The 144179-nt window shown below is 39.1% G+C and overlaps 7 protein-coding genes and 1 long non-coding RNA gene across 14 annotated transcripts; 4 read left to right on the top strand and 4 right to left on the bottom strand.

Annotated features, from left to right (window-relative positions):
* Positions 1 to 16187: 16187 nt before the first annotated feature.
* On the bottom strand, positions 16188 to 17896 carry LOC105045903 (uncharacterized). Its single transcript, XM_073258454.1, has 2 exons — positions 17052 to 17896; positions 16188 to 16963 (listed from the first exon to the last, which is right to left on the bottom strand). The coding sequence occupies exons 1-2, from the start codon at positions 17894 to 17896 to the stop codon at positions 16480 to 16482; spliced, it is 1329 nt and encodes a 442-aa protein (XP_073114555.1). The 3' UTR covers positions 16188 to 16479.
* A 5418-nt stretch (positions 17897 to 23314) lies between these two features.
* On the top strand, positions 23315 to 24464 carry LOC105045904 (PRA1 family protein B1). The gene has a single exon (XM_010924341.4). It carries the CDS (start codon positions 23480 to 23482, stop codon positions 24185 to 24187), a length of 708 nt encoding a protein of 235 aa, XP_010922643.3. The 5' UTR covers positions 23315 to 23479; the 3' UTR covers positions 24188 to 24464.
* A 20765-nt stretch (positions 24465 to 45229) lies between these two features.
* LOC105046188 (probable leucine-rich repeat receptor-like protein kinase IMK3) lies at positions 45230 to 48683 on the top strand. Its single transcript, XM_010924709.4, has 2 exons — positions 45230 to 47467; positions 47812 to 48683. Exons 1-2 carry the CDS (start codon positions 45523 to 45525, stop codon positions 48450 to 48452), a joined length of 2586 nt encoding a protein of 861 aa, XP_010923011.1. The 5' UTR covers positions 45230 to 45522; the 3' UTR covers positions 48453 to 48683.
* A 994-nt stretch (positions 48684 to 49677) lies between these two features.
* Positions 49678 to 63524, bottom strand: LOC105046189 (sorting nexin 2A). The gene is given in 6 exon segments (XM_073258453.1): positions 49678 to 49880; positions 56174 to 56260; positions 59674 to 59934; positions 60109 to 60318; positions 62345 to 63175; positions 63177 to 63524. Coding segments are annotated over 6 exon segments (1641 nt in total). The 5' UTR covers positions 63348 to 63524; the 3' UTR covers positions 49678 to 49799.
* A 7570-nt stretch (positions 63525 to 71094) lies between these two features.
* Positions 71095 to 79854, top strand: LOC105045905 (uncharacterized). Its single transcript, XR_832160.4, has 2 exons — positions 71095 to 71437; positions 79306 to 79854. It is a non-coding gene; the product is annotated as an uncharacterized lncRNA (long non-coding RNA).
* A 2458-nt stretch (positions 79855 to 82312) lies between these two features.
* Positions 82313 to 86523, top strand: LOC105045906 (laccase-3). Its single transcript, XM_010924343.4, has 5 exons — positions 82313 to 82486; positions 82603 to 82754; positions 82963 to 83207; positions 84453 to 84581; positions 85236 to 86523. The coding sequence occupies exons 1-5, from the start codon at positions 82373 to 82375 to the stop codon at positions 86315 to 86317; spliced, it is 1722 nt and encodes a 573-aa protein (XP_010922645.1). The 5' UTR covers positions 82313 to 82372; the 3' UTR covers positions 86318 to 86523.
* Positions 86524 to 87375: 852 nt separating this feature from the next.
* Positions 87376 to 92781, bottom strand: LOC105045907 (SWR1 complex subunit 6). Its single transcript, XM_010924344.4, has 4 exons — positions 92531 to 92781; positions 92036 to 92138; positions 87839 to 87948; positions 87376 to 87749 (listed from the first exon to the last, which is right to left on the bottom strand). Exons 1-4 carry the CDS (start codon positions 92633 to 92635, stop codon positions 87546 to 87548), a joined length of 522 nt encoding a protein of 173 aa, XP_010922646.1. The 5' UTR covers positions 92636 to 92781; the 3' UTR covers positions 87376 to 87545.
* Positions 92782 to 94269: 1488 nt separating this feature from the next.
* Positions 94270 to 122930, bottom strand: LOC105045908 (uncharacterized). Of its 7 annotated transcripts, XM_019850954.2 has the most exons (17): positions 122366 to 122930; positions 121334 to 121395; positions 121182 to 121229; positions 117645 to 117774; positions 117259 to 117488; positions 116923 to 117171; positions 116648 to 116848; positions 105201 to 105349; positions 104696 to 104877; positions 103744 to 104523; positions 103567 to 103623; positions 96720 to 97080; positions 96436 to 96635; positions 95945 to 96021; positions 95044 to 95145; positions 94755 to 94941; positions 94270 to 94647 (listed from the first exon to the last, which is right to left on the bottom strand). In XM_019850954.2, the coding sequence occupies exons 8-17, from the start codon at positions 105346 to 105348 to the stop codon at positions 94558 to 94560; spliced, it is 2184 nt and encodes a 727-aa protein (XP_019706513.1). In that variant the 5' UTR covers position 105349; positions 116648 to 116848; positions 116923 to 117171; positions 117259 to 117488; positions 117645 to 117774; positions 121182 to 121229; positions 121334 to 121395; positions 122366 to 122930; the 3' UTR covers positions 94270 to 94557. The 7 variants fall into 7 exon arrangements, with proteins under 7 accessions (XP_019706513.1, XP_019706512.1, XP_019706510.1 ...); XM_019850953.2 differs by having other exon boundaries at positions 117259 to 117774; XM_019850951.3 differs by lacking the exons at positions 116648 to 116848; positions 116923 to 117171; positions 117259 to 117488; ... (2 more) ...; positions 121334 to 121395; positions 122366 to 122930 and adding exons at positions 106558 to 106700; positions 108681 to 109027.
* Positions 122931 to 144179: the final 21249 nt, after the last annotated feature.

The following is a 144179-nucleotide window of genomic DNA, read 5'->3' as shown; positions in this document are numbered from 1 at the left end:
AGGGAATTGGAAGCAGAAGTCGAAAGTTTAAGGCGTTCCCTGATGAGGGTCGAAGCCGAAAGTTCGAGGTGGGAGGAAGCCGGGCCCTCTTAGGGCTCTTTTTGTCTTTCGTCCTTCTATATGTCTCCTTTTGCCGCTTGTTTGCTTGTTGGTGTCGTAGCTTTTCTTTTTTTTTTTTGATGCCGATGTCGTCTAGAGGTTCTTGGTCGTCGCCGCACCGGCTTGCTTGTCTTGTCATCTTTCTTCTTCAGCCTCAAGGGCTCTGTAATATATACTTAATTAATGCAAAGGGAATTTTTCGTTACCTCCTTTACACATGTGTTGAATTGTCATTTGCCGAGCTTCCTTCGGCTTTTGCATTGTCCGATATCGATGCCGCTCGGAAGTACCCGATCGCCGTCGCATTGACCCGCCCTTCGGTTTATGGTCGCTGATTTATCCGGGATCACTCAGGTCTGACGTCCCCTTTCAGAGTTCAAGCTTGGAGGTCTGGGCTTATCATCGCCCTGAGGAAGCCGCCTTATCTCTGGCTCGTGTTTAGAGCTTTCTTGAAGGTCGGAGATTTTGATAAGAACTCCAATCCTTGCTGAGATGAGGTTCCTTGCATCTTTGATGCAATTTATTTTTCATTCATCGCTGATACAGTCCGTCGCTTTCCTTTTTAACTCCCCTCCCCTTTTTCTTTTTCCTTTTTCGAGTGAGGGTTTTCCCTCTGTTCTTGGAGGGGTTGCGGGAGCGCGAGGGGGTCGCTGGGAAGATTCTCTTTTTCCTATCTGATCTTAAATGACCAGATCTTGACTGGCGTCAGGATGGGGTTCTTCTCCTATTCTTGACATAATCGATTTTAGCTCAGGTTAGGGCGAGATCCTCCTCTTATCGCTATCAGGGCTATGGGGGTGCATATGGGCACTGCGGGGCCTCTCCCCCCACCCGATTTGAGTGTAACCGGACCTTCGACTTTGCTCATGTTAGGGCGAGGTTTCCCTCCTGTCCCTAACATGGCTGTGGGGGCGCATATGGGCGCTGTTTGACCTCTCCCCCCATCCGATCTAAGGGTAACCGGGCCTTCGACTTTGCTCATGTTAGGGCGAGATTCTCCTCCTGTCCCTAACATGACTGTGGGGGTGCATGTGGACGTTGCAGGGCCTCTCCCCCATCCGATCTAAGAGAAACCGGGCCTTCGACTTTGCTCATGTTAGGGCAAGGTTCTCCTCCTATCCCTAACATGGCTGTGGGGGCACATGTGGGCATTACAGGGCCTCTCCCTCCATCCGATCTAAGGAGAATCGGGCCTTCGACTTTGCTCATGTTAGGGCGAGGTTCTCCTCCTATCCCTAACATGGCTGTGGGGGCGCATGTGGGCGTAGCAGGGCCTCTCCCCCCATTCGGTCTAAGGATAATCAGGCCTTCGACTTTGCTCATGTTAGGGCGAGGTTCTCCTCCTGTCCCTAACATGGCTGTGGAGGCGCATGTGGGCGTTGCAGGGCCTCTCCCCCCATCCGATCTAAGGAGAATCGGGCCTTCGACTTTGCCCACATTAGGATTTATTTTTGTCGTCCGAAGGGGTCGTCCCCTGTCGTTACAAGTCCATACCAAAAAGAAAAAGATGTGCAGATCTGAAAGGAATCTTGATTTAAAGTAGAGTCGTTCGTTATACATTTACAAGTTTTCAAACCCTAGTGCCGTGGAAGGTCTGCTTCCTGTCGAGGTCCTCCAGAGACGGAGTTGATGATCCCGATCGGGGGCCGATCTTCGGGTTGCTCTTCCCTCCTTGGCGGCTCAGGCTGCGGCAGGGCCCTTGGCCGATCTTCTCTACCCTCAGGCCGGCGCCGAATGAACCCATCAAGTCGATCTCGTCGGATGAGCTCCTCGATCTCATCTCGGAGCTGGATGCATTCCTCCGTGTTGTGGCCGTGGTTGCGATGGTAAAGGCAGAACTTGTTAGGATTGCGCTTTCCGAGGTGCGTGCGCATCCTCTCTGGCCTAGAGAGCTGCTCTCTGACCTCCATCAGCACCTGAGTTTTCGATGCGTTGAGGGGGGCATAGTTGTGGAATTTTTCTGGGGGAGAGCCCTGCTGAGCCCGGCGATCCGGGCTTCCCTGCCTGCGAGCTCGAGGAGGAGTCTAGACGCGCTTGTGCCCGGGAGGAGTTCGAGAATGTGGCCGAGCTTCTCTCAGCCCTTTTTCAACTGCGGGCTTACTCGAGTCTCCCGTCTGTCGCTCTCTCGCGGTCTCTTCATCCTTCATTTTGAAGGCTTCTTCCACTCGAGCGTACCCTTCAGCTCGAGCCAACAGGTCAACAAAATCCCTGGGGTACTTCTTTTCCAGGGAGAATAAAAGGTCGTTCTTCTGAAGGCTGCCTTTCAGGGCAGCCATTGCTACCGATTGGTCCAAGTTTCGGACCTCCAATGCGGCGACATTGAAACGGTTGATGTAGGCCCGAATGGACTCCCCCTCCCTCTGCTTGATGTTGATGAGGGACTTCGAACCCTTCCAGGGATGCCGGCTGCTAACAAAATGAGCCACAAACTGGTGGCTCATCTGATCAAAGGAAAAGATGGTACCCGGCTTCAGCACCGAGTACCAGTTTCTCGTCGCTCCCTTCAAGGTGGATGGAAAGGCTCGGTATAGAATGGTGTCGGGCGCACCATGAAGCAGCATCATTATCCGGAAGGCCTCCAGGTGGTCAACTGGGTCTGAAGTCCCGTCGTAGCTTTCAAATTGAGGGAGTTTGAAGTTCGGCGGGATCGGTTCCTGCATAATCATTTGAGAAAAGGGAGGGTCAGTACAAATATCCTCACCATAAGCGGAGGGAGCGTGGCGGAGCTCTTCGATCCTCTGTTCATTTCCTGGAGCCTCCTGTCCAGAAAATCCTCTCGACTACGGATCTCGAGGGTCTTCTAACAGAATGGAGGTAGAGATCTTCCAGGAGTGGAATCATGGTCTGATTGAGGGCTCTCCACCCTTGGATTCGTCTTTCTGGGAAAGACGGGGCGGCTGGCCCAAGTGGCCCGTCCCACCGTCGGATTTTGGGGTTCCGATGATACTCTTTCCAGTCGCACTGATGCCTGCGGCTGCTGCTGCTGTTGCATGGCCTGCACAGCTTCAGTGAGGCCTCTGACCTGCTGCACCAGTAGGTCGAATTGCTCCGCACCAACCGCCGTTGCCGGAGGAGGAGGAGGAGGCTGGGAAACCGGAGGTGAGGCCGGAGCCTGAGATCTGGCCGCAGAGGCCGTGGATCGCCGCGTGGATGCTTTGCGGGGAGGCATCGGGCAAAGATCTAGTGGGGCAAGGAGAAGAGGACGCCGGAAAAGATGACCGGAGGCGGTCCCGTTGAGCGCTCCTTTAAGAACAAGGGTACTGCGAAGGTTTAGGCCCCTTCCTCTAGCGCCAATCCTATTGGTGCAAAAATCCGCCTACACCGGAGAAGCTGGAGTCGAGGGAGTCACGATCGCCGTCGGGACCTGCAAAAGAAGTCTAAACCAGAGTTGGGGTTGCTCCGGCAAGACCCTCCGACGTTCAAGTCAGTTCTCTACCTCAACAAGAATGGAGTGCTCGAACGGAAATTTTAGCAAAATTTTGAGATAGAAAATAGAGCTTAGAGAATAACGTATTTGGGGTCCCCCTTTTATAGGCAGAGGGGGCAACAGACTGATAGCGATGTCTGTAACCGTCTGGCAGTGGGCTGCCCAAGGTCAGGAGGAGTTTGTTGCGAAGAGTAGTGGAGTAGGATCATGGCCATCACCGGGACATGCCACGTGGAGTCTGTTGCGGGGAGTGGAGCGACGTCCGTTGTCGCGACTTGCCAGAGGGTGGAGGAACCACGTGGTATCCGTCGCAGGAAGTGGAGTAGAATCGTGGCCATTATTATGGTTTACCACGGAGTGATGGAGCCGCGTGGAATCCGTCGCAGAAAGTGAAGCAGAGTCGTGGCCGTTATTGCGGCTGGCCAGGGAGTGATGGAGCCACGCGGGATCTGTTACAGGAAGTGGAGCAGAGTCGTGGCCGTTACTACGGCCTGCCAGGGAGTCCAGGTCTCGGTTGGAGTCCGATCCCCGTAGAAGCCTTGATGGGGATCATTCGTCGAGGAGTCTCGGCCAAGGCCGCTCGTGATAGAAATTTGAAGTAGATCATTTGCAGCGGAAACTCGGTGTGGGTCGCTTGCAGTAAGGGCTTGGAGTCTGGCTCCCGTAGGAGTCCGGACAAAGTTTTCCTGCAGTCGAAGTCGGGGACGAAGTCCGGCTTCCGTAAGAGTCCGGGTGAAGTTCTCTTGCAGTTGAAGTCGGGGACGAAGTCTTCCAGCAGTTGAAGTCGGGGACGGAGTCCGGCTCCCGTAGGAGTCTGGGCGAAGTCTACCTGCGATCAAAGTCGGGGGCGAAGTCCGGCTCTCATGGGAGTCCGGACGAAATCTTCTTGCGGTTGAAGTCGGGGATGAAGTCCGGCTCCCGTAGGAGTCCGGACGAAGTCTACCTGGACCTAAAGTCAGGGGCGAAGTCTGGCTCTCGTAGGAGTCCGGACGAAGTTTACCAGCAGTTGAAGTCGGGGATGAAGTCCGCTCCCGTAGGAGTCCGGACGGAGTCTACCAGCAGTTGAAGTCGGGGATGAAGTCCGGCTCCCATAGGAGTCCGGATGGAGTCTACCTGCGATCAAAGTCGGGGGCGAAGTCCGGCTCCCGTAGGAGTCCGGACGGAGTCTTCTTGCGGTTGAAGTCGGGGATGAAGTCCAGCTCCCGTAGGAGTCCGGACGAAGTCTTCCAGTAGTTGAAGTCGGGGACGAAGTCCGGCTCCCGCAGGAGTCCGGACAAAGTCTTCCAGCAGTTGAAGTCGGGGATGAAGTCCGGCTCCCGTAGGAATCCAGATGAAGTCTTCCAGCAGTTGAAGTCGGGGACGAAGTCCGGCTCCCGTAGGAGTCCGGACGAAATCTTCCAGCAATTGAAGTCGGGGACGAAGTCTGGCTCCCGTAGGAGTCCAGATGAAGTCTTCCAGCAGTTGAAGTCGGGGACGAAGTCCGGCTCCCATAGGAGTCCGGACGGAGTCTACCTACACTTAAAGTCAAGGGCGAAGTCCGGCTCCCGTAGGAGTCCGGACGAAGTTTACCAGCAGTTGAAGTCGGGAACGAAGTTCGGCTCCCGTAGGAGTCCGGACGAAGTCTTCCAACAGTTGAAGTCGGAGATGAAGTCCGGCTCCCGTAGGAGTCTGGACGAAGTCTTCCAGTAGTTGAAGTTGGGGACGAAGTCCGGCTCCCGTAGGAGTCCGGACGAAGTCTTCTAGCAGGTGGTCGACCACCGCCAAACTTGGATGGAATCCGCCCGTCGTGGTGAGTCCGGTCGACGTTGGTGGGGGTTCATCCATCGGCAGAACTTGGGAATGTTGCGGAGGCTCGGCCGCCAGAGAGGTTCAGCGAGGCGTCGTCGGAGGTCTGACGTCAGTAGAATCCCCAGAGGGTTGCCCCTATCACGAACTTCGGCTGAAAGGTATTTTATATTCAACAATATATAAAATAAGAAATGCACTCATAGAACCATTAACCCATTTGTATTTACAGGATTCTTCTTCGTTCTCAATGAAGTCAAGTGTTTTGATCATTTATCAAAATATACGTTCCCACTCTAAAATATTTAGTTTTGCCTCAAGAGAAAATGTCTCGTTATGGTCAATACCATAATATTGACAATATCCTTAGGCAACCAGACGAGCTTTGTAGGTCTCCACCTTCTCGTCTGCGCTCTTTGATCCTATTAGAGATCCACTTACACCCTATGAGTTTTACTCCTTTAAGTGGATCAACGAATGTCTATACATCGTTGACCATTATGGACTCCATTTCGAACTTTATGGCTTCAACCCACTAATCGGAGTCAGACTTTTGCATAGCATTCATGTAGATGATAAGATCCTCATTATTCTCATTAAGTTCAACAGGATCATGTCCCGGATCAAGAAATCGAAGTGTGTATCCGACGGATGTGGTATTCTACCAAATCTTCTTAATGGTGCCTCTACAACGGATTTTGAATTTGATCTAATCAAATTTGATTCTATGGGTTCACAAGATTGCATCGGTTCTTCTATCCGTCGAACTTCATAAGTTTCACATTAGAGGCATCAATTCCTTCACCAAGGTACTCTTTTTTTAAAAAAGAATGCCGAACAACTCTTATTCTTTTAGCATGGTAGAAGTTATATCTCTTAGATTCTTTAGGGTTAACTAACAAAATAATACACATAGGATCGAAATCCAAGCTAATCGGTCTATAACCACTTGACATAAAATAAACACTCTCAAATCCTAAAGTAAGTGAGTATCGGCTGATGCCTTGTCCATATCCATATAGCATTTTTGTGACTGATTAATTCGAAATCCAGTTCAGAACATAACAAATAGTCTCAAGAGTATAACCCTAAAAGAAGACTGATAAACTTGTAAACCTTATTATGGATCGAACTATGTCTAACAAAGTCGATTTCAATAAGAGAGAATCCTATTCTTTTCTAGATATGTCAAAAATTTATCTGAAAGGCATTTTCCTCCTTAGTCTAACCGAAGAGTTTCAATGCTCCTTTCAATTTATTTCTCTACCTTATTATAAAATTATTTGAATATTTTAAATAATCTAAATTTATGACAAACATGTTCATAGATTTAATACATCAGTATGTATCAGATTCAGAACATCATTAGCTCGTTCACCTTTTCCAGCAAAAGGTGACTTAGTCATCTTACTAAAAAGATAGGATTGATAGGTTGACAATGATTCATATTTATTGACTTCGAAAATTATCTCCTATTTATCTTATTCTTGTTAAATGACCAAGCTTAAATTACCAAAGATAGGCTTCCATCATATTATCTACTCTAAGGAGTTTGTTTGTTGTGTACAGTATACTAACAGGCTGTGTGAATATTATTTTTTAGTTATCCATATGATTTTGACATCATTCATAATGATATCATAAAATCATTAGATAATAGTGATAATCATTAAAATGATATTTTTAGAATTGAAAATAGGCTCGACAATTTTTCAAACTAAGATTGAAATATGACTTTCATCTCTAATGTTCAAAAATCTCTTGCAGTTTTCAATCTTTCTACTAACCTGAAGTCATTGCAATAATTTGCATGGACTTTCGATATCCAATATCCAGATAGTAGTGTCACAGATAGAGAAATCACAAGGTGTTATCATATAAGTACCTTGTCCAGTAATTTTTTGCTGATTTTTCTTCTTTAGCCTGTTCGGATCAAGGGACTCTACCAGACTAGATTAACCTTAGACTCTTTTGTCAGTTCGAACTCATTAGCCCAAGCACGATTCTTTTGCACCTTTTTTTTTTCTTTCTCAAAGATTATTGCCCATCGAAGATACATCTTTAGAGGTGCAAAAGAACTCCTTCAATATTTGAAGGATTTTCTCTCACTGAGCATCATCAAATTTACAACTAAATTCGTATTTTTTATTGCTCTCAAAAAATACCACACGATGATATGATCATTTGGCCACTTTTGATATGTGCCTTTGATCGCATCATGTATGTTGAATGTGGAAACATCAGGTGCTGGATCCATAATCATATTTAGGATACATTCGTACTCTAGAACTATTTGCAACTTTTCATACCATCCATCAAAGTTGGGTCCTATAAATAAGTCACTGTCAAACAGTGAATGGAGCAACGGATATCTAGCCATAACTGAAAGAAAAATATAAGACCTCAATATTTATGAATTGATTAAGCCTAAAGATTTGGACTTTAGTCTAAAGATTCTCTCACTATTTTATATGAATTGATAGTCTTTTCCTCTAATTTAAGGAATTACTTTAATCCCTTAGTGGGTACTAAAATTCACATAGACTGCATACAGATCTGAGGATGGCTCAGTAAACCCATATGCACATATAGGTAGATTCTCAACCAATTATTTCTCCTAACAATTTTTAGTAGTTAATTTAGCCCCAGATTTTATTTCAGTAGGCGATGGACCTCCACTGAAAGTTTCGATTAGGTCAAACCATTAACATGAACCTACTCAGTGATTCTAACTAATAAATGATTAGATCCGAGGATGGTTCGATCAACTCAACCATCATCAAATAGTACAATAGAGTTATCATATGATAAATGATAATTTCATCATTTAGAGAGAATACCAGATGGATGGCACTTGTAATGTCAATCAGAAATAATGGATCCATTACCATTCATCTTAATGAGAGGTTATGATCTAGTTGTCCTCATAACTAGCTGATTTTATGGATCTAATAATTTAGAAGATTTAATTAATTTAGAAAAGAGAGAAAAAGAGATCAATCAGTAGATCATAATCTTCCCACTGACATCACCAAGTCACTTAATCAAATAAGGGTCATGCTGATCGAACTGGCACCAAGATCAGTCATACTGATCAACCTTAATACTGATTAACCTTAATGGTATGGGTCAGCTCGAATCACTTAACGATCTAATCAAAAAATAATCCACCAAATTGGTCAGATAAGTGAGATCAGTGGGAGGGTCTGCTAAGCTTGCCTTGGACACTATCAAAATGACCAGGTAAGCCACTCCCAATTAAAAACTATTGGTCGAAATGCCAAACTTACCTTAGATATCAATTGGTTAACTAGTTTCGATTTGACCAGCCTAATGATTCGGATTCAACCACTGAGCCACAATCAAGGTCCATTTGGTCTAATCAAAGACATGAACTTGACCATCTACAACTATTGTATTGGCTATAGAGAAACTCTGATTTAATCTAATTCAATATTTGGTTAGATTTAATCAATTTCTCTATATAGTTTATTAACTCTTTGATTATAATCTTAGGTCTAATCCAATTAAGAGGATCTAGTTTGAGCTAACTCATACCCCCACATTTTATGCGAATGACATTAGATCTTTAATTTATAATTCTAAATCTAATTGATTCTACACTTAATTCTTAATTAAGTTTTCGCATCAATATGGGTTTAGATTTAGGTTTGAAATAATTTCAATTCTTTTATTTTATAAATAATTTACAATAAATTTTATGCAAAAATTTTCTGTTCTGAAACTAAATCGACTCATCAACATTGAGTCAGTTACACAAGGGGACTGGGTCAACTCAGTTCAAAACTGGGTCAGCTCAGTAATTGTACGAGCACGATTCAAAGAGTTTCAAATCTGAAAAATCTTGCATAATCTTAAAATAAAATTAATCATAAATATCTTTTTAAATCATATCTAAATCTATTATAATTCAAGATTTTATTTTTTCATGATTAAAATAATTTCAATCATATAGATTAGATATTTTATTTTTCATACAACTTTGTATCACACACAACAAACTTAGAATTTCAAAATCTAGAATTTTACAGGCGTTGGCCCCACCTGGGCCGCGTGCCGCCGTCGGCCGCTGGCGGTCTTCCACCGTCTCGGATCTCGTACTGACTTCAAAAGCTCGTATCTCCTCCATCCAAACTTTGTTTGGGGTGATCTTGATCTCGTTGGACTCTGTTTTTCGCCGCGAACCTCGTTGTGGACTCAATATAGGCTGAATCTCGAGGCATCAAATCTTAACATCTTTTTTGTTAGGCTTTTCAGACACAAGAATATGCTCAGCCTTTGCATGCTTTACATCAGCAAAAGACATGGATATCTACTATTTCTAAGTCATGTCATCTTCTTAGTTTTCTGATCCCTCCATGTCAATCTTTATGCATATAAAAGAATACTTACTGATAGATTTGTGCGTAATTATTATCACAATTGTCAGTTGAAGACTCTGATTTCATCTTTCATCTCTTCTTCCTACATTGCAGGCCTTGGACTTCGGACAGAAGGGATCTACCATGGAGGATTTTTGACCTGTCTGCAAATGTTAGCTTCAATGTTTTGGGTTCCCGTATGGTGTGTAAAAGCAGTATAATAAAGCTCTTCTTTCAGTGCTACTGTTGTTTGGAGGATGAGAGAAGGGTGCATTCTGCTGTTTAGCTTGTCTGTCTAATAATAAGATGGGGAGAACATTGAGGTGTTTCGTTTTATGTTCAACTTAACCCAAATGTAAGATACCAGAAACTTTGGCATTATAACAACTACTGGTTTTGTTTGGACCTTCTGATGTCATCATGTCCTTATATTTGGTTTACTTTTCATAGCTGCTCTGATAGACTATTTCTTTGAATGCTCTGTATTGGTATCTAATAACAGGGCAACTTTTGTCTGTGGTTCTTTGCCACCATTGGCCTGCCTTATTCTGGTAATGTCTTCTAAGCTATTTAGGTTGATATAAATGCTTCCACATGGTACTAGGCTATGACACAGTCACATGCTACGAGATACACACATTCTCTTCAAATTCTTATCCTATTTATTTGTAATACTCACAAGCTCTTAGTATCTGTAAAAGAAAAACCCGAGAGATGCAGGGAGGAGAAACATAAAAAAAAAAAATGGAGAAGATCTCTTCAATATATTTCACTATGATATGTACATCCATATATAGAGATGAAGAAGAGAGAAACAGGCAGAAAATTGGAAAGATCACGGTATCAATTACGTGATCCTCCCAATTCAAAAACATGCCATAGTAATTATAAAATATTCTAGACAATATTCTAGACAATGAACATTCTTAATATTCTGTAACATGCCATTGTAAAAAATATTCTAGACAATGTACATTCCTAATATTCTGTATATTCCTGATATAGGCAATGTACATTCCTAATAGTCCCCCTCAAGTTGGCGCATAGAGATTTCAAATATCCAACTTGCATAGAATCTCTTGAAAATGATCACAGCCGAGAGCTTTGGTAAAGATATCTGCAAGCTGACAATGTATAGGAACATATCGTGTAGCAATGTCTTGAGATTGTAGTCGCTCTTTGACAAAATGACAATCAATTTCTATGTGTTTGGTCCGCTCATGAAACACAGGATTTGCAGCAATGTGTAAAGCTGCTTGATTATCGCAATAAAGGAACATGGGACCATGATGTGAAACACTGAGGTCGGATAAGAGGGCTCGAAGCCATAGTAATTCACTGATAGTGTGTGCCATAGACCGGTATTCGATCTCTGCAGAGGAACGAGACACTGTTGTCTGCTTCTTAGCACGCCAAGAAATCGAAACATCTCCTAAGAAAACATAGAAACCTGTAGTAGAGCACCTTGTCATGGGATATCATGCCCAGTCTGCATCACAATAAGCATATAACTGAAAGGTATTGACACTTGGAAAAAATATGCCTGGACCTGGAGACCCTTTCAAATCTCGTAAAATGCGGAAGGCTGCGTCTAAGTGTGGTTGCCGAGGAGATTGCATAAACTGTGTCAGAACATGCACCGAGTATGCAATATCAGGCCTAGTGATGGTCAAATAAATGAGTCGTCCCAGCAATCGACGATATGGACCTTGATCATCAAGTAGTTTTCTATCATCCGCTGTGAGCTTGAGATGTTGCTGCATAGAAAATTTTATGGGCTTGGTCCCAATCATTCCGGTCTCCTGGATAATGTCAAGAGTATATTTTCGTTGTGATACAAATATGCCCGAAGGTGATCGTGCCACTTCTAATCCAAGAAAATATTTTAAGTTGCCCAGGTCTTTAATGTGAAACTTGTCTTGCAAATATTGTTTCAGTGCCTGACATTTCGAAGGGTTATTCCCTGTAATAATCATATCATCCACATAAACAAGAATGGTAATGAAAGAGTCCTCATCCTGTTTGGTGAACAGAGAGTGATCGGCTTTAGATTGAGTACAACCATATTGAAGCAAGGAGTGGGAGAACTTTTCAAACCACTATCTTGATGCTTGCTTGAGTCCATAAAGAGACTTATGCAACCGACAAATACGTGTATCACTTGGTTTTAGAAATTCTGACGGAGGTGTCATGTATACTTCTTCATGAAGATCGCCATGAAGAAAAGCATTGTTGACATCCAACTGATGTAACTGCCAATGTTTAGCGGAAGCAACAGCTAAGAGACACCGTACTGTAGTCAATTTAGCCACCAGAGCAAAAGTCTTGGTGTAGTCAAGGCCTTCTATTTGTGTATATCCCTTTGCCACTAACCGAGCCTTGTATCGCTCAATAGAACCATCAGTCTTGTATTTAATTTTGTATACCCATCTTGATCCAATGGGTTTCTTCCCGAGTGGTAGATGCTCCAAAGTCCAAGTGCCATTTTGCTGGAGAGCAGTGAGCTCAGCCCCCATTGCTTCTCGCCACTTAGGATCCTTTACGGCTTGAGAAAAGATTTTAGGTTTTTTATGAGAGGTAATAGCTGAAATAAAAGCTCGATGGGAAGCATTAAGCTTAGAATAAGTGAGGTAGCAAGAAATAGGATAAGGCTTACCTGAGGTCACTGAATTGGCGGATGTGTCCGGAGGTCTCCCCACTCCTGGGGCATCGACAATGTAGTCCTGTAATCGAACGGGTTGCTTCCTATCTCTAATGGACCGTAACTTAGGTCCAATGGTCTTAGAAGATGAAGCCTGCTCAGGAGAGATAGTGTCGATTGCATCAAGAGTCCTGTTCAAACTTGACATTTGGTTCGAATCAATGGAATTGGTTTGTGTTTGATCTGACTCATGAGAAAGAATAGAGTTTGAAATCTGTCCTTGGGTCTGACCCAAATTAGGTACATGAGATAAATTATTGGTTGCCAAAGGAAATCCCACATCATAATCAGTCTGATTTGGTTGTGAAAAAGAAGGTATAATAGAAAAAGAAGGTAATGTTTGAGAATAAGGAAACGTCTTCTCATGAAAGATAACATCACGTGAAGCAAATATTTCATGAGTTTCAAGGTTATATACACGATAACCCTTTTGACCAAGAGGATATCCAACGAACACACAAGCACGAGAATAAGGTTGAAATTTATCACTGGACATCTCATGCACATAACAAAGGCTACCAAAGACTCTCAAATGATCATAGGTGGGTGGTTTATGAAATAAGAGTTCGTAGGGACTCTTGCCATTCAATTTTGGTGTAGATGCCAAATTAATTAAATAGGTGGCAGTCAAAACACATTCTCTCCAAAATGACACAGGCAAGTTGGCTTGAAATCTTAGAGCACGGGCAACATTTAATAGATGTCGATGTTTACGCTCAACCACCCCATTTTGTTCTGGTGTCCCAACACAAGAAGTTTGTGATATAATCTCATGTTCTAGAAGATGTGATTTCAATGGTCTGGCTACAAACTCTTGAGCGTTATCACTACGTATGTGTTTAAGGTTGGCATCAAAATAATTTTTGACCATAGCATGAAAATTAACAAAGCATTGGTATGCCTCAGATTTTCTTTGTAATAGATAAACCCAAGTAGCCCTTGTGTAATCATCAACAATAGTGAGAAAGAAATTAGCTCCCGTGTGTGATGGGGTACGATATGGTCCCCATATATCAATATGAACTAAATTAAATGGTGAAGCAGATTTATTAATGCTCAAGGAAAAAGGCTTTCTTGTCTATTTTGCACGATAGCAAATGTCACAACAATTATTTATGGAATCAAAAGAAGTATTTAAAAGAAAAGAAACAAGTTTCAAACGCTTGTAAGAGCAATGTCCTAACCGAGCATGCCAGAGATTAATCGAAACATTGACTTTATTTGTCCGTGCAGGACGTATTGCCAAGCCTTTGAAGTAGTAAAGACCATCCCGGAGTTCACCCAATCCAATCAGCTTCCTCGTGGCAAGGTCCTGTAGAGAACAAAATGTGGGAAAGAAGAGAACAGCATAATTAAGTTCTCGAGCAAGTTTGCTTACTGAAACAAGATTGCAAGTAAAATTAAGAGCATATAAAGTACAGTGCAAGGTAATATCATTGGTCAAAGTAATATCACCATATGAATGTACAGGCATATTGACTCCATTAGGTAAAGTAACTGAGAGTGCATTGTCAAGAGATTCAATATTATGAAGAAAGGACTTACAAAAGGTTAAGTGTTCGGAAGCACCACTATCAAGGATCCAAGAATGATGAAAAGAATCAAGAGAGGCCTTACCAACAAAATTTACGGCACTTTGAGTCTTATCTTGTCCAAGAAGAAAAATAAGTTGCTGATATTGTGTAGGAGAAAGACCCGGTATTGGAGAGATTCTGTCTGTATTCAATGGTGTAGTAGCATTCACGGCAACCCCTCCTTGGTGCTGACTACCGATCTCGGCTCCATTGCCTCTACCCTTAACTCGATCTTTGGATTGCCATCTAGGTGGGTACCCAATTAGCTCGAAGCATCTATCACGGGTATGTCCTGTCTTCTTGCAGTGGTCGCATTGAAAATATTTTTTATTCCTTTCCTTGGAGCCGATCTCTTTATTCGCCCTTTCTGTCATGGGCTTAACAGTGAGAGCCGCGGCTTCGGGTTGAGAAGTTCGAACAGCGACGACTTCCTTCTGCTTTTCACTTCAAATCAATAAGGCATATGCCTTATTAACTGTTGGTAATGGCTCCATGGACAGCAGCTGATCTCGCAACGTGTCGTAGGAGTCCTTGAGACCAAAAAGAAATTGATGTAGTCTCTCTTCTTTTTTCTCAACTTGGATCTCTCTAGTGGCTCCACACGAAAAGTCGGCACCTTGGAATAAGCCGTAAGTTCCTCCCACAAGCCACGAAGATGGGCATAATAAGCGGCAATAGTCATATCATTGCCTTGCCTGAAACTCCAGATTTGGATCTTTAACTCATGAATGCGAGGAGCATTGCCTTGAGAGTATCTTTCCTCAAGATCGACCCAAATATCTCGAGCACTTTCAAAAAAAGAGATGCTGTTATAGATTTTTGGTACAATAGAGTTGTAGATCCATGACATCATCATTGAATTGCACGTATCCCAGAGAAAATGATCCCGCGATCCATCTATAGGTCGTGCAAGTGTCCCATCAACGAACCGAATTTTTCGTTTGGCTCGAAGAGCAGTGATAATGGCCCTTCGCTATGCAGGATAGTTCGGTCCCTTGAGTAGAGATGTCACAAGGGCATTCCCAGGATTCTCTGAAGGTGAGATGAAATAGGGAGATGCCGGATCATGTGCAGCATTTAAGGTCGATGACGAACCATCCTTCATAGATTCGATTGTGGTGCTCTGATCGATTTGATCTGACATGTTGATGAGGACAAGATGTAGCAACTATTTGCCTCCAGCTACGTGCAAGAGGATGCTTCAGCAACAACCTGCTGTAAGCACTTAATCGAGAAAAAGACTTGGATCAATGGCGACCCTGCTCTGATACCATATAAAAGAAAAATCCGAGAGATGCAGGAAAAGGAGGAGAAACATAAAAAAAAAAAGTGGAGAAGATCTCTTCAATATATTTCACTATGATATGTACATCCATATATAGAGATGAAGAAGAGAGAAACAGGCAGGAAATTAGAAAGATCACGGTATCAATCACGTGATCCTCCCAATTCAAAAATATGTCATAGTAATTATAAAATATTCTAGATAATATTCTAGACAATGGACATTCCTAATATTCTGTAACATACCATTGTAAAAAATATTCTAGACAATGTACATTCTTAATATTCTGTATATTCCTGATATAGGCAATGTATGTTCCTAATGTATCTAATGTTGCTTGATTATTACCTTCTGTTCTTGTATTCAATCAAGGCTTGGTCTTTATTCTCTAGTCATTTTGAACAGCTGTGTCATTGTTTTTGATTTGCTGGAGAGTTTAGAAGCAGAAAAATGTGGCATAAACTTAGGCTTTGTCTACTTAATTTGCTGACAGAATTTAATGGCATGCAGAGGGACATGTGGTCCCTAATGGTACTAGCATTGGTGTTTTGTGCAAAATGTTCTGAATTCCAATTTAACTCCAATTCCTGAATGCCTTTCCAATTCAGTCTTTGATAAAATATCCGACACGTCTATCATGTAGGAGAAGATGTTGTGCATGTGTGCATGTCTGCAAGCTCGCATGCATGTGGGATGTGTCGGTGTGCGTTTGGCTATGTGGGCGTTCATTGTGTACACAGAATCACAGATCGATACAGAACTCGGTAGAACTGTGATTTCAGTATGCCTTTTCTAACCAGTCCTTTTGAATGCCTGATTTTGTGGACAGTGGCCTTTTATTAGCTATAGAATGTGTTTGTCCTGTTAATTCTAAGTTCGATATAGCTTCAGCTGCATTGAATGAATGAGGTCAGGATCCAACAATTCTTTCCAATTAAACCTGCATTACATGTCTGCAAACACAATTTCTTTCATCAGCTACAGTGCAAATCATGGAAGATGACTAAATAAATGACACAGTTTTTATTTTTAGGGACCAAGATCTACTAGACAAGGATCTTGATCCTAAGCTATTTATCTAGTGAAAGATAAAGCAATTCTCTGAACTCCAGCCTCCTAGTTTCATTGTGAAAAGTTCTATGCTTGTTAGGCCAATAGGTCAGCCAAATTGTCCCTTTGAGTTCCCACTCCATGGTCTTTCCTAAGGCTTCTTCACTCACCTTCCATCACACACTCTCCCCATACTCATCTCCAGCAAAGATCACCCCTCCTTGTTTTGTGAAAGGTCTGCAAGCTTTTGAGTACCTGTTTCTGAACCATGCTTTAGGTCGACATAACATCAGCTTCGAAGGCTTAGAAGAGAAGACTTCTCTGCCATTGACACCATCATGAAGAAACCAATTCAGGATAGCGCTGTTTCCATGGACTGATTGTTCAAATTTCCAAGGCTTCATGCTCATTGTGACAGTATCTGCAGCCGTAACTGTGAGGCCCAAAGAAGTTGGAGGATCGAACGAGCCCTGGAGGCCCTTCTCTAGGCCAACTTCATGGATAGGATTGTCAGTGGATTTGCTTACTGATACTGGTAGCACATCGGACTGAAGGGTTGGAGTGAGAAGCAAAGATATTCGAGAAGGGAAATGTTTTTCCTCAGTTCCATAACCTTTTCTAGCCATCAGACGATCAGATACTAGTGGGTTCACATCACACCTATTCATGGAGAAAAAGAAAAATATATTAAGTTTGCTTCGGCTTCCATGATTCGGAGAACCTGAAATGAATCTGATATTCTGCTAACCTCATGTTATCCACGCTGACCGACACATCGATCCAGTTCTCACGAAAGATGATTCTGTATGCCAGCTGAATCACACCTTCCAACTGCTGGTACTTCAGGGAGAAAAGCAGGCGATCATCCTGAGACGAAGTACTTGGATCTTCGATGCTCATGGCTACCATTGGGCAGTACAGCTGCACTTTCCATAGCCTGCTCGCTGACAAGGTGTATGAGAACAATGGAGAGGGTGATGTGAGAGAGCTATTTGATGCTTGGAACTCTATTATCCAATTAGTGATGCCAAGGCTGATAGATCTCATCCATTGTTCTTCGAGGTTGGATCCAAGGACCCGCATTAAGATCTTTGATGCTTCTCGGGACCTCGAGCTAGCTAGTTGAAGCCTCGACGAGTCTATGAATTCTGCACGAAAGTCCTGAGGAACTTCATAGATGCAAACTAGGAAAGCAAGATTGAGGAATGCCACATTGAATATATCTGAGGAATCATCACTAATTTGTATTGCTGGTTGTCTGAAGGGACTTTTCTTATTGGAGCCATACTTAAGGACTGAATTGATGATATTGGAGAACAGATGAATTATGATGTCATCATCCAAATACTCTTGGGTCTTTGTTTTCAGGTGGAAGGACTTGGACGTCCAAAGGGAGATGGGGATTTGGAAGTTTGCAAAGATGGAGAAGGTGACTTGTGGTCTTTGGCTATGAAGGCTTTTGATGACTGACAGATTAAGGGATCGGTTTGTTGATTCTAAGGAACAGATGCAAAGAGAAATGGTATTTGTATTCCATTGATTGATGGAAGGAAGGTTTCTTATCCATCTCCAGACATCAGTAGTAGAAGCCATGATATGAATGGATTGCAGATTCATCACATTCATCATGAATTTAAAGCATCTGAAGAGGAGATCCTCAGTGGTAGGGGAAGGAAGCCGAAAGCAGACGTAACACTGATTTTCCAACAATGCATATCTAATCATGGTGGTGTATAACTTTCTAAATATAAATTTAATCAATGTTTGCAAGAGAAGTTCAGAACACACAGATGTAGTTTGAAAGACCTTCTGGTAGATTGCTTTCTTATGTTTTTTGATATTTCTAGGAAGTTGGAGCACGGAAGGAAGGATTACTTTGGATAACGATCTTTGTCAAACTTATCACCTAACACAAATCATCCCCTTACCTTTTTCATTGCTTATGCTTCTTGTATTACCAATATCTCTTCAAACTTTATGCTTCCTGAAGCAGTTCACTGAAATTAAATTCCAAACCTTCCTTTGCCATTTTCAAGGAGAACCAAAAGTACATACCCACATACATCAGGCTCTTCGAATGTGGAAGTTCGCATTTCGTGGAAGGCCGGTAATGTGCTAATTGTGACTCGATTCTCTAAATTAGGCAGAGATAGGTTCAAAGCATCATAGGTGAATGAGTAGGTGCTGTTCCTTGGGCACTCAGAAAGAGAAGCCTTCCCTAATAGCCTATCCACTAGTCCATTGTCTTCCTTGTCATGAAAACTACTGTTCTGTTAAAAGTCTACCTCTGATCTCTTCATATGAAGAGCATGTAACTTCTATCTCAAGCTTCTCCTTTCAGGTAGGCCAAACTTACACACATTTACAGAAGTTAGGATTCTCCGAGAAACATATGTTAGGATTCAATGTGTATCTTGAGTTATTTAGGAAAGAGTATGCATGGTAAATGGTGCTTTTTTTTATTTTGTTTTCTAAAAATTATTTAAGGTACTTGATGAATAAAAACAGATGTATCTTTAGGTCTCCGATTGTGAGATAGCAACCAGACAGGTATGCAGATTCATCGAAAGTAGAATCTAGCAGATCTGTGATGTATTTTGTTTGGTTTCTATCTTAATAAAGGCCTGCAGACTCTCTGATCTAGTTTCAACGGAAATGCTAAAGAATCTGGAATCAGTAAATTAAGAGTGTGCTTGGTTACACTTTTTGATTTTGATTTTTGGTTCTTAAAAAATATTTTTTATTTTTTTTTTATTTTTGCTATTGAGTAAAAGTAAAAAAGCAAAAAATATGTTTGGTAACTAGATTACTATAAAGCAAAAGGCAATGTTTAGGAACGGCAGGTGAAGAACTTGATGAGGGGGAAGGTTCGAGAAGGGAGTGAGAAGGAGGTGAAGAGATGAAGAGCTCGACGAGGGAGAAGGATTTAGGCTCTTTATTTTTTGGTTTGGCATTTTAGACGTGGAAAAGCAAAAAAAAATAGAAAAGTAAATTTTGAAAAGCAAAAAATTTTTATTTTGTATATAAAGTAATTATTTTGATTATTTTGATTTTTGCTTTTTATTTTTCATAGTGTTACCAAATATTATTTTTTGATTTTTATATTTTAAAAATCAAAAAATAAAAAATAATATTTTTTTAATGGCTAACCAAATGCACCCTAACTTGACTCATTCTGACCAACCGTTCAATCATCAAAATTTCAGCAAACATCAAAGAGCTTTATTGAGGCAAATTCATAATTTCCTTTCTAATTCTACCAGTCTAGAATGTCTTCTGATTTCTTAAAAGACAAAGCTGCATTTATCAAGTAATATAATCGATATTAGCGAGATCTCTGAAGTCCTTTTTTTTACACTTTTTTCTTTTTTTTCTGAATGATGCCCAGGATTTGAACCACTGTTAAAAGACATGGATGCATGCATTGACATCTTCATGAATATCTCATTATCTTAATGAATTAGCTTCGTCATCCCTCTCTTTTCCTTCCCAGAAAAAAAAAAAAAAGAAGAGACATCTTCATGAATAGGAAACTACTCCCTTTAATTATGTCTCTTGTTTGAATCACTAATTTTATCCAGGAAGTAATTGTTCTTGATATTAATCTGTAGAGTGTCTTTCTGAAGATTTCAAATGCATGCATGCATACATACGTACATACATCTACATACATATATGCATGTATGCATACACACACTCACACATTATGCATGCACGTAACATATTTGTAAGGAGAAAGAATAATTAGGAGAATGAAGAAAAAACAGGTAGCTAGTAAAGTTTTAGGTTAGATTGAGCACCAGTAAGTTAATGATGGTGGTGGAAAGAATATTAAACAAATCTATCTTGAGGTCTTATAAATTCAAATTGATTGGTTACACCAATTAGACTTTCAAAATACTTCGCTTTGTTTCATACTTCAACATGTATACACAAATATTTTTTTCCTGATCAAGTGATTATAAAAAAAAGAAGAAACCATAATCAAGAAGAATGCATGTGTAACTCATATGTTAAATACTTTGAATAAGGAGAGCTGATTTAGTTGACAATGAAAGAGGATTGAACGTATATGACAATGTCAGACATCCAATAACTTGTAATAGATCGCTTATGCTCAATTTGTAATAAAATCAAGTATCTAGCTTATTAATGTAGGCTTCCACTCTCTACCTTCATACAGTAATGTTAACCAGACCGGCTTTACTTGTCTAAGAGAAGGCATATTGGTTCATTTAATTTTCAAATTATAGTGCTAGTTGATAAGACAAGAGAAGAGAACAGCATCAGGCTAGAAATTTATCATGCACCAGAAGAATATTCTGAGACACATTGAGAGAACCTTGAATTGACCCTAAAATAGTGAATTTTGTTGCTTTAAAAATGTTCCTTAATTGGGGAAAAAATGTTCTTAATTAATGAGAATGTTGATATGACCAAGGATGTCTCCCTTATGATTGGATAGGGTGATGGATCTACAGTCAAAATCCTTAAAAGCTGAAGTAACAGTCATGCAAGATACTTGTGAGACTCACTTTGTTCCATTTATCAGTAGGTAGATGCGAGTTAGATATACGGAAAAAAACACACACCAAGAAGAAGGAAGCACTTAAAAGAAATGAATTTTTTTAGGTAATACATAGTCAACCAGAATGGGATACCATTGACATATGAAAAGAAAATGATAAATGCATGGTTTGCATGTGTATGATTGATTCCAAATAGGAGGGCAGCAACCTGCTAGGACTATGAGCTGTCTGGAGGTCGGCGGTCACAGGGTTAATGGGTGGTGCTACGTGTATTAATGTGTGCCGTCGATGATGTTTGACCATGCACATAGCGGATTATATGGATCTTGAATTTTACTACGGTACTATAAAAAAATATTTAAATTTTTTATTATTTATTTATTTTTAATTTTTAAATTAATTAATGATCATTCAAATTTCAACTAGATGAACATTTATGTGCATAGCTGATGTAGTAAATATTTTTAAGATTAAAATTATTTTATGTCATCATTAAATTAATTTTTTTAAAAAAATCTTCATCATAGACTCTAAGGTGGAGGAACCGTAGGTGAAGCGGTGGTAGTGCGGAGAAGCCGCAGGTGTGCACTAGACTGGGGCCGAGGGGTGGGAGAACCATGAGCATCTTAGATAGGAGGGCCTGAGGTGAGGGGTGACGGTGGGAACCACAGGCGCATACGAGGGCAGAGGGTGTGGGAGAGGAGGGGGGGCGGTTGAGATCGAAGGATCTGCGCATGGGGGGGGTTCGCAAAAGCTTCGGACATCAAAGAAGGGGGTGGAGAGGTGTAGAACCCATCGGTGCGAGGTCGGGGGGAGGTGGGAACCGTGAGAGTGTGTGGGGCAGGGGGTGGTGGGTATGCAGAAGCCACCGGTGCTTGGTTGGGGGGGGGGGAGGAGGCCGACGACGGAGGGCCATGGGCACCGAAAGGGAGGAGGGTGGTCGCAGAAGTCCTGGGTGCCGAAGAAAGGGGCCGGTCGAGGAGGGGAGGTTGGGAACCACAGGCGCGTGGGGTGGGGGTCGTGGGCGTGCAGAAGCCATCGATGCCCGGAGGAGGAAGGCCGACGACGGAGGTTGGGGGGCACGTGGAGGAGTAGCTACGCGCAGGGGGTGCGAAGGAGCTGTCGGTGGCGCCAGAGGGTCTGGTGGGCACGAAGAAATTGCGGATGGTGCCGACGGAGAGAGGTGGGGAGGTGGGCAAAGGAGGAGGAGAATGGGGGGTGGTGCAGCGGTAGGGAGGCAAGCGACAAGAAACGTGCGGTGGCAGGGAGGCGGACGTCGGTTAGGAGAAATTATGAAGGAGAAGAAGAAGAATTTAAAAAATATATTATTTTTAAAAAAATAATAAAATATAAATAATAAAATGTTTTAAATATTTTTTATAATAAAATAATACTTATGGAGTACCGTAGCAAAACCCATGAACCTTTTATGTTCATCCAGCTCCTTGGCTTAGTAAGTTTGTGCATGTCTATCTATGTGTTTATGCATGTATATATGTATGTACATGCATACGTTTGTACGTATACATGTATGTATGCATATATACATATACATATGTACATATATATCTTGAATTTAGATAATTTGAGATATATGTATGTATGCATGCACATATACATGTACATACGCGTGTGTGTGTGTGTGTGTGTGTATCTTAGATTTGGACAATTTGAAATGCATCAAACCAAATGCAAGATACATTGGGTTCAAGGTGAGAGCTGGATCCCTCTGATCTCAACTCGAATTTTTAGGACAACCATCTAAACCATCAGAGATCAAGCCTAAACCATTATGCCCTGTGTAGATCTCAACCTAATCAAATTCAAATTTAATCTAAGTTTTAGATTAAACATCCAATCTGCATAGCTTAAACCTTGTTTTTCCATGACTTGAACCAATCCAAATTGTGTCCGTGTTGAAAATTTTGCAGCTATGCTGGAGTTGGACTCAGGTGATCGGATTCAGCACTGGATTGAATTGGATTTGGGTTGTTTAAAACCCCCTTTTTTTATTTTTTTGATAGGAATCTCGGTATCTTTTGGTTGAATGAGTTTGGGCTAGCCTTCAGACCCAAACCAACTAAAACTGGGTACGAGTTTCCGAACCGGCCAATATACAATTCAACACAACCCCGCGCCTGGGTGGGTGTCCCATGTCGAGCGAGACAACATACCATATCCATTCCTCTGTTAAGCTATCACGCACGTGTACAAATACGGCTTCACCGACAGTCAATATCGAATCCTAGCCGTCCAATAGCGCTTTCTACGAACACCTATGGTCGGTAATCTCCGTACAACCGAACGCACATCAAGACGGTCATTTGATCTACCGCTGTGATGTTCGTGACGCGGATCCGAGCATCAAGAAATGCCGGACCACTTTAAGACAACGATGCTCCTCGGACCATCTCGACAACGCCCTCCCCCTTTCCACCTTCCGTCCTCGGTCCACCATCGCGTTCCCTTTATTCCGAAGCAAAGGGTTTGGAAAACCCCAACCTCCTCTATTTTTATTATAATAATTCCTCCCATCTGGTCTCTCCAGAACCGAATCCATTCCCCTTTAAATTAACAAAACCCTCGTTACCCTCCTCCTACCCGAAACTCTCTCCAGAAATCCCCCCAACAGATCTCCGGCGCGGCGATGATGGCCACCACCCCGGCCCCGACCCCGACCCCGACCCCGCTCCCCATCTCCAACCCCCAGTCCGGCGCCGCCGCCGCCACGGCCTCCTCCGGTTCCACCGGCAGCGGTGCCGCCCCGATTGCCACCCCGGCTTTCCGCCTCTTCCTCTCTCGCCTCTCCGACTCCGTCAGCCGCTCTCTCTCCAATCGCCGCCCCTGGTCGGAGCTCATCGACCGGTCCGCCTTCTCCCGCCCGGACTCTCTCTCCGACGCCTCCTTCCGCGTCCGCAAGAACTTCGCCTACTTCCGCGTCAACTACGTCGCCCTCCTCGCCGCCGTCCTCGCCCTTTCCCTCCTCTCCAATCCCTTCTCCCTCCTCGTCCTCCTCGGCCTCCTCGCCGCCTGGTGCTTCCTCTACCTGTTCCGCCCCGCAGATCCGCCGCTCGTCCTCTTCGGCCGCACTTTCTCAGACCGCGAGACCCTCGGCGCCCTCGTCTTCCTCTCCGTCTTCGTTATCTTCCTCACCTCCGTCGGATCCCTCCTCATCTCCGCTCTCATGGTCGGCGTCGCCATCGTCTGTGCCCACGGCGCCTTCCGCGTGCCTGAGGACCTCTTTCTCGACGACCAGGAGCCCGGCGGCGCCGCTGCTGGTCTCCTCTCCTTCCTCGGAGGGACTGCCTCCACCGCCACCGCCGCCGCTGTCCCCGCCGTCGCCGCTCGCGTCTGATGATGATGCGGATCTGGTGGTGAGGCCGTGAGATTTCTTTTGACTCGTTACCTTTCTTTCTCTGTAGGGGAGGGAAAAAAATATTGATCTAAGCTTTGTTCGGTTCTGGTTCTTTCGCAACTATATATGCACACAAATCGTAATATAGAATTCTGGATTCTTGTAAGTTTTAAGTTGATGAGTGCGTACAATTGGTTATCTCCTCTCCTAGATCTATTTGTCTGTTGAAAGAATAGATCTGATATGTTCTTGAATACATAATAAGTCTTTTTTCTTATTTAGAATGGTTTCCCTGCTATGATGTTTTGGTTTGATGTGGTTGTTTTTGCTCAAGGCGAGAGTGGACCTGGGTGTTATGTGGCTTCTGGTTTTCTTATCTTTTTCCATGGGGATCTGAGCTGATCTTCAGCATTGTGAGTGATGGATGATTAGATCTGCTTGTTCTTAGCACATAGGTTCTAGATCTGGAGCAGGGACTTCTACTTGTTTATGGTCTGCAACTTATTTTTTTCTTAAGATTTAAAAGAGCTGTTTTATTTTCCAGAATCTGTTTTCATAAATTTGTATTTTTAGTTTACTGCAGCTTGCAACATAAATGATATTCATCGTAGGTATGATTAATTAGAACTAGTGTACGAAAATTATAAGAAGCGGCTAAAAGGTTTCTCCCCTCCAACAAATGTGTTCCAATTTCATTTTTGGTGTATTGGGAAATTTGTGGGGACACGCTAGGCTATGGAAATTCAATGTGCTGGGCTATGGAAATTTTTGTGATGGAAAAAATTGGAGATTGATAGACTGTGATGTTGTGATGTAACAGGGAGTAATATTTTTTTCGTCATATTTTTACTCATGGATTGAGAAGGAGATGCACATCAATGCACAATGGCACTACCTTGTAGATATCTCAGGTAAATCAGTCTTGATGCATGGTTTTATTGTGTCATTAGTAAGGTTTTAGACTGAGTGGTAACTAGTTCTGGACCTTTTGGCAACCCCATACGAGATTCAGTGTTATATCTGCTGCATGAAAAAAAATATAATTGTCTTCATGATTAGCTGTATAGGGTAAACTTGAAAAATATATGGAACTGAAAGGTTGTTCATGTTGTCTAGAAATGGGATTTCTTTTTGTTTGTAGAATTTGAACCATGCTTCAATCGAATGGAATTAGAATTCAAATTTCAAGAAGATCACCTAGCTACTTGCAAGCTTTTTTCTCTTCATCTTCTCTCTCTCTCTCTCTCTCTCTCTCTGTGTGTGTTTGTGTGTGTGTGTACAGATTGAACATTGGTTTAAGATAGAGATGCCTGCGAGTATAGCTAGCATTAGCATTCCTCGTTACCTTTTGACTCTTTTACAATGCACTTCTGTTATGTTTTTGTGACATTTTTAGTTTGTTCCTATGAGTGAATTAATATTTGTTGAACAGGAGAAGTTCTTGTGGATCTAACTATGGGCATTGATTTGAATTTTAGTCATGGTGTTAATTATGGCATCACATTTGAGCAGTGGAGAATAAATGGCACTTGTATCCCATCATGTGCTGGCATGTATGATAAGGCATATGGAGAAGCTTGTTCCTTTGGCAATTGTTAATTTTGAATGCCTTCAGTACATGTTTTCTCCCTGTGGCTCATATAATTCTAGCTTAAAATTTGTGCATCATAATGTTATTCTTGCAGATTAATTTTAGTAATTTATTAAGCAGACACCGCAGCCAATCCATATTTTCTGTGGCCAGAGAGAACAAAATATGTCAGTTACTTCTGTGATTTGACTAGGTCATGCAACAGATGGAAGAAAATGATTTCTTTCTTTGGAAAAAAAAAAAAAAAAAGGTTCTATGATCATGTGAGTTTTAATTCAGTAATGAAGATGTTTAGTTTGTTAAAGATCAAGAGCAGTATTTGTATAGATTTTTACAGACAGTTGAATTTGGTACCATTATTCTGGTCTCGGTATAAATGTGCCTAGGACTGGTCTGGAAAAGTTTTTACTGTTGGTAATGGGAATGAATTTGATTGAGATTTACAATAAAATCTCAGAGGTTTCTTTTTTATTACTTTGCTCCATGGCATGATTCCATTAAATGCCTGAAGTTTAAGGCTACTTTGGTGATGGCAGCTCTGCCCTTTTCATCCATGACATGCTGTCTCAATCATTTTGTGGTATACAAAAATTTCCTATCTTCTTAACTGTTATAATAGAACATTAGTTTTCCTTGTATTGGTGGTAAACTTTAGAGTGATTAATATCTGCATGTTCAGACTTGTACAATATTCGTTTGTACTTATCATTGAACTTTGGTAGCTAAGCTACAGTATTTTTTCTTGGTATGTTCTTTACTTTAGAAACAAGCTGTGTTAAGATCTGTGATCTCATGGATGAATGTGCATAGGGCTTTGAGTTGGATGGAACAAAAGTTGCCAATCAGAGTAGAAGGTGAGAAGTTAATAATGAAGAATTATGAAGCTACCCCTTGTTAGAAAATGAGAAGAGAAAATTAGAAATAAGAACAAGTACAGATCTTAATGGAAAATTAATCCATTGTTCCTCAAACAAGTTTTGATTACGGAGAGTAACCTTCATGCTCATTATATTTAGTTGTCTATAATCTTCAGCATGTTGTACAAGTTCAACTTTGATTCTGTGACTCTGATCCATGGTCTAAATTTTTTGCCCAACAAGCTATTTGAAGTATTGCCTTACAAGGTATCAATTCCAGAGTTGAGATGTATTACAGACATGTTTTTCCTTGCAGTATAATGGCAGCTCTGTTCGCCTCTAATAAAGGCTCAGGTTTTCAATCAAATGGTAGGATGCCTATGCAAGTCTAAGCTTTTCTGGACCTAGGATTATCTGCTTGCATTTAGCATGTGTTTGCAATGCATTGACTTGAAGATCGACAATTGTGATTTCTGAGTTGTATAGATAACCATAAATTAGTTGATATTGATCAGTTTTTCACAGCTGCCCGCAACTTCAGGTTGTCCCTTCCACACAGTGGTCCCGTCCACACAATCGTTGCAATATTTCTGGCATGAGCTTGGTGGTGCCGGCGCCGGCGGCTTTTATTTTTATTTTTATTTTTATTTTTATTTTTATTTTGTTTTATTTATTTATTTATTTATTTATTTTTTTGTGGCACGTGTTTTTTTTTTTTTTTTTTTCGGGGGGCCGGGGAGGGGGGGTGCGGGGGCCGGGGTTAGTTTCAATCCTGGTTCCTTCTGCTACATTACGTCATTGCCATTATAACTTCCTCTAGGCACTTGTTATTAACTTCAGTCTTCAGGACTTCACTTTGGCAATTTTTTGTCCGAGAATGCCCTTGTAGCTCATTAGATCTTTGGAGACCTCCATCCACAAAAACCTGATCTAACCCATAATAGGTCTTTTGCCTCGCAAGTACCCACATACTAGTTCGTAATAGATGAACAAAGCACTTGCATGTTCTATTTGTGCTGGTTTTTGTCTCCACATTTTATGGTTATTATACATGTTTATCAGCCAAGTAAATCAGAAAACAGATATATGACTGCATGTCAGCAGAGTTAACCATTGTGGTGGTTTTCTTGCACAGTCGGTGAAAAAATTAAGAGCAGAGAAGGATTTAGAATCTGATTTATATAAAAGAGTGCCAAGGTTGCGTATTTGGTTGATGAAGAGTGGCAAGACGGCAGTAGTACATGAACAATGTTGAAAGACATAAGAGCAATGACACGTCTGACATCACTTATGAAGAACCGCAAGGAGCCTATACCAACTTAAGCATGTATCTTGGTGCTTGTTGTAAGGACTATAGTTATGTGCTTTATCCACGGATGACGCCAGACCGCAACGATACAAAAGACATGTCTTGCATCACTCATGAAGAACAGCAATGAGCCTAGACCACCTTAAGCATGCATCTCGGTGCTCATTCCAAGGACTTCATTATTATGTGCTGTTGCTGTGCTATATGGTGGCATCATGGTATGGTACTGTGTTGTGCCTGTCACATGGTGGGGACCTGCTTCAGAAAACATGGTTGCATGAACCAATGTAATTTGGCATGCATGATACCGTGGTTCCAGCCATTGTACTGTGTCTATATCTGATTGGTGGGATACATGATATGTTTCCTAGTTTTTCTAGTCAATCCATTCCCTGGTTGTTTTTCCCTTAATAATCCCCTCTTGTTTTCCTAAAATTCAGATGTGGTGTCTGTTGCTGCTTAAATTGATCGAAGCCGAAAAACTGATGGTTGAGATCGAAAGACGGATGTCTGATCCTCGTGCAGGGATGTCGGCGCTGGAATGACTTGCAAAATAAGTTTTGAATCAGAGGTTGTGGTTCTAGCGAGGATCTTCCGATGCTCAAGTCAGAAAAGTAAAGAACAAAAGAGCAGCAATTGGTTCTTTGAGAGAAATTTGATCTGACTCACCGGATCCTCGTAGTTCTGGTTGTTTATATAAAAAGATATCGGACAGTTGGATTGTTAGCTGTGAGATTGTACGATTTCGAGATTGTTGGGCCATTGAAATTGTCGTATTTGACGAGATAATTCAGTCCTTAATCGCTCCCATTAGATCAAAGGAGATTGTTACGCTAGATCTTATCTTTTCGGAATGGATAACTGTCGTACTAGATGAAGGGGCGGGTCGGCTGAGGCAGCTCATGCATAGGTCGGACGCCTCAGCTCAGCAAGGAGATGGACTTCTCGGCTCATACATCAGTCAGCGGTCGTGTTGATGATCCGAGAGCCTGAAATGTCTTGCGATGTTGTGTCGATCTGAGGTACTCATGGTAACCATCGTAACACTACCCCCTACTCTCGAGTATGAGAATCAGGCGAAGTGAGTACTTCAAAAGTGCCTCAGATCCGGTGCCATGTGTTCCTGCCTTCACGCTTGTCTTCTGCATTTAAGGCTTATGACGTCAGCTTGATATAATTGATGCGGACGGATGTAACTGATGGGATCATTCAGACGACAGTTCTCTCGAGATTTTAATTACTTTTGCAGCGATTTTTCATTTTTTTCCTCTTTTAAATTTACATCTTGAAGGATAGGTATCCACAAATCTCATTTTGTGCCGATTTTTCATCACGATTCCTTGGGACATGATGTATTCACAGCGCATGAAGAGATTTGAGCAGATTTTGGTCCGTAGGAGACAGGTTGTGGTTTCGATTGTCGAAACGGAACCCACGATCAGGAAAGAAGATCGTGTTGCTCCTGCCATTGAGCCCACATCTCCACCATTTGAAGCCGTGGTGCAGGATTTTTCAAAAAAAAATTCGGTTGGTGGGGCACCGTCGGAGACAGCATCGGAAACGAGCACCGAGGGACGCTCCAAAAGGGATTCGATTGAGGTATCGTGGATGGCGGAGGCGGTTGACAATCCGGAGAAGGATCTGGTGATGGCGATGGAAATTGGGAGATCTCTGGAGATAGTGACTCCTGCCTGGCGCCTTCTGGCATCCACTTCTTCTGTAGGACCTTCAGATTCGATGCCTTGTGCTCCATTCGTAGGAGAGAAACTCTAATCCACGATGGAGTACCTTGCTCTATCCGTAGGAGAGAAACTCCAATCCACGGTGGAGTACCAAAGGAACCTCCTACCACCAGTCGAGAGGTTGCTTCTCGACGAACAAAGGGGGGAGAAGTGACTTGCTGATGCTTTAAGATCTCTTGCACATGTGGGCCGATATTTGGTGAGCCTTGTCAGTTTCAATCTCGATGTTCCGATGATGAAGAAGGAAGAGATCGATTTGTTGAAGTACTGATCAGAGCAATTAGAAAGAAATATTATCGAGCTGGTCAAGGAACTTGGCTTCATTGAGGAGGCTCTTCAAGAGGCCCAGGAGTCGATCCTTCTTTGAGATGAAGAACTGGGGTGGGTCAAAAGAAAGATTGTGGCCTTCGAGCAGCTGAAATTCAGGGATGACAAGAAAATCGAAGGTCACGAGGAGTGGATTAGAATCCTCAAGAAATAAAAATTTGAGGCCAAAAGAGACAACCGTCGGGCCCATGATGACCTAGAGCATCTGAGGAGGATACCTGAGGTGAGAAGAGGTTCTCCTCATCTTGAAACTCACCCTCAAAGAAGCCCCAGTGGGGGTCCGACCAAGAGGGCCAAAACTTTCGAGGAGACTAGCCGTGGAAAGAGAGCTCCTCGAGGAGATGGGCGTTCCGCTTCTAAGGGAGTTTAGACCTCCCCAGAGCCGCTTTCGAGAATCTAGGAGGCCAGATCGGAGATGGAGCACCTGAAGAAAAAGTTGGAAGAGAGAAAGATAAATCATAAGCTTCTCTGGGATAAATTTATAAATCAGGAGATTTTACTTAAACGTGCTGAAAGCAGGAGAAAGCAAATGAAAAAAGAAGGGGCTAAGATCATAGTCCAAGCTTGCAGGGCAGCGTTCTTCGCGGGCTTTGAAAAGTGCAAGTCCATTGCCCAGGTGCATCTTCCTCCTGACCTCATTCAGCAGCTTCAAACTGATTGTTCGGACGAAGATTTGCTGGCGGTGTTGTAGGATAACTTGTCAAGATTCACGATGACGTCCCACTTTTCAAATGAGATGGAAAAGGCCAACGTAGCTGTTCAGATCAAAAGCATCGTCTGCACCAAAAAATATCATCCTACAGATGACTGCCCTGGCAATCCCCCTGAGGAATGACTTATGCTCTCTTCTTCTTTTGTTTTTATGATTCGAGACCCCTGGTCTTGTAATAAAATCTTTACAGGAACAAATGTAATCTTTTTCTTTTGATAAATATAAACCATACTTTTTAAACATGTGAAAACTCGGCCCCAGACTATAACTACAAAAACTAGAATAATAGCCCAAACGAATGCTTAGCCTGTTATGCTTCGAGCAAGGCACGAGCTGAGCTGAAAGTAAGGCGAAAATTTGAGCTGACTCTAGCTGTAGTTATTATGATCCAGGGTGAATTTTCATACCTGTCGTATAGATTTTGAAAAAGATTGAAATTTGAATTGCCTCCGTATGGGAGTAATTGACGCACGTCTGTACGCATTCCTTCAAAAGTGACGTAAAGTGTGATTCCTCTGTCACTGGCATTAACTACCATATCGACGGCAACAATCATGTCCATTTGCAGTCTCCACGCATCGCACGTACGTTAATCATCTGATAATGCACGTCCCTGCAATTAGTGTGCAGACGGGATGTGACTTTTGATAGTCCCGTTCAAGTCTGAGGTTATTTAAAATTTTCAGACAGGACGAGACACGGACCTTACAAAGTTGCGGTTAACTTTCCCTTCCATTGTGAGTTCCTCACTTCTTCATCCTTTTATGACTTTTCTGTATGAGAGAGATGGCTACCATGAAGCCTAACTTTGCGCCGTTGGACTTCAAGTCAGAAATGACAGAGCAAGACATAATCTTGCTACATGAGCAGTATCAAATACCTCTCGCATTTCAACTTCAAGTTTCGGGACTAGATGATCGAGTTTACCGTCCGCCTCTAGGACGTATGGGCTTCTATGAGGAGTGCTTTCGAGTTGGGGAGAGGCTTCTTCTCCATCTTTTTTTCGTGGCACTCCTTCAATACCATAAAATATCACCATGCACAGTGGTCCCGAATGCATGGTGGTATATATGCGGATTCACCACGGTATGCGTACTGGCTAGAATTATGCCGAACGTCACATTCTTTCACTTTCTCTTTAGCCTCAAACAGCATCCTGACTCACACGGGTGGTGGTATGCGACTCCGCGGAGGAAGAAGGATGGCTTTCGCTTGATATTTTTGGATATGCTTTCTGCTGTGCACGACTAGAAGCTAAGGTTTCTCTTCATCTCACAGACATCAGGCAAAGACTGAAACTTTACTACCTGGGATGAACCCCAAGAAGCTTCATTAAAAGAGCCTTCAATGAGCAAGACCTTGGAGTAGGAGATGGCAGCTCTGCGAGGCTTCAAGATTCCAGAGTTGAAGGAGCTACTATCGGCTCAGATGTTGTTTAATGTCGGTATTAGCCAAATCACTCCCTAGGGTATGCGAGTAATCTGTTCTGGTCTTAATTCTTCTAGCTTTGTTCATCTTATAATTCTTTTGCTATGATTGCAGAGCTGAAAGTTAGGAAGAGCTCAAGCCCACCAAAGAGAAAGAGAAAAATCCAACGGAAAAGAAGTGCCAAGCTCGTTGCTGAGCGGAACCTTCGGATTAAAGTTGAAAACCCTGCACAATCGACCCTGGAGGTCAGGGAGTCCGAACCTTCCCCTTCGGAGGATCATGAGATTGCGCGGGTGAGAGAGGACTTGCCTACCATCTTTGCCGCTATAGGTTATTGGGAGGGTCATGCAAAACAAGGCCTGGAGGAGGTGATTCTGAGCTTATCTGCTCCCCCCAGCTCACCAACCCGACCAGCTTCACTCGTAGTCTAATCTTCCTCGGATGAGGCTCCAGCTGAGGTTGCCAACACGTCTGAAACTGCTCCACCTGGGTTGAAGCTTGAGACCTCAGCGTTAATAGATCCCATGCTGGCGAGCGAGCTACTCTCCGGACTGATCCTCCCTGTCGATGCAAACGAGCTACTGGGCATTGCTCGGAGAGAGATGAGGAGAGGAGCCATGGATTGCCTCATCCGGATATGTCGGGACTTTCTCACTTAGCACCTACTGTATGCTCATTTATCACTTATGAATTTTTTTTTTTACTTACCAGCTCGTCCATTACCTGAACAGGTGCATTGAAAGTTTTTGTGAGCTGGCCAAAGAGGCGAAGAAGTCTGGGCTCGAAGTTGAGATGCTCAAAAGAGCAAGAGAGAAGGTCGGTGAAGTCTCCATGAGAGCCAATGCCACCAAGAGGAGAGCCGAAGATGCTGAGGCGGCGTTGAGAAAGACTATTGAGGAGAATTCTCGACTGATCAGAGAAATAAAAGAGCTAAAGGCCCGCCTAGGGATTGAGGAGAAGCGATCAGTCAAGGTCACTTCTAAGGTTGTAGAGGACTTTCGAGCCTCTGAAAAATGTGAGAAAGAAAAGACTAAATACTCTGCCAATGCCTATGATGCTGGAAAGCAGTCTATTCGAGTCCGAGTTGCCACCAAATATTTGGGTCTGGATTTGAATTTTTTAGACGAAATTTGGGATCTTACCATGATGGATGACTCAACGACCGGCAGCTCAGCTCCAGGCACCACCTCATAATCTTTGTATTTCTTTCTTTTCTTTTTTTTTTGAATCCTTTTGGGATCATTTGTAAGAAAACTTAAAAGAAATAAAATAAGAACCTTTTTGTCATACCTTGGCTAGTGGACTTACTTATGCCGATATGAGGCAATTCAATTTTGAACGATAATCTTATTTTGCTCCCTTAAATGCAGACAATTACAGAGAATGACGGTTGATGACTCATCCGATAAGATCACACCTGAAAAATAGCACAAGACCTGAGAAAATGCGCCACGTGGGCCTATTCCCCTTTGCAAAGCATCGCAAGGATTTAGTCCCACTTTGAAAAAAGTGCATCATTAGTTGCTTGGCTATTAACTCCTGGGAAGCACTCATTGACGATTGATGTGGTTGCTAGTGCCTATAAATAGAAAATCAAAGAGCAAAGGGATCTCCATTTCTCCTTCTATAGCAAGAAGTCTTTTTCTTCGACTGCTGCCATGTCTTTGCCTTTGAATCTGCCATCCTTGAAGCAAATCAAGCAACGAGTGAGAGAGCAAAATACCTTTGCAAGGGATGCCTGTCGAAGGTATCTAGCTCGCGAAAGGGAGAGAGCTAGGTGGGCTGGTGCATCCTCCTCCCATGGGGTTCCCCCTTCTTCTAGAGCTACCGCTCCAAGGATGATGCCGGCATTGCTGTCACCACTTTCTCTGCCCGAGCACATCCTGCCTACAGTTCAGGAGCACTATATTATGGAATTTTGAAATTCTGCGGCATTCAGGAGGGAAATGCTCGACGTCACCACCACCGCCTTCATCCAGGGCTTTGATGATTGCAAAGTCCATCTATAGAAGATAATGCCGCATCTAGAACTCCACAGCATACAAGCTAGCGGCACCGATAAAGAGATGGAGATCTCGATGGATGAAGATTGAATCAGCTCACTCGGACGGTGAGGAGGTGAGGTCCTTGATGGATGAAGATCGAACTAGCTTATCTGGCCGATCTGATATTCCATCGATTAATTGCAGCGGGATGTCCCTCCTCATCCTCTTTTTTTATTTTTCTCTCCATCTTCTGTCTTCCTTTTACCTTCCTTATTTTCTTCTCTTGTTTGCAAGACACTACCTGGAGCAACTGTCCTCTCTTTGTAAAGCATGTATCAGCTTTTCCTTAGTAAAGACTTTAATAAAAGAAATGCTTGATTTTTGCCTTCAAACTTGTATTTGTGTTTGTATCTGTGAATTTTTGTGTGTACTTTGCTCAACTCGTAGAGATCAACACAGCCAAATGCTTAGATCATCATGAGGAAACGCTCACTGCTTAGCTTAGTACGGGTGAAGTTTTAGGTAGCTCAGCTTTAGCACAACTGAGGCATCATAATAACTATCTCAACGCTACCCCCTATTCTTGAGTTTGAGGCAATGCTTCAGGCGGAAGGAATGCTGTTGAGATAATGCCTCTGGCCATATGTTGTCTGTCTTTTTGCTCCTCTTTTGAGAAGGCAGAGTGTGCCAGCGGCAATCTTATGCCTATAGCATCCAAGACTTATTTTGAGGTCTGATTAGTTATCCCTCTAAAAGTTTCCTAAGGATCTCCCTCCACTTCTCGAACGAGTCGAGCTCTGCATGGGTCTTATAAGTTAGCCCCGTTCAGAGTTGTCGAGGTATTCTTGAGGATCTGATAAGTTAGTCCTCATGAATGGCATTGTGTGCCTGCGGCAATTTAGTGCCTGCGGTATCTAATACTTCTCGTCTTCGCATGAGAGGCATTGTATGCTGGTGGCGAGCTTGTGCCTGTGACATGCACTCTTGACGGTCTTCTAAGGGTTTGATTAGTTATCTCTCACGAGTGGTGTTGTATGCCTGCGGTATCTAGCACTTCTCGTCTTCGCATAAGAGGCATTGTGTGCTGACGGTGAGCTTATGCCTGAGGCATGCACTCTCGATGGTCTTCTGTGGGTCTGATTAGTTATCCCTCACGAGTGGTGTTCTGTGCCTGCTGCGATCTTATGCCTACGACATCTAGCACTTCTCATCTTCGCACAAGAAGCATTATGTGCTGGTGGTGAGTTTGTGCCTGTGGCATGCACTCTCGATGGCCTTCTGAGGGTCCGATTAGTTATCTCTCACAAATGACGTTATGTGCTTACGACGATCTTGTGCCTACAGCATCTAGCACTTCTCGTCTTCGTGCGAGAGGCATTATGTGCCAGCGACGAGTTTGTGCCTATGACATGCACTTTCGGTGGCCTTCTGAGGGTCTAATTAGTTATCTCTCATGAGTAGTATTATGTGCCTGCAACGATCTTGTGTCTGTGGCATCTAACACTTCTCGTCTTCACACGAGAGGCATTGTGTGCTGGTGGCAAGCTTGTGCCTATGACATACACTCTCAGTGATCTTCTGAGGGTTTGATTAGTTATCTCTCACAAGTGACGTTGTGTGCCTGCGATGATCTTGTGCCTGCAGCATCTAGCACTTCTCATTTTTATACGAGAGGCATTATGTGCCAGCGATGAGCTTGTGCCTGTGGCATGCACTCTCGACGGCCTTGTGAGGGTCTGATTAGTTAAGGGTCTCTCTCCGCTTCTCGAGCGACTCGAATTCTACAGGGGTCTAGTAAGTTAGCCCCACCTCGAAGTCGTCAAGGTCTTCTCGAGGGTTTGGTAAGTTATCCCTCATGCTAGTTGACCGTCGTTATGGTTCAAGATCTCAAGTAGGAGGAGGATGCAACTCTTGAAAGATTCAGGCAGCCATCACAAACCAATGGCCTTGCAAATTTTATTTCCATAGAAAATGTTATTACATCATTGGTAATATATGTAGAGGTTTGCCGAATTTAAATTAAAGTCCCGTCGAGCTGCTTTAGCCCATGAAGACTTCTTCAGCTATAACCTCTTGACGTTCCAGGGTAAAACTTCGCCTCTTCTGCTTTTTTGGCCGACAAGTTGGGTCCGTCTTTACATGATGTGATGTCACCTCAATATTGATGCCAGGTATGTTTGTAGCAGTCCAAGCGAAAAGATCCGTATTCTCTTACAAAAGATAAATTAGTCGGCATTTGGTTACCTTATATAAATGTGAGCGGATTTTCATCATCCGACTCGGATTCTCCTCGACTGGTTGGGAGCGTCCATCAACTAGGCCTTTCTTAGAATCCGAGCCCATTGGGAGTCTCAGGCGATTCCTCAGTAATCATGTGAATTTCTTTTCAGACGGATCGCTCTTATTCTGCCGCCTGCCCTCTAACCTGCTGTCACTCCTGACGTGCTGGCGCTTGCTGCGGCTGATGCAGAGGGAGAGGTTGCTGAGGTAGAGGGGGTGGCTGCTAAGTCCTCTGAGCTCGACGTTGAGGAGCCGCTCTCTAGATAAAATGATTTAGCCACCTCTGCCTGACAAGCCTCTCGATCTCGTCATGAACCTCGTGGCAGTCTTCAATATCGTGGCCACGGTCACGATGATAAAAGCAATATTTTGTCGGGTCTCGACGATATTCCGACCTGGTTCTCATCAATTGAAGCATAGGTAACTCAGGCCCCACTTCTAAAAATACCTCGCTTCAAGGGACAGTCAAGGGCGTGTAACTATCGTATTGCCTAGGCAGTGATAGTCATCGAACCCTTCTCGAGGGACTCCAAGATCGACGACCTCGAACCTCATTATTCTACCTCTGAGGTGGGGATCGGGAGCGTAGGCGGCTTTCTCAACTCTCCTTGGATGGCACTCCTTGCTGGATACCACTGCGGCTGAATCGGCAGGAGTATCATCGATGAAGGCTTCTTTCATGCGGGCATATTTCTCTGCACGGACAAGCATATCTGGGAGATTTCAAGGATAAGCCTTTATTAATGATTTTTTCAAGTCGTTCTTTAACAGACCGCTCATCATTGTGGCTATCGTTGTTGACTGGTCCAAGTTTTGGACCTCCAGTGTAGCCATATTGAATCTATTCATGAAGGAGCGGATCAACTCACCCTCTTTTTGCTTGATGGTATGGAGGTAGTCGGACTACTTCTACTGTCACCGACTGCTGATGAGATGACTGACGAAAGACTGGCACAGATCTTCAAAAGAGCGGATAGACGCTGGCCTCAAACTCGAGTATCACTATTGAGCGGCCCCTTTAAGGATTGAAGGGAACGCTCGACAAAAGATTGCATCCGATGCTCCCTAAAGAAGTATTGCTGCCTTAAAGGTCTCCACATGATCAACGGGGTTGGTAGTCCCGTCGTAGACCTCCAGCTGAGATAGTTTGAAGTGCAGGGGGAGCAGTTCCTGCATAATCCTCGGGACAAAAGGCGGCTGGCCGTTATACCCTTCATAGGGCAGCATCGAGAAGCCATTATTGTTGAGAGCTTTTTCTATTTTCTAATCCAACTATTGGTCGAGCTCTTGGAATCATCTTTCGAAGTCAACTTTATGGATGGTACCAGCCTCAGAGGGCAGAGGAGATCGACATCTGAGAGTTGAGTCATGGCCCAATTGTAGGCTTGGAGATCGTCATTGGACTTATTGCTAGGCCCTAGGATGACTCTGATGAGTCAACCTCCTCTCCAGACTTTGAGGAGGCACTTGCGGCTCTGGTCGAGATGGTGGTTGCGGAGCTACAGTCGAAACAGGATTCTGCGGAGCCATCGCTGTGGAAGGCACAAGCGGCACCACCGAGGAAACTATGTGACGCACCGCTGTGGGGGGTGCAGAGGCAATGGCGCCGCTTGAAAGGATGCGAGAAAGGTCTGGACCGCCTGGATTGCGGTTGTCAGATGCTGAACTTGCTGGGAGAGCTAACCGAATTAATCATCCATGATTAGCACCGACAGGGCTGGTTGAGTCGATGGAGGGATTTTCGGTGCCATCGGTTGAACTTGATTGTCAGCCTGACCGGCCGCCTGTCAAGAAATAGCGACATTAGAAAGTAGGAAAGATTTCTATCTTAGAGCCATGAATGCGAATGTAGCCCCTTGCTCTATCTGTTGCTGCTTAAATCGGTCGAGGTCGGAAGACGGATGATTGAGGTCGAAAGATGGACGTCTGATCCTTATGCAGGGATGCCGATGCTGGAGTAACCTGCAAAATAAGTCTCGAATTGAAGGTTGTGGCTCCGACGAAGACCCTCCGACGCTCAAATCAGAAAAGCAGAGAACAAAGAAACAGCACTAATTCTCTGAGAGGGATTTGATCTGACTCACCCAGATCTTCGGGGCTATGGTTATTTATATAGAAGGATATCAGATAGCTGAGTTGTTAGCCGTGAGATTGCACGATTTCGAGATTGCTGGACCGTTGAAATTGTCGTATTTGATGAGATAATTCAGCTCTTAATCGCTCCCGCGAGATCAGGAGAGACTGTTACACCAGATCTTATCTTTTTAGGATGGATATTTGCCGTACTCAATGAAGGAGTAAGTCGGCTGAGGCAGCTCATGCATAGGTCGGATGCCTCAGCTCAACAGAGAGACGGACTCCTCAGCTCATACATCAGTCAGCAGTCGTGTTGATGATCTGAGAGCCTGAAATGTCTTGCGATGTTGTGCCGATCCGAGGTGCTTATGGTAACCACCGTGATAGTGTCTATTATTTGCAAATGATCTGTATTTAGTTGATGGGACTGGAGAAGGTGTGAAGGTTATTCTAATGTATTTGCAGAAGTCCTTGAGGAAGAGGTTGCGGAATAACCTCGCGTATCTTTGTGGGGCATATTGATATTAGAAACGGGGTTAACAAGACATGGGATGTATCTTTGTGAGGAATATTGATATTAAAAATGGGGTTTTGCTGCCCAAATTGGTTAAAAAAAAAAAAAAAAAAGAACTCCGGCTATTTGGTTCTTGTCAACGTCACACAGTTCCATTGATGATTAACCGTGGTCGTGTAGAAATTTAACTACTTAAGGGGCAAAAAAAGAAATTTTAGTCATGAAGATTTCATTGTTATATTTTGGTGATTGTTCCGCCGAAGGACGGGGTCATGGTGTTTTTGGTGTAGAATTCTGCATCATGTTTATGAAGCAAGGTGTTCCTGCAGTTGTTTATCATGGCGAGGAAACATGCTGTGTCAGGCTCCCTTTTGCCACCATCTTTGCCAAGCTATGTGTTTTCTCTAAGAAAATGTTGCTCACTGCTCGAGCATTTTGTGTAGTTTAGTGTTTGGAACTGCTGAGCGGAACACCTATTCAAGGGAGGATACATTCTGAAATTTGGATACATCACCTTGATATGATTTGCCTGCTTATCAATCTTTTGTAGGTTTCCTTTCTCATACAAGAGTTCATCTGATTGTTGACTGAGGTGTTTGTAGAGTAATTGTCCTCCCTATGATCCATTATGATCAATGACTTTTTGTTCTATTTTCCAATAGATCTATTTGCACTTGCTAAAGCAGGAACTTGAGACTGCAAATTTTAGACATTTCTCAGATTCTAACTTCACCAGGAACTTCAGACTGCAAATTTGAGAATTTCTCAGATTCTAACTTCACGCTTGACCTAGAGTCTTTTTTTCTAACTTCACAGTTGACCTAGTGTCTTCTTTCTTTTTCCTCCCTCCTCCTCAAATCACCTTGATGGTGATATCAGGGTCTCCTTCAGTCAGGCTTGAATTTTGCACGCTTTGGTGAGTCTTGTGTGTTTTGGAATTGGGTGTCTTTTTGTTACCTTCCTGTAGTTTATGTTAGGTTGGTACGTGCACTTGTTAAATTGTGTTAGCCTTGTGTCTTCTGCTTATATGTGCCATGCCTAAGTCGAAAAATTTTTATTTCAGCCAACATCTCTACTAACATTGCTGCCGCTACCATGGTTGTTGGTGCCTCTTCCTCGCCAGTAGACCTATTCACAAGCTGGCTGGCCTGTCCATCCCGCTCAAACCTGAAGCATTTCGGATGGTCTAAGCTTGGCTTTCAAGCTCCATGGGCCGGACCAAGCTTGAAATATGAACCTGTCTATTAAATAGGATGAACTTGGATTTTGGTTCCCCCGCCCGAGACTGGTCTTCCGTATATCCTCCTCCGTTCTCCTCTTACATCCTCCTCTTTCTCACTTTTCTTCTTTCCTTCCGTATTCCATATTTTTTAAATAAAAAAAATAAAGAAGCCTCGGATCTCGCCTGAAGCTTGAAGCTAGAGTAAGAGTTGCCAGGAAAATAAGCCTCAAGGTCAGGCTAGCCTGGAGCTAGGTCTTGGCTAATTTTAATTATACATTGGGTTGAACTCAGCCAGTATCTGGCCCCGCCCGCTTGATGTTACTAGGATCATCGTTGTGGCCATCACATCATCGTTATCATCATGGCCACCAACGTCATATGTCCGATATCTCTGGTACCACCGGTGCCTCCACCATATTGTTAATGCCTCCAACACCGTTGCCATCTTCATTGTCTCCGTTGGTAATACCATCACTTTTACTACTATCAATATATTCACGGCCGGCCCTGGGGCGGGTCAAAGCGGGCGACCGCCCCAGGCTCCTATTTATTTTTTTTGTCTGGATAAATCAAATGCCTTCTTCCTCTCCCGAGCCCCAGCACCCAATGGTTTTTTTGGATAAACCAAACGTCTTCTCCCTCTCATAATCTGTAGCTCCTCTCCCCCGCCTCCTCCGTCTCCGATCTTTTCATCCTATTCTGCTGTCCATCGGTGATTCTTCCTTATTTTGGATGTCAAAAATCAGATCAAAATCCGTCAAAAAGTCAAGTAAATCTCTTCAATCCTCCTCTTTCAATCTGCTATGAACAATTAATATTTAAAATATATTAATTTTTAATAAATTTTTTTTTATTTGGCCCCAGGCCTAAAAAATATCAGGACCGGCCCTGAATATATTTTTAGATAAAAAATAAAAAAAAATTTATATTTTACTTTATTTTACAAATATCTCTTATATTTTCAATTTCAATAATATCAACTCTATATTTGTTAAATTCTTACAATATATCTCACCGACCTCCGAAGTTGGATCCGAGCTCACCGCTGGCGCCTATGACAAGCTAAGGAGTATCTTGATCCGATGCAGCAAGTTAAAAGCTATAATGGTGCTAGCATAGGAACGTTAGGCAGGAAAATATCCCCTACTTGCACGTAAGTTGCACATCTTTTTTATTCTATTCTCTCTTTTGTTTTTCTTTCTTTTCTTCTCTTCTCCGGAAGAGCGATTGAGGAAGCTATCCTCCCTCTCTCCTAGATTATCTATTCTTTCATCCTAGATCTGTAATCTCAGCCAAATCCACGGTGGTTGGTCTCCCAAATCTCCTACAAGTCCTCTCCTCTTTCTTCCCCTTTTTTCATCTCTCTTATTGTTTTCATTGTCTTCTTTCAAAAATCCGATGTGGGGATATCTGGCGACCTTAAAGGTAGGCTAGAGTCATTTTCCTCTATTTTGGCTCTCTCATACCTCATTTTAGAGAGCCTGGGCTCCAGTCTCGATGGCTTTCAAAATCTCCTTCTTCAAATCTGATAAAAGTCTAGCTTTTTCTTCTTCCATTTTTTTGATGATCGGGAAGAGATGCCGGCCCTGGCCTATATAGATGCTGCAGTTCCCCCTCCTAGCTATGGCCTTACTTGGGATGGCTCTCTTTCTGCATCACGATCATTTCCCAGAGGCACTTCGACGGCCACGACAGCAGACCTCAAACACCTCTCCCCATGGTCCCCCAATCTTTCTGCGGCCCTCTACAAGATCGATGGCTGGGACGCCCCTTGCTTCTCTGTGAATGCTGCCAGCAACATCACCATCTGATCATACGGCCCCACCGCCCTCCCCCACCAGGAGATTGATTTGATGAAGGTCATCCAAAAGGCCTCCAATGTGAAATCTGCCAACAACCTCAGCCTCCAACTCCCCCTCATCGTCTGCCTCCCCAACGTCCTATGCCATCGCCTCAAGTCCCTGCACTCCACCTTTGCCTTCGCCATCCAGTACTCTGGCTACAGCACCCACTATTAGAGCATCTAACCAATCAAGTGCAATCAGGATCGGCTCATCGTGGAGGACATCATTGTGTTTGGCACCCCCTTACACTTCAGCCTCAAGGCCAGATCCAAGCTGAAACTCCTCACCATAAGCTGTCTCATGCAGGGTAACCCCAAGGCGTTCCTCATCTACAACAACTTCAAAGATGAGGAGTACGTCACCGTGGCCCTCCTCAGTGCCACTGTGGCTCTTTACTTACCATGCCATATCAAGACATTTCTTAACTTGCCACATAAGTGTCGGCGATGAGCTCAAACCCAACTTGAGAGGTTGATGGGGTGTATTGCAATAATTTGATAAATATAAGATTGACATTGCTGAATTTGAAGATGCAAGGGGTATTTGCAAAATAGAATAAAATGCAAGATTTTTTTTTTACTTTTTACCCTATATTTTTTTTAAAAAAAATTGATTATGACAAACATGTTTGTATTTTTTAAATTTTGTAATTTGTAAAGAATAGAAATGAAATTTATTTTTCTGTTTCTGAAAATGGGAAAAGGATATTTCTGTTCCAGAAAATAGAAAAACATGAAAGTGATAACAAAACTCCAATTGTGGGGCAAGCCTTCGTTGGCCTGGAAATTGTTTACCACGACCTAGGGGTTCTGGATGAACAGTGTAAATGACAGTGCAGAGCCTATAATGCTTTGTAGGACTATCTTTTGATGAGGTCAATAGTTTGAACACTTTTCCTTCCATGATTTCATCTCACAGACATCATATTTTTTGTAAGTTTCTCGGGAGATTAGTGATGTCTATATTGCTTTTTTTTTTTTTTCCTTTTTTTTTTAATGTGGTCTGCGATTTGCTTATGAGTCGTGAAAAGTATTTGGTTGTTGAAAACTTGTTATTTCTTTATATTTAGTATTCTACTTTCAAAGGATATGTATGCAAAAATCTCAAGATCGAACTTGTTTGCTGACTCAGACAGGAATCCAAATTCTAGTGTAGAGTGGGAAAGTTGGTGTTTCTTATGGGATGGTTGGTGTCTTTAATCATTCCTAGTTTGATGCTGCAAAAGTAAGTCCATATTTGATAGGATAGAGCGTGGTGGTCACGGAGTAAGTGGACTCTGTTGAGAGAGGACCCAAGGGTTCTCCGTTGGGAAAAAAAGCTACAGATCGTGTCACTTGAACTCTACTGTTATCATTTTGAACACTGAATGATTGATTGTTCACGGGTAGGGAATATTTTATAAAGCTTCACATTGTCTGAAATGACATCTCAGCTAATGGAACAACTGGGGAGGTTCACACTATGGACGACATTAGTTTGTGTGGTGGTTCATTTAGGTACCGAGAAGCACTAGTACCAACCTCAAAAGGGAGTCTAGAAAGAACTTGATTTGATAGAAGATGATAGCAGCCATGGCATGCTTTGCCCCCGAACAGTTCTCCATATGAATCTTTATTGGAGTGACGAAACGAAGATGTGGGAGTCCATAGATTTCCGTTGCAGGACTCGTCGTTCGCTCCACCGGATTCACTTCACCTGCGGACGCAAGTGGTAAATGGTAATGCTTGTGCTGCCATGTTTGTATAGCTCATTTACCCAATATTCAACATGGTTCGGTAGCTCCTAAGTAACAACATGTTAGACGAGCTCCAAAAGCGGACTCGCAAATTGGTCCTTGAAAAGAAAGATGAGCGATCATAAACTCCAGTTCGGGAATTAAAAAAAATTAGTATGTGCAAAGAAAGTTGGTGCATTTAGGTAGGTCTAGTGAAGTGTTGAATTGCATTGTGTGTGGACCCAACTTCAATTTAACATGAGCTGATCTCTCGTCAAGAATCTGCTGCTCTCAAAACAAGTGGAAGATCGAAGTGCAATCTTCATAATATGAAATGCTTTTCTGACAAAATAGATAAATAAAATATATTTTTTATTGATAATTATATTTAAAAAATAGTAATTTATAAATATAGATATTTGATGCTGGTCCCTGGGTATTGTTCATTTTGCGTCAAACTTTGTACCGCATCAAATTGAGATGAAAGTCTCTCAGTTTGAACCAAACAACACAAAGCCCCACTTTGCTCTTTTAATCTTTTTTTTTTTTTTTTATTTAAAGAGGGGTTTATGTAGAGCTACACCTCCTTCTACTGTGACGCAGGCCCGTAGGAACAACAATGGGGCATCTTTAAGCTGCCTTTGCTTAAACTATCTTCTATCTCTTTGATCGGTTTGCTTAAAACTATCTTTATTGAAATGCAATACCTTTTCTAGCAAAGAGTTCGTGCCACCATCAGCCTTCCGCCAATCAACAACTTACACAGGGTTCCTTCTAAAATGCGATACTAGACCAACGTTAGGTTGCTAGAACATTTGCACGGAACCATTTATAGATTGAGAGGAGGAAATGAAGTAGACGACAAAGGTAACGGTTGCCTCTCAAACACATCACCATCTGCTGGTCCATGCACCATTTGGAATCGTCCCACTGAAGCCAACACAAACTGCTGCGCCACAGAGCCAATGCTCCGAAGAAATTTCGTGGGATCCATCCCAGGCTCCTCCATGGAAGCATGGATCCATCGGAGCTCAACTGTGGTTATCCACTCGGGAAGCGGTTAAAAAAAAAAAAAAAACAACAACAACGGCAATGGAATCTTGGTAATATACAAGAATCTACAGCGACCGCATGCATCATCGACCAAAACCAGCTCCAACTTCGATAGATCTCCTACAAGTTGGCCCACGCGCACATCCCCAAAACGATCGCATGGTTAGATGACAATGGAAGACCCTCATCAGGCCCATGGATCAACAAAAGCTCGACGAATCCTACCATTGGAACAAGAAAAACATCACCAAGAGAAAAAACAGAAAGTAAAAAATGACAGTGATTTTTCCTCGTACGACCCGGACCAAAGAGAGAGCGGTAAATGGAATCTAAATTCTTACGGCCTTTCGTCACGCTAGCGTAATTAAAGAACTAAGTAAGAGCCGTATTAATGTCGGGTCCCATCGACGATGGGGACCGCGAGCTGGGACCCGTTGGAAAACTAGCCGTTAGCTCGGCTCTTAGAAGACTCGCAATGTTTTCCAGCACTCCCCCAGTCCCCCGTTTATAAACGAGGAAAAACTAGCCGTTAGGTCTCTAAAGTCCTCGTGATCCAGTTCTTATCCCCACCAAAATAAGACCCGTCTCCTTTCCAAAGATCGCAATCTATCTTCACCCTTACAAATTCCTCTCCCAACTCTATCTTCTCCCTCTCGGCACTGCCCGACCTTTTCCACTGCCATGGAGGAATCCCATCAGTTCTCTGATGGAGTCGGCCTGTATCCTTCCAATCTCTCGCAGCTTCTACCTAAAAAATTGAAGAAAAAGAGCTCGATTAGATGCACCTTTTGGCATTTTGGAGTAGGAGACCGGCTCTCGGCATCCCTTTGCTCTCTGTTCTTGATGCTGCTCCTTAGCTTGCCGTCGAGTAAGGCTTGGGACGGGGTGATCATAGCCCAGTCGGATTACCAAGGCCTGCAAGCTTTCAAGCATGCATTGGATGATCCCAGGGGATTCCTCAGGAGCTGGAACGACACCGGCCTCGGGGCATGCTCTGGCTCGTGGGCGGGGATCAAGTGCGCCAAGGGGAAGGTCATTGCGATTCAGCTCCCATGGCGGGGGCTTGGCGGGCACATCACTGAGAAGCTCGGCCAACTCACCGCCTTGAGGAAGCTCAGCCTCCATGACAATTCCATTGGAGGTCAGATTCCTTCAAGTGTCCAGTTCCTTCCTGATCTCAGAGGGCTCCATCTCTTCAACAATCGGTTCTCGGGTGCCATCCCACCATCTATCGGTAACTGCATCATGCTTCAGACCTTTGACCTTAGTAACAATTCTCTCATAGGAAGCATTCCCTCCTCCATTGCCAACTCTACTAAGCTCTATAGGCTCAACCTTAGCTATAACAGCCTCTCCGGCAATATCCCGGTCGGTATCACTCGCTCCCCTTCTCTCACTTTTCTCTCACTTCAGCACAATAACCTGTCTGGTTCCATTCCTGATACCTGGGGAGTAACAAGAAATAGAAGTGAAGTCTATCAGCTTCAGACTCTGAATCTTGATCACAACTCCATTACCGGAAACATTCCATCCTCCCTCGGTAGGCTACGAATGCTGAAAGAGATTTCAATTAATAACAATCAACTCAGTGGTAGCATACCTGAAGGGATCGGGAGGCTTCCCATGCTCCAAACCTTCGATATCTCCGGTAATTCCATCGGTGGTAGCTTTCCTGCTTCTTTGTCTGACTCCTTGTCATTAGTCCGTTTAGACCTTGAGGGAAACCACATTCAGAGCCGGATCCCAGAAACCATCGATGGGCTTAAGAGTCTCTCTATTCTATCACTAAAGAGGAATCAATTCCATGGGGAGATCCCGGCAACACTAGGAAACATTTCCAGCCTATCACAGTTGGACTTGTCTGATAACAATCTCACCGGAGAAATCCCAGGCTCTTTGGACCATCTTACCAAGCTCACTTCCTTCAATGTTTCTAATAATAATCTATCAGGTTCAGTACCTCTTCTTCTCTCGGAGAAGTTCAATTCCAGCTCTTTCAGAGGAAACATTCAGCTTTGTGGTTATAGTGTATCAGTCCCCTGTCCTTCGTCCCCTTCTCCAAGCCTTGCACCTACTATTAGTCCCACAACAACCGGCCGACGAAAACTGAGCACTAAGGACATTATTCTCATAGCTGCTGGAGGAGTGCTTGCACTCCTACTTTTACTCTGCTGTGTTCTGCTCTGCTGTTTGCTTAGGAAAAGGACTACTTTGAGTCAAAAGAGCAAAGCTGCTGGTGCTGCTGCGAGAGGCGAGAAGCCGGCGCCTGCTGCAGGAACTGAAGTGGAGTCAGGTGGGGACACTGGAGGGAAGCTGGTCCACTTCGACGGGCCGTTGGCGTTCACAGCCGATGATCTCTTGTGTGCGACGGCGGAGATCATGGGGAAGAGCACGTATGGGACTGTGTACAAGGCCACACTGGAGGATGGGAACCAAGTTGCAGTGAAGAGACTCAGAGAGAAGATCACAAAGAGCCAGAGGGAGTTTGAGACGGAAGTTTCTGTGCTGGGGAAGATCCGACATCCAAATCTATTGGCACTTCAAGCGTTTTACTTGGGACCCAAAGGGGAGAAGCTGCTCGTCTTTGAATTCATGCCCAAGGGGAGCCTTGCAGCATTTTTACACGGTATGATCTTAACTGAGAATTTTGCCTGTAGTTTTTTCTCTGTCATTGACTGAAATTAATGTTTCTATTTTCAGTTAGCTTTTTTAACTTAATGCCCATGAGAAACCTTTCCTTTTGATGGCAAGATGACCAAACCAACTCATGTTTTATGTTCACATATCCTGTTTAGCCAGTCTAGTGATCTTCAGCAATGGCACTTCTTAATTAACTGCAGTGCATTCCATGGAGAACCCTTCTAAGCTCTTTGATTTTGGATTTTTGACTTCTTTAAGATACTCTACAACTGAAAATTTGTTCTTAATGACAATAACTGATCAGTCTTCATCTTGTGTTTCTGGACACAGCTCGCGGACCGGACACCCCTATAGACTGGCCTACAAGGATGAACATAGCGAAGGGAGTGACTCGAGGCCTAAGCTACCTTCACAATGACATGAATATGATCCATGGAAACCTGACCAGCAGCAATATTCTACTAGATGAGAATAACAATGCTAAAATTGCTGACTATGGCCTCTCCCGCCTCATGACCACGGCTGCCAACTCCAATGTGATTGCCACCGCCGGCGCGCTTGGGTACCGTGCACCGGAGCTCTCAAAGCTCAAGAAGGCCAATACAAGGACTGATGTTTATAGCCTTGGTGTGATCATACTCGAGCTCCTAACAGGGAAATCACCAGGGGAATCGATGAATGGCATGGAGTTGCCTCAATGGGTAGCTTCTATAGTGAAGGAGGAATGGACTAACGAGGTGTTCGACCTGGAGCTGATTAGAGATGCAACGGGGGTGATGGGGGATGAATTGCTGAACACCTTAAAGTTAGCCCTGCATTGTGTGGATCCCTCGCCAGTGGCCCGGCCTGAGGCTCAGCAAGTCCTGCAGCAACTGGAGGAGATCAAGCCTGATATGGCTGCTGGTTTGGCAGGCTCCACCGATGACGGTGGTTCTATTGCTTCTGCTGCCGCACCAACAAGCAATGATTGATCGATAATGAGAGAATCCAGTAGAGACTGGAGAATTCTTTTATTCATTTGAGTTTTGATGATTAAGCAATATTTAGGTTCATCTTTGTGGTCTGTAAATAGAATTATTTGTCACGTTATGATTTTTTTTTTTTTCTAATTCTATTTTGGTATCTATCTAGCTTTCTTTATGCACGAGAATGTACTTTCCGATAGGAGATGATTAAATTAAAGGAAAAGTGTGTTTAAGTTATATTTGATGCTATGTTGATGATAATTTGGTGATTATATTCTACTGCCATGACAGGAGTTCGGTGCTTATGATGCCCATGCTCAAGTGGTGTCTGCACCCACACACTAATTAATCATTTAATCCAATGTAACTTAAATTTATCCAATGTGAGTTCAGTCTTTGGAGCTTACCTCAGCTAATCCAGGCAGTTGGTGCCTTCAGTAACTGAAGGCTTCCGGTTTAACAAAGAAACTTGTTCGCTTAAGCCATTCCTCATTGGCCCCGACGATCAATCATAATCAGAAGGCCACGACTTCTTCCCCACCATATAATGATGTCTGAAAATAAGGCATATTATAAACTTTACGACGGTCTTCAGGAAGATAATATCGAGCGGCTTGCTCACTCCAGCATTTGTCTGTGTACTTTGGATCTCTTTTAATTTTTTTTTTTTTTTTAATTTTTTGTTCATCAATCTTGACAAATAGGCTTTGCGTGGTCTGAGGCAATTAAGCTGTGTGTTTCTTCCGCTGCCTTGTCTGCTGACCTGGTGAGTTTCCAGTTTGGCAAATGCAACAAGCTAAAGACCTGGGTTTGGCATTTAGACCTGGAAGGATCTTTACACATGCTGAATGAGATCATGAGCGAGACCTCCATGTTCTTTAGATACAGTGCAGAATAGGGAGTAAATGGGGTCTTGTCACCATCATTCACGCCGACTCTATCACATACTTGTTCCCTTGGACAAAGAGTAAGAACAAAGAGAATCCGCTCACTGGCAGTGCATGGTCAACCACTACAAGATCTGAGACGATAAAGCATCCACACACGGTAGATATCCACCACCATGAGATGATATCAAAAAGACGACAAATGCTGCCCTGCGTTGCCAATATTGCAAACTAGAGCAATAAAATCACTTCCAATCTTCGGAACTATAGAGCAATCCAAGACAACAGGCCATAAGCAGACTCAAAATTGTGCTAACTGAAGTGCAAAAAAAGACATCCTAAAATTCCATCAATAAACTCCACTGAATTATGCTTATTATTGGGTCATTGGTTTCTAAAAATTAATGCACAAGCATGTATAAGGGGGTAAAAGGCTAAAAAGCTGAAATTTTTACACATTCTGAATTTAATTGCTCTCCTTTGCATATCTGCTAGTTTCTTCTGCTTCCTTAGCCCACACATTGGCGATCTTCTCTGCATACCCAACCTGCACAAAAAACAAAATGAATTTTACTCATCAGCTGCCATTGAGCAGGGTAGAAAATAACTGCCAAATGATGGTAGTTTAACTTGTGAGCAAAACCAATTCAGTAAGTTTGTCTATGAGCTAAAGAGAGACCAAAACTACAGGCAAATGTGTGGTTCCCATGGGATAGCAAATTGACAACTGACAATTTATGCAGAAGCATTTCTGATGCTCCATTGCTTTGGCTGGTGTTATTATATGATGCTCTTAGATCCCTTATTGCCACAAGGACAGATTACCTTGTCCTTGAAAGGTATCATGTGGAGATAACTCCCAAGGTTATCATAATGAAAGGACATGATTACTTTTTTTCCTTAAATTAGAACATGCAAGTTGTTTTATTTCAAATTCTACGAACATAATAAGCTAAAAATTGGTGCAAAATGACAGGATGTGAAATATAACATTCTTACAATCATGCAGGTTCCAGTGGCAGATTACAAGACATTTTGCTAACCCCAAAAAATATTAAAAAAAAATTAGTAGAACAGCTTGTGAGTGGGGCAGCAATCATCACATTCCAGGCAAGAAGACTTATGACCTGCAATTAGCTTCTAAAATATTAAGCATCTAATCCTTTTTTACTTCAATGGAAATTACATGCCATAAACATCATTTTCTATCTTCTAATGATGCGATTGTTTCACTTACACCAAAGCCCCAGAAAGAACACATCTAATACTATGGTAAGGATGTGGCATCTTCTTTTCCTACCTTCTGGTTCCATTGTTTTCCCAAGGAAGACTGGAATCTTAGAAGGGCACATCAACAAGCATCATACTATACCCTACTGAAGGTGACTAAGGTATTCCATGCATGAGATCATTACAGGTAACCACTAGAGGTGGAAAAGAGCTGAGCACAAGCAAGCTGGGCTCTGTTTGAGCTCAGCTCGAAGCTATAAACAGTGAGCATCGACACTCACCGTTCAAATAACTTGGAGCCAAACTCGAGCTTCCCTCAAGCTCGAGTCGAGATAAGAGAGCCCAGCTCTAGCTTGGTCTAAATGTTGAGCCAGCTCAAGCTCAGTTAGCTTCAACTCAAAAACAAAAATCAATCTGAACTCAAGTTCTTCCAGTTTGTCTATGCTCGTGATCAGATGGTGGGAGCATAGGGACCAGTGAAGAGAAAAGATGGAAACAGCAAGAATGGAAAGGTGGGGCAATGAATCACAGCAGCGCCACTTGAGAGTGAAGAGGGTCCGCCTCCTATAACACACCCTCCTCATGAGCCACCACCACCACCACCTCCTTCAAATCAAACCCTCAACCTAACTCAAAATCCCATTGGCAATGGTGAGTACTGCAGGGTGGAGGCAACGGTAGAGGCATGGCAAGCACGGCAGCATTGGATAAAGGTGGGTGTGCAGGAAGCCATGATTGCTGAAGAAGCCACTGGTGCTCGAGGAAGTCATCATAGGAGTGAAAGGTGGAGGAAGAATCTGGACTCGAGAGATGTTGAGAGAGGATGGTGGAGACCATGGTGGAGATGGTGGACACCTAGTTAGCGGGAGAAGAAAAAGGGATTGAGAAAAGTGGTGGGAGTGGAAGACAAGGTTTTAAATCTCGATATCCCAATTATCTCGGTGAGTAGCTGAGATTGCGATAAACCAAGATAAACAGAGATTCTAGTTTATCACTTTATCTCAACCAATATAGTATCTAGGAAAAATAGAGGGAACCAAAATTTTTGGAGATCTCAGCTGATAATTTTGGACTGAGATATTGAAATCTTGATTAATATAATAATAAATCCAAAATTAAGAACTATATTTAAGCATAATTCAGAGAATTATTAATTTAAAAATATTCAAGTAACAGAGCAATCAAAAAAAAAAAAAATCGGATGACATGAATATATTGTGTCGGTTGATATCTCCGATTTTATCATTTTGTATTGGCCGAGATAACAGGGAAGCAGTTTTTATATATACTACCAAGAGATGCCCAATATTGATACAAAATAAGATCTCAGCAGAGATGAAAACCTTGGTGGAGGACTTCTTGGTTCTCATGTTACATACTATTGCTGCAGTATAAAAATCGACCATCGGATTTTAATCCAATGGCTATGTAATAAGCAAATAGTTCAAACATTAGATTTAAGGTCTAACAGATCAAAACCTCTTCAACACAAAATCCATAAAATATTATTTTATTAAAAGGATATATTACATTATATTATATTTATATATAGTATGTGTAATATTATCTTACTAAAGGGATATATTATATTATATTATATTTGTATATAGTATGTATAATATTACATATCAAAATAAATTTTCAAACTATTTGAGCTGAAACCATTTCCTGCTTGAGCTTGCTCATTCTTGTTGTTTCATAGCTCGAAAAGCTCCCTTGAGTTCCACTCCCTCACTAATCAAGCAAGGCCTACCCAAAAATGGGCTGGCACGTGACCTAGCAAATTTAAGAAGCATTAAACCATGATGTTACTTTCTTATTATCAACTATCTCTACTATCAAAATTTTCCTTTACATTACTTGCAAAACACCAAAAAGGAGCCATTGATTGCATTCCAAAGAATTCTCGAGAATATCCTTGTATGGATATTTTTGGGTGCATTAAATTCTATCTTATCACCTACTGGCTGCAACTATTATTACCGACCAACTGCAAGTTTGAATCAAGGTTCTTTAGCATCTTTTCTTTCATTAGTTTTCTTTTCTCTTCTTCCTCTTCTTGTTGTTCTCTTTCTCAATTTTGCTTTTAAAAATTTCCTTTTTAGCAGCATATAAATCAAACTGGATAATCTACTTGTGAGCAACTAAATTTATATTTTACTTTGGGCAGTCTAAGTTGATCACTAACAACACTAAGAACCACCTGGGCTATCCAGAAAGGTGCCAAGGGTTTCTACCACAAGAACTTTATAAATGCTCAACCTTTACTAAAGGCATTTGAAGGATTATGTTGCTAACAACCTGATATTTTTGTTAAATCCAATTCTCCAACACTGGACATTATCACTCAGCAGCACAGTAATTGCCAAGTTAATCTTCGGTAGCAAAATTTCATTGCTATGTCTCAATACAGATTTAATGTTCCTCAAATAGTTGTAGAGTCACTGAAAGGAAAAATGAAAATCTTTTGTATGTGCCAAGGTTTTAGCAGCCACCAAGTCATAATCATAATCATCAAGCTTTTTTTCCAAGGGTCAGCTTTAGAAGCCACCAAGTACTTTTGCCAACTCAAGGCTTTTGTATTGTCAAATGCTTTTCTCATCAAACTAATTAACTTGCAGAAAACATATCATCTCATTGTGAATCAAGGTTTGAAATTTCCGATATCTTAGTCATTTCAGTGGGGTAGCAATACTAAGATAAAGCAGGACATTGGTTAACCTGAGCCTTTACAGAACATTAAGCATTTTTTTGAAGTTTGAAATTAGAGGATATCATGGCCAATACTAGAGGACCAAGCTGTAGGAAAATTGGACAACATCCTTTAATACACTAAAGTAAATAATGCTGAGTAGCAAATAAAATACCATGAGATTATCCGATCCCCTCTCACCCCTCAACTCTTCTCCGAGCTGAGATAAAGCAGGACATTTGTTGACCTCAGCCTTGATGGAAGATTGAGCATTTTCCTAAATGTTGAGGTTAGAGGATATCCTGGCCAATATTCGAGGACCAAGATGTAGGAAAATCGAACAAACATTCTTTAATACACATAATTCAGTAATGGTCAGCAACAAATAAAAATACATATAATTGTGTGATCGTCTCTCACCCTTCTCTTCCCTCCTCTGATATCCATTCCCTCCTCTGATATCCACTACCAGCTCAAACACAGTAGATCCCTCCATTACATAGCTAAGGCTTTACACAGATCCACCTCACCCTCAGCTCCCCTCCTTGCTTGGCCATGACATATCATCAACTTCCATCGTCATTGCAGGCACCTTCCATCATAGATCCCTCTTGCCATTAGCCCTCTTCTTGCAAGGTTGTGGCTGATTCATACCCTTGGTCAACATCACCAACAACCACAAGACCTTAACCAACCTCTTGGAAGATGGGGCTTGCCCTTATTTCTATTTCTTTGCAGCTGAGGTGCTCCTCTCATGGTCCAAGTACAATGACTTGCCAACCTTTGCAAAAGCCCTCTTTGCCTCACACCCTCCCCTTCGATTACCCTTGAGAAATTCTGATCTCCTTCCCGATCACAAGGACTCGCTAAACCTAATTAAAAGACCATATTAGGCCAATAAGCATTTAATAAATATCCTGGCCAATATATGTGTATTGGACCAGCCAATGTAGCAGGAACTCATGGTTTGCACTAGCTGAGTAAATACAGACCCCTGTTTCCCAAACAGGTCAGTGCCCTAAATACAAAACCAATATTTGGGTTGAGATCTCTACCAAGATGCAAACCTTGTTATAAACCCTAGATCTTTTTTAGTGAATATGCTACATTCACGGGGAAAAAAAAAAAAAGAAGGGTAGTGCAAAAATTCATCAAAAAGCCATAATGTCCCTCTGAAGGTCATATTTTCCTAACCATGTAGCATGTACAATAGGAAACAGAACATTTATTTGCTACAGTTATTTACAGTTCAGATAAGTGATTGGCCTGGACATGGAAAGTACCCCGGTAATAAAGTTATCCACCACCTCATCCAAAATGCCTAACATACAATTGTGCCTCTAATGCAACTAAAAAACAGTTTTAAACTTTCACTTCTAAAATCATTCCTATAAACAAGTATGTGTAAACATAAAGTTGCAGTTTCGCCCTCCCTCGCTCACTTCCTTCCTAGCAGTTTATATCTTTCCCAGTATATTTCTTCTACTACTATTCTAACTACTTGTAGCTTGAGAAACAAAGTCATTATTTGTCACGCTTTTGTAATCCTAGATTGAAGACTGCTATCTTTACCATATCCTCATTAAATCCCTTTCAGCCACAATCTTCCATTTTCAGTAAAGCTAGATTCCATGATTGTCTGCTCCAAATAGAAAGGCGCAACAAAATCATATTCTACCATTAAAAAAATTAACATGTTCAAGATAAAATAACCTATATAATACACAAGATCCCCCAAACACAACGTAACCTTCAAATCAGAAAGCCTCAATACCAAAAATGGAATATTAGGCTTTCTTCAAAATCAATGAGCAAACAGAATAGGACATAGGCAACGTAACCTTCAAATCAGAAAGCCTCAATACCAAAAATGGAATATTAGGCTTTCTTCAAAATCAATGAGCAAACAGAATAGGACATAGGCATTAAAGCTTCTGATATGTTTTCATCAAAAAATAAAAAGCTTCTGATATGCTATCTTCTATAACGACTTCTTTTTGTTTACTGGAGCCCTCATGAATATCTTGGTATTGGGTCACCTACCTTTAGATCTGTAGCATGTTCTCACAAACCTCCTTAAGAAGGTACAAAACATTCTTCCCTCCCTCATATTTCTGCAACATGAGAAGTAGGGAGTCCTCAGCCTGACCTACATCAAAGGGCATTGTATGTTGAGAAATGTATTACAAGTTTATTTTTAAAAGGCAAATATGGTTTGCATGTCAGCAAGAAGATCATTCAAACATCAATTTAGTAATCCATGGAGCTCCAGCATCTTGCAGAATCTTCTTGGAAATGATAACCTGATTACATAAAAATTTCAAAATCTCTTCATATTCCAATGACCTCCCACATACTTCAGAGCAATGATTGTACCAAGACTTCTTTCTGGAAATGTTGAGATTGATGATAGCCCCTTAAAGACCTGATGGCCTAGTTAACAATATCTCAAATGGACCTCTCCATGCCAAAAATCTTTCCAAAGCAAGCTAGAAATGCCTAATATTATTAGTTTTTAAGCCTTCAAATCAGGGTTTTAAGTGTCAGACTGATATTGCCCATACCAGTTATACTGTGCCAAACAGGTAAAGACTATTCAGTACAAAACCCTGCTACCAACACTATATGCAGGACAGCCTAGCATACCGGCACTAGGTACACCTGTACCAGTCAGGTATCCATACAAGTACCATACCGGTACTTGAAGCCTTGCTTCTAATTGCCTCTGCATGCCTGATCCAATTAGTACAAGTTGGTGAAATGTTCCCCTATCTAATCTTATTTTCATACATCAATGTCAAGTCCAATCACAATCAAGCTTAAAAGACAACTTGGCATACTTCATTGGAAGGGAAAAATATAAGCCTTTTATTGAATAAAATAGCACCTCAAAGAGCATTAAATGGACTAACTAGTACCTGATTAACTAGAAACCCTCTGAGCATGGTTACAAAATCATCACGTCTTTCTCTGTCTAGCCTCTCGAGTTCAGTCTTGTTGTTTTCCTGCATTATTGTTACAACCAAAGAAGATATCTTTAAATAACAGGAAAAAAAGCCAGTGGTTTATTATGTAGTTTACAGAATATCCAGCAGTTCACCGCCATACATACATACATACATATATAATCATACTACTAAGTTCCACAAAAAAAGTAAGACTTCAATATTTATGACCAAATAATTACGCATCTAGCAGCACATGCTTTGTGTGTTATATAAGCTATTATTTTTTGTTTTAATTATGTAAAGATAATATGGTGATGCTGTGGTAAGAATTGATTTCAGATCATCATCATCATCGTAAATGACCTGTCACAGTTTCCTAAGCTTCATGTGATTATGGAACTACTTAAAAAACAAGGATGTGGTTCCTTCAATTGATATATACTTGTTTTAAAAAATTAAAAAGAAAAACTTCAATGGGTTTGCAAATTAATGATAACCATAAATAATTCTAGTTAATGGAGTTGCAAGTCACTTTACTTGATGGCAACTCACCAAGGTCGGCGAAACCAACGCCGAGACCCATACCACTTGCCCGGCGGTACGGTACTATGCTGTGCCGACTCACAGCGTACCAACAAAAGGGAGCTAGAGAGGAAAGGAGAGAGTGAGAAGGAGGGGGGGCGAGAGAGAGAGAGAGGCAGGAGGGAGAGGGAGAGGGAGAGGGAAGGAGAAATGGGGAGAGGGAGGGGAGAGACCGAGAGAGGGAGAGAGAGGGCTTTCAAGCCCCTCTCCTCTGGCTGCTACGTAAAAGGGGTGGAGCCCCTTTCAAAACAGGAACTCCAGTCTCTTTTGTTTTTCTGAATTTTTTTTAAGTGAAGTCGGCAATCGCAACTGACTTCACTTAAAAAAAAAAAGAATCAAACAAAAAGGGGCAGAGCCCCTGTTTCATCCCCCCCCCCCCCCCCCCCCCCCCCGTGCCCCTTCTCTTTCCTTCTCTCTCTCTCCCCCTCTTGCTCAATACACTACAAACTGGACAGTTTGGAACGGTACCAAATGTTACGAAGAACAAGCAAGATTCTATAATGTTGAATTATCATAGTAACCCTAGGAAGGGAACTTAAGAAGTAAATATGTACTCCACAAGGTCCCTACAAATTTGGATGGTAGCAACTCATTTGACTCCTTTTAGACAGGATACAGCTTTAGCAATAATGTCACACTTCCATGATCAGGTACCTGGAACCTTCCGAAATGTCCTCAGAACCCTGATTAAAAGCCTACAGTTCCACAATTAATGTTTTGATAAAGCATTATCTTGTCTGAAAGGAAGAGGCCAGCCCCTTGCATTATGGAACCTAGTATTTCCTAGCACTAATTAATTTATAGCACTGAGCACAAACTCAACAGATCAGAATGTTGCAATACAAGAAAAACCAACCGCACAGACATGTTCCAAGTTACCACAGTCATGAACAGTTTCAAATATTGAATATAGGAATCAAGAACATGCTATTAATCTACAAAAATGGAAAACATTTGAAAGGTATAGCTTCACAATTGTGTAGTACCAAAACAAGTCCAAAAGATTACATATAAAGCTGTAGGAATTTATTGCTGTTCAATATTTTACATGTATGGTCTTTCTTTCATTAGCTTAATCAGAGCAGGTTTGGCTTGCCAACCTTTTCCTCAAAAATTTAAAAATAAAAAATAAAAAGACTGTGCAGGAGAAGTAGTTGCATCCTAAGGAAAAACCTAGAACTTATACATCTCATTGCACACAGGAAAAAAAAAATTAATATATGAAATTCCTATAAAGAGCTTATATGGTTTTTCATCTATGAAGTCTAAGATTAAATTGAATAGCCTGAACTCTATTAGGCAAGGGAGCCTTTTAAATTAAGAATATGTTAACATGATTGCATAAGTGATTTGGGACAATACTGTTGATATTCTTTTCTCAAAAAAGAAACGACTGCTGATATTGGAAAGGGAGTGCGGCCATGCATTGCTATCAGATATTAAGATGCTGCATAGAAAGACAACCTTGAACCATTAAATCAGAATTATGGCAAAAACCCTGGAGGATAAGTGTCTTAAAATCAGTAAATTAAATTAAAATTCATAAACTACAAATTGATAGAAATACATTAATAGATAAAACAGAAGGCCAAACAGTGATTAATTAACTAAAATATGATGTTTAAAAGAGTGGAGAAATAAAAGCAAAGGTTCTTTAACGCCAGATAAATGACATGAAGAGCTCTTTCAGCACATAGTCTGTTTATTTCATGCATTAAAGACTCAAGAAAATTAGAAGGAAACAAAAGGAGTTACAGTATTGTATAGATCAGAATGTGGGGCAATTAGAAAAAAGGTCAATGCATGTAAGAAGATTAATCATCAGCTTATGCTTTAAAATATCTGGAATTGTCTTTGTGAACCCTTATCTACCATTCCTTTCTGTTAAGGACTAACCTTCATGGCACTGCAAGTTTTACAAATTTAGCACTTTAAGATACCTTTTATAGTTTGAGCTTCTTTCTACAATGGTTGTGATGTCAACCCTCCACCTTATTCATCTAGCCTTGAGATTGTCATTTTTGTTATCAAGCATCTGATAAATCAGATTACTAAATTAGACGTACAGTAAAACCAGGAAGACTACTGTTCCGAATGATTGAACCAAAGAGATGACAACAGCTGCGGATAGAACCATGAAAATGTGCAACAAAGTTACAATGAGGAACAGATACAAACAGCAACACCAGTTCATATTGAACGGTCAAGAAAGAGAAGAAACATGAAATTACATAAATAGAAGTTGCAAGAAAGCCCATGACATGAACAAACAAGAAAAAGGAGATCATAAGCAGCGCTCAATTAGTTACAGCAAGGCCCATGTCATTATGGAAATAAGGTTGTTGATGAGCTTGGGCTCACCGAAGGCCTACTTGGCTGGGCCTCATTTTGGTTCTGGAACATGTTGTAATTTGTAAATACTCATGTTTTGTTCTATTGGTGACCTAACCACACCTTGTGCTTAACAGCCCTACATGGAAAATTGTGGCACTGGACAAGAATGCAACTATGATTTATGTGAACTTGATTTTGTTTATAATTAAGCATAGAATATTGATAATACAGTTTGTGCATCCATAACTGATTTCATGCTAGGTCATCTTTTATTATCTCATGTGTTCTTCTGATAAACTCTTTTTATTTGCTAATATATAGACATTTATGCTAACCATATTCCAGTTTTCTCCTTCAAGCATGCTCATCCAGTACACCAATGAGTTTTCGCATTTCAAGTTTCTTTACTGAATGTTACAGTAATCCATAAGACTATGGCTGATTATAGATAAATATTGCCACAAATGTCAAGTAATTGGTGATCAACAGCTAGAAGAACTTAGCAGAAATAATTGACCGCCGAAGTCTACACGAAAAAAAGCAGCATACAGTACCTTAATCCGCTCATACCCTCGAAGCGCACAACTTTTAGCATCTTCTGTGATTCTTATTGTTTCTTTCAATTCTTCTAGTTTACGAATTCTAGATTTGTCACCACCAAATATCTTTGAGGATGCAGCTTCAAGTTTTTCTGCCCTTGCATGCAAGGAAGACAAATCTGACAAAAGTGTTTGTACAGTTAACAAAGCACTGGAACGATCTGAGAATGCACTGTGAACAGCTAGCATCAGCCCTAAATATTCATGGAGAGTATCCTGCCAAAAGCATGATATCAGCTATATGCATACAAATAAATAAATAAATTACAAATATAAATTTTATGTATGTATGTATGTATGTATGTATATAAATGTTGCAAAGCCACCATGACAAACATAGAACCCTAGACTAAAATCAAACTTTGATGCGGTGGAACATCTCCAAAATACCAGATGTTTTACTGTCTGTGCATTTGATTCTCGGTAAAATCGGCTTGCTTTCACAGCAGCAGTTGCTAAACATTTAATATCAGTAGCTCGTATTCTTTGAGAATCATATGTTGCCTCCTCGGTTTCAAATTTTGCCAGTTTGATGAACGCCAATCCCAACTCACCCAATGTTTCTCCAATATCCTGTTGTGCTTTGACAAGTGCTTCAGCCTGCACCCAAGAAAAGAAAATTACATGAGAAAATCACTTACAATGAAGTCAAAATATAACAGAAAAATCTCTACTAATTCTGAATCATAAACACGTTCACAATTCAAGAAAACTAACTCCTAAGCTGCTCAAAAGCTGAAGCAAATTATCAGCTTCAAGCTCAACATTCCCTCTCACCGCTTTTCTGACCTCAGTATCCAACACAATCAACTCAATGATAACAGATGATGGTGTTCTTGTCCTAGGAAATCTAGGATATTGCTGGAAATTGGGTTGCTGAAGAAGACTCACCAGGCCCAAACTCCTTCCAAATTATTGCGCATCCATCGCTAATGCCTTTTTCATGGCATACTTGGGAGCTACACCAGAAACCTTTCCAGAAACATGATAAGTCACCTTGTTCTTGAAAGAAAGATCCCAAGTCTGTTATATATTCTCTTCCAAATACTCTCTACCCCAAGTTTTCCATTGGAAGACGGTATTTTCCACCACCACTTACCAAGCAAGTTAAGGTTCATGTCTTCAAGGTTTAAAATGACCAGCCTCCTTGCTCTTTTGTTTGGCATCATACATGGACCAAATTCACAAGGCTGTAGCCTCCTCTGTTCTTGTCTGCCCCTTCCCAAAAAATTTCCAGCAAGCCTTGTTGATTCTATCCACAGCTCATTTCAAGACAAAAAAGAACGTTTTACATTAATCTTGAACAACCAATAGTCCTTATATAGCCACACATACAATTTTTTTTCCCTAGTGTTAACCCATTAAAATTTTCTGTAGTCCCCCTTCCACCAACAGCTTCTTGCCATGAAACTAAATAGACCCCAATCTTTGTTAGAATATGTAAGCTTCTATCGATAAAGCACCTATAAGGTTGCACTTCTTTATTGGTTGCCAGATACGTTCCTCTTTTTATGGCGGGTGATATGATAAACGTAAATAAAGAAGTTGTAGCATCGAAATATTGATAAATCATTCTTGTCCATCTCTTTTCCATAAGGTACCATTTTGTTCCCATTACAGAACTTAAGTGGGAGTGCTAAGTAAAGAAATCATTTATTTGCGAATGATGAATAGGCCAACAAATACAATGAAAAATGTTCCATCTTGCCTTTGTACACTTGCTATAGTTGTACTTCCACAATGGCAAATAGCATTTATATTTGTTGTCTTTTCTCTAGAAGGCAAGCCTGGCAAGATTTTCAGCGTGGCCAAGATATCACTTTGCCTCTGCATTGGGCAGCCACCAATAATAAATGTATGAAATCTCAGTTCTTATTATATCATCAAATATAAACTAACATATCCTAAGTTATCCTTCGATACAATATCAATATCCCAGCCAGCATTTTTTGGTCTTTACCATAATAAAAATCAAAGTTAATGCCCAAAAACAGTAAACTTGGTTTTACCATATCGATCGAGATCTTGACAGCTCGATTTCAATGTATCAGCCCAAGATCTAAATAAAATCTCAGTTGATTTTAATTTCCCATAGTCCACCTTGGCTGCAATAAACTGCAACCTTACCAGTACCTCGGTTGAAGGCTAAGGCGTTGTTCCTTAGTAGTTCGATGAATCATTAGTATTTCATTGCTCTCTCTCTCTCTCTCTCTCACGTGCAATCCAACATGCATGCATGGGTTGAGGAATATTTTGGTATTACAAGCATTCACCATTATCAGTCAGGCCACCTTTAAGGAACTAAATGAATGTTTCTGTGGCGTTTCAAAGATTCACAATCATTAGTTAGGCCACTCTGAAGGAAAAAAATGTTCATTTCTTCATGGAGGTAGCGTTCCACGAGCTGCCATAAGCATTTAACATAACTCTCACTATATTTTACTATTTTATATAATCCTATTATCAACGAGAGGATAAGCTAATTTCTGTTAATCAAGCAAACCCAGTTTCCAAAATTTTCATACTATGACTACCTATCGGCTAGCAGTTCAGCAAGCAAACCCACAAGAAAACTAAATAAATAAAGCAACTGCTCCTACTATAACTACAACTGATCACGATATACCTGCTGGGACGCAGTGCTGAGCTGCTGCTCCAAGTCCTGCACCTTCTCCTTCCTCTCCAAGAACTCTTTATCCTCCTCCACCACCGCTGGCTTCACCCCTCCCCAATCATTTGCCACCGACTGCTTCAGCTCCTTGAATATCCTCAACAAATCCCTGCCCCCCTTCGCCGGCTGCACCACATCCTGCGGAGCAGCATACCCCGCTCCGCCCTCCCCGAAGAGCTGCTTCGGCAGCCTCACCGCCCCGTCCAGCATCCTCGAGGCCACGTCGGTGCTCGCCGGCAGCGGCATCTTCCCCGGCGTCCTCAAGAAAACCCTCAGCTCATCACTCTTCCCGATCACCGGGTGCGCTGCCAGTCGGCGGAGGTACCTCTCGATGGCGGAGCGCCGCTGCTCGACGAACTCGTGCTTCTGCATCACCTGGCTCTCCACCACGTTTTTGTCGGGCCGGGGCGGGATGAAGAACCCCCGATAGGACTCTGCGAGGCGGTCGGCAAGGGTAACCACGTCGCGGAACCGCCGCCGGACGCGGAACTCCGTCGGGCCGCCGCCGGAGTCGGGGGTGCGGATCTTGGTGGTGATGAGGTAGGTCACATAAGTGCCGCCGCCGGGGACGAGGGATCCGGCGGTCTCCTGCTCCTTCTGGGGATCGGAGACGGTGATTCTGGCGTACTCAGACGCGGACGCGGCAGCGCAGCGGGGGGAGTTGGGGGCGGAGGAGGCACCGTTCTGGGAGTCGAAGGGGGAGAAGACGACGTCGGCGTAGGCGGGGGGATCGAGGAAGGAGGAGGAGGGGGAGGGGGAGGGGGAGGGGGAGGCGGAGGAGGAGGAGGGGGGAGGGAGGGGGAAAGAGAAGGGGGTCGCCGCCGTGGATGGCGGCGGGAACGGCGGCGAGAGGGTGGGGATTGGGGGAGGGATGGTCGTCGTCGACGAGGGCGAGGGTTTCCATTTCTTCTCGCGGGGGCGGCGGTTCGAGCCCGTAATGGCTCTTAGCGCCCATCATCTTTGTTCCCCTCTCTCTCTTCTTTTACTCTCAAATAGCTCAACATGGATAAAATTTAATAGGACGAGAGATAGAGGAGAACAGGGGCCTGGATACAGGCAGGAAGGAAAAGGGTGGAGATCTGGATCGCAGTGGATGGTGGGCGGAGGAGGAGGCGACGACTGGTACGTGCACCGGAAGTGAGACTAAGCAGACGGACAGTGGATTGCCTGGATGTTATTTTACGAACGTAGGCATAAAAACTATATGCGTGCGCACGGTGTCGCTCACCAAGCACCCGTAAAGTAGGTTTTGATGATCAAAATCGGATCATCACCGTGATCCAAGACCATCAGTGATCCAAATTTTATGGTGACGTGACCATCAATAATCTAAAATTACTGTATTTAATGGATTATAGTTCATAATTAAAAATTTTTAAATATGTTTCAGTAATATATTTAGTATTCTATGAAAATTCAAGATTATTGAATATAATACTAAAACTACTCATAATATATTCCATAAAAATATATTTTTTAATTATATATAATATATTATAAATAAAATATTAATATATTTATTAGTATATTAATAATTAATAGATTTCATTAAAATATATTTAGTAATCCTATAAATTATTAATTATTATTATAAAATTAATATTTTTATTTATACTTATAATATATTATTTATTAATATGAATGTTTATTTTGATTAGAAAAATAAAGTAAATGGAAGTAATATATTAAATATTTTAATTATATAAATATAAAGTATAATAAAATATTTTTACTCTAATTTAAAATTATCATTGAATCATAATATAATAATAATATGATTAATAATACATTATAATATAATATATATCATAAATATAATATATAATATTGAATATAATATAATATCATGTGTACAATATTAATGATATATTGATTTGTCAATTTTTTGTTAGACTGAGAGGTATTTTTGTCCATATATTTTAGCTTAAGATCACTGTCTAGGGATGATCTTAGATTTCCAACCTCAATGATAGATATCCCATCATTAAACTAAGAGGTAATTTGAGGAGTAGGGATCATTTGAAATCATCACTATGTAAGATCACTATGATACAATCAAATATGGTGATCTCATCATTTTCGTACACATCATCTTTGATCTTGGATGAATGATCTCATAACCAGCAGTGGTATTTTTGTTTTGATAAGATGGATCATTCATACCTATCTAGCATGAATATATCAAAAAAAATCAAAAAATAAAATGTCCTCAAAAGGTCTAGAGATTACAAAGTGTTCTACAACAAAAGTCGCAACCTCGTCTGCTGCTGTGTTCACCTTCCAAAAGATGTGCCTAATGGTGAAGTTGGTGCAGCCTGACAACAGCATCGAAATGTCGTACGACAAATGGTGGCAGACATCCCCCACATACTCCTCTAGACCCAGGTCATGATAGTAGATGAGTCTCCCTCAATAATCAAATAATCAGCATGAAAGATCCGCCGAGCATAGATGATCCTGGCCCATGCCGTCCTGAACTCCACAATAGAGATGGAGGGCTCAAAGAGGTGACTGCCCTCCACCACAAGCAATCTGAAAGCATAGTCACGAATCATGAAACCCACACCCTCACTCCTGCCTCTGACACTACCATCGAAATTGATCTTGATGAACCTCGAAGGAGGGACCTCCCAAGCAATGAAAAGCCAGTGGGTCGCTATAAGAGCAAGATGTGAATCCCAAGTCTCCAAGGGTCTCGAGATCGTATCAATCACCTCAGTAATCGTAGTCAGGGAACTCTTCAAAATGAATCTCATAGGATAGTTTTTGACCTCAAACATTGGCTACTTCTAACCTCCTTTCTCCTGGGCGAGCAAGTCGCAGGCCCTTAAAAAATCTCCAGCCTCTACACTGACAAAGATCGGCCACCGTCTCAGTGGCTCACAAGCCACCTAGTCTGAGAGATGACCACAGGAGCCTGCACACAGATCTCTTTCTATAGAAAGGAGCAGCTCCTCATGTGGTCTCCAGCCTAGTATCTCAAGAGCCGTATCTGGCCCTTATCATCGAGCCCAGTATCTCAATTTTTGACCAAACTCATTAATCTGGCCTTTAAACAACCCACTTTAGATAGGGTTAGATTTGATATAAATGCGTTTGACTTATAAATAGGCAAATCTATTTAAATATATTTATTAAATAAATTTGCTTTAGGTTTAGACCTTTGATCCATTTAATTCATTTTGATCTATTTAATAATTAGATCAGATTATAACTCGATTTATTTAATCCATTTGAAATCTATTTAATTTGCTTAAAACTTGCTTAACTTATTTTTAACTTATTTAACCCAACCTGCTTGATTTATTTAACATGAATCGATAGTCTTGACATGCTTAATAAATGAGTAACATGGGTCAGATTACCTCTTTGATAAACAAATTATATTCACATCTAAATTTTTATTCTGTTTAATAAACAGATCAAATTTGAACTGATGAATTTTTTACTCGATTTGCATCCTACCCAACCCAATTACCACCGCTAAGAATAACAATGCTGAGTTTGATAAAACTTCTATCTAATCAAACATGGTTTGAAATTAATTTTAAACTCTAGGTTCAAAGATAAGACTACCTTTTACCACTATTTGGAAGGATATATATATATATATATATATATATATATATATATATATATATATATATATATATATATATATATATATATATAATCGATCAAGTTAACATCGTAAATTAAACCAGAAATCAAATCAAGCTTGAACAAAACATGATTTGAATTTGTATTAAGATAATGGATTCAAAAGATAAATTTGAATATTTAAAATGAATACATATATTTTAGAGTTTAATAAAGCTAAATTTGATCGAAACATATTTATTTTTGGCTTGACTTGAAATTAACTTGAGTTTAGATTATCTGTTTAAGTTTGATTTGTTTTAATTCAAATCAAGCTTAAAATGATCATTTTCCGAGCTGACCAAAAGCTATTCATATTATGGGCTATACTTACCAATATATCTTGTAATCTATGTTCCTGCAAGCCATAAATCTGGCATCTACATTAATTTCTACAATAATTTGGAGTTGAAAAGAAATATTAAAGTCAAATTCCCGGTCTTTTGCGAATAATCAAAAAGGTTCTTGCACCGAATCAAAACTTAATTAATTAAAAAAATGATAAAATAAAAATTAAAAAAGGATATATTTATTTCTTATTATATAGAATATAAAATATAAAAAATATGAAAAAGATAAACATAACAATGATGCAATTAGTAGATAGTACAAAATCAATCGAAAACTTAATGCTTTCATTTCAATACTTCACCAATATATTATGAATATCTTGATATACTTCATAAATAATTATATATATATATATATATATATATATATATTTTTTTTTTTTTTTTTGGTTTGGTATGATAATTTGGAGAATAATTCGGTTGAAAGTGGGAATGAAACTGATTCAGGAATTTTTCCATAATTTGGACGACATTATTACTTGCACTTAAACGTCTATACGGACGCTCGGGGGATAGACGTGTCTGGATGGTGCCAACCACGAGAAGAAGTTGGGTGGACATTGGTGTCATCCGGAACGGCTCGGGTGTAAAAAGGAACGAACACCATGCATCAAATGGACCAACGGAAGGGGGCCCAGTCTAGAAGTCTCGAGTGTTACGATTACTTGGCGTTTTCTTATTGGATCGGTTTGGTGCATGGCTCAAGGAACTGAGTACCCGAAGGTACAGGGGCGAGGACTAGCATGGGAACGGCGTGTTCACCAGTGGGCCTAAGATCCGCACACCGTCCCGTGAGCATACCGCATCGAAACACCTCACATTTACCACCGGATCGGCTGATCTCTTGGGCCCTTTCTTGAGAGAGAAACAGCTATCTGGATTGCGTCCGGAACGGACGGAGAAGATTATGCTGCTTGCCGGTTAAACAACTTCATTAGGTCATGCTTATGGCCACTAGGATGGGTTTAGGTTTGTTGAAGTTATTGAACCCATTGCTAATAGTTCTTCAATCTAATATATCTAATCTAATATATATATCATAAAATAAAAATTAAAAAAAAATTAACATTTATAATTATCTACGTAAGTAATTTTTTTCTATATCATGTGTCTTCCTATCTAACAATCTTTTAAGTATTAAATTCAAATCTTGAATTAATAAAAAATTACATTAAATTTTATTTATATAAATTAAATTATATTATTAATATATGATATTATTATACTTTTATAATTAAAATATATTTATATAGATAGTTGAAAATATAAAATAATATTAAAAATTTGAATGAATATTATTTTATTATTTATATATAATTTTTTTTAATATGATCAGATCTAGAATCTGTGCGCATTGCATGAATCCAAAACTAGTTCATTTGTTTGATTTTTGGTGTGTTGAAAGTAAATCAAGGAAAAATGACTTCATGAAATAGTGGATATTGGTTGGGGTTTGAGTTGACTAGTTAAATATCATCGTCGTCGTCGTCGTCGTCGTCGTCGTCGTCGTCGGATAAACGACTAGTTAAATGTCTTGAACTGTAAATGTGATACTAGAGAAGATGAGGTATGTGTGGTAAGTCAGTTCCTCAAGAATCAATTTTGCTGTCTCGTCGAATGATTTAGTTGTATTCCATAGAGCAAGTGTTTGCGCTACTGAACAGAGCCGCTTTGACCAGATTGGGCTTGGTTTGCAAATGCATTCATTTGCACTTTTATTTGTCCTTGATTCATAAATAATCTAATTCTGAGAAATCTTTGGTTTGAAGAAACAAATAAATATTTAATTTGAACCTATAAAAAGCTTGCATGAGTTTGGTGTCCGGAGCTGAGCTTGAACACATGTTTTCAATCTCACCCTAATCTTGATCAACCCTTGCATACAATGACCAAAGACAAAGTGGCTTACTAAACTAGGCTAGACTGGGCTTATTTGCACCCCTAATGACATTAAGGGTGGTGACCGGGTCAAATCAGATTAGACACGCATCAGATCGGATATTGGTTGGATCTAAAATTTGCCAACCCAAAGTCGATTTGCTTATAAAATAGCTCAAAAATTTGAATATAAATCTATTTTATTTATTAAATAAATAATCCAATCCGATTCATATAATTTATTTATTAAATAGATTAGATATATTAAATTAGATTAAATATGTCAACAATAGGTTAAGCAGATTTAATTAGGTTAAATAGATTGGGTTATAGTCCGTTTTAATTATTAAATGAGTCAAAAATTTAAATTTAAATCTAATTCATTTGATAAATAGTTTTAGATCGATCGATCTATTTATGATATAAATTTATTTATATAAAATTTAAATTTATTTAAAATAAATTGTTCGTAGATCGGGTTGATAGATCAAATCATAAATTTCCATCCTTAAATGGCATGCACTGAAAGTGCACATGGGCCTGGGCTGCCCTTTTGTTTTTGGTACAGACCTGAGATGCCATTAGTCTGTGCCCCATTGACGGCCATTGTGGTTTGCAGGATCCTTTTGATGGGCCATTTGTGGCTGGCAGCATGCTGCGAATGAATTAAGTTATCATCCATCTCATCACCAGGAATAAAATTTTTATTCCTTCATATCTTTATATGGACAAAACTAAGACATTGAACAAAATAAAAAAAAAATCAAAAATTCTGATTTCAGGTGCTACTAAATTTTTATTAGTTTCCTTCTAATGTGTTGGTTTAAGGCAGTGGTTTGACCGGAGTTACAATGCCCAGGTCTGCCTTATTTGGAAGCCTGAAATGTTTAAAATCTAAAGTCCAAGCAACTGAATTTATGCCTTGTGCTGGGCCAGCCTAATTTGCATCCCAAACCATTATTCAGTTGCTAGCCTTCTTTTTCTAATTTTATTTTTTAAAGAGAGAAGGCGGGCTTCGTTATTATGTCTCATAATTTTTTTGACAATAAATAATATTGTAGAGAGAGTGTGAACTTTAGTCCCACGTCAGTTGTTCAATCAGTTCATCTCGGCTTAGCAGCCTTCTTCCCATATAAAGACATCTTTTAGATCCGATCGCTTTGGCACAGGCTCAAGAGGGCACAGCCATGAGGAATACACCCACGCTGTATGAAGTATGTCTCGATGGATATTTCGATGGGCCTCCAAAGCAGACAATTTTTTCACATCGGATTGGATATGGGTTTCGATCTTCTAAATTTAGCTGAACGAACCGCAATAAACAGCATTGTTATTCATGTTTACAGATTATACAGATATTAACAGAAATGAGAGTAGCAAATTATAACTTTTGTTGCCCAGATGTTAACAAAAATGAGAGTTGCAAATTATAACTTTTGTTGCCCATCCTTGGATGGTAATTGGTAAATGAACTGATTGATTGGCATCCCTGTGGTATGGAAAATAAGCGCCACTTGAACTTTGAAGAGAAGGGAAATGAGGAATCAGTCATTAATCTTTCATTTTTATTATATATATATATATATATATATATATATATATATATATATATATATATATATATATATATATATATATATATATATATATATATATATATATATAGACAAAGTGCTTGATTTTTCATTTAGCATGTTTTTATACAATAAAGACACATAAAAAAAAAATACAGGTATAAACATAATAAATGAGATGCAAGGAATATGATGTTCATTTTTTGTTTCACATATTTCCATGTTATTTCTGACCGTTGTGCAGAGATAAAAAGATAAAAATATTTTGCAATTTTCATAGTGCATGTCAAGTATTTTCAAATCTATATACCTCAAGTTTTAAATTATGATTGATTTCAATGATATATGCAATGAGTCCAGAAGTAGTATAGATGGTTTTGAATGGTCCCTAATTCTTTAAAATATTTTTAAATATTTTATATAATTTAGTAAAACATCATCAATATTATGAGATGAATTTCTCTTTTATTCCTTACAACTCAGCACTGAAAGGCATATTTATATCAACCAAAATAATTATTATTGGTAGAGATGAATGACCATGCGCTGTAGATTTTGATGAATGAAATGGTTATGATAAGCCAAGTTACATTATTAAGATAAATCATAATTTAATATTTTTATTATCGATCTAAATAAAAATATATCTACAAAATTTAGTTGTCCGTTTGGTTGGAGATAATTAGCATAAAAAAATAAATTTTATATTAAATTATCATATTTGATATAAAAAATAAAAAAAAAAATATAATAAAAAAAATTGATGGACTTCATATTTATTTTTTTTAAAAAAAGATAAAATAAATACTATAAAAATTTAATATTTATAAATTTCTGAGTGATAGTAATCTATATTTGATAAAAATATCTTTAATAAATTTCCTTTCGTATCTTTTCAAATTCATTTAATAAATAATTTTTATAAAAAAATTAAAATGAATACGACATTATGCAAAGAACTACATGATTATAGTTATTATATTAAAATTGATGGAGATAACAATATTATTTTGATATTAAAAAAATATTTTATATTAAAAATATATTTATAAATTTTATCATATTTTTATATATGGTTATTTTTAACTAAAAAATAGCAAACTTTTTCTAGTATCATTTTTTGAAAAATATTTTTTTACAAATTAAATATAAAAAAATTATTTTTATAAATAAATAAATTTTAAAAATTATTAAATTATTCTATAATTTGGCGCATCTCAACCAAACGGTTTCCATTATCTAAGCCTCTGTAGAGGTGCTGGGTTATTATAATTCATTCATTCAATTTCAGACGGTTCGCAAGCCCATCGCCGACCTCTTGACCCGACGGGCCCGACCGCTTCCCACTCGAGCGCGCCCGCCCGTGAAAGGACAGAGAAAGTTCGAGGGCTTTCTCGAATTCAAAGGGGGAAACCGGTGGCGAGGATGGTGGTGCTCCGTCGGACCCGGGAACCGCTGCCGGCGGCGACGGAGGGGAGCGAAATTCCGGAGCCCCAGTGGGCCTGGACGCCGGCCGGTCCGGGACGCCGTCGACTCTGGCCACTTAGAATCTCACCCTCAACTCGTTGCTGCCTTCCTCGCCCAACCCTAACTCGGTTTACGTTCACGTAAGTCTCTCCCATCTTTTATTTCCCTTTGTTCTTGCAATCAGTTTCTCAACTCTAATTCGCGAAGTTTTCCGCTGATGTAATGGAACTGATTGTAGAGTAAAACATATGCTTATGGTGAAAACTATTAACATAAAGGACAAAAGAAAACCAGTTGTGGAGGAAGCGATTGTTTGATTCTCGGATACGGCGCTAGGTTGGTTGATTAGGTGGAGAAATTTCAATCTTTTTTGTTTTTCTTGGAGATTATGTTGTATTTACGTATGTGTGTATTTATTTTTGTATGGAAGAGTTTCTGTTTATGTGCTTACAATAAGCTGTGTCCCTATCATAGTACTCGCAATAATGCTTGATGCGTATAGATATTTTGAGGTCGGGTTTGCATGCATCAATTAAAGTTCTATGATAGTTCAGAATAAGTGTGGTAGTTCATGTCTCTACCTCCATCTGAAAGGATGGATTTTTATCTGGAGTTTAACTAAATATAGGTTGGAAGTGTATGACATTGTTTTTGTGAAGAAATCCAGGCGATACCTTGGAGAGGGGAAAAAGGAAAAGTGACAGGAGTCTTAACAAAGTGACAGATTTTTTCTCATAATAATTCTTTTTTGATTCTAGAAGAATTTATTACTTCAGCTATCTCATGAGAGATGTAGGGTGGTGATGTGGCATCCAAGTTGCAATGAGGCCAAGAAGCCATTAAACATTTAGGACCTCCTATCATTATCTAGTCCTTGAGGATCAAGGGTTGGTGACCAAGTCTTATGTAAAGTCAAGCAGCATGAACATCGTAGATGCATGGGCTGTCAAATGATACTAAACCTTAACATTGAACGAAGAGATGAGATTTTTTGGTGAGCTTTACAATTTTGGTGCCAGACCCTGTACCTGTACCATGTTGGTACAGCTAGTGCAGAGGGAGGTTCTGCATATTGAGACTTGGGATGCCCCACATACCTAGTCTTGGTTAGGTACTGTGTAGCACGAGATGGGTCAGTATTGATCAATACGGTAAAGTTGCATTTCAAAGATAAGGAAAAATTCTCAAAGTTCATAATATAATAGCTTACTGTTGTCAAAACGGCCGTTTAGGCACTTAATTTGGATGGTTATTAGGCTAAGCCTGTTTAAACTCTACCTCTTTAAGGGAGTCTTTTTCTATTTGCTTTCCTTATTTAAGTTCTATATGGGACGCATGGGAGGATATTGAAGGCTACGACCGACCTAGTATGGCCAGTGGGCTGATCAATTGCTGCCGACAGATCAGCCAGTAGGCCACAGTGACGAGTGGTTATGGTTTGTACCACGATTAGTATACCTCTTCTTCATCTGTCTATTCTTCTACTTTTTTCCTCTAAATTTTTCCACATGTTTTTGTTGCTAGCCTATAATCTGCTTGCCGCCTCCTACTTGTTAGGTGTTGGTTTCTTGGATGTATTCTAGAGTTTGTTGGATGTTGTAGTAACAACCCTATTCTCCTATGTATTTTGATCTTTAGATCTTTTTAAGTGTGAGAAATATGTTCATGATCCCATAAAGGAAAATGACTTTATATAAAATATATGTACATTCTTATTTATGCATATGATATGATAATAAAAGCTTGGAGACCTTTCCTCTGTAGGCAGCCGTCTAAGCACATAGGTTCCCTCCTAGGCCATACAAGGGGTTCACCACCTGGCATTGCCTAGGCTCTTTGACAATCTTGACAATACCAAGCTGTCGAATCCATGCGTATTCAATAATAGTGAGACACCAAGCTTCGAGGGGAAGAAGGAATGCAAGAGTAAGGTTGTAATTGCTATCCTTCAAGGTAACAAAGAATGAAAGAGAAATGAGCAGAATGAATGGAGTGAAAAACACTTACAGATGAGCCCAACCCAAAAGTCATGGCTAATATCAAACTGAGAAAAGTTCTAAAGAGTATCATGTGACCAATGGTTGTACAATGCGTAGTATTGGAGCAATTTTGTAATGGAAGAATCTTGATGAGGAACATAGAGAGTAAAAAACTCAGGATATGATTGGGTCAAGGAGAGTAATAATGAAATAGTGTAGCCAGTCAATGAGCATATTGGAGGCAGAAGGACCCAATGATTTAAAGGCAGCAAACTCAAAGTAGCTTATGAAGGAGTACCTCATGAAGGAGGTGGGGTAAAAATTGGGGAGTGAGCATAAGTGAAGTTACAGGAGAGTCAGAAAGACACATCTATCAAATGCAATACATAAGATTTAGATATTACAAAATTACCTTGGGGATAGATAAAAAGGCTAGACACAGCATAGCAATCATGAACTGTATATGTGGGATTGAATCTAAAAAATGTAGTCAGCAAATCAAAGGGAAGAACCTAGGTAGTTTACCATAAGCTAGCAAAGTAAAGCATGTAAACCTTGAAGGTACCTTGGTGTTCAGAAGCAAGGCAATGACAAAGAAGTGATCCTAAAAGCTGGCACATATAAAGAACAAAGACAGGAATGCCATTGCTCAATGCTGATATATACAAGCGTTGTTAAGATCATAATGATGCTCACTCTCCACAGCCTTTCCTCTCATGCTTGCTGAATTTAGTTGCTGATGAAGAGCAACATGAAAGAAAGGAAAGTTGAGTATCTTGGATCAAAGTCATATTCATGAGCACCAGTAACGTGGAAGCTAAAGGCGTCCATCACATTGATATAGATGGGAGGCTTATATTGGATGTGAAGTTAAAACAAGGGCAGGGGAACATGTTGGACGGTTGGAAGCTTTCAAGATCATGTAATAGGATGCTCTACATTATGATGAATATGCTAATTTTGAAGTACCAAAAGTATGCAAGAAAGATCATCTTGTTGCATTTTTGTTGTATGTGCAGCTTCTTATCTGCTAGGCAAATTGTTCCACTGTAGTCTCTTGAGGAGGGACATGGATAGGGACACTCGAGAGCCCAAGGCTAGATTCCTCAAGTGTGGCTTGGCATTTAAATTTTAGATCAAAGCTCGGAGGAAGCTCAAGCAATACATGGAAATTTTTTTGGCTTGATGCTATAGCTTTTGTTAGCCCGACAATCAAAGAGGTTTGTATCTTGTATCATGTGCCATTTTCCATGTGATCTTTAGATTTTCTTAGATAGGAAGATCAAGTCAGTTACAGCTTCTAGGTCCAATTCACTTGTGAAAATTAGAAGAAAATTTGAAGCAGGGGAAGAGCTGTTCAAGAGTAATCAATTTTTTTCATCCTTGATCTAAATATCTTCGAAACTTGCAAATCCTGCCTCCTACTTAAATTGCTGGCAAGCCATGTATCCTACTTATGTAAATGATTTTTCTAGTTCGCAACTACTATAGGATCTCAGAAGAGAGTTTTTCTTGCTTGTGTGTCTCTTGGATGTTGTTTATTTATATTTATACTAGCTTATAACCCCATGCGATGCATGGAATGTGATTTTTTTTTGAACTATAGCATTGAGAATTGGTAACTGTGAATAGATTAATAGTACAATATCATCTCACTACAGCTAAGTATAAATCACTAATTGAAAAAGCTAACCACACCAAAATCATCCCACAAACCTATCTATTATCTCCCTTTATAGATACCCCGGGCAAACCACAAACCCCTCTTTATCCAAAAAAAATGGGCAAACCCCTTTCCTTTCTCTTTATCTCTCCCCCCTGTTGTTTGAGTCTTCTCTTTGTCCCTCCTTGACCGTGGTGGTTTGGTTGGACAAATAAAGCCGGCCAAATGCTCTGCTCAATCTTCGATCTACTCCTCTCTTTCCGCCAGCGCCCGTCCTTCCGCCTCCTCCTCTATGCCCTTTCCACCACCGCCTTGCCACCACCCGACGGACGAACGACGGCTACTTTGCTGTGGTCCACCACATCGCCGCCATCGTCCAGCGCAACTTCTACTTGGAGCACACCTTGAACTGCCTCCGCCTCCCTCTTCCACCCCTGATCTTGTCAAACTCGACGGCGGAGAGACAATAGGAGGGGCAGAAACGAACCCAGGAGAAGAAGCGAAGGGCAGGGAAGGGGGGTGGCCGGAGGCCGGCGGCGCGAATGAGACGGGGGACAAGGACTCTCCTCCTCCTTCTTGCCTGTGCCCTCCTATGGCCCCACCTTTGCTCCCTTGTCACCGACATGTGAGCCCTCTCCCTCCCTCTTTCGTCGGACTTGTTTGCTGCTGTCATCGACGCCTACGGTCGTGCCGCCCTCCTTGACCTAGATGTCGAGGTCTTCAATCGCCTCCTCCGCTTCTCATGCCGTTGGACCACCCTCATCTACAATGCCCTCCTCTTTGCCCTCTGCCGCGCTGGCAATTTCCATAGGGCCTATGCCTTCCTCCGCCACATACTAATATCGCTGCCAGCCCTGCCCACCTCCCCAATGCCAACACCTCCCTTGCCAGCTCCAGCGCTATTTTCCCCCGCCGCTACATCCACCCCGGTCTACAGCAATGCCCGCACTGTCGCTGCTAGCCCATAGCCTGCTGCCACATACAGTGGCGTCAGCCCCCCGCCGGCCCTCTTCACCCACCCCACGTTCGCTCTGATCGCCGCCAGAGTCTCAATTGGATGGAAGGCTTGAAGCGAACAAATCGAAGCGAAGAAGCGGCCGAACAAGGAAGCTTAGGTGAGGCCTTCGTAATTTTTTTTCCACATGGCTCCCTCCCCTTTTCCCAAAGCAAGACACGTCCAACGGAGGCTTGGCCAATGCAGAGGCTTCCGTTTTAATATATATATATATATATATATATATATATATATATATATATATATTAGATTTGTTTCTGTCTTTTCAGTAATATGAAGAAAAGACCGGAATTTACCTCTCACAATCTATTTGTTTCATTATATAGGTTTATTTCTATCTTTACAGTTTAGATAGTTTCAGCTTGTAATAACACATAAAATTTGGAGTCAGGTCAAACTCTATTTACCATTAGTTTTAGTTTCAGGCAATCCATCACAGTATTTCATTTTTTTCTGATGTCACCACCATGTGGTTATCTGATGATGCATTGATATATACAGCTTAAGTGTTGCACTGATTTTTTTGCACCTGCATTATTACCGAAGCATGAAATACACATTCTATTTCTGGTTTTGTTTTTCACTTTCTCATGTCCATGCAACTTAGATTACAGGTGATCACAAAAATATAAAAGTTGCTTTTCATTTTGCATATACAGAATCTTATTTCGTTTATAATTTTGGTACAGCTTTGGAATCTTAAATGTGGGTTGTTGAATAATATCAAAGCTCATTATGTAGATGAGGTGCTCTGAGTCTAATTGATGCATACTAGCCGTGTTCGGAGAGAGAAATAATAATCTTAAATTAACATAAGCTTGGGAAAGAATATTGATGTTATTGTTGTTGTGGTGCTACTAGTGAGTTCAAGTTCTTGTCATCAAAAGCAGGTATGAGGCCTAAGTATGACAAGCATGGCTGGTGGTGGATCTGCGCCGTTCTGTCTATATTTATTCTAAATGTATCAACTCTTGAGAGTTAATAGGAGGACTTATTTTTGAACATGAAATGATCTAGTGAACAAGGTCGAGCTCTAAATTGGCACTATCTAATGAACAAGGTTGAATGTTAAAGTGGTGCTATGGAAGCAATCATAGGAGGATAAGGGTCAAAAAAATCAGTCAAAATAGAATGAAATAGAGTGAGAGACATTATGCTGTTTTTGTAGAAAACATAAATGAAAATGAGTTCCTATAATAAAATATGACCACCATAGTATACCTTAAATTGAAAAAATTATTAAAACAGTTGAACCGAGAGATAACATAATTTAGAATACATACATATGTACATTGAGAGAGGGAAAGAGAGAGAGGCTAGGTTGCCTTTGAGAGTATTTGGAGAGAAATACTCTTCAAATTTTAGCATTGGATCAGGAGATCCAACAAGTCATTACCCCCCAAACCACATTTACATGCACAAGGAATCCACTCCCTGTCAATTTCACCTCTGCACCATTTCATTCACCACCTCTAGAATCTTCAGCTCCTCCCATCTCCCTGTGTACTGCCACCTTCACGACAAACACCAACACCAACAAACCCATATCATCAACCTCATTTCCAAAGCCACCGTCTCGGTCCTTGCAACACGGCCTGTCAAATGCAGCCTAACTTCTCCCTTTCTGCATGTATATCTATACATGTAACATGTATGCAGATGTACTGATGGTAGAAGAGGAGATATCTTGAGAAAGCTTGCATTGACTGAGGATGCAGTCATAATAGATACAAATTGCAATGAAGGATCTCTGACCCCAAATTGATTTGTCAAAACTTGTTTGTGATTTTCTGGACCCTGATGCTTTTATGTGTCAATCTTCGATTGAGGTCCTTCTAACCCCTCTCATATGAGAACCAGCAAAACGATGTGAGACTTGTAATTAGCATATAGTCTCTGTGAAACAAAAGGTTTGCAGAGGATTCTCTTTTATTTGTATAGTATTACATTATACTGTTTTGAGAGGATGGGTTTCAGGAAACATTATTCTTAAGTGACAAATCATGATGCATGAATCATATGCTTTTTATTTTCGTTTCATGATGAAACTTGGTTAATACAATTTCCAACATGTGCAAACATAGAAAAATTGTGCAAACACGAAACTTTTTTCTATATATATATATATATATAATCATGTATCGTTTTTGCAGGAAAAGGGTTTCATGTTGCTTGAAAATTAATTACTTGGGAACCGCCAATAACACTAGTTTGCTTCATTGATTGCTAGTTATCAAATGAATTCGAGCCATGTACCCCCAAAAAAAAAGAATTGGAGCCATACATGAAAAGAAGATCATACATAGTGTTAGTAAATGTGTTGATTTTCTTTGCTGAGTTTTTAAGATTATTGTGTTTCTCATTTCTAGCATAATCATCGAAGTTAGAAGAAGGTTGACATTTTGAGGAAAGATGCTGAGAGGAAATTCATTCCTCCCATGCTTTTGTATTTGTTAATATAGATGACTACATCTTCATTGAGGAAATTGTCAAGCCTAATGGTTTGGTCGCCAACACAAATAGCAGCTAAGGCCTATAGTCTCTGCTGGAAAGATATGCAGAAAAAAAGGATTTCTTTATGCTTTTAATGATGAAATAAAGGTAATATTGGGACCCCAAAGTGCTGGAAATCCTCTCAAGTGTGAATTGTTTGAATAATGAATACTTTTTGCCTCTAAGTTAGGGTTTTTCCTGACCATTATCTACACCTTTAATGATAATAAAGTAGTGAGGCAATAATGGGCTTGGTTGTAAAAGGGCAGAACCTTTTCCCAATTCACCTTTCATTATTAATGTCTTCTTTATATCATGCTTTTCAACAGAATTATTTTCCTCAGGGGCTTATTTCTCTCTGTCACGAAAACAACTGTTTAGACTTATAAAAGTAGGAGAACCTTTGCCGATTCCATCCCTTGATTTTTGACACTCTGGAAAGTGTTAAAGACGACTCTTTTCAAGAGTATAAGACTTTCTGATTTATTTATCCGAATTTGGATTGCATTTTCTTCTTATTTCACATCACAGGGCCTTCTTTATGGAGAAGGAAAAAAAAAATCATTTTGTTAGGGGAAAAACGATCTTGTAGAGAACATCGCTGTACTCCAGCTGCATCAATGTAGATAGAGGTAGTGGGAATAGAGCACGAGCATTGCTGGTATTTTAGTTTTGTTGAGCAATTTTGCTGGTATATTTTATCATGTATCACCGGAATTTGGTTCGCATCTTATCCTGCCACTGAAGTCAATTCACCTTCCAGTTTTGGACTATCTAATGACATAATTCTGCTCCTGGCACATCATGCCTAAGATCTATACCTTTGCAACTGATCAGTTGAACTCGCCTTGATTGCAGGCTATGCATTTTCTGATTCAAGTTTGTGAGAACTGCACTGTGAGCTGTTGGAAACTGCTTTGCTATCAAATAAAGAAGCCAGTGGATCAGGATTTGGATGGTTCCTGACCTACAGGAGGGATTGCAAGGAAGGGCTTAATGGGTGGTCCATACCCCAAGATCTTCACTTTCATTAGGTATGCTAGCATACAAGATTGCTCGGTCACACTGTATATTATGATTCATGTGGTCACATGTGATTCGAAAGGTAAAGCTGGTGTAGGCATTCGACTGTACAGGGTATGGTTGGTCCAGAATTCGGCGATACCACTATATCACGGGGTAGTCCTGGAAGACTATAAAGATTTTTACTTTGCTGTTCTCAATGGGAGTTGTTCGCTGACTGCTGTTATGTATTGACATTCAGGCCTGGTTTCCATACAGGAAGACTTTGATATTGTTCCATCCCCTGCCCCACCCTTCTAACAGGTCTTTCTTTTTGTTGTAATGACTCAGTTCAGTATATTGAGATACCCATGCAATAAAGTTCTTTCATCCATATTTTTCAAATACAGAAAGGTTGTTGTCACTATCTTGCAACAGGATGGGATTGCAAAGAAGAGTGCCGAGCTTCTTCTAATGTCAATTGATTTCTTATATAAATTATCCTTTTCCCCACTTTGTACTTTGACATATGCCAAATGCTTAAACAAATCATTTTTTTTTTTTCTTACCTTCAGAATGAGGTAGTTGAAAGGAAAACTGAATCCTGGGGCCACTAGTAGGCTTGTTGTGATCAAAGTGTTGCACAAATATATTGCTTCCATCTTTTTATAACCATTATATCAACTTGAAGTCTTGAATTGTTAAAACATGCGTATCGCATCGAAATCCTCCCTGCGAAACTATAATTCTCGCCATCCCCTCCTAAACCCACCAACAAGTTATTATTCTTAATGCACTGTTGAATTTTCCGAGCTAAACCACACCTGCCTTATTCCATGTTGTGTCAGAACGTATGATGTCAGAGAGCATGTCGGAGATTCATTTACTTCGACATTAGAATCCTAAAACCATCTTTCGTTGCTACCAATATATTAGGTGATGGTTCTTCTTAATTATTACCAACTCACACTTATGGTGTTATATTTTTGACTGCTTGGAGCCATGCAAACGAGTTTACGTCATGATGGGACTACATCAAAAATCACCTCTAGGCAATGTGTGCTGTGTCTAAAATGATGTTTGCCTCAGCTGATCCATGGATCCCCTCACCAGGCCCGGAGGTGTCTGTCCTTGTGTCACCATCTAATCAAATGGTTGGTGGAAGTGCGGTTCCCTTTTATCTTTGCAGTCCTCCCTTGAGCCACATGGAAATATATTGAGAGAGATCTAAGGAACCATTTGCATGTGAACGTTAGCCATTGTTTATGTTGGTGCTCTTAGGTAACAAATCACTCCAATTCAGCAATCATTAGTCTCCACCTAAGGTCAGTCTTATCCTACCAAGAGTACCCTTTCTTTTTTTGGCTGAAAAACTATCGTCCAACTTAAGATTTGATGGTGGCATTTTTGCCCACTTGTTTGACTAAATGGCTCTCAAAAAGCATCCCACTTCCTTGAATCAGAAGGGAAAATATCCAGCATGAGGAAATTCTAAAGAAACTGCAGGTAAAATGCCTCCATCAGCAATACTTTGTTTGGATTTTCCCTTCAAGCTTCATTGCAACAACATTAGATGGTTGCCGTGGTAGCAACCGTAGAGATCATCAGTGCAGTGGACCAAGCTATTAAGTAGCCTTGCCTATAATAGCCCAATAAGTACAGCAGATGGCTAGGATGGAAATCTTCATGGCAGGAAGACCTCATGGAATCATTGGATGGATGTAAGGAATTTTTAGGATTACAGTACGTAATGGCAAGTGCTGTACAAGCAACAACTGGATACCTAATACATAGCCATGTGTAATATTTTTCCTTTTTCTGAAAGCAAGGTTACCCTACTCAATATTGATTACCAACTTTATTGGTTCTCATGTTCAATCCATTCTTATGGAGAAAGAAACATGAGGTCAAAAAATCTAGAATGCATGGAATCCAATTGTTTGAGTTTTGAAGGATCAGACTACCTAATTCAACTTCTTTATCAATGTGAAACCATGCATGGATTGAGTTATCCTTACGACTAGATTAAAGCAAGTAAAACTTCTCATTTTTTTATAATAAGCTGACAAGAGGTGATTGGAATATAAGATGATTGACAGTTCAAAAGAAGCAAATATAACTCCAACAGCATGACAACAAGCCCAGAGGAATCGTATCGATTTAGTTTATGTCTAGGTTTCTTTCTCTAGAGAACAAGCCAGTGGAGAAGAAGGTGTAGACATGAGACCTAAACGTAGACTTTTCAGGCCCCCCTCCCTTCTGCATCAAAATGGTATGGTCATATATACGTATTACACCAAAACCTGCACCCCCTACAACAACCCTAACCAAACCCGTAGACTTGGGGTTGCTTCGAAAAAAGATCGTTGGGCTTCGATGGACAAGAGGCTTTTGACTGGGGCCAATTGATATATTGTCAAAAAGCTAACATATATTAATCCCTTTCCAAGGTGTCATGGGCCATAGGTTTTGAAAGGTTCATGCGAAAACAGAGAACCCAGTTAAGCGAACGAATTGTAGAACTTTGGTATTGACAAAACTAATATGATATGATGCATGGAAAGCACATGCCATCATGATGTGTTGTCCTGAGGGGGCTCATCCATGGGGAAACTTGTGGAACAAGCATTGCTGAAATTACTACCTCTAACCAAGAGGCTAGTGGGTGCACCAACTTCTACAGGATTGAGCAAAGAGAAGTTAGAATGTTTATCACAAATTAATTTAAAAGAAAACAAAACGCTTTCATCACAAATCAACACCTAATCTGCCAACCTCAAAACAACCCCATTAGCTCAAAGCCTGTCCCACGCTATCTATATATAAGAACCCCTCTCCCTTTCCATCGCATTACCATCTCATAGCCTCCAAACACCAAGCCTAGCTAGTTTTCTTGAGAAAGACAACAAGGCTTAGTTAAGCTATGGAGTCTCACTCAAACACTAGCGTCATTCCATCCTGGTTGCTCTGCTTCCTTCTTAGTTTCTTTCTTCTCTGCTCCCATATCAAAGCTGAAGTTCACTACCATGACTTCGTCGTATGCATCTATTTCTATATCACTCTTCTCATTTCTTTTCTGCGTTCTCCTGTCTTCTTCTTCCTCTACTTCTTAGCTGTTGGACATACTTTCCATATGAACTATTTTGCATTCAGGTCCAAGCGACGCCAGTGAAGAGGCTGTGCAAGACCCACAACATCATTACGGTGAATGGGCAATACCCGGGACCAACTTTAGAGGTAAAAAATGGTGACACCCTCGTGATTAATGTCGTGAACCGGGCCAGATACAATGTCACACTTCACTGGTATGTCCATGAATATATTGCACACATATCCAAATATACACATCACCTGCATGAAATCATGCATGCAGACCCACATTATATTCATATTTATTGCATATTTTTTTGTACTGCTCAGTTTTCTTGTCATTGCATTCATAGACACAAAAAGCTATTAGTAGTCAAGTTCTTCAAAAAAATTCTCTCTCTCTCTCTCTCTTTTTTTGGGAAGGCATGGAATTCGGCAAATGAGAACGGGATGGGCCGATGGACCGGAGATGGTGACTCAGTGTCCGATCAGGCCCGGCGGGAGCTACACGTACCGGTTTACGATCGAGGGCCAGGAGGGGACCTTGTGGTGGCACGCACACAGCTCCTGGCTCCGGGCCACAGTCTATGGAGCTCTCATCATCCACCCAAAGGAGAACAACTCCTATCCATTCACCAACCCCACAAGGGAAATCCCCATCCTCCTTGGTAACAATCTCAATCCATATCCGTGTCTTTGTCAAATAACAGTAAATAACTAACGATGAGGTGTGGCACGCCAAGGTTGGAAGCAAAGTTGATATGTTTATATGTTGTTATTCTTTTGGGGGGAAGAACGATGGTGGGCCCCCATGCACCGTCCCAATTCAAGATGTCCGTAGATAGCGTGCACCTTTGTTGGGCCCACGCAGATGATGGCCATCTGCAATTCTCTCATTGATTGGCTGGGCTTCATCTGGTGGGACTGAGCACTTTACAGTTAAAGTGATGCAGGGGTGTGGCTTCTGATACGGTCTCATAATCCCTCACCATTATTATACTGACTATTGGCAGAGTAGCTATAGATTCATGCCTATATGAGGGCTCGTGAGTGGTTATGGCAGTAATCCAAGGCCTGCAGAATATTTTAAATTATACAAAAATTCAGAGATATGAGCCATGAATTGCAGAAATTAGTCTTTTTTTTTTTTTTTTTGTAAGAAAAAGACTTCTTGAGGGAAAAGCTGGAAACCTAAAAAAAAGGGAATTCTATGGATAATTGGTTTTGGAGGGCTTTCCATGGTTTGGGTCCTTTGGAAAGGAGCGGTGGTCTTTACAAAGAATCTTTTCTTTTGTGAAAAGGCAATAATTTTGCTGGAGAAAAGTCATTTGACTTCGCTAAGAGCAAAGAACATGACAGGCATAACAAACTAACATCACCAATTAGGCAACCACATCATTTCGCAGGTCTATGGGCTCCAGGGTTAAAGTCTGATTAAGACTTTAGGACTTATTTACTTATAAAATTGGATCCAATACTTCGAGTGCACAAGAAAGAGAAAATTTTGTCCCTAAAACCTATGCGCCACATACTTTAACAACTTCGATTAGGACCCAATTCTACCAAATTTGTACCTTATGCTCTTAAGTGTACAAGATAAGGAAATATGTTTGTTTCCGTCAAGCCTACCGGCCACAGAGCTAACCAACTTTCATTAGGACCTAATTATCAATACAAAGATGGACCATATGTTATTGAGTATACATACAAAAAAAAGAGAATTTTATGTTCCCATGATTTAACGTAAGATCAGTTGGCAAAATTATCTTTGCAAAGAGGAAACTCTTGTATGCTGCAGTCGGCCTAAACCGTGGCCCAACCAATGATTTACTAAGACATGCATACAGTAGATGATCTTTTTTTATAACCATGTAATAGATCGTTTCTGAAACAAATAAGATAATGATGAACAGGAGAATGGTGGGATGCAAATCCAATCGATGTCGTCAGAGAGGCCACACGGACCGGAGCAGCTCCAAACATCTCTGATGCTTTCACCATCAATGGCCAGCCCGGCGATTTCTACAACTGTTCCGGCAAAGGTAGCCCATCTCTCATTTTACCAACCATTGCAGCCAATTTTGAGTTACAAAATCTCGTACCGAAATTTTTTGTCCACGGCTCCTGCCGGAGAAAAAACACATTACTTCACTCGATTAGACTATATAGCATAATTAATGATGAGATAGATATTGAATGCAACTCAATTTTTATGCTATTTTGTCGATGTTTGATTAGGATGTCATTGATAATAACAGAATATCGTAACAATCAACACGGTGTAATAGAAAATAAGAGAACATCGTAATAATGAGATAATATCCTATGACAATCTTTTGCATCCTATAAATAATTATTAGGAAGTAATATTATTGATATAGAATAGCATACCAAGCACAAGGTATCGCAGCATTATCCGGAATATTACACAATTCACAAAAAATTATATAAGATATTAGAAAATAATAATAATAATTTTTTTATTCTATGAATAATGTATATGGCTTTTTGTATCTTGAAAAAAAAATATTTTTGTTAGGAAAAAAAAAAAAAAAGCAAGCCAAGCTACATAATTAGATGAAGTGGTATGTTTTTTCTCCATTGGATGGACGGTGGACAAAGAAATTCTCAAACCTCATGTACCAATATCTTATATGATGACGAGATGCATGTAACCAAGTTTATTATATCCACAGACACGACGGTGATTCCGGTGGGCGCCGGTGACACCAACCTCCTCCGGGTCATCAACGCAGCCCTGAACACCGAGCTCTTCTTCGCCATCGCCGGCCACCAGATGACCGTGGTCGGAGCCGACGCCTCCTACACCAAGCCCTTCACCACCTCCGTCATCATGCTGGGCCCGGGCCAGACCACGGACGTCCTCGTGACCATGGACCAGCCGCCCTCCCGCTACTACATGGCCGCCCGGGCCTACGCCAGCGCCCAGGGCGTCCCCTTCGACAACACCACCACCACCGCCATCCTCGACTACGACTGCGGCTGCTCTACCAAGCCCGGCCTAGCCATCCAGCCCGCATTCCCGGCCCTCCCGGCCTACAACGATACCTCCACCGCCACCGCCTTCTCCACCGGCCTCCGGAGCCTGGACAAAGTTCGCATCCCCAGCCCCGTAGATGAGGACCTCTTCTTCACCGTCGGCCTGGGCCTCTTCAACTGCCCTCCAGGGAAGACGTGTGGCGGCCCGAACGGGACTCGCTTCGGTGCCAGCGTTAACAACGTCTCTTTCGTGTTGCCTACGAGCTTCTCCATCCTCCAGGCCCACCACCACGGCGTACCCGGCGTGTTCACCACCGACTTCCCGGCCAACCCGCCGGTGCAGTTCGACTACACGGCGGCCAATGTGAGCCGCGCCCTGTGGCAGCCCGTCCCAGCGACCAAGGTGTACAAGTTGAAGTACGGTTCCGTGGTGCAGCTGGTGCTCCAAGGCACCAGCATCTTTGCTGCCGAGAACCATCCGATCCACATCCATGGTTACGACTTCTACATTCTCGCCGAGGGGTTCGGGAACTTCGATGCTGCGAAGGACACCGCCAAGTTCAACCTCGTCGACCCTCCGATGAGGAACACCGTCGGGGTGCCGGTCAACGGCTGGGCTGTCATCCGGTTCGTGGCGGACAATCCCGGGGTCTGGCTCATGCACTGCCACTTGGATGTTCACATTACCTGGGGCTTGGCCATGGCTTTCCTGGTGGAAGATGGAGTTGGAGAGTTGCAGTCCTTGGAGCCTCCACCAGCTGACCTTCCCCTCTGCTAGACAAATTTTAGACGCCCGAAGGAAGATTCTTGATGTAGTTGTCCCCCTTGTGCTGTTCCTTATTTCCATTATTGTTTTTTGTTCTTATTTTTGTTTTTTTTAGAGGATTGGATTATTTGAGTCTTACATTTGGTATTTATTTCAAGAATAATAATTAATTAATGTTAGAGGAATACCATCTCCTAGCCTTTTTTCGGTGTCATGGATTCATGTACGTGCACCGTTGTGCTCATCTGCATCACTTTTATCAATTTTGGATGCCTGCTTCCTGAGAAGAGACGATGAATATACTTGTAAGATCGTAATATGCAAGATAAAGCTGGTAAAGGGCCATGTTTTCCGCCAAAAAAAAAAAAAAATCTCTGAAAGGCTGTTCAGAAGGATTTAGAAAGAACCCAGAAGCATTAATTACTGATGGATAACGTTGTTAGACTTTCTGTGTTAGGGCTTCCTGAGGCCCATTATGCATCACCTAAAGTACCAGACTGCTGCACATATCTGGTAGGATGGCTCACCCAGCTGACATAGGCAACAATGAATATTCCTCTCCTATGAATCTAATAGGCTGATTCTTGCATCCATGTAACTTCTCGATATAATAAAACCAAGTCATAAAGAATTAAAAACAGAGACTACTTTGCATTGATGATCGATTTATAACTATCATGCATAGAATTGTTTGAAGGTGAGTTACTTTACAAGTAACGTGCAAAAGACAAGCATCACTTAGAAAAACAGAGATGGATGTGTAGCTTACACAAGAGATATAGATATCAGGAAATAAATGAACAGCTGTAGCAAATGATATGCGCAAGCAGGGATTGAGTAGTTGGGCACAGTGAGATGCGGTATGAAAAAGCTTCTAATTGGGAAGTACAGACCTTAGATACTAATGAGACAAGGATTTCATCTATGTTAACGTCCACAAAAAGTGTAAGATTGTATACCAACTGCCACACATAGCTAGGCCAAGATGCAATGGATTCGTATGCTTGTTGATTATAGTTCTGACCATGTTGTTTTATGATAAATTTCGCATGCATGGATGGAAGTGCATATCTGTAATGCAAATCTTTTGCTCTCTCAAATATTACCAGATACAACGTGATTTAACATAATTTTTACAAAGAGGGAGCAAACCACCTCTGCATTGATCAAACCTAACTCCACCTAATGTATACAACTTGCAATCTCATGGTAGAGCTCTTGAGAACCAGCAAGCCAAAGATCAGGCTACAAACTTCAAACATCGAGTGTCATTGTGTATAACCTGACAACGACATGAACAAAATCGCATTCCGCACCTAACGCATGTGTAGTTGGCAGTATACCCACAAACCGTGCAGAAATGGCGACGGGATGTAGTGCTTGGGGGGCCTACGGCAGCCCTCAAATAGGAGGGAACATGTGGAGGCAGGGCCTCTAGATTTGCCTGTTGCAATTAAAAGTAAATGGCACTATGTGAGACAAAGTATAGGGGTAGCTAGCCGTTAAAACCAGAAGATATGCACCGATGCCTACATCCTGTAACACCTCCATGAATGTCCTTGGTGCCTTCTTTGCATTCTCCAGTGCTTTTGCCAGTCTAGTCTTGCGCTTCATGCTCTTGGACTGCTTCTTTTGAATGTACACTACAAACACACAATAAATGTTATATAGTGTCAGGGGAAAGAGCAGGCTTCAATTTGATAACAAAGCTTTCAACAAGTGCACTATTAACTGATCCAATTCTACTTTCACAAGACAACATCTGTCCTGAAGTGTATGAAAATGGCATATTTATGTGTTTTCAGGAATAATAGTGTCAGATGGAGTTGTCTGAGCAAAGGATATGCACAAACTTGAAAAATATTGCACATAGGCATACTAAATATACTCTGTCAGCTGAATAGGTGAATATTAAACTAGTAACCCAGTAACCTTCGTACATAAATCCGGACACAGAATATGACAGAAATTAACTTGTGCATTCAGGGTGCTCCGTTTAGGAAATTAACTGAAAAAGAAAGACAATTACACTCATGAAGGAATTCCAACAGAAAGACACTGGCACTGATGTAGGAATTCAAACAGCAGCTAATTGCCAGTTTCATCGTTGTGAGAACTCAAGCTGGAAACTACATTGCAAGTGCACCGAAGAAGTAGCTCCTTGCCTATGAAAAGAAACAGGTTGAGCATATCATGCACCTCTGATTAATGACCTTACCTAGATTATACAAATTATTAGTTGAAAAGTCAACCACATTTAGCCAGTAGGGGTGGCAATCGGGTCAGATCGAGTCATAAACGGGTCGGATCAGATGTGGGTCAGATCAGAAAATATCAAAACTGAACCCGACATGTTTATTCATGTTTATTAAACAGGTTGAGTTTCAAACCTGAACCTGACCTATTTTAATAAACAGGTCACCCGACCCGACCCGTTTAATCGATTTATTAAACAGATAACCTGTTTAACCGACCCGATCCAATCCGTTTAACATGTTTAAAACAGAATCAGTTAGTCCAATCCAATATTCCAATCCAACCCCACCCGACCCGACCCAACCTATTTAATTTATTTAAAATAGAATCTGTTAGCCCAACCCAACCCGATCTAATCTGTTTAAAAAATCAGCATACGTAATTACTAAAAAATTAGAACAACAAAGAAGGAAAGAGGAAGAGGAGACTTAGATTTATTATTTAATCTGCAGCTAAATCAAAATGACTATAATTGACTGTCTCTAGAAGCAGACCGTCCAAGATTGTTGCCATTTGAAATAATTGAATCAGCAAAATTTAATCCAAAATCATCACAACCTCTTCATACAAACCTTAAAACAAAAATCTAAAGATAGATATTAAAATTTAAGTCCTGGCATGCTACAAAATTATAGCAAATTGGGCTACCACATAATGAACAGGAAATGCTTGCTGCCAGCATTCATGGAGTTCGAAGAGGACAGAGGATGGGAGAATCTGAGGATCAAAAGTTCAAAAAACCCTTCATCCTCAATTCTTTTCAATCCCATCTAACATTTTGAAAAAGCAAAGAAATGCATCGAAGTGCAGGTAAGAGAAATATCTAAATCCTCGGTCTCCAAACAATAGATTTCTCATTGTGAAAACAAAATCACAAACGGATTGTCAGCATGAAATCACTTGAGACTCATGATTTAAGATGATAAAGAAAAATCAAAAAAAAAAATCCAAAAATAGATTTTTCATTGCAAAAACAAAACCACAAACAGATTATAGGCGTGAAATCACTTAGGACTCATGATTTAAGATGATAAAGAAAAATCAAACAAAAAAGATCCAAAATAGATTTCTCATTGCAAAAACAAAACTACAAACAGATTGTAGGCATGAAATCACAAAAATAGATTTCTCAGATTTAGTATTTAATCTGCAACTAAATCAAAAAGGGGGAAAGGGGAAGAAAGCAACATAAGATGATAAAAAAATTCAAAAAAAAATGATCAACAACATGTAAGATTCTTATTTGAAAAGATCTCACAGTTTTTGGTTGGGAAAGAAAACATCGGCCACCGAAAGAGGAAAAAGGGGAAGGGAAAAACTTTAGATCTTGAGGACCGACAACGAAGGAGGACCGGCGACGGCCAAGTGACGACAAGCCCTTCTCTCAAGGATGGGCGACGAAGGAGGACCGAAGGAGGAAACTGACCACCATTGGGAGGAAAACGGGAGCACTGGCTAGGCGGCTACCAAAGGAGACAAGGAGTAGAGGAGCCTCGATCGTCATTGAGAGCAAGCTGGAAGCACCGGAGGAGTGGAGGAAGAAATCAAGAAACCAAACCCTAGAAGACGGATCGAAGGACGGGAGGAGGAAAGACCGAAAGAGTCGAAAGGCCATAAAAAAATCACCTGAGAGACTGAGAGTGAGAGATCGAAACCGAAAGAGAGAGGAATATCAAATATATACCAGAGACTAAAGGGTTTAAGCTATGTGGATTTACAGGTTATAACCCGACGCAATCCGATCTGTTCCAATCTATTTATTAAACGGGTTAAACAGGTCAGCCATCTGAAACCTGAACCCGACCCGTTTATTAAACATGTCAAACTGATCGATTTGTTTACAATCCGAACTTGTTTAGCCCAAATCCAAACCTGTTTATGGTGGATCGAATATGGGTCGGGTCATATTTTACCAACCCTACTAGCCAGTGCTTCAGTCCAATAATAAGCTATGTGATGAGAAGAGCTATATAAAAGTTCAAAGAAGCTTTTTCAAATAGAATAAGCCAATAGCATGTAACTCTGTAGAATAAACAGAGTTCACCATTAAATTATTATGTCTCCAAACATAATAAATATTTCTTTGTGTTTATCTCTGGTTGAATCTGAAGATGATCTACTGGAGAGAGCCACATATGACAGTGGGATTGGAATGGAATTACCATAAGACTTGTGAAATATTTACTAGAAAATGGTAATAATACTTGTGCAGATCTCTTAGCACAATATTGTTAGCAAGAAAGTTTCACCTTTTCAATTTGAAGAATATTTGTGCAACTTCATACTATATATTTATTGAGGCGTCTTTCGAAAAAAATGATAATCTAATGTTCATAAATAAAATATTTTTTTTCTTCTTTTGTTTATGCAAATAGTCATTTTTCATGCTTCTTATTTATCTTCTTTTAATTTTTATATGAGAACAAAACTTTGCTATTTTTCATAAAGTTTGAACCCATTCTATAATATTGATTTAGTTGGAAATGATGAGTGACAAAAAAACTTGCTTAAAAAATAAAATATAATCAAACACATGAAAAAATTATGCAAAAGAGAAAAGAATAAGAGTTTTGATGGTTCTTAGAAGACAAGCATGCTGAAAGTAGCACTTTGCTTTGGAGATCAGTTTTTGCAAATGTTTTGGAGCATCGCTACAAGTAATAAAAATTATATGTGTGATCATTGAACTCTTAGCACATCTATTGATTTATACCACCAAGAAACCACAAAAATCTCAAGCATCAGAAAATCTAAAAAGTATTCAGAAGTTTAACTGACTGTGGCAAACAGCTCCAATAGAGTGTAAGGGACAATGTAAAAAGTATGCAAGGGGCAATCCAGCGCATGACGCCATTATGGGATTTGGAAAAGGTCAGATGCACAGCCTTACCACCACATGGATAAAGATTGTTTCCATATTTCGTACCCATAACATCCTGGTCACAATGAAGCTATATTACAGTCATGCGAAGACTCACACTCAATCCGAAAGTGTGAAAGTGCTTTTTTTTAAAAAAAAATAAAAAATAAAAAACTGAACCAAAATCTTATGACACCACCAACTGCATAATAAACTTCTTATATATAGCCTAGTGAAGTAGCGGAAGAACCCTCATGTAAATTCTGCACATGTAACAGTGAGAATAATTTGGAACATATGATGCGGGGGGCATTAAGATTAAATTAGCCTAGCTAAAAACTAAGAGGCAACTGTGTAGCAAAACCAAGTACAATGAGTCCAATTAAGTGCATCAAGAAAGCACTTTAGTTACACATCTAGTGTTGAGAAAGAGTTAAGCATTCTGCTACCATTCCTCCAAATTTCTATAAGTTACCTAGTTTCAAATGATGAGGTAATAGACAAATTAAATCATACAATGAAGGCAAACTCCATAAAATTCAAACGAAAAAAATAAATTTATCGAGATTCCATTTAAAAAAAAAAAAAAAAAACTAAAGGGGAGGTAAACAGACCTTGATCATCTTCGTCGAGAGAAGCATCATCGTCATCATTGATCTCTACCACCTCTGCTCCAGCATTGTCGCTTTCCAATGCCTCAAGACGAGCAAGAGCTGCCTTTGGCAGGATAAAAGAAAAAAGAAAAAAAAAAAAGAGATACTAATTAAAATCATTAAATTTCCTGTGCTGATATCCGAGAGGGCAACATGCTTCAAAAAAGAATCGAATCGTTAACCATCCAAACTCTTCCTTCCACATCTAAGTTACTGCCAAAGTTTATTTGAACTTCGATTCTTATAGCATATTCGCACCAAAGAGCTTGGTTCAGGAAAATGTACATGTAAGTAAATAATCCATAAAAAGGCATCAGATAAAACAAGAGATAAACATCGATCCCTTAAATATGTTTACAGATGACATCAATTAAGACCGATTCAAATGAAGGGAATATTAATAACATTTGAAACTATAATAACACGCGAAACAAGAATAGGGGAGACGGGATCCACCTGGGTGCGGTTATCGGTGCTGGCGAGAGCGGCGGCCATCTTCGACGCCATCTTCCTGGTCCGGCTCGAGGTCCGGCGGAAGGGCCCCGTGTTCTCCTCGTCCATGGCAGCTCAAATCCTCGGAGAGCTCTCGAAATCTAGGGTTAGGAAGCGATTCTTTGGACCATGGAATAACACCCTGTGAGCAAAGAGACCGCTGAGATTGCCCCAAAGAGAGAGAGGGAGAAAAAGGGTGGATGCGAAGGCAAGTATTAAAGCAGAGATCGTCTTGGTGACGGCTCCGATCGGTGCGGCCTTGTTGTAGCGCACGATTAATCCAACGGTCCGTTTGGTCTGTTGCCTGATCTTTCACCGTCGGAGTGACGGTTCTCTCCGTTGTTAGTTCTGGAAGGTTGTAGGAGGCGCTGGCGGGCTCCCCGGGAACGGCCCAGGAACGTTACGAGATGGGATTTCCCTGACCCATTTAGGTCCGGTGGGTTCAAATCCTGACCCATTTAGCTCCGGTGAGGTCCACGTCAAGCCCAATTATTTTATACTAGCTTTCGGCTCATTCAGTGGGTGGACCCGACCAAAATTATGCAGTGAATGGTAGGTTCTTGCTATAAACATTTGTACCCACTAATTCATCTGTCAATAGATATTTTTGCAAAATGAAAACAAAATGAGTGTTGAAATGTACTCAAGGTTGATATGTAATAAAGAAAGAGTAAACACACACACACACACAGAGAGAGAGAGAGAGAGGAGACAATTAGCACAAATTAAAAAAAAAAAAAAAAAGATAAATGATAATCATATGGATGGTTCTTTCCCCGCTTCAAGCCTGTGTTCTCTGTTTTTTTTCTCTTAACGCTGAAACAGACTACCTCTTTGATTAACCTATGGACTTAGGAACAAGTCAATAGGTGTTATAGATCACATGCATTGCCTAGTAACAAGCCAGTTGAACTTTCCCTGTTATGACATCCTAATTAGCTTGATTGTTGCTGCAATTAGTTAGCAATTGCCATATTGCGACCATGTTTTTATTAATTCACGTAACTAAGATTTCATTTCAATTATCCGAAACACTTCCATTCTGTTGTAATGATCTTCGTTGCACATTTTCAATCTGTAGCCCTTCTAAGTTCATTAATGTTGCAAGTGAAGGCTGAATTGCTTCGAGAGAATATGTCAGAGACTGGATGGAAGCACCTTGGATGAGGTGGCGATGAGACTTGGAAGTGCTGTGATTATTTGTTTGCCTTGGAATATTAAGGTAAATTCCTCGTCTACTATAAGACGAATCTCTCGTGTTCATGTCAGTGTTGGAGAGTGACCATAAGGACACCAAGTCTTGGCAGATTTGGCCTTGCAAAGAGAAACAGCTTCTCAGGGTTGCCATGCAACATCTGTCGACCACTTGGACTGTTCTAGGTTCTGGAAGACGAAGTCGAATGGACATAATTTGAAAATGCATGGATAGACATAATCTCAGGGACCAATTTTCGGCTTTCCAAGTCAAGGCATGGCTTAGTCATAAAAAGTTTTGCCAAAGTCAAAACCACAAAAAGGTGGAAGGAGACGTTTAAAGAGCAGTACTGTCAGTGGATCAGCCAGTTGCCTGTCTTCTGGAGCTCCACCAGCCTCCTTTCAGGAACTAGCAGTCTCAACTCTCTTATAAATTTCTATTAACATTTTACTGGAGCAAGGTAAATATCATACAGCATTACATAAAAAAAAAGGCAGCTCAATTAATATTTTCCTGAATTTGCCATGATTCTTGAGAAATACTACTGATTTGCATAGCTATGTTAATTACATGATTCTGAGGAAAGATACAAAACGACAAGCACTACTGCGTCCAAAATAAATGGCTAAGAATTACAGGCTTTCAGTGCATATGCTGAGTGACCACTTCTAAAACATGTCTTGATATCTAACTTAAGCAAAGTGATGAATACAGTGAAAAACAACAGCTGCATTATATTTAAATCAAGCAAGCTCATGAATACAGTGACAAACAACAGCTGCATTAATGACCACACTCAAAGAACAATGGCCGAGCAGAAGCACCTCCTTCCAATGGCCCTCAGACCAGAATTACTCCAGCCACCTTGCTCTTTGTAACATTCAATCTGTCATTGCATTGAACAAGGATGAAGAATTATTTGATGTGTCCTGGAAGCAAAGCATTAAATGTGAAAATATAAAGCATAAAAGACCAACAGAACCATGAACGTACGGTATCCAAGATATTATCTTGGCCTTTAATCCCGCCAATCACAAACAAGGAACCATCGAGCACAGCTGTAGCAGCATACCCTCTGCTGGAATTCATTGGCTCAGCCATTATCCAGGAGGGCATACGAGGGTCATAGGTTTCTACACTGGAGACCATCTCTTCGCCATCAAATCCCCCTATTGCATATCTAAACAAGAGATTGGCAAGTCTTAGAAACAATATTCAGAGGAATATAATTCAAAGCTTTCACTTATTATATTTGATTGCACATCAAAGAGAAATACTTAACAGTTTCTCATTGAACACCGCCACTGAGTGGCAGCCTCTCCTTGTGCTCATGCTAGCGATCTTTGTCCAAAAGGCTTCACGGGGGTCAAATCTTTCAGCTGACCTGGAAGGAGAGTTTCCCATGAGCAAGTTGTAAAATGTGAAGCTTTTACAGATGAGCATGACTGACAATGATAACAATATTTTGCCTTCTGGAAATAGGAATCACATAAACAGTTTAATCCACATGAGCTAAAGAATGAGAGGGAATATGGAATTAACTAAACTAAATGTGATTCAAATAGCAGGTAGCAGAGGCATCAGATAACTTGGAAGCGGCAGGAAGTGAGAGCAAGAGGAATGACATGTTCCAAAAACACCCAAAGGTCGGTAAGTGTCATGCATCATGCTTAAATATAAAAATGTTAAAATATCTTAGAGCGGGAGACATGAGCTTCAATGCCACATGCAGCAACAACATTCTCATGACACAGTGGTTAGGACCTTAATCTTCATTTTCAAAAAATAAATTTCAACATTTTGATCAAGCAAACAGCCGAGGAGAGATAGGTAGATAGATAGGACAAGGATTGATGGTTAGAATTTAGTCAGGCAAAACAGATTGACAGAGAATGCAATAAAGCATAATGCATGATCCAAGAGAGAAAATAATTGCAATCACAGGCAACTGAATTTTCAAAATGAGCTCTGTTTTAAATACTTCACAATAATAACCAAGTGCAAAGATGCCATTTTCCTATAACAGATGTGATACACCAACCACTGTTGAGACATGATGCATGTGAGAGCTTCATAATTAGCATAATATGAAAGGATTTAAGCAAGGAAAGGAAGCTTCATAATTAGCATAACATGAAAGGATTCAAGCAAAGAAAGGAAAGATAAAGTGGTGAGGATCTCACTTCAAGTAATCTTTTCCATCATATCCACCAACAGCATAAAGCACACCATTAAGTTCTGCTGCAGCAGGAGCAAACCGCTGAAATGACACAATGATGTAACGCCAGTAAGAAGTAAACAAATTGTCTGTAAAAGAAAGAATAAATACAAATATGGTGACTGCAATCAGAAAGAATAATATGCTGGCTCATACTACTGCAAGTGAATAATAAACTTACAGATTAACCAATGCTAAATGACCCAAAGACAATGGATTTTAAGATTATGTTTCAATATCTCTACTGCTGTATATCCTTTGTCAGTGTTGCATACTGACTCCCTTTATATTGAGTCTAATCAAAATAACTATACCAAGCAAGGAATAAAATCCATATGTTCTTTTCCATAAGGATTTTACATATAGGGCTACAAATATCATGGCACTTATGAGTGCCCATAATCAAGTGACATAAAGAACAAGCATAATATGAAAGAAACTGCAAATATGAGGTACCTTTTGAAGCATTGATTGGTCATTGATCCACTTTCCAAGAGCTGGATCAAACATCTCAACATCAGAGAAAATCTCAGTTCCATCTCCTCCACCAATAGCATAAATTTTGGCATTTAAAGTAGCTCCACCTAGACTTCCTTTCTCACGAGTCAAATTGGGGCATAAGCTCCACGCATTGAGCCTTGGGTTGTAGCACTCCACTTTAAACAAGTACAAAAAAGTCCTCTAATTGTGATGATGATTATGAAGCATATAGAAAGAAACTGAATTCATGAAATAGCTACCTGTGTTATACCACAAATGACCATCGCCACCACCGAAAACATATATGCTGCCATCTAATGCAACAGCCGAAGCATATGAACGAGCAGAATTTAATGGTTCAAGGGGTGTTAATAGGTCCAGTGATGGTGAAAAAGAATCTAATGCAGATAACCAGGATAATCCATTAAAACCCCCAATTAGATATATTACATCCTCCGAGCCCAAGCATTGCTCAACAAAGTTGTTTAGAGAGTCATCAACAATGGTAGAAGGATCAATCTTAGCTTCTAGCTCCTTTACATGGTCCTTCAGTCTTTGAAGTTTTCTTCCTGACTCCTTAACTAGATCCCCTAACTGGTGGATTTCTCTATCTGATTCAACCTGAATACAAGAGTCAAATTTGGAAGAAAATACACTGTTTTGAGTGACCTCAGTGAAGTGCATATAAATATATCTATAAATAGTTTTATGTTTGCTTAAATACTCATGCAATATACTGTAATAGATAATAATCTGAAGGAAAGCACAAAATGCATAAATACAAAAAATGGAATCACAAAAAATTGATTGTCAAAGAAAACATACTGCTGACAAGTCCTATAACATCTGATGTTATAAACAGTCCCCCTTCCTAGAAGCTGTTTGGTTGCCTGCATCCAAGCTTCAAATGCTGCATCCCAGTAATAAGTGGACAGATGCAGCTGTTTGGTTGCCTGCAACTGCATCAGATGCAAGCAACCGAGATGCACCCTAAGGCCCTTCTGCTACATCTAGAGATGCAACCAGAAAATGGCCACATCCCCTGATAAGGCTCTGCATGCAGCCTTAAAGGCTATAATCACCTCCGTTGTCTCCAATAAGATTTTACCGTGATTACAATAGTAAAATAATATTATAATATTATCATCATTCTTATTATAATATTTTTTTAAAACAAAATAATCATTAATATCATAACATCACATAGTAATGTATTATATCGTAATAAGCAATATAATATAATATTGTATTAATATCATAGTTATTATGCTATATTACAATATATTATATAATATTGCATGATTATGACATAACATTACATTATATTATTTTGTATTGGATTATCTTATGTATATTATATTATATTAGAGTGTTAGCTTACACTATATTATATACTATTACAATATGTATTATAGTGTATTGTATTATATTATAAGATATATAATATAAGATAACATAATATTATAAAATTTATGATACTACATTATCTTATGTTATATTTTGTCTGAATATATTATCCTTTGATAATATAAAAATTATATTACAATTTAATAGTGTAATGATATGAAAATGATATAATCAAGGTCTGCACTCTTGGTATCGGATGCCATACTGATATATTATTGATTTGGTATGGTGCAATACGTATTCCGTACCGAAATAATGCTCTAACTATTTTTCTCACTTTTATCTTGATATGTCTTGATACTGATCCATACACAGCTAAGTGCACCTTGGAATGAGGCAATACAGAGCTTATACCGACTTGAACTTGAGTTTCGCATCGATTCCCACTGAGTATGATACGTACGCCCCATGCCAGATGACACGATAGTCCATGGATAATAATATTAGTGGAGGTAATTTTACTACATTAATTGCAAGGTGATCATTGATACTGAGACCCATACCAATTACTTGGCACGGTATAATATTGTACCATTTTAGGCATGTACCCATACAGCTAGAGCGAGTGAGGGAGGGGGAGAGGGTGAAGGGCTCACCCCTGTATTCATGTAGCTAGAGGAGAGAGGGATTTCAGGTGAAGGGCTCACCCCTGTATTCATGTAGCTAGAGGAGAGAGGGCTTGAAATCCCTCTCTCCCCCCTCCCTCTCCCCCTCTCTATCTTTTCCTCACTTTCCTTCTCCCTGTCCCCCTACCTTGCCAGATTTCTTGAACCAAGGGATGGAACTACATCAGTCTACCCTTAGTACGATTTGGTATGCCTTAAATTAAGCATTTCAGGATGGTCCCATCTTTCATGGATATCACACTCCCTCCAGATTAAACAACTAAACAAAAAAATTATAGATGCAGCCAAGGTTTTAAATCCCATGGGACAGGGGCATCTCTGTTTTCTCTCGGAACGAGATGCCCCGCATCCTGCCACATCGCAACGGCCATCCCAATCAGGCATCCCGGTACGCACTTGGGACACCCTTTTATATATATAAATAATAGTTTCTTGAATTTATCTTGAAGGTTTACTGATCTATTTATTGTTTAAATATATTTGAACTTTAAAAGTGAATATATGATTGAGATGTTCGATGATCCAATGCTTCCCTTGAGAGTTAGACTCTCAGTGAATGTTATGCTATGGGAAATTGAGAGTTGGATGCGAATATTTATAGAAATTACATGTCATATTGGATGCTGCGAAGACCAAGATGCGCTCAATCAAACCATGTTGGGGCTTGGTAAGACCAATAATACCGTTGCACAACGATTCAAGACCAATAATACCGTTGCGTACAAAATCTCGAGTGAAGGCTGCGTATTGTCAAATCACGCGGGAAGGCCATAGGATGACAGGTGCTCTGGCAAAATGCGTGGGCGCGCAAAGCAATCAGGCGCACACGTGAAGGGCAATCACGTGCGAGGACCGCACCAGGTACAATTGGATCGGGCAAATCCCACGGTGGATAACACGCCACACCACACTACCCCTTGTATTTCATCGATTCCCAATTGCGATCGCAAAAAGGTGGAGAGTGGAGACTGCTTGAGGGTTTCGACAGACTGATGATGCTTCCCCTCCGCTCCTCTCTCCTCCCTCCTTTGTTTCCTCATCGGAGATCCGAAGATTCCGAATGCTTTCTCCTTCCTCCTCTCTCTCCTCTCTTCTCCTCCCCGAGCAGCTCCTCCCTCCAGTCCGTGCTCCTCCCAGCTCCTCCCTCGCGGCTGTGCTCCTCCCTCTCGATGACGATGACAACGGCAACGGCAAAAAGATCAGTACAGCTCCTCCCTCCCGTGCTCCTCCCTCTCGGTGTGACGAATCAAAAAGAACAGTGCAAATCCCGATCGAGATGGCCGTACCAATATGTGATCCGATCAAGAAGAAGGTGGGACAGTCGACAAGAAGACGGGATGGTCGGGACAAAGGCCGAGTGCTCGTTTCAAGGTCCCGCACCTGTCCCAGGTGCTGGATTCTCGGAGGAACGAGACGGGACGGCAGGGATGGCCCCCGTCCCGACGGGACTTAAATCCTTGGATGCAGCTTTTAGATGCATGCAAGCCAAACAAAACTACAAATACAAATGTGGCATTCTAGTTGCTACAACATCTAGAAATGCTAGCAACCAAATAACCTGTACATCAATATGCACTTAGAAAATGCTTTATAAAAGTAGATGAAGTACTAATGATGCATATGTATCGACATAGACATTACATCAAGCAAACATGTATTGACATATCAAGTAATAAACCTCGAAGTTGTGGTATAGCAAACACACCACTATTCAAGGAAGGCTGAACCGGTACCAACCGGCATGCCGATAGCTGGCCAGTACGATACGATATGTATGGTACCATACCGTATCGTACCATACAGTCACTAAAAAACCAAAAGAAAGGAAACCCCCCACCCACCAACACTAAAAAATATATAAAAAAAGGGCCAAACTGGACCGTTCCACGCCAGTTCGGCTCGGTATGAGCTGAATCGAGCAGTTCAATCCGGTTCAACAAACCATGCTACTATTAAAACTTCAAGACAATAATTCAAGTACAATAAGAAAATAGGACTTGAAACAATGTTGTATAACAATTGTAGTACAACAATGTTACCGGAATAGCAAGCAACACCTCAACTTAGGATGAAATCATGAAGAATAAATTCTAAATATGTAAGAAGACATCAACCAAACTCTTATTTTGAAGAAAATGAAGTGTTTGCTATTCTCATCATATTGTCATACTTAAAAAGCTTTATCCACACCTGATTCAGCACGCAATTCCCAACTGCCCCTGGACTTCTACAATATTTATTACAAAGAAGTATCAGAGAATCGAATTGGAACGAACCATAGAGAAATAAAAAAAATCTTTAGTCATGGCAATCTCCCTTCTACTCTAGGGTTGTCTTTATTTTCTCAGTTATTAAATAGTTACAAACACCAAAGCAAGAGGAGTTTATTGCATCTTATATCAAATGCAAATTTTTACAAGGTTCTCAGCCTTAATCTAAGACCTTGATTAAAGTATATCTGAATTTAAGGAGAGTACAGACCATGAAATCATTTTCAGTTTTCCATTATTGCAGCAATATTTGAAGAAGGAATGAAAGAATGTAGAAATCTCTTATGAGCTCCTTACCCTTATATATATGATACTTCTTGGGCTCCAACTGTATCAGGATTTATAGTCTTGCTGTAGCAGCTTTTCAAATACCTATTATTTTCTTATACATCATTTACTTAGTAACTTATTTATTTTAGTTCACATGGTAGGATACTGTATGTAACTATGTAGGATTCAAGTTGTCCACAGTTGACTGAACTGGATGGACAAACACAACTTTTGCTTCTGCATTAAAAAAGTGATGTTTCTCTATGAGGATTATTTGACCACCTGAGGATGTCCTCTGAACTTGCAGTCTTTATCATGGCTTTAACACTGTTTTTTTCCATTTGAAATATATGAAAAAGACTGAGAATCTAATTGCCAAGTGTAAGAAATCCATGTATGTGGAGAGGAAGAAAGACGAGGGAGGGATCAAGGGCTTTTTCCAATACAGGGGATTCATTATATTGTTAAATAATCCAAATTTCTTAGAAGTATTAATTACTTACATGCATTGATTAATGGAGTGCTTATAAATATGTTTCTTAATGATGTCTCTTAGAGTTCCATGTAAGTATCTAATACTTGATGCATTTATGTATGGTCATATAATGAATCATATTGCATCTATATAAGCCCTTATAATCAGCTTTTGTGTAAGAGGCAGCCAAATGATCAAATGATATACCAAGTGTCTCTAAATCAGTCCACTGTAATCTCATTTTGTTTAATGAAAGCTTGAGTGTTCGTGTGCTTCTCCAAACTTTTTCTTCTTGCTATTTATTTTGGTCCTACCACTACGATCCTAGACATGTAGTCTTAGGATATCTAGCTACACTTTTGAGAAAAGGTGCTAGATTTCATCATCTAGCCCAGGATGAATGCACTCCAACAGTGCTAGATTTCAATCCTTTTTCAGAATTTGATCCCAGAACACATGCTTGACAGTTTACACCCGTAAAAGCTCCCTTTCTTTTAAACTCTCTGGACAGCATCTTGTGAATGTACCTGTTTTTTATATGGTTAACTATACTTTCTTTTGCTGTTATGATGCCTTATTTTCCTAATGTCAAGGTTTGCTGATGCCTTTTGCTTCATGACTGTCCCCAGATCCTTAAACGCATGCTGATATTTTTCCTACTGCCCTGCAGGTGTTATTATCTCAATGTTTAATAACATATAATAAATAGCTTCTGATCAAACCGTTAACTGATGTTTTTCTTTGGTGATGCGTCTATATATTATCAGAGCACCTATACTAGTTTAGCTATATAAATATTTTTATTATTTTCTTATCCAATTTGCTGTTCTTTTTGGTGAAGAGAGAAAAATTTGACATTCATGTTGCACAACCATAGGTGGCCTAGGCAGGACAATTGGGCCAAAAATTTCAAATGAGCTAATTCAGGTCCAAACTGGGCACAGTTTGAGCTCAAATCGGGATTTTGAGGGGAAAAAAGAACTCCAGGCCTAGGTCCAGGCAGGGGTTGAGTAGGGGCGTGGGCCAGCACACCCAACCTGAATCCAGCCCTAGTCAAGAGGATCGAGCATGACTCTCCAAGAAAAAGCATGCATAGTCCTTTGCTCTTACCAGAATCCCACGACTTCTCTGGTGCCTGAAGTAGCCAGTTTCTTGCAACATCTGACAGATGACACAGGTCAATTGATGGGGGAAAGGGTTGAGGCATTGGGGTTCAATCCAATGATGGCCTAACTTCCTGAAAGATGTCTTTGAACTTACAGCTGCAACGTGCAGCTTTGATGTGATGAAACTTAACAACCAAGTTTTGAAGTGAATCCATGATCTAAGCCATGAAGCTAGATATCAAATATGTTTACAATGCAAAATACAAATCTTTTCCTGAAGCTTCAATTTCAATATCATTCTTAATTCTCTTTATTTATCATTCAACAAGAACTCTTAAACTTTCCTAATGTTTTGAAAAATAATAGAATGAAGATGGTAGAAAAATATATTGCAAAAATGAATTTCAGCAAGCAGAAACACCAACATGAAAAGGCAATTGGATATAAAATTGAGAAATCAGGGAATCCCTGAAGATGAACATCAAATCCATTAGATGCAGGTGGCAATGGTTTGCACAAATAAAATAGAACAACAAAGGACACGCACGCACGCACGCATATACGGCTCAGATCATCAATATCGAACTCCTATTGTCCCATGTAGACCTAACCAAATCTAAGTGGAGATCCACTCAAGTGTTGCCAACTCTCTCTCTCTCTCTCTCTCTCTCTCTCTCTCTCTCTCTATATATATATATATATATATATATATATATATATATATATAACAAAAGCCGAACCAAAATTAGAGAAAATTTGTTAGTTTCTATGACCAAACAATATTCAAAACTTCTGCTCAGAATACAAGTTAAAAGTCTTCTCTTTTGAGAAAAAGGTCCAAAGCAAACATGTAATAAATAATTTCTAGACCTGCACCATGCATGTTCACCCATATGTGCACGTGCGAGCATGCACACGCATGCATGCATGTGCGCACACACACACACACAGACCTGCTTCTTCTCCAAATTTGCTGTCCTTTCTTGCAACTCTTTGATAACCAGCATCAACTACATGAAAACATCCAGGAATTAGTAAGTACTCAAATTAGGGGTAAGGGATTGAGGGATTAGGAAAGGCACATGGCATAAGAAAAGAAATCATATAGGACAAAACTACACGAGGCCTACAAGCTTAACCACCTCCACATTTCCTTGGACAAGGTTGGTTGTAGCTGCAGTATCTTCATTCTCATCCAAAATTGGGCAATCCTCTGCAATCTGTTCATTATTCTCATGCACTTCTATAGGAACAGGGCCATATGGTATCACCCTATCTGCATTGCATTCATTGGCAAATGAATTTATATGCTGGCGCTCAGCAGACAACTCCTTTAGCTTAAATAACACCATTTCCATATCAGGTGCTAGTTTCTCATTACTAGACTGTTGTCCCTGCAACATTTGGTTCTCTTTGTCCAAATATATGCTAGCACTTGAATCATTTGCCACCTCATTTTTCTCTGTCCATTCATCCCAAACAGAGAACAGCTCTGGCTCTTTATTTTCCATATCGTCCGGAGCATTAGATGATGTCTTACTCGAGCTACCTGGTTCAAGATCTTCATCATCCCAACCAAGTGATGCGAACTTCTCAACCACCATCTCAACATCTGATTCTAAATCCTTTTTCAACTCACAGACCTTAGCATATGTGCGTTCCATATTTCCACTTGTATTCCCCGTGGTGGCTGGTGATGGTATCAAAAGCCTGGTCTTGTTTGACATAGAAGGAGTGAGCTTGGTACTGATCGGATAAGATGAAGACTTGAACAATGCAATCAATGCTCTTGCCTGTGCATGATCCAGCTCAAACCAGAAGTGTTGGTTTGTATAATAATTGTCTACAAGGATTTTTTTGAACCGATCCTCAGTAAGTGGTTGGTAGCGCATTTTGACATGGATTGCAACCTTGATAACAAATAATAATAATAAATGAAGATTTCTTTTTTTTTTTTTTGACAAATACAAATAAGGAGACTCCATAACAGGATTGTTACAGAGCTACATCAAGAAAATAAAATGAAAAGCCTGACCACCTATATCACATGGCAGAAAGTAAGAACCTGTTGATTATTAATACCTGTGCAGGAAAGGGCGTCCTTTCTGCACCACCATCGGTCCAAGCATATGAGTTGGCATTTAATTGCCCACGACTTGCAGCCTCAAAGATGCCATGCAGCTTCCGATCGCTATAATTAAACAAAAATAGAGGAAGACCTTCCTCAATATTTCTTACATAGCTGAAGTGTGAGAATGGTAAGCCTGTCAGATACAAAGATGGCATGCATTAATGAAATGTTACTTTTAGTTATTGATGAAAGTCGTTCAATGTAAACAGAACTAACATGTCTATGAATTTAATCATGCATGACATAATCAATGTTTTGATAAGATTAAAAGAAAATTAGTAAAATGATTCTGTCATCTAACTGCCACAGTGGCACAAGATTTCTAGAATCCAATTTGCAAAAAAAAATCAAGGAACAGGAAAAAAGCTTAAGCGTTATCAAAGAACTAAAGTTGATGAACTTGAGATCATAAAAGATTTGTAGCATGCAAGTGTGAAGGCAGATGCAAGACCTAACCAAATAACTGCTTTGAGAGGCACTCTGCTATTGTGTTGTGTTTGCACCCAAAGATGACTCCTCCCAAATCGTTCTTGCGCAAGTTTCTAGCAAAGACAGAGCTGTTGGAAGGCAAGCTTGTTGAATATGCATTCTTCCTTTGCCCCATTCTGTTTGTTTGAGAAAATAACATGAACTTGAAACAATCCAAAAGGGAAACTGAAAGCATAATGATGACTGCAGAGTATTAGTTTTCTTCCTTAAAAAAAAAAAAAAAGAAAGAAAATCAGAATGATTCTTTGTATTAGAATGCAAAAACTTACATCAAAATGTGAACACAACTTTTGTCCAATTAAATACATAATGTAATGTTACATGTGAGAGGTAGCTACAGGTCGATATACATGAAGATAAGTCACTACAATAAATATTAAGAAAACATTTGAAAAGAAAAATCTAACTGCTATGTGGAAAAAGATAAACTCCAGATACAGCCTTCTCTCTCTTAAAATAGAAAAAAAAAACCAAGATGTTGGCAGATCAAGGGCATGATGGAGCAAGGAGGAACTTGGCCTTCAATGAAGGTAGTGTGCAAGCAGCACGAATAAATGAGGAAGCAAGAATATCTGAAGAAATGCAATGACATGGGTGGAGGTCACTTAACATATCAGGCAGAGAGCCAGCGATGGCTCTCAAATAAAAGCTGCATTTATCATGGACAAAGGTAGCCAAGGATTCCAAAAAATAGTTAGGAGAAGAAAAGCAAGTCGCAGAAGTGAAAATTTCTATATTTAAAGATGTTTTATCAGGCTATGTTAGATTTCATAAACAGAAATGAGCCAGAAACTTCTAGTTATCATTTTTGATCGGTCAGTTCTTGGGTGCTAGACTGTTAGTTGTAGCTGGATTATTTGGACAAGTGAGAAATTCACAAAAACATAACAAATTCTGAATATTCTATACAGGCTTCTGCATCTTCATTTCTATGCAGAGAAAGGATATGGTGAAAGATTGTCCATAAGTGATCCCCAGGTATGTCTTACCAAGTTAGACTTGGAGGCTGAACTTCTAGCCAACATAGGATGCCATTAACAAGGAATTCACATTAAAGAAATGCTGCAAAGTAGATCATATGCCAAGACTTGCGACCCTAAAATATGCTTAACTGCTACTTTCCTAAGCTTGAGTTGGTATCCAGTTCTGACAAACCACATCTACATAAGTTCATTTAAAGGAGAGGCTCCCAAAAATACCAAAAAAAATTGATGGAGTTCATCAGCATAAAGAACTTATCTTGTTCTAGCAATTAAACCTCTAAACGACGCAATGTGCTGAGTAGCAAAAAGGGATGCTACAGTCTAGGGATTCTGAACATTACTTATGCTGATATATAGTCCGGAATCTATGCTGCAGCCATGGCCTTTGAGGTGTTTGTAATAGCATCTCTAATCTGTCCAGACCAGAATTTTGGAGTAAACCATTGAATTCTTTGGTTGGGCTTCCTGTTGTTCTTCTACTGAGCTGCAATCACATCTTACTATTGCTAGGACACGCAATATTGTAATAATGACTTGTATAATTATACCACCCCCTAATTAAATGCAGTGTAGCACAATGCTGATGCTCATAGAGTGTCATTGGAAAGCAACTTGCAGTAAAGCTATGGCTAAAATATGGAAAACTTGGTCTAATAGCATTAAAAGTTTGTTGCATGTGAGAATGTATTCAGTTGCTTCCAAATATAAATATTAAATTTAGGTGAAAGTCAAACATATATGTTATGGTAAATCTCCTACCAAAGATAGAAATAAAAGCCTATATGTAAATATAGATAGGTAATGACAAAAGTAATAAGACAACATCTAGAAGGAATATCAAAAACCAGTGCCAAGAGTGGGGAAAGTAGGGGAAAATAACGAGAACCATACTTAGTTCATGTATTAATGAATATGAAGAAACAATAAAAATATTGTGTCAATAACTAATTATCTCAATAATTTGTCTGTGTCTTAATCGAGCATGACTAACATATCATGAGATATAATGGTTATTATCAAGTCAGATATGAAAGTTGAATGAGGAAGAGGGAAGTTTGAAGAAGATTTAGGAAGGGTTTCAAATATGCTGAAAAATATCAAGGAAGCCTACTGGCAAGTAAATAATGTAATTTCATGTTAGAGCAAGGTTAATGAAAACTTTGACAGCGTAGTAACTTAACTAATGGCCCCGACTAAGGGGTCAAAAAATGTACACATACATCAATATTTTTTTTTTCCAAAGTTCTTCTGTATAAGTCCCTCAAAATTGTACAGCACATGCAACAAGAAAACATTTTCAGCAACGCAGCAATGTAAAGGAGAAAAAACAATACTTTTTTGTAGCTGTTCTATAAATTGTATGAAACTATCACAGAATCATACCACGGTGAAGGAATAAAAAGAAATTGTGTGCCATCATCTACCTTAAGAGCCTCAGTTTTACACAAAACCCTTGGAAAACCAGACCATACATTTTATAAAAGTCTACAAACACTCGCAGAAAAGAAAGTGAGAAGCTAAGGTCATATAATTGTCATGAAATCAATCCACGCTAAGGTTCATTATCACCTATAAGTAACCAGAGAAGAATCAGTAGTTGAGTACATGCAACTGCCATCTGGAATTCAAGCAAGTCAGATGTGTTCCCAAAAGGTAAGAAAAGGTGCTTAGATTGTTCTCTGCCTGATAAGAAGACTTTCTTAGAGAATCTTTTCAGCCAAACAAGTCAAACGTGCGTCAATGTTCAACCAGTGATGTTCCTATTCAAGGAACAGCTACGAAAGGGCTTTCTTACATATCATAAAATGTTTGCATGTACCAGGGCTTCCATGGAAGCTATCTCACTAATGGATTAACCCATATGTCCATGATTTAGAACGCACAGGGAAAATTTAAGGAAGAGCGTGAAGAAAAAAAAATTGTGGCAAAAACGCCTGCAAATATGTGAAAATGGTTTAGACAACCATGGAAAAACATAGAGCCTATAAGTTATTGCCACCCAATCTGTGCGTCATTAATAGATCACTTTGCGGCTCTTTCCTGCGTCTATTTGTTTTTTTTTTTTTTTTTTTAAAAAAGATAGTTCCATTTGACTACCATTTTTACAGAAAACCAATAAATCATTTTGAGATCTCAGATGAATATTAAAGCAAAGAAAGGCAGAAAATTTACCACAAATGCAGTCCCCAGTAAAACCTAGCACGATCTCAAACCAAAAAAAAGATTTAAAAGCCTTTCAAAAAAACAACATTCCTTCCTTATTTTCATTAAAACGACTCAAAAATCTCTACCGACGAACAATATTATCTCTTCAAATCCATCAAACCTCACAGAAAACAAAAAAATCCAGATTAAACCATGGCATATTGCAAACACAGACATCCACGACAAGAATCACATGCACGTATGCCAAAAAGAACACAAATTTAACCACGAAGATGACGAAAAATAGGTTTTACAATACCTGCAACGCAAAGTTCTGTGAAAAGGAGGGGTTTCTAACTCCGTACGGAAATGGGTGACTTCAAGGATGAAAAAAAAGAGAACAAAATGGAGAAAGACTAAAAAGAAGAAGGAAGATGATCCCCGGGTATTGGAGTGGGGAGGGAGGGCGAGAGAGAGAGAGCGCTCAGAGAAGGAAGGCAGCGGAGAGAGTGGAAGTGATGGTGCCTTTCAAATCAAGAGGCCTTCGGACTTCCTTTTCCCGTGAAAGGCAACGCATTAATCATCTTTGTTTTCCAGATTAAGTACATGCACGAATAAAGACTACAGAGTTGGCCGCTTCACCAACTACTTCGGTGTACATCATAGTTCTATAGAGATATACTCCAAAGTTACACTCCCCAACCCCCGCCCCCCATGAGAATCTGGAGCTCCCATGAGGGCCATGACCAAGTCATCAATAAATGTAACGTCCACAGGCTTAGAGCTAGGTTGGGCAAGGTCCGAACTTTATATTTTTTATAATTTTTTTTAATATATATATATTCTTTCTAAATATATAAAATTATATAAATATTTTTATAAAATTATTATTTATATATATATCCACATTAAATATTAATTTGTATGTATATATATATATATATATATATATATATATATATATATATATATATATATATATTGTATAGGATACCATATCATCGGACATCATTAAAAAATAAATAATTTAAAATTAAAATGGTTGAAATATCTCAATAGGTAGATATGTAAAAAAAAAAATTTATAAGGACATACATTCAAACAACAATTTTATGAGATTATTCATATAATTTTGTATATGTAGAAAGATATAAACTCAAAAATACTATTAATAATTGAGAATATACTTAAATAATAAAAAGTCAAATATAATAAAAATAATTCAACCATTCTTGATCAAGGAGGGTGACAAAAAAATCAATATTATTATGCTACATGATCTCATATTGACATCAATTCTTACATACAAAATTATATTATCTTTGTAAAATTCTCGTCTCAACAAATGAACAACTCCACAAAAAGTCATTTCTTTGATTTTGAATATTTATAATTAATTCAAATTTAATATATTTTAATATTTTAAAAATAATGAAAAATATATAGATGTCATAGACTCGACAGTAATAATTAGATTAAAATAAAATATGAAAATATGATTACCAATATGGTCATTCAATATTTTAACTTGATCAAGTTAAGATCTTAAACAAATAAAAAATGATCATGTTACTTGGCTTTTTTTTATTTGCCAATTTAACTAAGTCATGGAAGATTTAGCAAGTTTGAATTGAGTTTTGCTCTTTCTTCAATAGATTTTTTTTGAATGTATACTCTCATAAATATATAAAATTATATGAATATCCTCACATACATGTTTACCCATAAAAATATTTGAGTCATTTTAATTTTAAACCGTTTATTTTTTTATGATGTTATACGGTGCACGTGCCTATGCAAAGAAAAAAGAAAAAGAAGAAGAAGGATATGCATGTAAAACTAATATTTTAAAAGGATATACATGTAAATAAAAATTTTAAAGGATATCTATGTAATTTTATATATTTAGAAAAAAAATTTATAAGTAAATGGTTTTCATGAAAGCAATGAAAAGTTAGCATAGCTAACTTTTTGAATTGATAAAGTAAAATAAAAAGGTAGTTGAGCTTAGTCTTTTCTTCGTTGTAACTTGAGCAACATAATCCATGCAATACAAATCTAGATAGCCTAAAAAACTACATAACTAGGAAATGAAATTGTTTTTATCAACTAGGCTCACAATAGGAGATCGTTACTTGATAAGCAAGGAGCTTTGTGAATTTGAATATTTTGGTGCATATGCATGCGAGAAAAGTGATTAAATATTGTAGGCTAGTTCTCAAATAATACGGTCGACTAAGATGTATAATGGTACACCCATGAGAAGATAACTTTAATAACCTTAGTCGTGTGGGATAGTGGGACTTCTATAGCCATCACAATCTTCATGCTTTATGATATTTGATTAATGAAACCAGAAAAAAATAAAAAAGTATTTTTATATTGATGATGGTAAATTTTATAGGGTCAAGCAAAGTGTAAGCTCCATTTGAGAGGGTACAAGCTCATATTGGATAGGCCATAGCTTGGTCATCATCAAGAGCATCTTCCTTGATTGCATGTATGTTTTGGTTTTCAAAAAATGGAGATGAACCAACATGAGAAAATTTACTTCCAATTGTCATTCTTGCAAATCTATAGGATATAGAGCTTGGCAAACAAGGTGAATACTTAAATTTTTTGACTCTATCTACCTACTCTATCCCTCACCTACCGCAATTAGATCACTTCATGCGACCGCAGGATGCACCACATTCCTTGGTCAAATAAATTCCATATTAAGCCTCACCGACTGATCGGAATTTTTTCCGTTAACGAGTCTCTAGTTCTGATATTTGATGTTATAGATGGATGAATGTTACATTTTAAGTAGTGGGGCCATGGACATAATTCTTGCAAAGAAAAAGACTTGGTGCTCCCCATGATAAATGAGAGATGATGTATAGGTGGGAACTCTTCTGTAAAGTGCTAGGTATGGTTGGTCTAGTCCACTCCTCGCTGTAAAGTGTTACATATGGTTGGTCTAGTCGGCTCTTTGCATGGGGAGATTAGGGGATAATGCTTTTACTAACACGGTTGATCATGAAAAAGAATTCAATTATTTGAAAATTTTTGATTTTATTTTGAATTTTAATTTAATACAATCAGATTATTTAATTTTTAAGTTAGTTCAATTCAGATTTTGATTCTGAATTTCATTCGACTATCATGATGGAATTATCAGATGATGTCAAATTATATGCTTATGTGGCAGTAGAGGATCATGCTTACATAACAATTTTTACTAGCAGCTGGACGGAATTCGTGATTAGAATTAAAATATAATTAATTTAAAGTTAGATGATTTAATTATAATAAATTAAAATTTAAGATAAAATTTAAAATCTCTAAATAATTCAAAATTTTTACTATAATTAAGCCTTACTAATATCCATATCTTATATCCAAATTTATAATTTTAAACTATAACCAGATGAGATTTGATGGACTAGTCTATTCCCCATAAAGTGTTGCTCACTTTTGGTAATGGGAAACAGCATTTGATCACTATCTATCCATAGACTCAAAATTCTTTATAGTACCAGCTTTACACTAGAGATTATTACGTAGTACTCGATGATTACCATCAAAGGATAATATTGCAGCCAACTCCCCATTTCCTATCGTCGGTATCGAGTACCTACAAGACAGCATTCACACAAACCGAATTGGTGTCCGGCTAAAACTCTTCGATGCTTAAGTCAGAGAAAGTTGATGAACAATAACTTTGATTGTATGAAATAGCAAAGCTTTGGTCCAAAGTTGGCTTATCAGTACTACTCACTTATCCCCTTTTATAGATGTGATTGTTGTAACCATCGGACGTGGTTCCACGTTTTATGACGCTAAATCATCGGACTATAATCACGTAGTAGGTTATTAATTTTCACTAATTACGTCGTCATATGCGGCTGGTAACCGTTTGTGATGGTTGTGATATCGTATTTATATATTTGACAGTCGGTCATGAAGATGGTAAGTCGGTCATGGTGAGTCGACCATAAAGATGGTGAGTCGGCCATAAAGACGGTCGGTCGATCATGAAGATGGTGAGTCGGCTATGATGGCTCTGCTTTGATCCGATGACTCCGATTCAGCCATAATAACTCTGCTTCAGTTAGAAAAACTGAACATAACCAATTTATTATGAGATGAAAAGATTCCCCACATCCCCGATGCCCCCGGCGCAAAGTTGATGGATTTAACTTTCAATCTAATCGAAGAACAAACTACTCTACCATATAGTATAAGAGGATGTTTGGTTCGTAATTAAAATTGAAATAGGAATGAAAATCAGAATGGCTTAGAATCGGAATAGGAATAGTCAAATCCTCCGAAGCATTTGGTTAATAACCAAAATCGGAATCGGAATCGAAATCAGAATAAAAATTTGAATCTATAGAGGAGAATAGGAATTGAGTTCTATATAAATTAAGCCATTTCCATTCCATCCTAGAATCGAAATTGAAATGTGACTCCTCCCAATCAAACGGTTGGAATGAGAGTCACCCATTCCGATTTCGATTCTAGATCTCCACTTCTCCCAACCAAACATCTTCTAAGCTTAGTTGGCATAAAGTTGAATAATCAGGAGGTCCAGACGACCGGTACAAATTAGACCAACTAGTTGAACCAAGAAAACATAAGCCTAACTTAAATAACCACAAAAAACATGAATCAGAAAGAACAAATTTAAAATTTTTAAACCTTGAAAAGGTATTTTAAGCTCTTTGCAACAAAGAAATATCTAAATAATCAGGTCTTTTAGCTTTATAGAGATCAAATTTACAACTGAGAGCCTTTTTGGATGAATAAGCTGAATATCCTATATGATTTGTGAATTGGATTAGTGCAACCAATAACATCATATGATTATAGGTTGACCAAGCTTATATTCATAAATACTCAGGAATAGCTTTGAAGTGGGCTGGTTTGAATTCTGTTGGTATACTAAACCAGCCTCGAGACATGTGGCATCATCATAGAAGATCAAAAAGATATCAATATCAAAATACCAGATTCTAGCAGACCAAAGATTCAGTTCCATATTTTATCAATCAGAATAAAGAACATCTTGGTATTCTGTCTGGGATGACGTCCCAGCTGATAAAGGAATATTCAGATCAAGTATTTACCGATCTAGTACTCGATATCTTCTATATCCGAGATGACTATTATGACGTCTCTATTTCACTTCGGTCGTCTACTGAAGTAAATTATTATAGTGATGGACTTCATAGTTTTGTGAACATCCATGGTGGTTTCTGCAATCAAATCACAGCTGGCCACAATCTTATATACAGTTGGCAGGTATAGCTAGATATGATCCCATGTCCAGTTCATATGCACAGCTGTACGTCAGCTCACTTACAGGTAGCTCTCTAACCATCTAACAAACTCCTCTAACGGCCTAACAAACTTTGGAATGACTTACTCAATCTCCTCTATAAATAGAGGGTCAGGGATCCTCTATCGATAAGTTTTGCTCTTTGAAATTGGGAGAGACTCTGTCAGTAGGAAACTAGATCAGAATCTTGGCCCCTACTCAGTTCTCTTTCTGTTTCATTCGATCTCTCTTCCTCTTCTATTCTTTTCCAACCTTATTTTCAAGGCTCAAACTGACTTAAGCATCGGACGGTCAAGAACCAGAGGACTTCCATCCGATTTTTTGACTGATTTTGTAGATTGAAAGAATTTTCGTCAGATTGCAAGGATCATTTCAGTCCAGCTTCATTCGATTCGATCAGTCCTACTTCAGATTTTGAGCTTTGCAGCAATAGATTAGTGCTAAGAGGGTCAGATTTTTTTTGTGAAAAAGATGGTTAAGGCACGAGCTCAACATCCCTCTCCCTCCGCTCTAAAAGAAGGAGCATCTGAAGTGCTACTACAGTAATCAATTGCTGTTGATCCTCAATAATTCAATTTTCTTGTTCAGCAAGTCCAAATTCTGACGGTAGCTATTCAATAGCTTCAAAAGAAAGAGGAGCAACAGTCGAAAGAAGCTCCTCTTCTGAATATTTTGTCTCAGTACAGTCCTCAACCAGTCTATCAAGATGAACACCATATTGATGAGGCTGACAGTAAATTTGCCCCAAGTACCCTGAAAGTTCAAAGAGAGGATGATCTGGAGCACAAGATCCTGGATCTTGAAAGGCATCTGATGGAGATTCAAATAGGAGGTCGATCTTAGAATAAAAATAGTTTCACTTTTTGATCTCCTTTCTCTCATGAGATCTTGAGCGAATCAATTTCAAATCGATTTAAGATGCCTACCATCGAGTCTTTTGATGACTCTACTAATCCAATGGATCATCTCGAGGATTATAAGGCCCTTATGGCTTTGCAAGGAGCTTCCGATACCCTATTATGCATTATTTTTCCTGTAACCCTCAAGAAGACGATGAGGGTATGGTTTTCGGACTCTCATAAGGATCCATCTCTTCTTTTGAGTAGCTCGAGAGGCTATTCGTCATTTACTTTGGTACTAACACTACAAGAAAAAAAAAATTTCACGATATTTAAAAATATCATCAAAAATTTTTCAAAACATCGTTGAAGTCTTTTCACGACGTTTGGCATAACATCACCAAGATCGTCGTGCTAGTCGCATCAGTAATGGCCAATCGCGATGTTAGTCATAAAACATCACAGAAAAGATGTCAAAAGTACGACGTATGCCTAAACATCGTAAAACATAGTTTGATTGAGCAACATTTCACCAACGTCGTGGAACAAAAATCTTTCACGATATTTCTCAAACATCGTAAATGTAGGTTGATTGAGCGACGTTATACTACCATCATGGAACAAATGTCTTTCATGATGTCTGACAAACGTCATGGAACATGACTAATTGTGCCATGTTTTGCCAATATCGTGGAATGAACGAGGATCTTTGACGATATTTTTCAAATGGTGCGGAACGATTTCGCTAATGTTGCAAAACAAGGATGTTTTGCAACAAAGATGTTTTGTGATGGCTAAATTTTACTTCATTGATAATTCAATTATAACCTATATAAAATATTATATTTCATAGTATATATTCAAATACTAAGTAAATCATCCATTTCCAGTCAACAAATCATTCAACAACTAAAGAATGAACTCATACAATTCATAAACAAGATAAATCTATATACATAAAGTTTATAATCCAAAAAGTAAATTGTCTAAATATCCAAAGAGATGATATTTCCAACTAAAAGCATCAAGAGACCATGTCTCTACCAAAAGCAAACAATTCACCTCTAACCAAAAGCAAACAAACTCATTATCCAACTATCTATAACAAAACAAATGAGTTCATAAGTCGACAATCTAAAGCACAAAAGACCCCTCGCCATACATGTCCTCAAAATCACATCTTCACAAGTTCTTGAATCATGGGATCTCTGTTAAAAAAAAATATATAATTAATTAATTATCTATATATTATAGTAACAAAATACATATATTATTCCATTATACTTATAAAAAAAATTTAGGGACACATTAAAAAAATAACTTAAGTAACTTACATCATAAATTTGATAAAGAGATATTCTGTGATGCACATAAAGCTTCCAAAATTTTTTATTGACGCTTCATCTGCGCTTTAATGTCTACAATCTCATTTTTCATCTCTTGATTATGCTTTGCGACTGCTCCAACTCCTTTTAAAGTCTCTTCTTCGACATAAAAGAGAAATTCTTTTTTTTCTGGATAAGGTCCAACTCCCAAACTATAGACATAATCTGATCTGATCTCCAAAACTTTATCGCATATCTGGTCTGCTATCATAGGATAACCATCGAATATGGACTGCTCTAGCACCTACATCATTTCATTCTAACAAAATTCGAAGAGGATTAATTTCAAAACAAAAATTAAGCTCATTTAAAATAATGATTATAATTTTATTTTTGTGTAGTGTCCTCACCCATTTTGCCTCGCACTTGGGAGTTGTCCATCTATCTGGAGGGTCACCATGATCTGGGGTGTAATGAGTACGATACCACAACATAATTCGATCGCACTCTTCTCCATTCAATTCATTCTCACTATGTTTAAAAGATGAGTTACTATTGCAAGAAAATTAAATATCAAATGATATTAGTCATAATCAAAGTACGATATCTCACAATCTCAAACTGTATAGGTACAAAAACTTTTGACCTGCTGTTTGCTTGGCACTTGACAAAATTTCTGAATTTTTTGTTATGCTCACATGTTAGCTGAAAAGATAGAAAACTTTATGCTTGTCAACCTAAAGTTGATTCTTTAAAGGAGATATTTATATGCAAACATAATGCAAGTTATACTGACCTATGTCTTTTTTTTACTCCAGTAAGTACAAAGATCCATCCACTCTGCCGTGCTCATAATACTTGGCTTTGAGTCCTTTTCATGGTTAAGGTAATGCATATGTAGTCGATATCTTTGATCCTTTGACTTCAATGAAAGAAGCTTCTTGACGCTAGCACAAACTTCCTTATCCGTCCTTAAACCCTTGACATTTAGTTTTTGCTGCAAACAAGTATTAAATACTAGTTAACAAATATGCATAGAATACAAATGCAACTATAATGATTTCTACTTACCTCTAGTTTGTCAAATACAATCTGCATCTCCACCTCTGTTAATTTGATCCATCTAAGCTTGACTGGTAAGATATTTCGAGCTATCATACCAAGCTTATTGATAGCTTGGCAGATTGAACAACATTAGGGGTCGCCCTTCTTTCGTTGAAATATTGATCTTCATTTTCTTATCAAGGGCATTGTTTATCTTACTTAACTCAACCCCTTTAGTACAATCTCTTTTCTTTCATCCACCTATGCTCGTAGACCCTACAAGATAAGCAAGCAACAATAAGAATGTTAATTTAAAAAAATTTAGATGATATTGAGTACAAATAGGTATATAATGATTCGTACCTATAGAGCTAACATCAGGAATCAAATCTATGGTAGGATGTGTGTGCTCAGTATGCTCTGGCTCGGTGGGTGGTGTATGGACTCGTCGCGATTGAGAGGAAGGTGGTGGTGCATGAGGTGTGACTTCTGCTGATGTTGGATCTAGAGAAGCTGATGGCACGTGGGCTGATGGTGACTGAGAGAAAAGTGATGGAGCCACAATACCATGACTCTGAAGAAGCTGCTGGTACCTAGATAAAGGAGGTGCAACATCAGTCAAAGATGGAGCAGAAGGTATGACTTCTGATGGTCCCGAATCCAAAAAAGCTAGTGGAATATGAGTTGGTGGCGACTGGGAGGAAGGTGGTGCAGTCACGGTGTCATAGCTCTGAAAAAACTGCTGGTACCTTGACCGTAACTGTGATGGCAAAACCATTCTCTGAATCGCTGGCTGCTGAGTGGAATATGGTGGATCTGGATCGATGGCTACTAGTACTTTTCTTTTTTTCTTAGACAATCCCAGTGCCATGAAAATACCTACAATATATAGTAAAATAAAATCAATATCAAGATTTTAAACTGAATCAACTAAGATCAACTTTAAGATATTCATGTAAATAGTTTATCATTAAGTTAAAACTAGTTTATCACTGCATAGTCTATATACATGTGTAGACAGTTTACTATTATACATGTGTATATATAATTTTTTATGCATGTTTATACTATAGAGTCTCCAAAAAAAGATCATCGCAATCTCACAATTGTATCATAGGAAAACAATAGTTAGAGAAAGAGAAAAAATGTCAATGCTGCAGTCAGAATTATACCAGCAAGATGCACCTACCAACTCCAAATCAACCACACCAATAAAACAATAATTTCCTACATGACATTGGGCAATTGAGAATCAAAATAAATCATTGTCATGGTCATTGTCATCATCATTCTGTTCATCATGATGTTCGATGTAATATTCTGCCAAGGTATCATCTTCATCCTCACTATTCTTTGTTGCTAACTCTTCTACTTCATCATGTAAATCTCGCATTGTATTCAACAAAACATCATCTACTACATCAGATTTGACATCATCTCTATCTAATGACTCTATGTGTCATTCCTCAATATCTGCAGGAGTCCTTTCAAGATCCTCTTCATCATCAGAATCTTCTTCTGTTGTTACATCAATAGAGATGTCATATACATGTCTATGCTGACATTCTTGTACAACACGTCAGTTTTGTCTCAGTTTCATATGTTGTAAATAATAAACTTGCTTCGCTTGGTTTGCAAAAATAAATGGATCATTCTTATACCATAATCTGATTACATTTATGCTTTGCACATTTCCATCGATCCTAACATTAGTATTTCTAGACCCAAGATCATACCATTTGTACTTAAAAAGAACAACACTTTTATCCTTGACATAATTCAATTGAATAATGTCTGTTAATACCTTAAAAAAATCGATGATATCATCTCCATGGTTTCTTTTTACCGCAATACCACTATTTTGCGACTTTTTACGGAAATCACGAACTTCAGTGTGGAATCGCACACCGTTTACAATACATCTCGAGTATTTTTGTACCAAAATATGAGGTCCACGTACCAATGCATATAAAGACTCGATTCTACTTTTTTCATCTGACCTGTACAATGCTGCCATCTACCATTATGTAAAATAAATTATATTAGTTGAATATATGAAAATACAATATGTATGCACACAAATAATTCGTAGAGTTTGTATTCTCACCCGATGCTTTATCCACAAAAAAAATTATTCTCTATGTCTGTTCTCAATATTTAACGAACTTTGCTCCATCAGCTCAACCTTATACTATCTAACAAAAAGATATTGTTTAGTATCATATTTCTATATCGAACATTAAACAATAAAATTTAGGTAGTAAAAATTTACTCAAAATAAGGCTCCATCCTTTGTTTTGAGCCACAAAAATCATAAACGATTTGACTCCCTCTATATATTCGTGAGAGAACTTAACACAATTCATTCAACGCTTATCCATGTTATATACAATTACTTATCATTAAAATCCAAACAAACTTCAGCAAATGTGCCATTTAAATCACGTCTTTACAAAAAAAATGGCAAAGAAAAAAGGACAAAAAAAGAAGAGTAGCAGAGCAGATATTAACACAAAAAACATGAAAAAACAAATCCTTGAGCCTAAAGGTCATACAACAGGTCATATAACATTATGATAAAGATAATCCACTTTAATTTATCGCCAATATGCATACATAACAATTGCATGATAATATCATAATTAATGTGCAAATAGCAACTAGATATCTAATTTTAAGATTTAACTGACACCCAAACAATGTAATTTTAAGAGAAATGAACACAGAAGCCACTACAGTTAAAATTTAAAAATATCATGATACCCCACTAATCAGCTGTTAGTGCTTTGCCTTGATTTCACATTCCTACATTAATTAAGACAAGTCATTAGCCCATATCCTCAACGAAGCAATAGAACTGCACAAAACTAACCAAGGATTACAACGCAAAGGATTTATTACAACGACTAAGCCAAACACAAATATATTTACCAGTGATATTTTTAACATTAATCTATTTGTTTATGATGTTTGAACTCTAAAGCAATATAAAGGCACCAGATGTTCCAACACAACCCAACTTATTTTGCTGAAAGGTGATCCTTAAGGTGTTGCATCACATTTGTGTTAAACTAAAGTAAAATGATGTTTCAAATTTTCAATAACCTACTACTAAGGTAGGGTGCCAATTAGCTCGGTCAGTAAAGTCACTGAGCATTGATACCAGATACAGCAAAAGTTGATTAAAACACCCTCCTTTATATATACGGTTAAGCTAGGTACATGGACCAATACATAGATTAAAAGCACAATGCCCCAACAAAGGTCCTAACAATCAGAATGACCCATGAATGAAAGAATAAGAATTTGTGTGAACCAAAAATAGTATTCAAGCCAGTAGTGTCAAAAATAATTGTTATGTTGAACAAAAACTTAAAATCTTCTGTACCCAGTGTAGATAAAAATAGACACAGGCTGCTATTACATGCACTCTTAGATAAATGGAAATTTCTGTAGTAGTTTGCTCAATGGGAAGCTGAGATTCAAATAACATAAGGACTTTCATTTAGAATCCTTCAAAAGATTCACAAACACATATCCAACTTTATTAAAATTCAAGTAAAGTTTCCCATTGGAACTTTTCAAATTCTGGAAGCCTAATATGTAACCCTGTATCTTATCACTCTAGTTCCTTGATATACGTTTTTATGAATCTTGAAACGAAACATGGAACCATACTGCTTTCATATTTTATCTTTAGATGCAAACCTTGGAAGTTTTAGAGAAACAATGATTTTTAAAACCCAAAAGAAGCAGAACTGCTGAGGAAGCAGTTAAGTCAATTCACTGTAAAAGTTGATATATAATTTAATGATATTCCTTTCATAAGATTGGTAGCATCTAGATTCGAGAAAGGAAAAACAAGGATACTTTGGTGATTACATACAAACATAATAGCAATTGCTAGTTATGAGTTCAAAAAAGTTTGAGAACTCTGTCAGAAAAGATGCACGAGCTCCTAGGTAGGTTCAAGAGCACATGAAATATCCAGGATAGCATTGCAGGAGATTTCTGCAGTGACACTTAAGATCCATCCTTTCTTTTCTGGCCATCAGTACTTATAATATTAATTATGGAAAATACTATAATTTCTTATTGAAAATGAAGACATCACAATAAAACATTCCTGCATATGGAACACCTTACAGTTCATACAAACACACAGAGATCATGAGAAATTCACAATCTCAAAATTTATATGAAAAATATATTTGCGGGAGGAAAATTTTTGCTCAATTTAATTTACTGTATCATCTACTTAGAGTACTGATTAATCACTTAATTACCTGAAGCTTTGAGTTGAGCCTTTGCTTTTCTTCCTCAAATTCTCTGATCTGGCTCCAATACAACAGATTAGTAAATAACATTAGAATTTGCATTATATAAATAAGAATGTTAAAGACATGAGAAGATCAGAAGATAGAATCTTATTCCAAACCTGCGGTCTGAGTTTCCTGATAGTTGCTTCTTGAGCAGCTTGCTTTTTAGATAGTTCTTCACCTGTTCAAAAGTAAAACAAACTCAATGAGAGAGTAGTACAGATTCGCAGAATACTTTTAAACTCACAAATAGATGCCATGCATCAGATATCAAGCAACAACTAAGACTAGAAAACAGTAACATTAAGCACACTATCTCAAATGAGATTCATGCAGCATGTAGAGGTGACTCTTATATTTCTTGCCACTCCATTACAGTGAAGGCATCATCTCCTACTTGTGTAAAAAAGGATGAGAATGAGCTTTCTCAATGAAACTTAACATCATGATGACTTTTTCTGCAGAAGAAAAATGTTATAGCAAATATTTAGGTTTTAGAACTTTTGCAGACAATCATCTACCTGGAAAATTCATGATGCAAACTAAGTTCATGCATAAGGAAGTTTGATTTCAATCTCATTTTATAGCCTGTGAATTTTTGATTTCAGCAAAATTCTTTCAAGAACTTTAAATTATGCTTACACAATTAGCTCTATAATTTAGGTCCTCTTTAGCGGAGATAGGTTTAATGAAATTTTCATTAAGCCCATACTCATCCCATCTCCACAAGTTTAAGAATGAACTAACAGAGTGCCTACTTCAGTTCAACTGATGGTGGTGGTGGTGGCCTGGTGGGTTGGGGGAACATGAGAAGTGATGCACAGGACTGCAAATGCTTAAGATATAAAATCTCTACCGTGCAAGATATCAAATTTTAAGGTTTAACTGACACCCAAACAACCTATAGTCACAGGGATTCCATGTGTTGCATGGATCACAATGATAATTGTGGCACATCAATTGTTGCATAAACTTTAAAAAAAAAAAAACTTGCTTGACATTCGAGTAGTAGGTGGACCATTGTTTTTTTTTTCTTTTGGTATTACTGAACACACCTGCTATCGTAATTAGTCCCTGCTAATCTCTGAACAGGGATGTCAAATCATTCAAACACACTGGAGGAAAATTATCAGGGATCGGACGACCAATACCTGAGGGAAATGATCAGGAATGACAGTGGCGACGACGACGACGATGACGAGCGAAGATGGGAAGACCGGCGATCGCGACGGCAATGAGCGAAGATGGTAAGACCGGCGACGGCGACGGTGATGGAGGAAGAAGATGAAGGCTTTGTTTCGACTAAGGGAAGACGGAAGTGCCGATGGAAGAAGACAAGACCTCGAAAAAATGACGATGGCCGGCAGATGGAAAGTCCGAATAGATCACAGAGGTCGGTGACGAACGGAGATAAATGGAGGTCATGAAAGGAGGCGAACGGCGGTCCTGAGAGGCTGCGAACGGTGGTGGTGGTGAACGACGGTCGGTGAGAGGAGGCGAATGGCCGCGGCGTGCATCGCGACGGTAAGAGGCGGTGGCATTGGGAGAACGGCGGTGCTGTGGTGGCAAACGATGGTGGTGGCGAATGGCGGTCCGTGAGAGGAGAGGGGCGACGTGCGTTGCGAGGGTAAGAGGCGGTATTTTGGGGCACGGGGAAGAGAGGAGAGGCGCATGGGGAAGAGAGGGTTTGTTTTGGGGCACGAGAATAAGGATCGCCGTGGGTCTGTTTTGGGGCACGGAGAAGAGAGGTGCGCGGGCTTATTCTGAGGCAAGCGGGCAACAAAAAAATTAAAAAAAAATTATTAGATCAAAATACGGTATTTTAATTCTAAACAGCATATTACGATCTACCTAAATATCATATATAATTTATTTCATCAATGACATTTCATAACATCATCAAATAATTTATTTTTTCATAATATTTTAATTTTTAAACATTATGAAAGACTCAAATTCTTGTAGTGTAACAGACTTCATGTGAGACATGTAGATAGTCTTTTCTCTGTTCAGCAATAGAAAAAAAAAATATCTCTGAAAATATGTGGTTTGTTTCAACACAACCGCTCTGAAAGTAAAAAATTTCAATAAATCAGTTACCATATCTGCTTTGAAAAGAAGATTTCGGAGCAATCGTCTGGTTTTTTCTCTGAATAAAAACTTTTCTAATACCTATGATGAGATACTCAATTGGGTGCATAAGTATGTCCAGGCCGAAGAAGAGGAGGCTATCTTACGATAGACAAGAAAGGATAAAAATAAAAAAAAATGATCGAGAGAGAATAATAAAATACCGCAACTAAAAATTCAAATAGACTCCAAAAAAAAAATCAAAGGTCAAGAAGTCCACCTTGACACTTTGATTCTTATGCCTCTCTGTCTGCCTCTTGAGCTCAGATTCTGATGAAAATTGAAGGTAAAAGATATCTCCGAAGGCCTGGTCTTTTGAAAGCCCCTTTCGAGAAGAGAGATAAGTGAAAATATTATTGCTTATATCGAGACCATGGTCATGTCATCGAGGAATGCAGACAGTTACGAGATGAGATAGAAGCTTTGGTGCACTGGAGCTACCTCGGTAAATATGTCAAATTAGCCAAAACTGTAGAATACAGGCATCAATAGAAGGAACTTTTGACGACCACAATCGACTGACTGCTGGTGTTATCAATATAATATCCGATATCCTATCTGGCACTGATGACCAATCTCTCAAGAGGCAGAGAACTAAAGATATTATTTTATTTTCTGAAAATGATGTAAAGGAGATCCAAATCCCTCATAATAATGCTGTCGTCATCTCTATGATGATAGAAAAATATGATGTAAAAAGAGTTCTTGTTGATAATAGAATCTATGCTGATGTATTGTTCTACGATGCTTTCTCAAAAATGAACTTGGCCGGACAGCTTAGGTGGGTCGGTACTCCTCTCATCAAGTTCTTAGAAAATTTGATGGTGGCTGAGGAAAAAATTACTCTGTCGATTACAGTAGGACAAGAGCCAAGGCAATCAACGATGCAGCTCACTTTTTTGATGGTCAGAATCCCATCTGCTTATAATGCTATTCTTGACTGACATGGTCTCAATGCTCTTAAGACCATGTCTCCACTTACCACCTGCTGTGCGTTTAACGATCAAGAAAGAAATTGATGAAATAAGTGGCGACCAGACGGTAGCTCGACAGTATTTTATGATTTCTACTAAAATAAAATAATTGACGAAAATTATGCCAGTTAATATACCGAATGCATTGGATGACATTGAAAAAATTCGAGGTGAACCAACAAAAAAGATTGAAGCCATTCCTTTGGGAGATGATCTGAAAAAAATGGTCCAGATTGGTGTAAACCTCAAGCCTGATTTAAAGGATAAAATGATCAAATTTTTATGAGTAAATATTGATATCTTTACTTGATCGACCTCTAATATACCTAGCATCTCTGTTAATGTGATTATTCACAAACTAAATATAGATCCATATTTCAATCTGATCTAACAGAAGAAAAGAAGCTTCACCCCGAAAAGGCAAAAAGTGATCAATGAGGAAGTTGACAGGCTTTTAAAAATAAGATTCATCAGGAAAGCTCATTATCCGAAATGGATAGCTAATATTATTATGGTCAAAAAGATCAATGGCAAATGGAGGATATACATTGACTATAAAGATCTCAATAAAACTTGTCCGAAGGATAGTTTTTCTCTATCGAGGATTGATTAACTCGTAGATGCTATCTTTGATCACAAGCTTCTCAGCTTTATGGATACTTTTTCAGATTATAATCAGATCAAAATGGCTCTGAAACATGAAGAAAATACTATCTTTGTCACTGAAAGAGATTTGTATTGTTACAAAACGATGTCTTTTGATCTTAAAAATGTAGGTGCTACATTCCAATATCTCGTCAATAAAATTTTCAAGCAATAAATTGATCGAAATATGGAGGTTTATATCGATGACATGATAGTAAAGAGCACCGAAGAGGACTGACATATTACCAATTTAAAAGAAGCATTTGAAGAACTAAGAAGGCACCAGATGAAGCTCAATCCTAACAAATTTATCTTCATAGTTGGCTCAGATAAGTTTCTTGACTTTCTTATTAATCAAAGAGGAATAGAAGCTAATCCTAAAAAGATTCAAGCATTACTTAAAATGATGTGCTCGACTTTCATCAAAGAAATCCAGCAGCTCGCTAGACTAATGGTAGTCCCCAGTAGATTTATTTTCAGATCAGCTAAAAGATGCCTCCCATTCTTTAAAATATTAAGAAATATCAAAAATTTCAGCTGGACAGAAGAATGCCAGACTGCTTTTGAAGATTTTAAGAAATATGTTGGCTTTCTACCTCTTCTTTATAAGCCGATCGAAGGTGAAGAGCTATACATATATATTTTCATCTCACCCTATACAGTTAGTTAGGTTCTTATTCGAAAATAAATGGGCATTTAAAGACCTATTTACTACACCAGTAAATTATTGTGAGATGCAGAGATCCGATATAAAATGATCGAAAAGATAATATATGCTTTGATCATGGCAACATGGAGACTCAGACATTATTTTCAAGCTCATACCATTGCAGTATTGACAGACTAGCAGCTCAGATCGATATTGCAAAGAGTTGACACTTTGGATTGGATCGCCAAATGGGCTATTGAACTCAGTAAATTTAATATCCACTATCGACCTCGAACTACAGTTAAAGATCAGCTACTAGTTGATTTTGTTGCAGAGTTCACTGTTTCAGATGATGGGTCAATTCCAACAAATCCTGAAAGTGATGATTCATTCTGATCTTTACATATGGATGGAGTCTCGAATTTTCAAGAAAGTGGTGTCGGTTTAATTCTGGCTAGTCCTGAAGGGTTCATAACTAAACAGATCTTGAAGTTCAATTTTTACACTTCCAATAATGGTGCTGAATATCAAGTCCCAACGATGGATCTCAAAATGATAAAAAAGCTTAGAGTCAAAAAATAAAAAATTTTTACAGACTCTTAACTTGTTGTCGGCCAAGATCGGGGTCAATTTAAAGCCAAAGATTCTACGATGGCTCGTTATCTACAGAATATCAAAAAGCTATCCAAAAATTTTGAAGAGCTTGAAGTGCTCTAAATTTCTAGATCAAAAAATATCCGAACTGATGCTCCATCGCACCTCGCCACTTTAGATTTTTCTGAACTAAATCAAAAAGTATTGATTGAACAGTTGGATAGGCCTAGTATTGAGGTGCTCTCTATATTTCAGGTCGATCATGAGTCAAGTTGAATTGATCCTCTAGTAGATTATATATCTAAAAGAGTTTGGCCCAATGATCCAATCAAGGCCAAGAGTATTAAAAGACAAGTTCCATGATATATCCTTCAAGGAAACTACTTATATAAAAAGTCTTATTCTCTTCCTCTACTTCGATGCTTGGCACCATCTGAAGCTAACTACGTACTTCAAGAAGTACATGAAGGGATGTGAAAATTATCTGGGGGGTAGGTCACTTACCTATAAAGTAATCTGATAAGATTACTACTGGCTAACTATTCAAAAGGATGCAGTTGATCTTGTCAACAAGTGCAACCAATACCAGAGGTATGTTAACATCCAACATCAATATGCTACTGAGCTTATTTTTATTATCATTCCTTGACCCTTTGTAATTTGGGGGATGGATATACTGGGGCTTTCCCCATAGCGGCAGGCCAAAAAAAATTTCTGATGGTAGCCATTGATTATTTCATAAAATGGATAGAGACAAAATCTTTAGCTTACATCACAGAGAAAAAGATATAGAATTTTATCTGAAAATCTATAATATATCAGTTTGGTTTACCTCAGATCATCTTCACTGATAATGATCGGTAGTTTGACAACCTCAAGTTCAAAAAATTTTGCTCTAAGTTTTATATTGATCACCAACTCACTTCTGTTAGACATCTGCAGTCAAATGGTGAAGCCAAAGTAACCAATAAAATTATCCTTCATGGTTTGAAGACAAGGCTTACTGAAATAAAGGAGCTGTGGGCTGAAGAGCTACATAGTATACTATGGGCACACTGAACCACGTATCGGATTTTGATAGGAAAATTTTTTTTTTGGCTCACCTATGGAACTGAACCTGTGATTTTAGTTGAGATTGACTGATCATCTGTTGTCCAGCTATGCAACCCAAGAGAGGGGGTGAATTAGATTTTAAAAAATTTAAACTTAACTTACAAATATGAAGATTATTTAACAATGAGCAAGATAAGTATGGAGAGTGTAATTTATGCAAGGTGTAAAAGTTGGATGCAAGAATGCAAGAGGATAAAGAAATTTAAAAGGAGAGCAAGAAGCACAATACAAACAAGAAAATTTATAGTGGTTCGGTGCTAACCTTGCACCTACATCCACTCCCCAAGTTTCTACTTGAGAATTTAAATCCACTAGACTGTATTCAACCCGAATACAACGTCGGAACCTCCGACTCTAGCTATCACAAGCTAGAACACTTATTTTTCAGATACAAGCCAACCCAATACAATCCGATTCAAGGTTCGGATCAACCTTTCCACGTTTTGGATTCCTTCCAAAACAAAATAAACAACTCAAAAATAGAGTATAGGAGTTAATCACATAAAAGTATAGATGTAGCTCCTTTAATGAGTAAATAGTGCTTTAAATACACTTTACATAATTAGAAGGAAGCTCTTTCTGATTTTCTCAAGGTGGTTGGAGACTTGAATGAGCTCTTGAGGAATTGATGAACTTGAAATAAAAACTTCTTGAACTTTTTAAGTGTGCTCTTGCTTAGGGTTGAAATGAATGCTTGAAGAACCTTTTTCAAATCTCTTTCATGTTTTTGATTCCCTTCTTTAAGTATCCTTTATAATTTCAAATAATGGTGGAGAGTAATCTGGACTGAAATAGAGCCGTTAGAGCATATTAAATGAGCATTAAATACAATCGAAATAGGTTAAAAACTAGCCATTGCAGAAATTTTTCGTCACAGGGGTCGACTCATAGGGTCGACTCATGCTCATGGGTCGACTCATGGGGTCGATCTCTGTGGAAAAGAGCAAAAAATGACTGTTTTATAATTTTGGCCTGCAGAGCAGTAGAGGTCGACTCATAGGATCGACTCATGCCAAGGGGTCGACTCACAGAGTGTGCCAGCCAAAAATTTTGCATGCCGTTCAGTCCTTTTAGCCATGAGTCGACTCATGGGGTCGACTCAAAAATATAAACTTAATTTTCTTACAAAATATACTTTCAAAAATATTAAAATTACCTCCAATAGATTACACATCTTTTGTTCTTGCTCTTGAGGCTTCCGAATAAGGTCTGATAAAATTATGATTTTGCTCCTGAAATATAATAAATTTTTTTCTAAATCAAAATCATTAGTAATCTCCTCAAATGCTTTGTAATCATCAAAATCAATTCAAGGAGCAACAATCTCTCCCTTTTTGATGATGACAAAACACTTGAGCAAAAGCATATATAAAGTATTGAACATGAATTTCAAATTTATGAAGATGCATCACTTAAATATTATAGCCAAGTATTTGAACGAAATACATCATAAGCAGTTTGAAGATAAATTTGAAATTTGTTAAAAATTTAAAATTTGCTTATAAGTTTATTTGCTTGAAAAAAAATAGCTGATGATTTTGATTCTTTGACACATGTCTCCATTTCCTTAGCAATTTACTTATTGCTCATTCTTTATTGCTTATTGCTCAATCTTGATTTATTGCTTATTGCTCAATCTTGATTTTGATTCTCTACTCCTCCTTTTTGACAGCATCAACTAAGATTCTCTACTCTCCTTTTTAAGGACATATTTTCTCTATTCCTTCTTTTTGATGGGATCAATTTTACTTCTTTAGCCTCCTTCTTTGATTGCTTATTTCTCTATTGCTTATTGTTTTACTCCCCCTCAATATAGCAAACATAAAAGATATACCAATTTGCTCATTTAGAAGATATTGCAATTCATAGTATTTCATAACACAAATATAAGTTATTTTTCGTATCTAATAATTAAAAGCAATTCAATTTGATCACATTCATAGACATTCATTGAAGGTCAAAATATCTATATATATATATTCAAAAAGTGACTGAATACATAGATGTTTCAATACATATGAGTCAACTTAGAGTACAAAATTCATGGATAGAAACTATCCAAAAGTCAATCAGTCAACACATTACATAGCCCACAAGATAGATCCTAGACAAAAATAAAAGAAAGGACAGACTACACTGGATCTAATAGATGTCATGACTGGAAGGATCGGAGTCTGATGAATCAGAGATAGGGTGAGGAGATGTAGGATCATGTCCACGAGCTCGACCTCGACCACGTCTGCCTCGGCCACGGATAGAGGTGCCAGCACGAGTAGAGGGGTGAGAAGATCTTAAAGCCTGAGAAGTTATGGACCGAGCTACGAGTGAGAGTCTGATGGTGTCCAGAAGATTCAAAGCTCTCGAGACAGACTGCATCAGGGCACTGAACTGAGTAGAAGCATGTTCACTAGAGCCCCTGATCTCTCTCCTCAAGAAGTCAAAACTACTCTCTAAGACTCCTAAAAGTCTGGCCGCCTCTGCAGATAGGTCTGAGACCTCTATGATGCTCTCATGTGGCTGTGGATGGGCTAGAGCTAATACTTGTCCCTGCAAGTCAAGTACTCTGCCAGTCAGTCTCAATATACAACCCTCAAACTGCTCAATGCGTACCAACTGATTAATAATCATCTAGAAAATAGTGAAAATGTGAGGGATCAGTGTCTGATCAGATACATCCTGAGATGTTGATCCTTGTGCAAAGACTGAAGTACCAAACTGTCGAGATAGAATGGAGGCTACACGCTGGGATATCATCTCAATCTGATCATCTGTCAATCTGAGCTCCGAAGGATGTGCCCTGCTGTCTGGCTGTAGAACTGAAGTATGTCTCTTCGCAGACTCTGACGGGCCAGCCTCGTGATCAGAAATAAAATGAATATTTGGTGATGCTGCTCTGTGATCACGAAGGGGTGAGGATGGTCCTTCCTCCTCTGCTCTATCCTCAGCTCTCTCTTCCACACCTTTTATCCAACCACTATCAGTTTTAGAAAAACCCATGTGGTGCAATGTGTGACGGTTGATAGTGTCGGAGTGGGATAGTCTAGCTACAGCCTCCCCCTCAAAACTAACTCCGAACCTCCTAAAAACTAAAGTGAGAGCCATACCAAAAGGCAAGTGTGCCTTGGACCTGTTCAAGGTCTCTTTCATGGCCTCAAACATCAATGCAAGGAGGTTCAGGAGGGTTTGTGTGATCACATGGTACATAATACAGATGTCCCTACCAGAAAGAAGATCGTGTCTACCACTTCTAGAGAAAAATAATTTGGTTACCATGTGGTGTAGCAGTCTCATCTCAATAGAAAGAATTTTTGTCTCTAATTTGTTCAGACTTCCAGTGAAGGTTCTCCCCAGGATAACATTTATTCCTTCCTCTTTAACTGAGAGCTCTATGTTGGTATACCCCTCACATGGTAAATGAAGTATCTGCCCCAAAAGCACAGGATCTAGGCTAATGTCTACATCTTTCACTGTGGATTTCACTGTTTCATTGCTGTACTCCAAATTTAGGTAAAATTCTCTGACAAGATCGACATATGTATTTTCTTTTAAGGAGCAGTAAAATTTCCATCCTTGGTCCTTAATCTTTGATCTAATGGTGAACCCTTCTTTTTCAATAAATTTGAAATCAATATTTTTCTCGAGTTCTACTTTCCTATCAGAGAGGGGTACCTTACTAGGGCTGATTGATGATCGAGTTGAAGCTGAAGCTGAACCAGGAGCAGGGTTTGAAGCAGAAGTGGTCTCGATTGCTAGTTTCTTTCGGCGCATACTTTTTTTCAATCCGCGAATAGATTTTCTCCTCTATGGAAATTTCATCTTGGGAGCCATTTGCATAGGCAGGACTAGCACGGAACTTAGGAGAGCAAATGTGAGGGAGAGATGAAGGATTTTTAGTGGAAAGATAAGGATTTTGGAGAAGTGATGTGCTGATTTGGAGAAGACGGGTAGAGTCTAGGGTAAGCTCGAATCGCTCCAAATGAAAAAGGAGAAGGGGAGGAACTTGGTTCCTAAGTGGACGATTTGGAGTGTGAGAGTCGGTGGGAGAGGAATTTTGAGGAAAATCTTGGGTTTGAGGAAGAAGAGAGGGAAACCTTTGGTTCGGCAGAAGGAAAAAGGCGGAGAGTTGGGTCGGCTCAAGGAGAATTTTCAATAAAAAAAGAGCGTCCGAAAGATTTTGTCATAATTATAAGTTTACCCTAGGGTCGACCCTAGGGGTCGACTCATGGTACAGAGAAATTCAGAAAAATAATGAAATAATTTCGAAAAAATTTGAAACTTTAGGAGAAAGATGTTTATAAAAAAAAAATTGATCATGTGAATGATAATTTTGAGCTTTTGAGCTCTTAAGAAAAGATGAGAATTGAGCTAAATGAATTTTTGACATTGAGACCTTGAAATCAGAGAGATACTCAAGCTGATGAATCAAGGATTCCTAGTTCTCTCCTAATTTCACAAAATCTATCTTCACTTAAGGCTTTGATAAAGATGTCAGCTAATTATTTTTCAGTACAAACATAGTCAAGAATTATATCTTTATTTTGGACATGTTCTCTTATGAAATGATGCCTGATTTCAATATATTTTGACCTTGAATACTGAATTAAATTTTTAGTGAGATTTATAGCACTAGTGTTATCACATCTTATGAGAGTTTCATTGAGTTTGATACCAAAGTCTTCGAGTTGTTGCTTAATCCATAAGATTTGAGCATAACAACTTCCGGCTGCAATGTATTCGGTCTCGGCTGTAGATAGTGCTACCAAATTTTGTTTCTTGCTAAACCAAGAGATTAGGTTAACTCCAAGAAATTGGCAAGTTCTACTAGTACTTTTTCTATCTAATCTACATCTAGCAAAATCGGCATCTGAATATCCTATTAAGTCAATTAATGAGTCCTTAGAATACCATAATCCTAGAGTTTGAGTATCATTTAAATATCTAAGGATTCTTTTAACTGCATTCAAGTGTGATTCTTTTGGATTTGATTGAAAGCAAGCACATAGACAAACACTAAATATAATATTAGGTCTACTAGCAGTTAAATATAATAGAGAATCAATCATGCCTCTATAAAATTTTAAGTCTACACTTTTACTTTCTTCGTCCTTGTCAAGCTTACATGATGGGCTCATGGGTGTGCCAATTACTTTGGAGTTCTCCATTCTAAATCTTTTGAGTAATTCTTTTGTGTACTTGCTTTGGATGATGGAGATTCTTTTCTTTGTTTGTTTGATTTGGAGTCCGAGGAAGAATGTAAGTTCTCCCATCATGCTCATCTCGAACTCCTCCTGCATGAGCTTTGCAAAATCTTGATAAAGAATTTCATTAGTAGATCCAAAAATAATGTCATCAACATATATTTGTATAACTAATATATCATCTTGATTTTTTTTAATGAAAAGGGTTGTGTCTATATTTTCTCTTGAAAAATCATTATTAAGTAGAAATTTGCTTAGCCTTTCATACCAAGTCCTGGGTGCTTGTTTTAAACCATATAGAGCTTTATTTAACTTAAAAATATGATTAGGAAAAGCATGATTTTCAAAACCTGAGGGTTGTTCTACATAAACTTCTTCAGCAATATATCCATTTAGAAAAGTATTTTTGACATCTATGTGAAATTACTTAAAATTCATAAAGCAAGCATATGCAAGTAGAAGTCTAATTGCTTCTAATCTAGCAACAGGTGTAAAGGTCTCATCAAAATCAATTCCTTCTTCTTAATTATAATCTTTTACAATCAATCTTGCTTTATTTCTTATTACATTTTCATGTTCATCCAATTTATTCCTATATACCCATTTTGTGCCAATTATTGAATAATTTTTAGGTCTTGATACTAAAGTCCATACATTATTTCTTTCAAATTGATTAAGTTCTTCTTGCATTACATTAATCCAATTATAATCTTTTTTAGCTTCGTCTATGGTTTTAGGTTCAAGATGAGAGACAAAAGTAAAATGATTGAATGCATCTCTAAGTGAGGAACGAGTTCTTACACCATGTGTAGGATCACCAATGATTAGTTTCTTGGAGTGATTGTGTTCATACCTCCATTTTTTGGGTAGATCATTTGTACCTTGAGATTGTTCTTGTTGTTCTTCACCTTCCTCATCTTGTTTGTCTTCATGTTCTTCATCATCTTGAATGGTTGAATCTTTTAGAGTGATCTTCTTCATCCCTTCTATAAGAGGATCTGCATCATCAATACCTTCATTCTTCCTTGAAGGAGGATCGTTAGTTTCATCAAAGACAACATATATTGACTCCTCTACTACTAAGGTTCTTTTGTTGAAAACTCTAAAGGCTTTACTAGAAGAGGAGTAACCAAGAAAAATCGTTTCATCAGATTTTGCATCAAATTTTTCTAGTCTTTTTTTACCATTATTTAACACAAAATATCAGCAACCAAAAATATGAAAATATGCAATGTTTGGTTTTCTTCCTTTCCAAAGCTCATAGGGAGTTTTCTTTAAAATTTATCTAATTAAAGCACGGTTTAATATGTAACATACCGTGTTAATTGCTTCCGTCCAAAAGTATCTTAAAATGTTGCTTTCACATAGCATGGTACGGGCTATTTCTTCAAGAGTTCTATTTTTTCTTTCTACTATCCCATTTTGTTGGGGTGTCCTAGGTGCCAAAAAGTTATGGCCAATTCTTTTTTCATCACAAAATTTTTAAAAATTTTGATTTTTAAATTCGGTTCCATGATCACTTCGAATATTTTGAATTAAAAAATCTTTCTCATTTGTGACTTTTCGATAAAATTTAGAGAAAATATGAAAAATTTCATCCTTATATGCCAAAAAAAAGACCCATGTAAAACGAGAGAAATCATCAATAATTACAAAATCATATCATTTTTTACCTAGATTAGTAGTTCTAGTATGTCCAAATAAATCCATGTGCAATAGTTCTAATGGTCTAGAAGTTGAAACAACATTTTTAGATTTGAACGAGACTCGTGTTTGTTTATCCATTTGGCATGCATCACAAATACATAAAATTTCAGATCTAAAACTAAATTTATACATATCAAATATATATATAATTATATTTAAAATAATGATTAAAATATTTTAAAAAATATCTTTTCAAAAATTGATTCACATCAAACTAGGACAATCTTTACAATATAGGGAATAAACCCAATATCAGGACAACCTTATATCAGTTTGATGTAAATTTTTTTAATCATTCTAATTTTAGAACTAAACTTAAATTAAACATATCATATATACTAATTTTTAGATCTAAAAGATTTGATTTAATTATGAAGATTCAAAAATGACTTTGTATCCTTTATCATAAAATTGACTGATACTTAATAAATTATATTTTAAACCATCTACTAATAAAATATTTTCAATATACTTGAAGGGGGTGATACCAATATTACCTATACCAATGATCTTTCCTTTGCCATTGTCTCCAAAGGTGACCATTCCTCTATTTTTAGCAACAAGTGTGATGAATTGGGATTCATCACCAGTCATATGTCTTGAGCACCCGCTATCAAGATACCATCTCCGATTTGCTTCTTGGGATGCAAGACACACCTATACACAAGAATCAAGTTTTGACTTTTGGTACCTAAGTTTTTTTGGATCTTTTTTGGTTAGTTATAATGGTTCCTTTTGAAACCCATATTTTCTTTACATTAGAATTTATGGATTTGTTAGAGAAACAAGTATATGACTTGTGTCCTACTCTATCACATTTGAAGTAAGTAATATTTGAAAACTTGTTGCTTGAAGAGTTTACATAGATATTTTTTAGAAACTTTTGTTTCTTTAAGAGGTTGTAGCCAAGATCAGCTTTATCATAAATGGCCTTTTGATTTTCAAGTATCATATTAAGTTTATTTGAACTTAAGATGAATTTTTCAACCATTAGTTTTAGCTTAGCAATCTCATCTTTTAAGTTTAGATTTTTTTGAGACATGATTGATTTTTCATTAGAAATACTCTCATTTTATTTTAGTAAGTATTGATTCTTTGATCTTAACTCTTTATTCTTTACCCCTAGCTTCTTTAATTCATCAATTAAATCATAAAAAGCTTCATGAAGTTTTTCAAAGGTAAAGTCAATAGGAGTTTTAGAATTTACCTCATTTTCATGTGCCATAAGGCACAAGTTGGCTTGTTCATTTGAGTCTTGTTCTTCGGAGCTTGACTCATCACTTCCACTCCATATAGCCATCATGGCCTTCTTCTTGTACTTCTTAGGACCCTTCTTCAGTTGTGGACATTCAGACTTAAAGTGTCTCAATTTCTTGCATTCATAGCAAATAAGGGGTTGCTCCTTATCTTTCTCTTTACTGTGTTCTCCTTTTGTGGGTGGCCTCTTCCTCATCCCTTGTCTCTTTTTCCTCAAAAACTTCTTAAACCTTCTAGTAATGAGAGTCATTTCTTCATCCTGCTCTTCATTTTCCGTATCATCAGTTTCTTCATCAAATTGAGCCGTGGATTTGAGGGCGATTGTCTTCTTCTTTTTGACTTCTTCTTCTTAATATTGTTTCATACTCAGCTCATGTGTCATCAGTGATCTTAGAAGCTCTTCCAAGGATAGGATGTTCAGATCTTTGGCTTCTTGGATAGCGGTCACTTTGGCTTCCCAAGTTCTTGGTAAGGACCTAAGAATCTTTCTCACGAGATTACTGTTAGAATAAGACTTATCAAGATTTTTTAGACCATTTATAATATTAGTAAAATGAGTAAATATTTCAGTTATAGATTCATCATGCTCCATTTTAAAAAGTTCATATTTATGCACGAGCATGTTAATTTTGGATTCCTTCACTTGATTAGTTCCTTTATGAGTTACTTCTAGTCTATCCCATATTTTCTTAGCAGACATGCATGTTGAAATACGATTGAATTCATTAGCATCTAGAGCACAATACAAAATATTCATGGCTTTAGCATTTAGTTGAGCCATTTTCTTATCAACCTCATCCCATTCTTTTTCGGGTTTGGTTGATTCCACACCATTAATTAATTTAGTGGGTGTGTGTGGTCCATTTACTATGATACTCCACATATCATAGTCAAGTACTTAAATAAAAATTTTCATCCGAGCTTTCCAATAGGTATAGTTTGATCCATTGAAAAATGGAGGTCGATTAGTGGACTGCCCCTCGGCTAGTGAACCACCAACTTGAGTTGTCATAGATCTTTAGCTCTTTGATGGTTAAATCAAAATAGGACTAGAGCATCGAGCTCTGATACCACTTGTTGCCCAGCTATGCAACCCAAGAGGGGGGGTGAATTGGGTTTTAAAAAATTTAAACTTAACTTACAAATATGAAGATTATTTAATAATGAGCAAGATAAGTATGAAGAGTATAATTTATGCAAGGTGTAAAAGTTGGATGCAAGAATGCAAGAGGATAAAGAAATTTAAAAGGAGAGCAAGTAAGCACAACACAAATAAGAAGATTTATAGTGGTTCGGTGCCAACCTTGCACCTACATCCACTCTCCAAGCTCCAACTTGGGAATTTAAATCCACTAGACTATATTCAATCCGAATACAATGTCGGAACCTCCGACTCTAGCTATCCCAAGCTAGAATACTTGTTGTTCGGATACAAGCCAACTCAATACAATCCGATTCAAGGTTCGGATCAACCTTTTCATATTTTAGATTCCTTTCAAAACAAAATAAACAACTCAAAAATAGAGCATAGGAGTTAATCACATAAAAGTACAGATGTAGCTCCTTTAATGAGCAAATAATGCTTTAAATACACTTTACACAATTAGAAGGAAGCTCTTTCTGATTTTCTCAAGATGGTTGGAGACTTGAATGAGCTCTTGAGGAGTTGGTGAACTTGAAATAAAAGCTTCTTGAACTTTTTAAGTGGGCTCTTGCTTAGGGTTGAAATAAATGCTTGAAGAATCTTTTTCAAATCTCTTTCATGTCTTTGATTCCTTCTTTTAAGTGCCTTTTATAACTTCAAATAATGATGGAGAGTAATCTAGGCTGAAATAGAGCCGTTAGAGTATATTAAATGAGCATTAAATGCAATCGAAACGGATTAAAAACTAGCCATTGCAAAAAAATTTCGTCACAGGGGTTGACTCATAGGGTCGACTCATGCTCATGGGTCGACTCATGGGGTTGACCTCTGTGGAAAAGAGCAAAAAATGATTGTTCTATAATTTTAGCCTGCAGAGCAGCAGAGGTCGACTCATAGGGTTGACTCATGCCAAGGGGTCGACTCACAGAGTGTGCCAGTCAAAAATTTTGCGTGCCGTTCAGTCCTTTTAGCCATGAGTCGACTCATGGGGTCGACTCAAAAATATAAATCTGATTTTCTTACAAAATACACTTTCAAAAATATTAAAATTACCTCCAATAGATTATACATCTTTTGTTCTTGCTCTTGAAGCTTCCGAATCAGGTTTGATAAAATTACGATTTTGCCTTTGAAATATAATAATTTTTTTTTCAAATCAAAATCATTAGTAATTCTCTCAAATACTTTGTAATCATCAAAATCAATTCAAGGAGCAACATCATCTGATACAGTCAGAAATTTTTATGAGACAACCAATCCTGACCGATTGAGAACCGATCTGGATCTTCTTGATGAAGTTAAAGAACAAGCCCGTATCAGAATGGCGGCATACAAGCAGAGGATTGCTAAGTGTTATAATATTCGGATAAGATCGAAATCATTTCAGAAGAACGACATCATCCTGAGACTAGCGAAAGTTTCAAACCCTATCGAACAAGATAAACTAGCTCCCAATTGAAATGACCTATCGAATCACTGATGTAGTTCGCTCAGGAACTTATAGAATTGAGAATTTAGACGTATCTGTTATTCTCTGTACTTGAAATTCTAAAAATCTTAAAAATATTATCAATGAAAATGCTCTAACAAGCTCTTTCTTGTATATCATGTTTTTCTATTTATCGAGATTCGGTCCTCAAACTGATAAAACTCCGAAGGGCACAAATATCAATCCAAATTTCAATCCAGTAAAATCTTAAAGAGCACAAATATTAATCTGAATTTCAGTTTGATAAAGCCCCAAAGGGCACGAGTACTGATTCATATTTCAGTCCGATAAAGCCCCGAAGGGCACAGATATCAATCCAGATTTCAGTCCAATAGAGCTCCAAAGGACACGAGTACTAATTCAGATTTCAGTCTGGTGTCACCCCGAAAGATGATATTATTACGGATTTCAGTCCAGTATAACCCTGAAGGGCTTGATTCCCCCATCAATCGATGAGTTTTATGGCGTCGGCCACGAGACCGAAATGATGCTACATCAGTCTCGAACCGGTATGATACTATATTGATCTCTGGAGTGAGATTGTCTTTGGATTCTCTTTTGAATTCTCTGAAAAATAATGATCTCTAGATCGAATCTTAAACTTGATCTGTTCAAAGGTCATACAAACGAAAGATACATCTAAATCTTGATTTTTAATTAATTAATGATGGATAAAGTTAAAGTTATCAATTTTTGATTCTGTTGAATTATAAAGATATATATGATTATTTTATTCTAACAAGCTATAAAATTTGTTAGAATATGCACATCAAATCATGATGTCTGAGAAAATATTTTTTGTATTGATGTAAAAAGAAAATACAAAAAGAAAAATCTATATTGGATTAATATGTTCCAAAAAAAGACCTATATTAGGTCAATACATCCCAGAAGAAAAAAAAAATCTCTACCGAATAATTATCGGTGCATTGAAACTCTTCTTGGTTGATTCCACTTTAGTCTCCCCCGGTTCCCCAGCAACATCGTGGTAATGGGCCCTACGGCTGTGGTGGACTTTGGTTTCTTGACGGCCTTGGGAACCTCAGTCTCTACTGGAGGTACAGCAGATATAGGTTCCATAGTGATGGCCTCAGTTATACTCACTTTGGTAAGAGCCCGACCTGACTCCTTAGTTGGATCCTTCGCCGCTTCAGTGGGCGACTCGAGATCTCCCTTTATGCCCATCTCAACAGCCACCTTTGGAGTGATCTTGGAGATATCTATCTTAGGATATATTTTTTTAATTAAGTTGCGGCACTGACTGAATGTATAATTATATGCACCCTCAGAACTCTCAGATACTTCCTCCTTGAATTCCTCGGAGGCCTTGTATAACTCCATTGCCTTGGCCATCTTATCATGCTCCTATTTAATTTGCCTCTTCAAAATCTTGATGGCCTTCTCATAAGCCTCATTGGCCTTCTCCGTCTCTTTAAGCCTCGACTCCAATTTTTTATTCTTCTCGATCAGAGTGTGCAGATCAAAAATCTTCTTTTCTTGATCATTGACTTTTTGTTGAAGGTCCAAGAGATTCTGATTCTTCTCCTTCAATGCTTTCAATTTTTCTTCGAGTTGATTCTTGAGTTCCGCAATGAGTTCGGACTCCTTTTTCTTCTTCTCTTGGAGAATGATTAGATTGGCATCTATGGCATCTTTATTTTTCAACAAATAAGCTATGTTTTCATACATGATCTTGAAATCAATGGCGACTTGCAAGAAAAAAGTTCAGATCAGTCACCTACTGAGAAAACAAAAAAAAGAGAGGAAAAACTTACATGGATGAGCTGCTCAAAGTCATGATTAGCAATCTCCTCTGATTTATTTTTTCCGACATGCCTCCAGATCAACGGTCTGCATCATTGATTCAAGGAGATCGCGACCCAATCGAGGCTGCTCCAAAAGTGACATTCTCGTCATGCTGTCTCCCTCAATCAAGCTTGATGGGGCCGTGGAAGCTACGATCGGCTTTCATCCTGTCTCCTTGAAAGGAGGCGCAGGTCAGGCATTGTTATTTTTTGTCCTTACCAAAATGGATTGACGAGGTGGGGGTTCGAGTGATAAGGCCCGAAGAGAATTTTGTGATCCTTGGGAGGCCTCACTTCTCCCCGTGTTGGTCAGAGAAGGGGTCGCAGAAGAAGATTGGGATGGTGCCTGGGCAAGAGGAGGTTCCACACCTTGACTTTCTTTGGTGCGGGGGCGGTAGCAGATGGCTTCTACTGGTCTTTCCTCTTTCTATCCTCCATTCTTTCCAGATTGAATCTCATTTTTGCATTAGACATATGTTTCAGAATAATAAAAATAAAAAAGAGAGGATAAAGTTGAAAAGTAAAATACTTCGGTCTTACTCCGAGGAGAGTAAAGACTGATACCAGCATCATACAATGCCTAGTCATTAAATAGAAAAGATAGCTTGGGTGTTTTGGTGGTAATCAAGGTTGAATGAGCGACCTTATCCCTGGGAAGAATCCCATCTTTGAAATTATGCCTGGTATCCGGATGTCCCCAGGAAGTCCTAAAATCCCATGGAAAAGGAGCTCGGACGAAGAAAAAATGGTTTTTTCAGTTGTGAATTGAAGAAGGAAGACTAAATTCAAACTTACAATTTTTTTAAGATGAAAAGTACCACCAATCCTTCTCACTCGTATGCTTTTTCAAAAGGATCAGAGACCTAAATAGGGAGATTCTAAGATCTATGTGAAAAAAATTATACATGATTATGAACACTACGATCATTCTAATTGCGTTCGGAGTTATTTGGATAGGGTGGACCCTATAAAAATCAAAAATATTATTGAAAAAGTTGTGCAGTGAAAACCATAGTCCGGATCGAAAGGACTCATCATATAAGGCTATACAACCCTCGGGAGGTTCAGAAATCTGACCTTCCGGATCTGGCACTATCATCTCATATTCGTCAGATACATCATATTTTTCTCTAAGAGTTATGAGGTTCTCCTCAGTTGAAACGGATCCTTCTATTTTCAGACTAAGATAGTCCGTGAGACCATGCATAGGAGATTCTACTCTATGATTCGGACTTTTCTCACCTATGGGACCAATTTCGGGATCCTCTCAGAGTGGATTTTCTATCTTAATAGCCAATAAAGGCTGGATCGACCTAATTTATAAATTATCTACGGTCTCTTTCCCTTCTCTACCTCTCTTGGACATATTTCTCGGAGGAAAATGTAAAGAAGAAATGAAAAGAACCGAAAAAAAAAGAAAGGTTATCCTACGACTGAAAGAAAACAGATGAAAGAGGGCCGGTATCTAAAAGGGACAAGTAAAATCCTCTAAGGGGATGAAGAATAAACTCCTTTCCTCCTTCTCCGGTGAAGTTTCACACTATTTTCAATGGTCGTTCAATGTAGAGAAGCCTCAGAAAATAATCCGGCAGCACCTCCATACGGTAACAGCAGAAATGAATAGTGATCAAAAGGCAAAAGCCTTTTATAGACGAATCGATGGTCTAGATTGACTGACCTTATTGTTGATTTGTGACACCTGACGCTAATCCAACAACTCGATCAGATGATGGTTAGGTATATTCCCCTCTAGATTTAGCCACGACAGACCGATCCATTCCCAAGTTGATAAGCTAATCAGGTATCGATAAATGGCACACTCTTATTTGACATTTTCAAACCACCTATCCAAGCAATGATGGCAAGAGATTCAGTGGATCATTCCCTGAAAGGTCAAGTCTCTTCATTTTCAATCAAATATTAATTTTGATACTCTCGAAATACGGTGCTTTTATTTCAAGCGGTGACAATACCAGTCCGAAAAGTCTTGAGATAAAATATGGAGATAAGATCTCCTGATCGATAAAAATCTGACCAAAAATTCAAGTATAGAGATAAAATCTCCTGATCGATGAAAGTTGAGTCAAAAAGCAAGTACGGAGATAAGATCTTCTGATCGATAAAAATCAGACAAAAAATTCAAGTATTAAGATAAGATCTCTAGACCGATGAAACTGAGCCAAAAAGCGAATATGGAGATAAGATTTTCTGATCGGTAAAAATTAGACCAAAAATTCAAGTATGGAGATAAGATCTTCTGGCTTGTGAAGCTGAGCCAAAAAGCAAGTATGGAGATAAGATCTCCTGGTCGGTAAAAATCGGATCAAAAATTCAAGCATGGAGATAAGATCTCTTGATCGATGAAAATTGAGCCAAAAAGCAAGTATGGAGATAAGATATCCTGATCGATAAAAATCGGATAAAAAATTCAAGCATTGAGATAAGATCTCTTGACCGATGAAAGCTGAGCCAAAAAATAAATACAGAGATAAGATCTTCTGATGAATAAAAATTGGATAAAAAATTTAAGTATTGAGATAAGATCTTCTGACCGTTAAAAGCTGAGCCAGAAAGCAAGTATAGAGATAGGATCTCCTGATTGATAAAAATCGGATAAAAAATTTAAGTATTGAGATAAGATCTCTTGATCGGTAAAAGTTGAGCCAAAACGATAAGTATGAAGATAAGATCTCTTGATCGATTTTAAATCAAGACAAAGAACGAATATGGAGATAAAATCTCTTGACCAGTGAAAATTGAGCCAAAAGGCAAATATGGAGATGAGATCGCCTGATTGGTTTAAAATTAAGATAAAAAGAATAATTTAAAAATAAGATATCCTGATCAGTAAAATTCAGTCTCGATGGCGAACATCTTTTAAACTAGTAAAAATCTAACCTTATGAAGATACTTTTACTTTCTAGTTCGATCGAAAAATTATTACCTTGGACAAAGAAAGTGGGGGGCAAAGTGTTGGTGCACTAAACTAGCCTCGAGATACGTGGTATCATCATAGGAGATCGAGATATCAATCTCAAAGTACTAGATTTCAGTAGATCAAAGATTCAGCTCGATATTTTATCGATCTGAATAAAAGACATCCTGATATTTTTTTCGAGATGACGTTCCAGCTGACAAAGAAATATTCAGATTGGGTATTTACCGACCTAGATCCCGATACCTTCTATATTCGAGATGACTATTATGATGTCTCTATTTTATCTCGATCGTCTATTGAAGTGAACTATTATAATGACGGACTTAATAGTTTTGCGAATGTCTGTGGTGGTTTCTACAATCAAATCATAGCTGACCACGATTTTACATACAGTTGGTAGGTATAGCAGATATAATCCCACATCTAGCTCATATACACAGCTGTACGTCAGCTCTTTTATAGGTGGCTCTCTAACCGTCTAACAAACTCTTTTAACGGCCTAACAAACTCTGAAACGGCCTACTCAATCCCCTCTATAAATAGAGGGTTAGAAATCCTCCATCGGTAAGTTTTGTTCTCTGAAATTGGGGGAGACTCTATCAGTAGAAAACTAGACCAGAATTTTGGCCCCTACTCAGTTCTCGATCTCTCTTGCTCTCTTATTCTTTTCTATCCTTGTTTTCAAGGTTCGAACTGATTTAAGCATCGGAAGATCAAGAACCGGAGGGCTCTTATTCAGTTTCTTGACTGATTTTGCAAATTGAAAGAATTTTCACCAGATTACAAGGATCATTTTAGTCCAGCTTCATTCGATTCGATCAGTCCTACTCCAGATTTTGAGCCTTGCAGCAACAATTTCTATACGAAAAAAAATGACCTTAGCTTTCATACGATCTGATTAGTTTTAATAATCGAGATTTATCATATTTTTGATTGAAAAAAAATAAGATTTGATGATTAGGAATGGCAATTTTAGCCGACTCATCAGATATACGATCTAATCTGATCTGAATGAAGTTGGTTTTATCCGATCGATTAGAATTCAGGATGGATATGCATTATAGAAAAAAATATTCAAAGCAGATTTAGATTAAGGACAGATAATAGTATACTCTATTTTGAACCCATTCCAATATAATCTATTTTGTCTTTCTTTCATAATTATAATTATTTTATAATGTCTATGTATAGTCAATCCGATCTGATTTCTCTTATCTATCCGATCCGAACCGATCTACACTGCTACTTATTTTGACCCAAGACAGATATAAAATGAATATAGATATAAAATTTTTAATTATATAATAAAAATAGATATCAAT

The sequence above is a fragment of the Elaeis guineensis genome, chromosome 5 (assembly GCF_000442705.2).
Source record: "Elaeis guineensis isolate ETL-2024a chromosome 5, EG11, whole genome shotgun sequence".
NCBI classification, from domain to species: domain Eukaryota; kingdom Viridiplantae; phylum Streptophyta; class Magnoliopsida; order Arecales; family Arecaceae; genus Elaeis; species Elaeis guineensis.
This window is presented reverse-complemented; position numbering and strand designations above follow the sequence as displayed.

Excerpts from the sequence above, each read along its gene's own strand:
- LOC105045904 (XM_010924341.4), top strand. The coding sequence starts at position 23,480 with ATGATGGCCACCACCCCGGCCCCGACCCCGACCCCGACCCCGCTCCCC.
- LOC105046188 (XM_010924709.4), top strand. The coding sequence starts at position 45,523 with ATGGAGGAATCCCATCAGTTCTCTGATGGAGTCGGCCTGTATCCTTCC. Across the intron at positions 47,468-47,811 it reads CCTTGCAGCATTTTTACACG|CTCGCGGACCGGACACCCCT; the intron begins GTATGATCTTAA and ends TTCTGGACACAG.
- LOC105045906 (XM_010924343.4), top strand. The coding sequence starts at position 82,373 with ATGGAGTCTCACTCAAACACTAGCGTCATTCCATCCTGGTTGCTCTGC. Across the intron at positions 82,487-82,602 it reads TTCACTACCATGACTTCGTC|GTCCAAGCGACGCCAGTGAA; the intron begins GTATGCATCTAT and ends TTTTGCATTCAG. Across the intron at positions 82,755-82,962 it reads TACAATGTCACACTTCACTG|GCATGGAATTCGGCAAATGA; the intron begins GTATGTCCATGA and ends TTTTTTGGGAAG.
- LOC105045908 (XM_019850951.3), bottom strand. The coding sequence starts at position 106,622 with ATGCTATTACAAACACCTCAAAGGCCATGGCTGCAGCATAGATTCCGG. Across the intron at positions 103,624-103,743 it reads ATGTGGAGGTGGTTAAGCTT|TTGATGCTGGTTATCAAAGA; the intron begins GTAGGCCTCGTG and ends GTTTTCATGTAG. Across the intron at positions 96,022-96,435 it reads ACCAATCAATGCTTCAAAAG|CGGTTTGCTCCTGCTGCAGC; the intron begins GTACCTCATATT and ends GTGTCATTTCAG.
- LOC105045907 (XM_010924344.4), bottom strand. The coding sequence starts at position 92,635 with ATGGACGAGGAGAACACGGGGCCCTTCCGCCGGACCTCGAGCCGGACC. Across the intron at positions 92,139-92,530 it reads GCACCGATAACCGCACCCAG|GCAGCTCTTGCTCGTCTTGA; the intron begins GTGGATCCCGTC and ends ATCCTGCCAAAG. Across the intron at positions 87,949-92,035 it reads TCTCGACGAAGATGATCAAG|TGTACATTCAAAAGAAGCAG; the intron begins GTCTGTTTACCT and ends GTGTGTTTGTAG.
- LOC105045903 (XM_073258454.1), bottom strand. The coding sequence starts at position 17,896 with ATGGCTTCTACTACTGATGTCTGGAGATGGATAAGAAACCTTCCTTCC. Across the intron at positions 16,964-17,051 it reads GTCAGCGTGGATAACATGAG|GTGTGATGTGAACCCACTAG; the intron begins GTTAGCAGAATA and ends CTCCATGAATAG.